Below are 144,179 nucleotides of genomic sequence, written 5' to 3'. Positions count from 1 at the left end.
TGTGATGTTGTGGGATTTACTCTGATGGGAAGAGACACTCATTGTGACACTTCAAAAAGGCCCGACAGTCACTATGGCAACAGGGATCCTGTTCACAAACAGGTAAAATAAATAAATAAATAACCAGCATCAAGAGACGTGAAACATGATTCAGTCTGGGATGTTATTTTTACCAGTGTTGTGTGTAACGCATTACAAGTAACTTGAGTTATGTAATCAGATTACTTTTTCAAGTAACTAGTAAAGTAACGCTTTACTTTTAAAATTTACAACAAAATATCTGAGTTACTTTTTCAAATAAGTAACGCAAGTTACATTGTTTTCCCCATTTATTGACTGACCGCTCTCTTGTCCCAATATTGGGACAAATCAAAGTGCAGAGGCACTGTGTGTGCGTGTGTGTGTGTGTGTGTGTGTGTGTGTGTGTGAGTGTGTAAACATGATGGTTATTGTAGTTCTAGACTAAATGTCAGTGTGCATTTACTCTTCTCACTTGCACAAAAAAAGATTCAATATTCCTCAATTTTTTGTGTACACACACACACACACACACACACACACACACACACACACACTCACACACAGATATTGTCAAATTTTCAAATCTTAGAATAGAATAGAAGCTCGTAATGCCACACATCTGAGTCGGTGGAAACTGTAAGCTAAACGTGGATGAATAATGACTCTTTAGATGGTAAACCTGACTGATCATGTCACATGACCTGCAGTGTTTGGCCCAGCTGGAGCAGAAGTGTGTGATTCGTCTCTGATGGGACGTTTCGGAAACATGCAGAAACATCATAATCCAGATGCTAATTCTCTCTCTCTCTCTCTCCCTCTCTCTCTCTCTCTCTCTCTCTCTCTCTCTCTGCTCAGACAGTGATGTTGATTAGATTAACTCAGATGACTGCCTGTATCACACGTGTTCTTGTTGCCATGGCAAAGTTGGCTGTGCGGGATGGTTACCATGGTGACGGGGGAGAGAGTGTGTCATAGAGGAGGATGGGTGAGAAAATCAGCTCACACACACCAGACTGATGAAAATATTTTATGCTCGGGAATTCTGCTTTACAGGCCCATCCATCCATCCATCCATCCATCCATCTCTATATCCACTCATCCATCCATCCATCTCTATATCCACTCATCCATCCATCCATCTCTATATCCACTCATCCATCCATCCAGCCAACTCTATATCCACTCATCCATCCATCCATCCATCCATCTCTATATCCACTCAACCATCCATCCAGCCAACTCTATATCCACTCATCCATCCATCCATCTCTATATCCACTCATCCATCCATCCATCCATCCATCTCTATATCCACTCATCCATCCATCCATCTCTATATCCACTCATCCATCCATCCATCTCTATATCCACTCATCCATCCATCCATCCATCCATCTCTATATCCACTCATCCATCCATCCATCTCTATATCCACTCATCCATCCATCCATCCATCCATCTCTATATCCACTCATCCATCCATCCATCTCTATATCCACTCATCCATCCATCCATCTCTATATCCACTCATCCATCCATCCATCTCTATATCCACTCATCCATCCATCCAGCCAACTCTATATCCACTCATCCATCCATCCATCCATCCATCTCTATATCCACTCATCCATCCATCCAGCCAACTCTATATCCACTCATCCATCCATCCATCCATCCATCTCTATATCCACTCATCCATCCATCCATCTCTATATCCACTCATCCATCCATCCATCCATCTCTATATCCACTCATCCATCCATCTCTATATCCACTCATCCATCCATCCATCTCTATATCCACTCATCCATCCATCCATCTCTATATCCACTCATCCATCCATCCAGCCATCTCTATATCCACTCATCCATCCATCCATCTCTATATCCACTCATCCATCCATCCATCCATCCATCTCTATATCCACTCATCCATCCATCCATCTCTATATCCACTCATCCATCCATCCATCTCTATATCCACTCATCCATCCATCCATCTCTATATCCACTCATCCATCCATCTCTATATCCACTCATCCATCCATCCATCCATCCATCCATCCATCTCTATATCCACTCATCCATCCATCCATCCATCTCTATATCCATCCATCTCTATATCCACTCATCCATCCATCCATCTCTATATGCACTCATCCATCCATCCATCTCTATATCCATCCATCTCTATATCCACTCATCCATCCATCCATCTCTATATCCATCCATCTCTATATCCATCCATCTCTATATCCACTCATCCATCCATCCATCTCTATATCCATCCATCTCTATATCCACTCATCCATCCATCCATCTCTATATCCACTCATCCATCCATCCATCTCTATATCCACTCATCCATCCATCCATCTCTATATCCACTCATCCATCCATCCATCTCTATATCCACTCATCCATCCATCTATATCCACTCATCCATCCATCTCTATATCCACTCATCCATCCATCTCTATATCCACTCATCCATCCATCCATCCATCCATCCATCTCTATATCCACTCATCTATCCATCTCTATATCCACTCATCCATCCATCTCTATATCCACTCATCCATCCATCCATCCATCCATCTCTATATCCACTCATCCATCCATCTCTATATCCACTCATCCATCCATCTCTATATCCACTCATCCATCCATCCATCCATCCATCTCTATACCCACTCATCCATCCATCCATCCATCTCTATACCCACTCATCCATCCATCCATCCATCCATCTCTATATCCACTCATCCATCCATCCATCTCTATATCCACTCATCCATCCATCCATCCATCCATCTCTATACCCACTCATCCATCCATCCATCCATCCATCTCTATACCCACTCATCCATCCATCATTTGATCATTCTGTGTAATGGTGCTGTATTCCCTCTGCTCTGCTGAAGCGTGTGCTGTAACTGTTCTTCAGTGTGTGTGTTTCTGCATGTCTGAACTCCCGCAGGGCCTCCATCACTCGACGACAGGAGAATCAGGGATCGTGATTAACACAGTCAATCAGGAGGAGTCCGGGAGAAGAGGTGGCAGTGAGTGACCCAGTTAAGCTGTGTGTGTGTGTGTGTGTGTGTGTGTGTGTGTGAAGTCAGAGCACCTGAGTCCACAACGACAGAAACCAAACAGAAATCCGGCCTCGTTCAGAACACGTTCACTGTTCGAGTCAGCAAGTAAATCACAGACTCTAGTTGCTCTTTGTCTCGTGACCTTCAGAAGAGAACAAACCCGCTGAGAGTTTCGTTCTCATGGGACACTGATACCGTTGTTTTAACCTTTAACATTTGGAAATACTTTCCATCAGACTGACAGAAAACAGACACACACACACACACACACACACACACTAATGCATCTCACTCCTTCAATGCTGATTTACTCAAGACTGTGATAAATCTCGAACAGAAATACTCCCAGTAGAAGAGCTGTTCTCTTTATCGCCGCTCTCCCGTTTTATGAGCGAGTGATTTAGGAAACGTTTGGCTGATGCGTTCAGGAGAACATATAGATATGGATATATAGATTTCAGGAGAATAAGGAAGTCCACTGCACACAAATGCATGTTTCAGCATCGTACTGGACTGTCTTATGCTATATTTTACTATTAAACAGATAATTATTGCATTTTGGATGAGCAATGTTTGAAGTTGTAAAACAGCCAATATACATGCCCTGTATTTAACTTACAGTCAAACTACATTACGATCTAGCAACACCTCAGAACACCTTGGCAACCATTCATTAAAAATACTAATAATTAATGTAATAATTTATTGAACATTAAACATCACCAACATGCTTCATGTCAAGCCAATAAAACACAGGCAACTGAGGTAAAATCAGCATAATATTCCTTGTCTTATATACATCTCTTAGTTTTTACTATAATATACACACACACACACACACACACACACACACACATATAGTAAATGTGTGTGTGTAAACACTGTATATATAAATATAAATTATATATTGTTACATATAATTTATAAATTATTTATTATATATTATATACAATCTCTCAATAATTATATATAAATATATAAATTACACAGCAAAAACTATCTGCTTAGCTTTAAAAATGAAAAAACTAAATGTAGAATTTATTTATACGATATCGTATCATATTAAACATTTTTATTGTCTGGTTTATGGACATCTTCAAGAAAATTGCAAATTATGTTCAGCAGACTTCAATTAGATTGCATTAATTGCATTATTAAATTTACAATTAGATCTCGTTCATAAACTTTAGTTAATACACTAGTTAACATTAACTAACTATGAGCGATATATTTCCACATTTGTAAACTTTTGTTAATGGTAGTTAAAAATAAAAATTGTTCATTTTTTGTTCATGTTAGTTCACAGTGCATTAAGCTTTTGAATTGAAAAATGTAGAAATTGACATGAACAATAATTCTACAGCGTTTATTCATCTTTGTTAAACGTACTTAAGTAATGTTGACAAGTATAAATCGTATTGTGAAGCATTGCCTTAAATGGCATTATAGAATCTCATTTATGTTCAAATTTTCAATTTCCCTATCTTTCCTACTTTGGAGAAAATGTAATTACATCAGCGTAAAGTTTAATCTAGAAAAGATCCCATCTGCGTTTTCCATTAGTTCATCCTTGACCGTTCTGCTTTGGCTGTAATTGGCTTCTCCTGCGTGAGTTTGGACAGGCTCAGTAGCTCGTGCTCTGAGTGGCTGAAGCTCCTGTCAATCAAGCGCGAGGGGCGGGGCTTTACTGGACAAATGAAACGCAGTCCTGCAGTTAACAACACGCGAGCAAAAACAGGAGCGGAAATGCATACCTGTGTCTGATTTGTTAAAAGCAGGACCCTCCAAACACACAGTCCTAATGGCCTGCTGAATGTCTGCGGACAAAAATAGACGTGGCAGATGGAGGGAATGAGAGAGAGAAAGAGAAAGAGAAAGAGAGAGACATTTGGAGGTGTAGGTTGGGAAAATAAACTCATCTCTTACATAAATGGGTGATTTATATTCTGCAGTACATTTTCATGTTCCCATCGGATGTGTCATATACTGGATAAGTAAAGTTTCATCCCATTAACAGTTCCTTCATGACATCATCCTCCAGGAAATGACATCATTTTGGAGGGAAAACAGCAGCAAGTATTATCAATAGATGTGCGACAGTATTTGGTTTGCGTCTCACTAAACAAATCAGTTTGACATTTCAAAAGATGGTTAAAATATGAAAACAAAGTCGGCTTAAGTATTAAAGTGTCTGCAAACATTATGATGCAGAGTTCAGAAGATCTTACAGAACAGCAACGACCCCAAAAGAACAAGGAATATATAAACATGTACTTTATTTACATATATTTGCATTCGAGGGTCACTGCTGTTCACTTTGCCTTGAAGGCGCTTCCTTTTTGCTGTGAAATCTCTCCCAGTGGGCGGAGTCTTCCTCGGTTAGGGGCGTGGCTCCGGACACCAGATCACTGAAACTCAAGTGTGTGAACAAAAGGGGCGGGGCTTCACACACACTTCCACCATCCTCCTATAAAACAAAGAAGTATGACGTCAGGAACTGCGCTGACTGACCTCTACAGTTGTGTAATATCTGTAAACTCACTTTAGACGTGTTGGTGTCTGGTTTTCCCAGCGCCACAGCGACGTGATGATCTTTGTCCAATAAGCTCTCCTGAAAAACAGGACGAGTTTTTACGCTTTTTTAACTTCCAACCATTAAATTGTATTACATATAGGCCTAGGCATATATATGTGTATATATATATATATATATATATATATATATATATATATGTGTGTGTGTGTATGTGTGTGTTTGTGTCTATATCTATATCTATACACAGTACTGTTCAAAATGTTGTCTTTTAATTAATACTTTTTATTCAGACATTTAAAATGTCACAAAAGATTCTATTTCAAACAAATGCTGTTCTTTTGAACTTTCTATTCATCAAAAAATCCTTCCACAGAAATATGAACCAGCACAACTGTTTTGAGCATCAAATCATCATATTATACTGATTTCTGAAGGATCATGTGACACTGAAGACTGGAGTAATGATGCTGAAAATTCAGCTTTAATCAAAGGAATAAATTACAGTTTAACAAATATTCATATAGAAATCTGTTTTTTAAATTGTAAAAATATTTCAGAAAATTAATGATTTTACTGTATTTTTTGTAATATATTTTGATATATATATATATAATGCAGCCCTGGCGAGCAGAAGAGAATTTTCTTTAAAAAATATACAAAATATTAATTATTCCAAACATTTGATCTGTAATACAGGATGAAAAGCCCAGAGCAATGAGGAACATGAGCTCAGTCTAGGAAGAGAGAAGACGTCTATGATCTGTGTCACGTTCACACACTCTGACAGACACAGAGAGACGAACCAGCACTGCAGGGCCATGAGAAACACACACACACACACACACACACACACACACACACAGACGCACACACACGCACTCACGCACACACAGACGCACTCACACACGCACTCATGCACACACACACACAAAACACGCACACACAGACGCACTCACACAAAACACGCACACACGCACACACATACATGCACACGCACTCTCTCTCTCTCACACACACACGCACTCTCTCTCACACACACACACACATACATACTCACACACATATACATACACGCACACGAACTCTCTCTCACACACATATACATACACGCACACGCACTCTCTCTCTCTCACACACACACGCACTCTCTCTCACACACACACACACATACATACTCACACACATATACATACACGCACACGAACTCTCTCTCACACACAAACATACATACTCACACACATATACATACACGCACACGCACTCTCTCTCACACACACACACACACACACACGCACTCTCTCTCACACACACATACATACTCACACATATACATACACGCACACGCACTCTCTCTCACACACACACATACATACTCACACACATATACATACACGCACACGCACTCTCTCTCACAAACACAAACATACATACTCACACACATATACATACACGCACACGCACTCTCTCTCACACACACACACACACACGCACTCTCTCTCACACACACATACATACTCACACACATATACACACACACACACGCACTCTCTCTCACACACACATACATACTCACACACATATACATACACGCACACGCACTCTCTCTCTCACACGCACACGCACTCTCTCTCACACACACACATACATCCTCACACACATATACATACACGCACACGCACTCTCTCACACACACACGTACTCTCTCTCACACACACACACACACACACACACACATACATACTCACACACATATACATACACGCACTCTCTCTCACACACACATACATGCACTCTCACACACACGCACACACACACAAGCAAAAGCTTCACCTGAAACGGAGCAGTTCCCACTTTGTCAGGACAATCTGTTGTTTATGGATCACAGCTTGTAAGTATATCTTATTATGTGTAGTTGTGTTTTTTATTAACAGTTCCAATTATAAGTTTTATGTAGTTGTTATGATGTAAATAAAGGGCAAAGCTTTGCCTTCGCTCGCCTGCTAACTAACATGACAGTATTGATGTAGTGTTTACTGAGGCTTTTGTAAGACTGTTCGCCGCCTCTCTGGAAAATCAACTAAATTAATCCGTTCTGGACGATCCTCTTGTTTGTTGACATTCTTAAGTCTGAATCAGGCTTAAACTGGTTTAAAATTGACACCATTGTTAATATTTGCGCTAAAGTTAGAGCTTGCGGTTATTAAGGGCGGGACATTTCCTGAACACGCGCTGAGTGCAGCCAATCACAGCACACTGGGCCAGCTGACCAATCACAGCACATTTCCTATTTCAGAAGGAGGGGCTTCGTTTGAAAATCATGCGTTCAACTAGACTGGGGAGAGAGGAGCTGTAATAATGTAAAATATGGGAAAATAATGTGTTTTTTAAACTATCAAGCATTTTCTCATACAGCCCAAAAACAAAATCAAGACTTCTTGAAAGGGCATAATAGGAATGAAAGTCTTGAACAAACACCTCAAATATCCAGTCCTCCTCTTCGTTATCCAGGAACATCCGTGTCTGCCGGTACACTTGCCCCTCTCGCATCTGATTGGGCGAGACGTGAAACTCCACCCTCTGCAGGTCGAAGCCCAGTCCTGTGCCAATCGCTTTGATGAAGCTCTCCTTCAGCGCCTCGACGCCAGAGAAACCGACCAATCACAGGGGATCAGGAAGGAAACGCAAGGAAAAACATTGTGTATATACAGTAAATATATATTTCCTGACCACATTCTCTCCAACAGCACATTAAATTGATACCAGTACGTGTGTGTGTGTGAGTGTGTCTGTGTGTGTGGGTGGGTGAGTTAGTGTGTGTGTGTGGGACTGTGTGAGTGTGTCTGTGTGTGTGTGGGTGAGTGAGTGAGTGTGTGTGTGAGTTTATGTGGGTGTGTGAGTGTGTGTGGGCGCGAGTACAGTATGTGTGTGTGTGTGGGTGAGTGAGTGTATGTGCGTGTATGTGTGTGTGAGTGCGTGTGCGCGTGTGTGTGTGAGAGTATATGTGTGTGTGTGTGTGTGTGTGTGGGCGTGAGTGTGTGTGTGTGTGTGTGTGTGTGTGTGTGTGTGTGTGAGAGAGTATGAGTATATGTGTGTGTGGGTGTGAGTATATGTATATGTGTGTGGGTGTGAGTATGAGTATATGCGTGTGTGTGTGTGTGTGAGAGTATATGTGTGCGTGTGGGTGAGTGTATGTGCGTGTGTGTGAGTGCGTGTGTGTGTGAGTGCATGTGTGTGAGTATGTGTGTGGGTGTGAGTATGAGTGTGTGTGTATGAGTATATGTGTGCGTGTGGGTGAGTGAGTGTATGTGCGTGTGTGTGAGTGCGTGTGCGTGTGCGTGAGTATGTGTGTGTGTGTGTGTGTGTGTGTGTGTGTGTGTGTGTGAGAGAGTATGAGTATATGTGTGTGTGGGTGTGAGTATGAGTGTATGTGTATGAGTATATGCGTGCGTGTGTGTGTGTGTGTGTGTGTGTGTGTGTGTGTGTGTGTGAGAGTATATGTGTGCGTGTGGGTGAGTGAGTGTATATGCGTGTGTGTGTATATGTGTGTGTGGGCGTGAGTGTGTGTGTGTGTGTGTGTGAGAGAGTATGAGTATATGTGTGTGTGGGTATGAGTATATGTATATGTGTGTGGGTGTGAGTATGAGTATATGTATATGTGTGTGGGTGTGAGTATGAGTATATGTATATGTGTGTGGGTGTGAGTATGAGTATATGCGTGTGTGTGTGTGTGTGTGTGTGTGTGTGTGTGTGTGTGTGTGTGTGAGAGTCCTCAAATGACCACAGACTGGCACAACTGAGTCATGCTGAAGTGATGAGATCACATCGCCATGGAAACAGTGATCAGAATTGGAACAGTTTCATCCAGTACAATTTCTCTCGCGCTGTGATATGCTCATAGATGTGTGTGTGTGGTGTGTGTATGTGTGGTGTGGGGTGTGTGCCTCATTGCCTGGAGGTGATGATGATGATGATGATGATGGTGCAGGAAGCAGCAGTTGCTATAGTTACCCAGTGCCTATAAAACATGTCCAGTTGGTCCCAGTCGGAGCCGGCCGTCCGGATGTTCTTCCACTCCAGATCCGTGAACTGGCGATTCATGATGCGGAAAAACTCCTGCGTGGAGCCACTGCCTGATAAACACACACGTAACACACCTTAAAGCTACAACTCTTCACCTCTGAGTTCTACGTCAGAGATTTTATGATGAATCATAAGCCTGACAGCAGCCGCTCTGGATTTACCAGCTTTATGAATAATCGAGCTCTGTTATGATTGACACTGCTGCTTAACACTGAACAGGTGTTGATATGCAAATGTGCGCGATCATATGCTAATGAGCTCATAGCCGTGATGTCATAATTGAGTTGTGTTTGCGATATAGTTCATAAAATGTGGAGGGAGTTTTGAGTTAAAGGGGTCATATAATGCCATTTTTGTACAAGCTAATATGATTCTTTAGGGTCTAAATTAAAAGTTTGTAATATACTTTAATTAAAAATTCTCATTAGTATTGTAAGAAAACACTCATTTTACCTGGTCAAAAACTGCTCTGTTTTCAGCACGCCGTTTCAGTGCATGGGTCTTTAAATGATAATGAGCTTTGCTCACCCCGCCCCTCTGTTCTGTGTGTACACCGTTTCTAACACAATAACACAATAACCATAACGCGTTGTTCATTATAAACGTGGGATTATGAATTATATTGAGAACGTCGTACATAGAAAACATGCTGTAATGTTCCCTGAGTGTAAAAATAGCTGCATTCATCGTGAAGCGTGCAAGCGATTTGCAAAGATTAATATAAAGATTAATATAAAGGTCAATAAAACGTTACACTTCAGTTCTTCTGGAGGTGCAGCAGGAACACGAATAGTTGGTACGATCCTTTTTTCAGGAGCAGCTTCTTAGCAAAACCAGCTTTATACTGACTGTTTGATGTACTGTTTGTAAAGCAGTCTGGTGTGTGAAATGATTCGCGCAAACATGAAAGCATTGACGTTGATCGTGGGGAATATTCCCTTCGAAAATAAACTCAGCCACTGCGTCTTCAGCGGTTCGGATTTAGGAACATCAGAATGATGCTGTGTTCGTTATTACACCCAAGAACAGAACACCACAATCGCTTAGACGCCATTCTGCTCAGTGCTCCAGCGTATCAACAATGAACGCGCGGACTTTGATTGACAGCTCGCTCAGGAGCGAGGGCGGGTCTGTGTTCAAACGCTGCTGTCAATCAACAATCGTGGGAGGGGCGTCCGACCGTGTGACGTCACTAGGTCAAATGGCTTGATTTTAGATGGGGAAAACATATAAGAAGATTTAAAAAAAAAACACTGGATTGATTTTTTTCATTTTATGATGGTTGTGTACAGGCACTGCCAACACACATTTCAGTACAATCAACTTGTAAAAGTGCATGTACCATTATATGACCCCTTTAAGGATGTTATAGTTTCTCACATTAAACATTTGTATTGCGTCAAAAAGATCGAGACAAATCAGTGATTTAATAATCATATCAAACTTATTCTTTCAAAAGAGCAACTTCAATAATCATGTTCTGCATAAAAACACGATTCCCAAAGAGCTAATGCAGATTCACATTCTACAGTAGAGCCAGGAATGAGGTAATAAAGCTTGCTCCTCTCCCAGCCTCACTCCAGCACAGGTAGAGAGCAACACCTGGTGGCCGCCGGTGGAACCGCAGTGTTGGATTGGTTAGTATATAGGATAATGTACCGTGACGGTAGTTGAACAAAGGATTAGTTTCAAGTTAACTGTTTTAATTTTCCTTGCTTTTATTTTGTGATTATTTGGGTATTTCTTTCTATGTAAAGCACTTTGAATTGCCATAGTGTATGAAATGTGCTATATAAATAAACTTGACAAAACCAAATCAATCCAACCAGGCTTTGTTGGTACCATGATCATCAACTGTCTCTGTCAACTCAGGCTCTGATCCTGAGTTTAGATGTGACATCAGTAGCGAACAGCCAATCACACGCTGAGAAAGAGTGAAACTGCGATTCATTTCTCGCGAGAGAAGCGGCGCGATTCACTTCTCTCTTCTGCAGGATATTATGAAAAATATGAATAATTTAAACTAATTTACACAGCAAGAAGAAAAAAGCTGTCTGTGAAACACAACAACTAAAAGAATAAGTCTTGCTATATCAGTGCAAGTTTGTGCAGTTGATAAAGGTATCGAGGGAATTGAACATTGACATGTAGTCATTTTATAGCTTTATCTATTGATTCTAAAGCGTATTTATATTACCTTTATACTGTATATTTAAACTGTGCGTGATAATAATCGATAAACTAAAATTGTACGTGTTATCGATTAATAATTACATAATATCTAAATCATACAAATGTATTATTCTAAATAAGCGTTACTAAAAGCCAGACGATTTTGTCTTTAAAAATCCTTTCCTTTAATTTGGAGTAGAAATGGGTGGAGTGACTTTATCGCATCACACATGTGACACTTTGCTCACAGCTGATTGGTCCAAGATCGGTTTGAGATCTCTTCCCTGGAACATCACCTGTCCCGGACCAGGTTAGCCGTCGAGTGAGAGTTACTATTGCGATGAACATTGCTAAAAGACAAGCCACTTTCATGGTGCCTAAAACCCAGGGTTGGCGCAAACTAACCTGAAACATATCTGGCTATCCAGCTAAACCGGCTTCATGGTACAGGCCAGATGTGGAGTCAGCTGGACATTACTGTGAAATGTTGCCTGTATATTCCCGATGAAACTCTGAATCAACACACACCAATGCTACACTTTTCTAAATGTCGTAATTATACGTTAACAAACAAGTATTCATTACTCTTTGTTTCTGCATTAAATTATTACATTGTTTAAATTAATAGCTTTTTCGCTAACTGTGATTTTGTATATGTACATTTGTGAAACACTTAGACCGTTTCCTCTGATAACAGACTCTACACTGTAATGTGGACTCGTGTGTTTTCTGTAAAGCTGCTGTGAAATGATGTGTATTGTGAAAAGCGCTGTAGAAACACACGTGAATTGAACTGAATTGGATGTGATCTGCTGAATAGAGCGTGAGAGTTGACCTGGTCTGCTGGTCTTCATCAGGTCGATGCCCACCGGGCGTCCCGGTTCTGCTCCCAGCACAGCGTAGTCTCCCTGATGGGACACGTTGAAGCTCCAGAGGGAGGACGAGGGCCGGGACAGGTACGGTTTCCCCCGCGCGGTTCTGTCCAGGAGAAACCCGTCCCAGGCCAAACCCATCTTCTCACAAACCAGCTTTCTGATCAACAGACGTCCGGCCTGGTGTAAGAAACACACACACACACACACACACACACACACACACGAATGAATGAACATCAATGCAAAAGTTCTAAAGATCTAAAATCACAGATGGGTAAACAATTTGTAAATGTATCTATCTATCTATCCATCTATCTATCTACCTATCCATGCATCTATCTATGTATCTGTCTGTTTATCTATCTATCTATCTTTCTAATCTATCTATCTTTCTTTCATTCTATCTCTCTATCACTATATCTATCATTCTATCATTCGATCTATCTCTATCTATCTATCTATCTATCTATCTATCTATCTATCTATCCATCTATCTTTCATTCTATCGCTCTCTCTCTCTCTATCTCTTTCATTCTATCGATCTATCTATATCTATCATTCTATCTATCATTATATCATTCGATCTATCTATCGTTCTATCCATCTATCGTTCTTTCATTCTATTGCTCTATCACTCTATCTATCATTCTTTCATTCTATCGCTCTATCATTATATCGCTCTATCTATCTATCTATCTATCTATCCATCCATCCATCCATCCATCCATCCATCCATCCATCCATCCATCCATCCATCATTTCAATTTTAGTAACCTTATTTGACAAAAACTGAACTTTTGTATCAAGGCGCTGTGTGCAATGGGAAACTGCAATGTAAATTACATAAAATAACAACAGTGCAAATGAAAAGTAATATCCACACATAAAATAAAAAGGACAAAATAAATCTATAACATTGATTATGTATTATTATAATTATTGTTTATCATTTCAACATTTATTGTAATAGTCTACTCATCCATCAGTCAGTTGTATACACACACACACACACACACACCATGGCAGATTTCGCATCTTTGGCGAACACGAACTGCCCGATCCGCTCCTTCTCCTCGGGTTGGATGCAACGGGCCGCCAGTGTCCACTCGGAACGGGTCGGTACCCACGAACCGCACCGGAACGCCCACCGGACCCCGTCCATCAACGACTGTCAATGTCTTATAGTCCTACACTAGTAGAAATACACATAATTATAAACGGAGCAATTCCAATAGGGTCCTCACACCATCGGTGAAAAATTGCGATTGCGATTAATATTAATTAATAATACCTATTATTATTATTTTATAGTATTTTCTGCAATATGCATCATTTGTCTGGCTGGCTCTGGTTCGCCTGAACATGTGTCCCAAAACACACACAGGATTCCGGAAGAGGATTCTATGGGCGGGGCTAAACAATGAGCGCCTCACTTGATTGGCTGACGGAAAGGGGCGGTGACGCTCGTCGGCCAATGGCGCAGGGGATTCGCGCGTTGTCGGAAGTGTTCGGCTCAGTTCGGCAACGTTGTGGAGGCGGAGCGAGACGCGTGTGTGTGGACGGAGTGGATGATGCTTTTCTTCACCGGTGAGTGTTTGAATAAATAATCAAATAACCCTCACTGTATTGTGTGGTGTGTATTATGGCGTTTATTTTATGCAAAGAGCCATACGTGCAAAACATCATAGTATATGTGCTATAATAGAAGCCCTTTCTGGCGACATGTTAGTAAGTGAACTGCAAAAACAACCGCCGTACTGATGTGTTTATGTTTTATTATAAATTATGTTTTATTAGCATGATGCTATACTGATAATCATACATTATATGGATACACACCAAAATCACCATAGTTACTAGTTATCTACTATGGTTGTACTGTGGTATCGGATGGTAATATAAAGGTACTGCATGGCTACCATATTTAATTATCATGTTATTTACATGATAATCCTAGTAGCTTATAATAATACAGTGATACATGTGGAAAAAAAAAACCTTATAGTACCATGGTGGTTTCGTTTTTGTTTTTGTAACACTTTTTATTTTTACAGTGTCATTGTTACACGTTACATGCTGCTACTATAGTAATAATTGTAAATTATAAACAATTACATGCAACTAACCCAAAACAAAACCCTAATCCTAACCTTACAGTAAGTTCATGTAGTTACTTAATATTACTCAGTACTTAAATGTAAAGTACAGAGTAACAAAGAAACCTTCAAATAAAGTGTAACCGATTTTGGTAACACTTTTGTTGCATATGTTACATGTATTTACCGTAGTAATAACACTAAATTACATGCAACTAACCCTCAACCAAATCCTAATCCTACCCTAACCCTTATAGTAAGTACATGTTGTTCATTAATATTACTCAGTATTTAAATGTAAATTACAGTGTAACAATGACTCCTTCAAATAAAGTGTAACCAATTTTTTTGTTAGTGTTGTTACATTGTAATATCATACTTTATCAAACTTTATTTGTAAAGGATATACTGTACACTACTGTTCAAAAGTTTGTGGTCAGATTTTAAATGAAATAATAATTTTATTCAGCAACAAATATCAATGTGATTAAATTGATCACAGTTTTTATTCATCAAAAAAAAAAAAACTTCCACAAAAATATGAAGCAACGCAACTGTTTTCAACACTGATAATAATAGGAAATGTTTTTTGAGCGTCAAATCATCATATTATACTGATTTCTGAAGGATCATGTGACACTGAAGACTGGAGTAATGATGTAATTTGATCACAGGAATAAATTACATTTCACTATATATTCACATAGGAAACTAGCTATTTTGCATTGTAATAATATTTCACAATTTTTAGTGTGTTTATTGTATTTCTTAATCAAATAAGTGCAGCCTTAGTGATACAAAAGATACCACACATAGAAAAAACTAAAAAATAAAATAAAAATCTCGCTGACCCCAAATTTTTATAGTACTGTATTAATATAGTATAGTATAAATCTGCACACTCGAAGCGTTCTGGTTTTATTTATCATTGTTTTTTGTGCATATAAAAGATTGTCCAGTTCTGTCTTGATTCTTTCAGACGTTACCAATATCGTATGTAACTAAAGGTGTGTGTCTGTGTGTTGTAGGAGACCTGTGTTAGACGCCTGCACTAGATGTGGGTCAACATGAACTTGACAGAAACCTTTCAATCTCCAATCATTTAGCCAATCACCCTCAGCATGGACTTCCTCCAGATGAAGCACCTGAAGAGGAAGAGGAAGAGCAACTACAGCGTGAAGGAAACTCAGACTCTCATCCGCGAGATCCACAAGCGGCGTGAGATCCTGTTCTCCCGGCAGCAGAACATGGCCATCAACGAGCTGAAGCGGCGTGCGTGGGAAGAGGTCGCGGACAGCGTGAACGCGCTCGGAGAGGGTGAGCTGAGGACGGCGGCCGAGGTCAAGCGGCGATACCTGGACTGGCGAGCCCTCATGAAGCGAAAACAGCTTCAGGCCGAGCTGGCGTCTGGATTGAAGCAGGAGTTTGAGTCTTCGTCTCCCGATAACGAAGCGTCTTTGGGCGGTGGTGACCAGTCGCTGGACCTCAGTGGGTTTTCCAAAGACTCGTCATGCGACTGGCAGGACCTGACGGACCTCGGGGAGCCCAGCACACACACGCCTGGGGTCAAAATGGAGGACGACGAGGCCAGCAGCTACAGAGTATGTACTGGGAACAGAGACATGCTTTTTCACATTCTGTTAGCAGATTTTCCGGTTACACTTTATTTTAAGGTGTCATTGTTACAGTGTAATTATATATTTAAGTACTGAGTAATATTAAGCAACTACATGTACTTACTATAGGGTTAGGGTTTGGTTGAGGGTTAGTTGCATGTAATTATGCATAATTTACTGTTATTACTATGGTAAGTACATGTGCAACAAGGACACTGTAAAATAAAGTGTTACCAATATTCCTCTTCTAATCCTCACACCATGGGGGTCAAAAGTCATCAAGTTGGTTCAGTTTGGTCATCAAATATTCGTTCAAATGTTTGGGGTCAGGACTTTTTATTTTATTTTTTAAAGGAATTAATATTTTTATTTAGCAAGGAGGCATTAATTTGATCAAAAATTGACAGTAAAGACATTTAAAATTTTACAAAAGATTCTATTTCAAATAAATTACGTTCTTTTAAGCTTTCTTTTCATCAAGGAATTCTGAAATAAAAATGCATCACAGTTTCCACAAAAACTGTTTTCAACACTGATAATAATCATAAATGTTTCTTGAGCATCAAATCCTCATATTAGAGTGATTTCTGAAGGATCATGTGACACTGAAGACTGGAGTAATGATGCTGGAAATTCAGCTTTGATCACAGGAATAAATTACACTTTACTATATATTCACATAGAAAACAGCTATTTTGCATTGTAATAATATTTTACTGTTTTTATTGTATTTTTTAATCAAAGTCCAGCTTTAGTGAGAAGAAGATACTTCTCAGATCTCAGTGAGAGAATGAGACTTCTTTTAAAAAGCAAATAAAGCTTGTCAGCTTTTGACCGCCATCGTCCGAGGATTAGGCCTGGGATTTTCTGGCATTATTGACAACCTTATTGTATTTTGACATGATATTTATCTTTGCTGAAAATACCACTTAAAGCTATACAACTTTTTCTGCTCAGAATTTAAATAATGAGTGAACACATCATAAAACAGTCTTCCAAACCGTCTATGCCTTCCCCTAAACCACTATGGTAAACCTATAATAATTAGAGCTGCACGATTCTGTATAAATTGAGAATCGTGATTTTTTCAGAATAGCGATTCTCCAACAATTCTGAACAGACAACTAAACCAAATAACATGTAATTTACTAGATGTTCAGACACAATGTTAATTGCTGCAGTCTATTTAAAAGTGAAAATGATTCAATGACTCACTCATAAATACTTCAATTGTTTCATTACTGGATGAATCAACATTTTTGAATGAAAGATTCAATGACTCACTCATAAATACTTCACTTGTTTCATTATTGGATGAATCAACATTTTTGAACGATTCTTTTGAATGAATGATTCAATGACTCACTCATAAATACTTGTTTCATTACTGGATGAATCAAAAATTTTGAACGATTCTTTTGAATGAATGATTCAATGACTCACTCATAAATACTTCACTTGTTTCATTACTGGATGAATCAACATTTTTGAACGATTCTTTTGAATGAATGATTCAATGACTCGCTCATAAATACTTCACTTGTGTCATTACTGGATGAATCAACATATTTGAACGATTCTTTTGAATGAATGATTCAATGACTCACTCATAAATACTTAACTTATTTCATTACTGGATGAATCAACATTTTTGAACGATTCTTTTGAATGAATGATTCAATGACAAATACATTTTTTAACAGTCACTTGTCGCCAGTACTTCTGAGATAATTTGTATATTATTGTAAGACCGAAATAATGACACAACAGCTTTCCCCCTGTCCCCCTGTGGTGAAAATCAAGGTTTTAATGTTGTTTATGTGTCCATGTGGTGTTTTTAATGTGCTTTAAGACAAACCATGTGTAAATTCATAAGTCGACAGCATTGCTGAGTATTTTCTCCTTAAAACTGCAGTGAACCAAAGACAGTCTCAAAAACACGCTTTGAAATCGCTGGTGTTTCTGACGTCACAAACTACCTTGTAACCAATCAACGTGTGATCGTCAACCAGTGGATCTCCGAGCTGAGTGAGTGGAGGCGGGGCTCATTTGCATATTCATAGAACCACACTAAATGAGGCAAGGGTGTCGAGTTACATTCAAGCTATTTTAAGGCATGAAGACTTTTTTCTTTTGTTAAATGAAAGGAAAAAACGTTTAAATATGTAATTTTGGTGATCAAAGGTGAGTTTTAAAGGAGACAATTATTGACGACAGGTGGAGTTTAAATTAAAATACCAACTGGCTAAAAGTTACCCTTTAAACTTTTTGTTTCTCTACTTAGTTTCTGTTTGTAATTTTCCATCTCCTTAGTTGGAGGCGGAGGTTGGAGAAGGTGGGGAGGGTGAGGACGACGACGAAGACTGTTTTCCCTCCATCCTCCCTGATATGGACCGTGAGGGGCGAGTTCCTGAGGTTTTCGCTCACATCGATGAATTCGGCGTGCTGAGCTCCACAAAGCCCGCGACTGCAGGCCGGGACCTGGGCCTCGGAGTTGGCGGCATAAGCGGGATGGGCGTAGCTGGATTGGGCCTGTCCGGAGGGGAGAACACAAGTATACTGGTGGCGCTGGAGAGGCAGAGACTGGACCTGGAGAAACACCGCTTGCAGGTGGAGTCCGAACGACTGCAGGTGGAGAAAGAGCGCCTCCTGGTGGAGAAGGAGAGGTTGCGGCAGGGCGAGGTGGAGAGGGAGAGGTTGCAACTGGAGAAGGAACGTCTACAGGTGGAGAGAGAACGATTACGATTAGTCTTGCAACAAAACACGCCTCTCCAGCAAAGCCCCGCCCCTTCCACCTCTGTAGCCACGCCCACAACGTCATCCTCCGCCCCCTCGTCATCCTCATTGGACGGAGAGAAGGACAGGAAGCTGGCTTGGCCAATGGTAGTGGATTTGGAGGCGGAGAGGCTGAAGTTAGAGAAAGAGCGCCTCCTGCTGGAGAAAGAGAGACTGCAGTTCTTCAAGTTTGAGTCGGGCAGACTGCAGATTGAGAAAGAGCGCCTCCAGGTGGAGAAAGAGAGGCTGCAGCTTCATAAAGATGGACAACAGATGACGCTGCACTCGTGAAACACCATAGATACAGTTGGGTAGGGGGGAAAAATCTTTTTTTTTCTATAGTTGCCCATTCATTTCTGTGGGAAAAACTAAAACATTTGTGTTTTTTGCACTTAATTTTATTTATTTTTTGCCTGAATAAATAAATAAGCTGAAAGAAGTCAAGCAATGAATACAAGCAGTTCATAAACAGGATCACTTCTCAACACATACAGCTGTAGACTTTGCATATGTTTATAAGTAAATATGAAATATGAACATTTAAATGCCTAATTTCACAATTAAAACAGAAACAGAAAGCTGTGATTCCATATAATCTAGTTGTTGAATTGCTTGTATTCACAGCACTTGTCTTCAGTGATGTTATTGTTAACTAAAATGAAAACTATAACAAATCGTTAACGTTAATTGACATAAAAATAAAATAGAATTATGTGAAATATAATTGGACTAAGTAGCAAAATTACTAAAACTGAAATAAAAATAAGCTATATGGAAATATTTAAAGCAAATATAATAAAAAGGACAAAAGCACATATCAGAATTACTGAAACTGAACATAATTCAAAATATTATAATAATGTATAATATTAAAATATTGTCTATAACTATTCTGAATTATTTTTATTTTTTTGCTTTATTTGAAGTGCAAAAATCAACTAGCTTTCCTTTCTAAAAAATAGCCAAATTGTACTGTTTTCTTCTCTTATCTTTTCCCTGCAGAAATGAATGGATATCTATGTTAAACAGGATTTCTAGACGCGTCGCCGGTGTATGACGTGTTTCTGACTGTATTTATAGATCAGGTCAGCCCACATGATTGCCTTCTGCTCATGCACAACAACTCGTGAGACGGTTTTATGCTTGAGTATTGTGTTTTGATATCTTGTAGAAGTTTGTGCAGAAGTATCTGAATGCACTTTTCACGCATTGAAAAAAAATGCCGATACTCCTGATGAATTTTTTACAAGATGTTAATATGTTCTTTGTGACCTTACTGTGTTTAATGTAAAACAGAGAGCTTAAAAGAGTTGGATTGTATAAGGGCTCTTATAAACGGCTGTGTTCACACTACCGGATGGATGGGGACCAAATCCGAGGCCTCATTTATCTGGATTCATTGTAAATGTGAATGTATGGTAATGTCCAAATTGTTCCTATAAATGATTTATACGTTCATATGCACAGACACTAGTGAGGCCACGCTTTTATTTTGAAACAATCAGGTTTTTCTCTGGTCTTGACATCAAAGTGGTTTCTATGGAAGCTTGTTTCCGCCACAGAATAAAACAAATTCGTTTTTTTTTTTTTTTTTTTACATTGCGAGAATGTCAGAATTGCGAGATATAAAGTCAGAATTGCGAGATATATAGTTGCATTGCAAGAAATAAACTCTGACTTTTTCTTGCAATTGCAAGTTTAAATCTCGCAAGTCTGACTTCATAACACGCAATTGCGACTTTATATCACACAATACTTAACCTCGCAATTGTGAGAAAAAAATTCAGAATTGCGAGATATAAAGTCAGAATTGCGAGATATAAAGTCAGAATAGCGTGATATAAAGTTGCATTGCAAGAAATAAACTGACTTTTTCTTGCAATTGCGAATTTAAATCTGGCAAGTCTGACTTTATAACACGCAATTGCGACTTTATATCGCGCAATTCTGAAACTCGCAATTGTGAGAAAAAGTCAGAATTGCGAGATATAAAGTCAGAATAGCATGATATAGAGTTGCATTGCGAGAAATAAACTGACTTTTTCTTGCAATTGCGAATTTAAATCTCGCAAGTCTGACTTAATAACATGCAATTGCGACTTTGTCACGCAATTCTAAAACTCGCAATTGCGAGAAAAAAAGTCAGAATTGCGAGATATAAAGTCAGAATAGCATGATATAGAGTTGCATTGCGAGAAATAAACTGACCTTTTCTTGCAATTGCGAATTTAAATCTCGCAAGTCTGACTTAATAACATGCAATTGCAACTTTGTCACGCAATTCTAAAACTCGCAATTGCGAGAAATAAACTCTGACTTTTTCTTGCAATCGCGAGTTTATATCTCGCAATTCTGACTTTATCACACGCAATTTCGACTTTATATCACGCAATTCTTAAACTTGCAATTGTGAGAAAAAAAAGTCAGAATTGTGAGATAAAAAGTCGCAATCAACTTTCTTTTTTTAATTCTATGGCGGAAACAAGCCTCTCACCTTCAGATTGTGCATAAGCTGATCAAACGCAGATAAATGTGTTCGCAAAACGACAGGTGCTCGGACTGAGTTTCACTAATGTGAACAGTCAAATAAAAATCTCATATTTCACCTCATAGTCAAGAGGACAAAATAAGGCCCATTCACTCCAAGGATGATAACGATGAAATTCCTTTAATCGTTCTAAATATAGAAGAATAGCAGAGCTCACACCACAACTATTACGATTACTGCACAGAGAAACAATATCATCAGATTCAGTTTCAAAACTATTTTTTTTCCAGCTGATGAATGATAAAAATACACAAAAGACAACCAATCAGAATCCATCCTGCTTTAAAGAGCTGGAGCATTTAAAGCGACAGGCGACAAAACTGCAGTGTACACTTATAATACACAGAAAGATATTGCTTATAGAGTAATCATTTTTTCATCTGATTTTGAGGTAAAACATGAGATTTTCTCCACAGGTTTGGTGAAATTCCCTCATAAGGGCCTGTAATGTGAATGTAAGTCAGTGTTTGTGTGTGTAGTTGTGTTCAGGCCTTGATGATCCCTGAAGTTCAGCTGTTGAGTGCTTGTCCGTTTCTGTGGTTGTGAAGTTCCTGTCGGACGTCACATTTAGGCCCACGTTTATGCGTTGTATCCAGTCAACTTGCGTTGCATTGAAGGTATATGTTTTTCTTATTATTTTATTTTTTTTATTGTTTCATGATCATTTTTTTTCATCCAAAAACGTGCGGTTCTTAGGCCTGTTTCTCACATCTCACATAAGCAGCTCACGTTTATTTTGGAGAAGGAGAAGTCGAGTTTCAAATCTGTGCCATTTTTTATTTTATTTTATACTGATCTTTAGCAGAAAATATAGCGGAGAGATTATCTGTGAACCCATTTTACTTTCTAAAAAAGTGATTGATTGTTTTTCATTGCATGTGGTTTTTTCCAACAAAAAAAAAAAATAAAAATACATTGATGTGCTGCTTCAAAACATGCAGATTATGAATAAAATGCATTAACATGTAAAGTTCCACATGCAATGAAATACAAAAAAACACGTTCAACACAGTAAATTACGACTGAATCCACATGATTTAAAGGGATAGTTCATGCATGAACCTCACACTTTTCCAAACCTTCGAATGCTGGATCACAAAAGAAGATGTATCGGTTGAGTAAATGACGAACTGTCTCTTTAAGCAGTGTGTATCTCCACATCAGGTTTGGGTTTCATTCTGTGTAAATTACCATCAGTATTAGCTCACCCCTGATTTAATAACTCATGGCCATTAGTAAAGGAAACACTCCATCCAGACATGACACCGGTGTGTGTGAAACAGGCCGCGCGGTTCAGTTCAGCTTCGCTCTGTTATAAAGAAGAGGAAAACCAAAGCTGTTTGGTGCCATCATGTTTTATTGTTGTCTTTGAAGCCGCTTTCCTCCGGTGAACATGTTCTCATGCTCAGATGAAGGTCATGTAATTTAAAGACTAGAGGTTTTATGGATGTGTAGTTTTTGTGAGCTGGTGCTGTTAGTGTTGATGGACTCTGAAAGGTGTTTTATTGTACTGTACGTGCAATATGTAAATGGTGTGTGTATGTATGTATGTATGTGTGTGTGTGTGTGTGTGTGTGTGTGTGTGTGTTTTAAATGTATGTTCCAGATGTGGCAAAGCACAAAAATAAATAGAATTTAAAGAATTGAATTGGTCTGATGAACCCAGTTTTCTTTTCATTTACATTTATTCATTTAGCAGACGCTTTTATCCAAAGCGACTCACAAATGAGAACAATGGTTAAACTAACAAGACAACAATATGCAAGTGCTATGACCCTTCCCAGTTTAATCTAACGCAGTACAAAAAAATATATATATAATTTTATTTTAATTTTATAAATATATATAGAATAGAAGAGAATTGTTTCAACATTTTCATGTTGAAACAGGAAGTTGTGAATGTTATAAACTAGTTGTTTAATTGTAATAAATACTCTGGGGGAGGAAGTTTTCAAGGTATTTTCATAGTTCTCTTATTTCAAAACATCAATTAAAATTGGCTTATATTTTTCTCTTTGAATAATGTGTTCAGCTCAACTCTGAGAAACGTTGTTGAAAGGGGAGCTATTATTCTGTTTTACAAAGTCTTGATGTTGTTTTTGTCTCTACTAGAACATGTTTTCCTGCTTGAATGTTGATTATTTTCCTCATATTCTCCATTGTTGCGGCTCCTCTCTTCCCAGTCTGTCAGTAACGCTCTGTTTACTTCCTGTCTCTGTGAAGCCCCTCCTCCTGTAAAGCACACTGTGCTCTGATTGGTCGGCTGGAGCAGTGTGTTGTGATTGGTCGAGCGCTTCCAGTGTGTTTGGGAAATGTCCCGCTCTTACCATAACCACCAGTTTAACACACTACTAACTAACTCAACCAGGCCCCGCCCCTTTATTCTGCGCATGAATTATTATAATGAGGAATATTGTGACGTGTTCGTTCCCGGAAGAAACTCAAGACTACAATGGAGGCGTTTCAGAAACACTGACACTGATATAGAGAAGAACTCAAACAGCAACATTACACACTAAAGAAAGAGGAACATGGAAAACAAGCAGAATAGGACGCCTTGGACACATCACGATCCATCTGTGTGCAGACGACAGAATGAAAGAATCGTTTGGAAATGGTGAAGTCAGGAAGTGTTTCTCACGGGAAGAAAGAATATTCTGGTCAGATCCGTAAATGTGTTTCCCTGCTCTGATATCAGTGCGATTCAGCTTTCATTCCTAGTATTTGAAGCTCACAGATGTCTGTATTTCTAACAAAAGAGTTTGTGTTAGTCCCCATAAAGCCCATGGGATCGGAACCGAGGAGTCTCGGAGACGGAGACACAGCGTCAGATGAATGGAAATCTCCAGAGCAAAACGGATCTCTCCCCCGATGAAAGGATGTGTGTGTGTCAGTGAGAACGAGCGAGATCTGGCCGTCAGATTTCTCCCCGTCTTTCTTTAATACCATCTGAGTTCTATTGTGTTTTATAAAGTCTGGATTATACCTCAGTCCACAGGGTCATGTCTTCTGTTTATGATCCAGGGTTCTTCAGTTGCTCTTTGATGCTTTGAAAATCACTTTTGATGTTGCAGCTGGTCTCCTTTCTGGGATTTTTTTTTCCGAACTGGTCTCGACTGGTCATTAGCTGGTCCAAGTTAGTCGAGCATCTCGGACCAGCAACAAGCCAGCTGGTCATACCAGTTTAAGATGTTAAGACAACTTAATAACTTTAATGACCAGCTAATGAGTCAGTGCTGATGTGTCGGGCTGGTTGAGATGCACGAACAAACACATCAGTGTTTTGAAAGCATCACAGAGTCACGAAACAACCTGCAAATGGTTTACGTATTGCAGACTCTGCATATTAATCTGGTTAAGGAGAAAGTATTTTACCATAGCAAACATTCACGCACACATTTGTTGCCAAAGTTATACTGGGATTACCATATAGTGTGAACCAACGTTAAAGAAAAGATTTCTTATCATTTACTCGTGTAAAATAATGCTTTTCACAGAGCAAAGAAAGTCATACAGGTTCGAAACAATATGAGGGTGAGCAAGTCAATGTTTTGATGGTTTCTAGCTGGTCTAGGCTGGTTTTAGCTGGTTATACCAGTTTAAGATGTTCGTGTGTGTGTGTGTGTGTGTGTGTGTGTGTGTGTGTTTTGGGAGAAAACAAGTTAATGACCAGCCAATGAGTCGATGCTGACATGTCTGGCTGGTTGAGAGGCATGAACAAACACATCAATGTTTTGAAAGCGCAGTTTTTTCTACATTTTGGGGAAGCCAGCCTGAAAGTAGTTTCCCTGCAACTCTATCAGCACATTAATCTGGTTTACAAGAAAGTATTTATTTTTAACTAGTGATGCACCAAAAGTTTCCGCTGAACGTTTTCATTCAGCCGAAAAAAGAAACCAAAACAGATTTTTTTTTTTTTTTGGTATTTCAGCCCAAATCTGACGTATTGCTACTCAAGCATTATTTTTGTTGTGTGCGTGAAATAGTATTTCGGTCAATGATTTCGGCTGAAACCGACAATTCTTTTTTTTTTTTCAGCCAAATATTTATGATTACCGAAATGTTGGTGCATTGCTAATTTTAACACATACATTTATTGATAATGTTACTGTGACTGTGAATTCAAAACAAAGAACAAAGTTTGTTGGTATTTGTTGCAGCTTTAATATACTGTATATCCACTGCCAGGCCAAAACATTTCACTGTTTGGATTTAAAGGTGCTCTAAGCGATGTCACGCGTTTCAAAACATATTTTTTTTCACATCCAGCAAACATCTCCTCACTATCCGCTAGGCAGAGGTGTCAAAAGTATTCACATTCATTACTCAGGTAGAAGTAAAGATACTAGGGTTTAAAAAGACTTCTGTAGAAGTTGAAGTATCAACTCAAGCTTTTTACTCAAGTAAAAGTATAAAAAATAATTATTTCAAAACTACTTAAAGTATAAAAGTAAAAGTAATGTAAGGAAAAAAAATCTCTCTCTCTCTCTCTCTGAATCAATATTTGACGCGATTTGCCCCGATTTCTCCCTCGCTTACCGCATCTAGGTTTCCTTCGGAGGACTTTTGGCGCTTCGCACAAACAAAATGTAACTACAGCCTCTCACAAGTTAGAAAGACACCACAACGCCAATCAGTTTAGCGATGTGTATTCAGGAGGCGGGAGTCAGGTCTAAACCGTTTGTGTAATTGGCCAATTTATTATTTTTTTTTTTACGACGACAAGCCGAAATTAAATAGGAGTAACGAGGCTATTTTTAAAATGTAAGGAGTAGAAAGTACAGATAATTGCGTCAAAATGTAAGGAGTAGAAGTAAAAAGTCGTCTGAAAAATAATTACTCCAGTAAAGTATAGATACCCCAAATTTCTACTTAAGTAAGGTAACGAAGTATTTGTACTTCGTTACTTGACACCTCTGCCACTAGCTGCCTGTCCCCTGAACACACTGTAAGAAAACGCGGTCTCTGTAGACACCCCAGGCTCCACAAACGGCAAGAAAAACAAACTGGCCCAGCCTGGACCACGAAACATAACAAACAGTGTTCCAGCCAATAACCGACAAGAAGGATTTGGGCGGGGTGGGGGGGAGTTAGTGCGTGTGCACATGAAGGGGGTGTGGAGGGTGGAGGAGAGAGAAGCATGAAGAGGGAAGTTAGCTAGTGGAGAGATGTCCTAACAACGACTAACGTTTAAAATGTATATTCTTGAGAATTTTGATATGGCCGACACAGAAAGGCTTCCAATCCGACATTCAGGTGGCTCTGTTTCTGCTGGACAGGGTAAATCCAGTTTGGTTTTTCTAAATGGTTCATGACTGTTTCAGGAAGCACGGAAGGGAGGGGGAGGGGACGGGATGAGGAGGACGGAGGGTCGAGCTAGCCTCCGTTTGTTTGCCAATACTTCGAACGTCAACAAGAATTGACTTCACCCAACATCGCTTAGAGCACCTTTAACTAGACAAATGCTTAAGAGTCTATAATTGGATCATGGTATATGTTTTGCAACAGTTCTTCTAACCCTAATTGATGGAGTGTGTAGCTTTTCATTTCTTAAACAACCATATATAGGAAGACACATAATGGCCATATTCCAGGATTACAATGTCAAGATTCATCAAAATGTGAAAGAATGGTTGGAAGGAGGCATGAAGAATCACTTTCACCTCTGAGTCCAGACCTTAAATTCATTGAAAGTTTTTGGGATGTGCTGGAGGACACTTGAAAATCAAGTTTTTAATGTTGTTTATTTGTCTATGTGGTGTTTTTAATATGCTTTTTAAATCAAACCATGTGTAAATTCACAAGTCGGCAGCATTGCTGAGTATTTCCTCCTTAAAACTGCAGTGAACCAAAGACAGTCTCAAAAACACGCTTTGAAATCGCTGGTGTTTCTGACGTCACAAACTACCTTGTAACCAATCAGATCAACGTGTGATCGTCAACCAGTGGATCTCCGAGCTGAGTGAGTGAGTGGAGGCGGGGCTCATTTGCATATTCATAGAACCGCGCATACTAAATGAGGCAAGGGTGTCGAGTTACATTCAAGATATTTTAAGGCATGACGATTTTTTTTCAAGGAAAAAACATTTACATATGTAATTTTGATGATCAAAGATGAGTTTTAAGGTATAAAATTATTGACTACAGGGGGGAGTTTAAATCCAAACAGCGACTGTTTTTGTCCGGCCAATGCATACATATATTTTTTGTGTTCCACAGAAGAAGGAAAGTCATGGAAGGACATGAGGGTGAGTAAATGATGCCATAATTATATATTTTTTGTAAACTATCCTATATACTGTAAGAACTACTGTAGTTGAATCAAACTGTAAATCAGGGTCATATTTCATTGACATTTGCTCATTTAATGAATGAAAAGGAAAAAGATGTGCATTTATTGTATAAATGTTCCAGTTTTATTTGAATTGGTGGGTACAAAGAGAAAAACAAAAACGAAAAACCAAACCAAACACCAAAGGTGAGAATCAGGAGTCGTGTGATCCTGGTGTGCGATGCGGTGCGGCGTTCACACACACTCATGTGTTTGTGCGACATGTGAAATGCGTGAACATTCATTAAAGGACAAAGACACGTACACACACTGCGTTACATCGATTATCAAAACAACTGTTAACAGAACAGATGCCATGGTCTCACACACAACTGAGCTGCTTTAGTTCAGGTGTCCCTCTATTATATAGATTCTTTTCTGTATATATAATACTGTGTGTTTATAAAAGATCTCTTAATTACAAGTCAGGTCTCCCTATAGTCATTATTGCAATGAATTATTACCTAAGATGCTTTATAAAAGAATCGTGTTCAGCTTTTACTACTGGTCTATTTACATTTCAGTCCCAAAAAAAAGCAAGCGGCTCCCAGTCCCAGTGTCTTCTTGAAGAAATCCCGTCGAGATGATAAAAGATGTTGAACGTTGTTGTCCCCCTTCGTGGCTCCTGAGAGAATATCTACATACGGTTTAGTAAATACAGCTAGTGATTGTGGACCATGTCGTAATTATGCCGTTTTGCGCTCAAGTGAGTTAATACATCTAATGCAGGTTTTGCTGATGATGGACGGCGACGAAACACGTAAAGCGCAGCTAATGTCTTTACATTTACAGTTTACTGGTCTTCTACGTGAGTCTTCGGCTCTTATGCGATGATGTTTGTCCTCGAAGTTAGGCTTCAGGATAAGGCATCATGGATCCTTGATGCGACAGTGTCAAAACGTCCGTATCTATAGCCATCCCGACTCGTTTACAATTGTTGACGTCTTTTCCACAGGGGTTAAAAGAGTGTGATTTGTTGCGTTTCTTTCCGGGTCTTTCACATCCGAGTCCTCGCAAGCCGGCGACGGCGTGGTTCTCCCGTGGTTGCGTGAATCTGAACTTCGGTAGAGGGGTAAGATGGTTTAAGGCACAAGGTGAGTTTTTGGTTTCTATGGGAGGTCGGACACCACGGCGAGGGCGGGGCCATGTCGAAAGGAGGGGCCAGAGCGCATGGCCTTAGGACAGTCTGGCGTCAGGACACGGCCATTTTCCCCCAGGCTGCCCGTGATTGACAAGCGGGCCTTGTTTCTCATGGCTTCCGAGAAGGTGAGCTAGAGAAGGGGGCGGGACGAGAGGCGGAGTCAGAATATGTTGAACTCTTTGGGGGAGGGGACACAATAGAGACAGAGCGACACGCGTCATAATCTGAAAACCACGCCCACACCGGGGTGGGGGGGCAATCCAACCGTCTCCATTGACTTTGCATTGCGTGAAGCTGCCTCCTTGTCATTTCTGACTTGTAACAAAAAACAAAACAATGTCAGAGCCCGTCTACGGAGAGCCTGGCCACTCCCTATTGTACCGAATTTTGGTTGTAGTACCACCAGAGTTCCACTGGGGGCGATCGCCCATGAGTGCAAAATGAATGGGAGTCTATGGCGCTAGACGGCTAAATTTGTCTCTTTCACCCGATTGCCGTTGAGAAATCTCAGATTTGATTGTAGGTTTTGCAAGTTCAACATGGGTTATAGGTCGAAAGTTGAATGAACGAGTACTTATGTCCTTTCGATTTCTTACAGGTTGAGGAGTTGTTGCCCATAACACACTAGCATTCTGCTAATGAACGCTGATTGGTCAGTGAAGGACTGATTACGACCAGAGATACCGCTTGAAGGCATCGTGTGTGTGTGTGTGTGTGTGTGTGTGTGTGTGTGTGTGTATTTTCGGCGTGGTCTTTTAAAACAACAAAACAGAAACTCTTCTAGCACGTGTGTTTGCCTGTGTCGGCTGTGTTGTCGATGCCTCGAGAGAAAAGAAAGTGCAGAGCGCGAAAGCACCAAAGTGACTGAAGGATTGCCGTAAAGCAGTATCTCTGGTCGTACGATGTGTATGACGTCATTAACATTTTAAAAGACTTTTAAGTGACTCTAAAAAATCTGACACCCAGCAATGTGTAATTTCTTTGCATCTCCTTTCGAATACAACATTAAGATTACTAGACAAAAAATTATATCCTGAGAAAGGTGGATTTTGAGGAGTATAGCGCCATAGACGTCCATTCATTCTGCACTCGTCCTGTAAACGCCCTCATGTGGAACCAGAGTGGAACTGCATCCAGTTCAGAAGCCGGAAGTGTACTGAGAGTGGAAGTTCTCCTCTTATTAGACATTCTCTGACAATGTCTAAAAGCTGCTATGTGACAAGGCGTGGTCACCGTGATTTTGCCAAGTAAGACATGTTCCTGGATCAACATATTTTTCCCAAAATGTAGTCCTTACCCTATCCCTACCCCTACCCATAAACCAGGGGCGGTTCTAAGGTCAGTGGATATTCGGGGCTTTAGCCCAAACTAAAATTGGGTATTTTTATTTAAAGGAATTAATAATTAATTATAAAAGCGATTTAAGGGAAGGCTTATTGTATTAGTTAAATAATTGTAACTATTTGCAAATAATATTTTATTTTTAATTATGCATGCATTCTCTCTAAATGAATCAAGGAAATTCTAGCATATTTTTAAGGCAAAATTTTATAAATAAATTAAAAAAAGTTGAGTAATTTGCTTCACCGGATACTGTCAGTAGTTGAACATTTATATTGTAAAACAGTCAAATATCAAATGTTTATCTACTTACATTTTACCAGGCATTCGTTCACTTCTTTACTCATTCTGACATTGAAGAGCTAGACCGCTGAACTTTTAGCCTTCCTAACAACAAACAGAGCGGTGCGTAATGAAGTGCAGCATCAAGAATATCAAATACATTGCATCTTAAGTTTATTGCCAATAATAATGACAGGTTTGCGAAAGTGCAGAGCTCGGTGAGCTCGCGCAAAACACATCTTCAGCACAGCAACTCATTTAAACGCCTCTGATTGGCCGATGCGTTCAACAGACATGCCTGTGATTGGCTACAATGCTCAACGCTGCAAACGCACGTCGTAAGTTCCTTTAATGCAAAGGGAAAAATATAAATAAAACTGTAATATGCACTTTTCATGATTAGGTAATCGCGGCTGCTGTAATCTTATTCACATTTGTTTTTCTGATTAATTGTTTTGCTCTATGAGAAAGACAAGGTAACAAAATATTCGGGGCTTTACTACACTTATACCTTTACTACGCCTATACTTTTATTTACACTGATGTTGAAGCACCTCACTCTGGTTAAAGCCTAAACTTGACATAAACTGTAAACGTGTCTCTCAAATCTGATTGGTCGATTGGAAAGTTGTTCCAGGATCAACAGAGATGTTGATCCAGGAACATGTGATACCTGGTGAAATCACGTTCACGGATTAAACACGTTCACACACAAGCGTAAAAACCCAGAAATAAGTTTTTACGTGAGTCTTCGGCTCTTATGCGATGATATTTGTCCTCGAAGTTTAGGCTTCAGGATAAGGCATCATGGATCCTTGATGTGTGACAGTGTCAAAACGTTCGTATCTATGCCGTCCCAACTCGTTTACAATGTTTGTCGTCTTTTCCGAGGGCTGAAAGAGTGTGAATTGTTGTCGTGTGTCACGTCTGAATCCTCGGTAGCGCAAGCCGACTTGTAACAAAAAACAAAACGACGTCTAAAAGCTGCTGTGTGACAAGGTGTACAAGCAAACAAGCTAAAAAAACAGAAATACATGTTTATAAGCTGTCCACCCCTAAAAACGAGCGTTTAAGGACACAAGAGTGGATACAGGCGGGAACAAATGGGTAAATTGTGGGATTCTGATACTCCGTATGCACTAAAAATACACTACGTGTGCAGTAAACATTTTGTCACTGGTAAGTCAAATATCCAAATGTCAGTTTTATATATTATATTTCTGTAAGCTAAGCTATTCTGTCGCCGATTACGTTCCCCTCCAGTGGGCGTAAGTTAGTTCTCAGAGTAATAGGACATGTTGCTCTCTCTCTCAATTGCCACTTTTGTGTCCTTAAACGCTCGTTATTTTGGGTCGACAGCTTATAAAAACTTATTTCTGTTTTATTTTAGCATGTTTGCTTGTACACCTTGTCACACAGCAGCTTTTAGACATTGTTTTGTTTTTTCTTATAAGTCAGAAATGAGGAGGCAATGCTAAGTCAATGGAGACGGTTGGATTGTTTTCCCCCTCTCCGGTGTGGGCGTGGCCTAAATGCGCTCTGTCTTTATATGCAAATTACACAGTGACATCACAACGGAACCACTCGACACATTCACAGCGACAGAACGTAGAAAAGCTCAAGCCCGCCACAAACAAATACAGAAAACATCTAAAAAATTTACAACATAGCTAGACATCTGCATTTCTAACGCAAGCATGCAGCCCTTCGCCCGCTAGCTCTAGGGTTTTAATTTGTACAGTGTCCCGTAACAGTCAACACTTTATACGTTCACACTGCTAATGTTTCATGAGCAGGGGTTTAGAGGTCAGTCCGAACGTTATTCGGTATCAGTACGGCATTATAGATTGGTTTGCTGATGTCACTAACAACAAAAGAAAGTGAAACGCAACCAAACATCATTAAACCAACAGCCGTTTGATCTATAATGCCCTACTCGTACCAAATAACCCATTGCTAGCAGCAGATCTCAACTGGTTTTGCTGCGAGACTTCACACAGTTCCAGAATAGGTTATTTTTAACCCTTATATTATGTTCAATTCGATTTTTTTAAGTTGTTTGAGTGTGTTTTTTTTTTTTCTATGATATTTTGTGACTTTTCTCTTTTAGGATTATGAACATGCATGCAAAGTTTCCAAAATCTGATATGTTATAAAAGGTGCGTATGAAATTTATATTACGATTTTGATGTTTAATTCATGTTTTTACAACCACAACAAAAAAAAGGGTTTGATGTATTTTTTCATGTCAGTTTTCTCTTATTTACATTTATGCATTTAGCAGAGGCTTTTATCCAAAGAAATATAACACTGCATTGATGGCGTATCATTTTTATCAGCTTTAGGAAAGCACACAGAACAATGATTCGTTGAATTTAATAAAAAAAAATTGTATCGTAGGTGGTTGCACACAACTGACTTTAGCTACATTTTGTCAAGATTTGTTCTCATGTTGTGTGTGCAAACACATGGCCTGTGTTTTGGGCTATGTGATTGCGTTGTCTTGTGTTGTTTACCACGCCCCCTTGTTCTCCTCGTTAGTCTTGATTGTTCATCGGTGTCACCTGTGCCCTGGTGATGATGTCTCTTATTTAAGGTCCTTGTGTTTGTTACTCGGTGCTTGTTTGTTTTGTATCTTGTCATCCTGTTCTGTGAGCTGTTTATTCCTGTGATCGGAGTTTGTATCCTGCTTGTTAGTTCTAGTCTATTGTTATTGTCAAGTTTATTAGTCTAGTCCTGTCAATGTTCGTTTGCCCCCTCGAGGGTCTTTGTTTTCTGTCTGTTTAATAAATCCATGTTTTATTTATTACTGTCTGCGTTTGGGTTCATATCCGTATCCCGTGACACATTTAAATAAATGCATTAAGTTGAACTTAATCAATTTTGGTTCAACTTAATGCATTTGTTTAAATGTAGCTAAAATCAGTTGTGTGCAACCACTTACGATAAAACTTTTTATTAAATTCAACGAATCATTTTTTTCAGTGAATAAGTGCTTTTCACATTTTACAAAAGTAAAAAAAAAAAATCGTTATAATATTGTTTATAAAATGTACAGTTTTGTGAAAAAGTTGTCTAATACAGTTTTAAAAAGTCATGTGTTTGCATGTTGAAGGTTTACTGTTTTTACCTGATTTTTTATTTTTTATATATATAGTGTGTGATTTTTGGTGAAATGTATTTAATCCAATTAGAGTCAAATTTCACCGCACCATAAAAATCGCACTACTACGGGCCAGATTTACTAAACAGGGCAAATTAGCGTGAAAAAGTGCCGATGGGAGAGGAAATTTCTGCGTGTGATTTAATAATACTTAAAATTTTAATAATTTCAAATTGAAGAACAGACACGGACGGATCATTTCCATAAAGTCCAACACAATCTACCAAGAGCAGAGCAAGTTAGCATCTGGTTTAAGACGTGCTTTTTTTAGTCGTTAAATAATGGCGTAAACACCAGTAAATTGACTAGCGCAAACCTTGCATGATTCATGTAAATACTCTCCTCCCATAGCGTCTGAAAGGGAAACTCCTACAAATGCATATGCAATGAGATCAGCCGCAAAAATAACCCTTTCAGCGCTAATGTTTCACTGCGTGTCTTTAGTAGTTTTCAAGAGGGTTTGCGTTGGCGCGAGCTGTTGGTAAATCTGAATTTTGTACATAATGCAAGGGTTAAACCACTTATTGGTTGGAAATTTGCGCCAAATTTGCACTTTTTAAAAGTTTAAAAGATTATGTGGTTAATTGCTTTTTATTACTTGCTTTTGTCCATTAAAACCCGCCAGTTGAGAACTGCTGGTCAATAGCAGAGAGCTTTATCTTATCTAAGCATCTCTGAATAAGAAGAATAAAAGCAGCATTCCCTTATAAAGTGTTTTAGGGTTGTATGCTAAGACGTTTGGTTTGGTAATCATTTGAGATGCTAATATGTCAGGTTTGTCCATGTGTTTATGTGTGTGTGTGTTTGTCATCTTGTGGCTTTTGTTTTAATGCAGGTGTCTGAAACAGAAAGCCAACAGTGCAAACACCAGCAACTGCAGCCAGGAAGACCAAACCAATGCAATCCCAACATGTCCTAGTCAAGGCAACTCCAGGAACAAAATGCCATACGAAAGAAAAAAACAAACAAAGGAACGACAAGCGACAGAAATGAAAGGATCTCTTTCAGGGGTAAAACAAACCAAAAGAAGGAACGTAAGTAAAGGAAAAGTTTGTAAACTGAAGGATGGGAAGCGGTCACAACATTAGCGGGACGTCTGCCGAACCCCTGCGACCGTCTGTCCTACCCCTATATCTTTACTGCGTCAGAGCCGTACACGTTGTATCCCTCTCTATAAGTGGCTAAGTTCTGCACACTGTGCGTCGGGCTGGGAGCGGGGCTAAAATTCAGTTCGGCCGATTCCACCTTCAGTTTCTTGGCCTCGGCGCGGGACTTATAGCAAAACTCGACCAGGGCCACCAGCATGGCCAGACCCAGGCCGCCCACCAAGATGTAGAAAACTCCCGCCACGTTGCTCAGGCTCAGCGCCTGCGAGCTCTTGTCCTGGAAACCGGGGGAACGAGGGAGAAAAGATGGAGTTAGGGATGCAAGAAGTGGCGAGACAGAGACTCAAAACACATTTACACATTCAAATGCACTTCATTTAAGAGTCATAAGTCTGTGGTCACATTATAGACAGAATTAAATCACATTTCAAATAAAGTTTTTGGTGGTTTAGCCTTGTTTACTTAGTCTTTTTGTTTATCAGATCAACTTTAAAATTTAAAATGCATTGTATATTCAATATGTGAACTATATATTGATTAAATATCTATATCAAATTATTTAAAGTCCCCCTGTGGTGAAAATCAAGCTTTTAATGTAGTTTCTAAAACAGTCCTTGATTCTGATTGGTCAATATATTCACGATAAAACACGACCGCTTCACCCAACGGTTCTATGTATCACTACACAATCCTTAGCCTGTAAGTCCTGTCAATATAAGAGTCTTCTCTACTGACTGACTCACTCATGAAGACAGCCTTTGTCGCCATCTAATGGTGAAATAATAACTTTATTATTATTATAATAATTGATGTTGCTGTTCATGGGCAGGGACTATTTTTTCCAGCGGAAGGAAGGCTTTTAGTTATTTTACTTAATGAAAGTTGCATTGATACATATTTTTTGGCTTTAAAATTTTTTATTGCTTACTTATATGTCCATGTGGTGTTTTTAATGTGCTTTAAGACAAACCATGTGTAAATTCATAAGTCGACAGCATTGCTGAGTATTTCCTCCTTAAAACTGCAGTGAACCAAAGACAGTCTCAAAAACACGCTTTGAAATCGCTGGTGTTTCTGACGTCACAAACTACCTTGTAACCAATCAGATCAACGTGTGATCGTCAACCAGTGGATCTCTGAGCTGAGTGAGTGAGTGGAGGCGGGGCTCATTTACATATTCATAGAACCTCGCATACTAAATGAGGGTGTCGGGTTAGATTCAAGATATTTCAAGGCATGAAGACGGAAAAAAAGTTTAAATATGTCATTTTGGTGATAAAAGATGAGTTTTAAGGGATGAAATTATTGACTACAGGGGGACTTTAAATAATATTTTATGAAGAATTAAAATACATTTTTTGCTTTATAATTATTTTGAATATTTTTCAACAACTTTTTTTTTTATAATCTGGCTCTGTCTAAGATGGCACGAAATAGCCGTATGAAATGTTCTACAGCCATAATGGGTTTCTACTGATTAACTGAGTGAATAAGTGAATATTATCAGAGTAAAATTGGCCACTGTAGTCCTTCTAATGGTGCAATATTCTCTCTAATTAGCTGTCCATTTTAATGAACTCTTCCATTTTACTGTAACAAAGCTGCATTCTAAAAAAAAAAAAATGGAACTCTATTATGATGTCATGAAAGTGTACGCAGGGTTCCTACGCAGTCGGGAAAAGTATGGAATTTGATTTGAGTAATTTCCGGTATTGGAAACAGAGTATGGAAAAATATTTCCGCTATATGGAAGCTTGTTTCCGCCACAGAACAAAAAAATATTAAATACATTTTTTTTCACAATTCTGACTTTTTTTTCTCGCAATTGTGAGTTACAAAGTGAGAATTGCGTGATATAACCTAAAAACTCAATTCGCAATTATGACTTTATAACATGCAATTTATTTTTGAAATTGAGATAAAAATGTGTTTAATTTTTTTTTATTTAGTGGCAGAAACAAGCTTTCATACTATTCAGTTTTCTAAAATATAAAATTAATAATTTCTATAAAAAAAAAAAAATTGATCATACAAGCAGAGTGATTTCATGGCGAAAGTTTAGTGATGGTTTAATGATTGTCAAACACGACTGATGCACAGAATTTCATTATGTAGAACGGTTTGTCTTCACCATAAGCGAGTCTCTTTTGAACGAATGTGCGACTCAAACCAGCAACAGATAAAGGAGTAAACGATCATTTCATTCAGACTGTACTTTGCTGTTTGGCGGTCGTGCAAACATTACAGTATCAAACCGATGTGTCAGAGGTGAATATATGCAGGTTTAAAAGTGTTTTATTGAAGAAAATCTTATTGCTTTTGTGGTTTGACTGACAGCAGCAGGTTTGCTGTATTAGACTGCTGTCACTTTAAGACCCAATGCACGGATCTGACTCACATCCGATTTCTTTCCCAACTGTTTATGTTCACTTAAGGCGAGACACGGCAGGCAAAAACATTTTTTTTTTTTTTTTTTTAACTGGTCAATTTTGAGATTTTGGTATTTTGGGTTATTTGTCTTCAATAACATGTCTTCTTTCAGACTTATGGTGAAAAAAAGTCCGAAATACACATTTAGGTCTTTATTTTACTACACTTTGTCTGTTTGCGTCTGTAGATTTCTCATAAATTCAACAAAAGTTGGCGTTGAATCATCATTTAACGTCATTACATACACCGTTAGAAAGCTTTCTCTCTCCTGTACAATGCTGTCGGATCCAAATATGGTCATTTCCTCTTTATCAGCAACCAATCGTGAAAGTAAAAGGGCTGAATGCGCAATCTCATTGGCTGATGATAAATCTTTAAAGCCTGTTTTCTCAAAATGACTTTTCTCTCATACTCCAAGTCTGAAATCTCCACTTCAGTAACACCGATATTCACCAAACTTTCCAGTCTTGTACCTAGCTATATTATGAAGACATTTACAGAGGGATTTGTAAATATATTATTCCTAGCCTGATTTCTATAACATTTTATTTTAAAAAAAATGGCGAAAATCAATTTTTTAAGGCTATTGACAGTAGGCTATATTCTGATTTACAGGATAACAAAAGTAGATATCCATCTGTAATTTTTTTCCCATCTAATTTGTGAACACAATGAACCTGGCTTTATCTAATACTCAGATTTCGTTTTTTTTTTTTTTTTTTACATATATGCAAATTAGCACATATTTAATTAGATAATGCATAATTTGCATATTTAAACATTAAATTACAGAAAACTTGCACTACATTTTTTTCTCATCTTAATGTAGGTAATAAACTGGGAAAGTTTCATGGTGATATCTGCTAGTTAAACATTTTACCCTATTCACCTGTAGTGTCTCGCCTTAAGACATATTATAAGAAATATAATGATATATAATTACGATATATCGCGCAGCCCTTAGGTTTCCTCTCTTTATGTAAGTGCATGTTATCACGTTGAGAAAACCAATGATTTTTTAACCTGGCTTTATCCAATACTCAGATTTTGTTTTTTAAAATATATGCAAATTAGTGCATATTAAATTAAATAATGCCTAATTTGCATATTTAAACATTAAATTACAGAAAACTTGTAATAATTTTTTTTCTCATCGTAATGAAGGTAATCAACTGGGAAAGTTTCGTGGTGATATCTGCTAGTTAAAAATTTTACCCTATTCACCTGTAGTGTCTCGCCTTAAGACGTAATAATATGTAAAAAATATAAGAGATATAATGATATATAATTCCGATATATCGCGCAGCCCTTAGGTTTCCTCTCTTTATGTAAGTGCATGTTATCACGTTGAGAAAACCAATGATGATTAAAACATGAGAAAATATTTACAGATGAACCATTCATGTTGAATATGGTCTGGAAGTTCAGAAATTTGAGTTTGGGAAAAGTATGGAATTTTGAATTTGAAAGTGTGTAGGAACCCTGTGTGGAACTACGACATCGTAGTGCAGCATCTGTGGCTGTTTGAATTGTGACGTCACAATGTTTCATTCTACAGATTCTCAGGCAGTTCCATCTTCAGAACATCTAAAAAAAAACAACAAAGCTGACAGTGACTGTCTTTCAGAGCTGCGGTTTTCAGGTTTTGTTGCAGTTTTCCGTCCAGGAACTGACCTTACTTCCCGAGTCCTTGGGTCCACACTCGCCCTTATCGTACCACCATTTATTTTTGAGTTTGTCTAGCACTCCTGCTTCACTCAGTTTCAACACCGCCAGGTTTACCGGCGTTCTTCTCAGAGAGAATAACATAAATAACATCATAGACCATGTTATTTTATGTTATTAGATTACAACACATCTTGGCACACAGTAGCACAGGAAGTGATGAAGCCGAGGTCCCATCGAGTACACGTGTGTGAGAGCTCGTACGGGGCCGTGTGGAGCCACAGACGTATGGATGGGATCTCGCTCCGTCGCTTCGGGCAACAGACACATACTGCCCTGATTTCATTATCGAAACACAAACAATTACTGTTAATACAGAACTATTGGCACACTACACACACCCCGGAGCAGTGTGTGTGTGTCTTACAGATGTGTGAGCAGAACAGTCCAGAGTCCACATCGAAAAAAACTGAAAATATAAAAGATTCTGTTTATGGCAATTAAAACAAAAAATAATAATTAAAGATGTCAAATGAAAAGAAATCACACTGATAATGTGATTTTTCAACAACATGTTGAAATTAGTTTTTATTTTATTACTAATAATTTTTTTATTTAGTTTTTAAAGGTAACTTTAGTCTCATTATTATTCTGATTCGTATCATTTTTAAATTTTATTTAATCCAATTCAAATTGTCAACTTCAAATTGATTTATATATATATATGTGTGTGTGTGTGTGTGTGTGTGTATTTTCTTTCTAAACTTATGTTGTTTATTTTCTACATATTTTTTCAATTTAGCTTTTTTAACTTTACTGAAATTGTTGTACTGTTATTATAATTTGAATGATTTATTATAATTAAAATACAATTAATGAAAATATAAATCACTCTAATCATGTAACACTTAACAATGTTTTTCTGAAATTAATATTTTTTTCAGCTTTTTCAAATTTAAGTTTTAAAATGTAACTTTTTCATCAAACTTTTGACTCTTTGTCTTTCTGATTTGTATATTTTTTTGTAATTTTTTCATCAACTTCAATACGTGTGTGTGTGTGTGTGTGTGTGTGTGTGTGTGTGTGTGTGTGTGTGTGTGTGCATATATACTGTATATATACATATACTGTATATATATATATAATTTTGTTTTATGTTCAGCTTATTTTCCATATATTTTTCAATTTATATTATTTTTCAATTTATTTTAATAATTTATGCATATAAAATTATAAATCAATGCATAAACAAAATGATTTCCACTAGCGGTCTCAGACTTCTGGACTCGACCTACAAAAAACAAACAGTTTCAGCCCTCGTTTGCTGGAATATACTAATCTTTTGGCAAATATTTCTGTTTTGCCAGTAGTTGCTTTCTTTTCCAGTCCGAGTCTCCTGTGGGACGTTTGTGATTTCGTTAAGTTGTGTTGCTGGTGTCAGGGCAGATGTCTCTGTTGCGTCACATGGTTTTCTCTTTACCACTCCTCTGCGTGTCATTGGTGGCTAACCTTCGAGTCCCCGCCCCCGCTGCCACATTCGCCCTTGTCGTACCACCATTTATTTTTCAATTTGTCCAACAGCCCCTGTTCATTCAGCTTTAACACGGCCAGGTTTACGGCATTTCTTCAACAAACCATAAACATCACGTGAGAGCGGGCCGCAGGCAGCCCGGGTTAGACGAACACAAAACAAACAGAAAACAAGAGAGGAAATAAGAGAGGCTCGTGGAAGGCAGCTGTTGTTAATGAGGACTTTTGTGGGATGTCTCTCTCTCTCTCTCTCTCTCTCTCTCTCTCTCTCGCTCTCATTTTATTCCACACAACTCTGGTTGTTATATTAATCATAAGCAAATGGAGGACGAGAGCAGGGCACATTTTTCATAATTTTTAAAAAGCCCATTATGTGTCCGTCTGCTGCCGGAGCAAATTACTCACTAATATATCATAACTAAACCAGCGAGCACTGAGAAAATCTGTCAGTCCATCCGTCCATCCATCCATCCATCCATCTAACAATCCATCTCTCCATCTAAAAATCCATCCATCCATCTTTTCATCTGTCCATTCATCCATCCATCCCTCCATCTAACAATCCATCCATCCATTTTTTCGTCTGTCCATTCATCCATCCATCCCTCCATCTAACAATCCATCCATCCATCTTTTCGTCTGTCCAGCTTTCATTTATCCATCCATCCCTCTGTCTTACCATCCATCCATTTCTCCATCCATACATCCATCCGTCCGTCTACTCGTTCATCCATGCATACTATCTATCCTTCCATCCATCCATCCATCCATCCACCATCCATCTATCTATCCCTCCGTCCATCTATCTGTCCATTTCTTCATCCATCCCTCCGTCCATCTATCTGTCCATTTCTCCATCCATCCATCCATCCATCCGTCCTTTTCTCCATCATCCATCTGTCTGTTTGACTATCCATCCGTCCATCTATCCCTCCATCCATCTATCTGTCCATTTCTCCATCCATCCATCCATCCATTTCTCCATCATCCATCTGTCTGTTTGTCCATCCATCCCTCCGTCCATCTATCAGTCCATTTCTCCATCCATCCATCCAAAAGTGTGAGTAAATGGAGGTCATATGTTCATTTTAATCTATTACAAGACGTTTAAGCAGCAGTGGGACTGTATTTACTCCATCACACACACACACACACACACACACACACACACACAACAGGACGTCCAATAGGTTTCCATAAAACCCGTCTTACAATTGTGACTTTGCAATGCATTTATTCTCCTGTTTTTCATTAAAGAAAACTGAACAACGGCCAACCATTTGCATACAGAATCAAAACTGACACATGATTCAAATATAAATATAGATTGAAGCAAATTAAGAGATCCAGTAGGATGATTCAGAGGGAATAAACGAGAGAGAGACAGATGCGAGAGAGACATCCTCAGTGTTTCCACAAGCACGTCACATTTGATGATGAATTGAGAAACACTGATGATGACATGAAACACTTTATGCCGCACAGTGAGAAAGTGCAATTGTTACTTTAAATTCAACCGATTTTATCACCACAATATGACGTAACTATGATTTAAGAAACAAGGAAAACTGTAGAGCGGGACTTGCTTTGAGCCATAGTGAACTGATAGACTCATGAAATAGATTGGATTGTGTATTAAGACAGTAATTAGTCTCAGTTAAGACTTCATGTTGACTTCTGAGAAGTTACTTTTACCTTTCACTGGTGCAACATAATAGTTCATCATTGTTCTTTTGCATGTTACCATATGAAGACAAAACGTGTTTGCATTGTACATACGGCATGCTTCACATGCTGTGATTAAAAGTGTGCAGTATATAAGATGCCGGATTCTCATGCATTGCTTTGCCTTTCCGCCCGTGTGGAGACTCGTCCCGCTCGACGTCTTTCATCTGAAACCTCTCCGTCTCGTCTGTGTGAACTGAGCATCTCTGGGTGTGACGGCGCAGCTTTACAGAAGCACGCTTTTACAAAGGTATATGTTAAAGTGCCCCAATTATGCTTTTTCAGATATGATCTTTCATGTAGTGTGTAATAAAGCTGTTTGTGAATGTAAAAGGTCAAGAGTTTTAAAGATTAAAGTGCAGATTAATGTTGTTTTTGTCTCCTAAAAGAACGAAGTGATTCTGAACTGAAACGAGTCGTCAGTAATTCAGTCTCACTTCCTGTTGCATACTGATGTAAGAATGTAGCTAATTTGCATAAAGCCAGCCTGTGGTCTTGATTGGCTGAACAGCGTCTCTTAGCTCCGCCCTCAAACACTGTAGTGTATCTGAGACTGGAAGAGTTTGGTTCGTGTTGTTCATGTGGAGAAGACGCTGTTTTCTGCTGACAAAGCAAATCCACTTTGATGAGATTGATACGGTAAAACCCACGCCATCGTCACTGTTCGTATCACTGTGTGTCAAGAGCTGAGTTTCAGATATGATAATGAGCGTTTGCTTTCTGACCAATCAGAGCAGAGCAGCTCTCAGAGAGGCGGGGCTTAGAGAGACTGAATCTTCAAACGAAGCGTTTCAGACACTGAGAGAAAAGAGATGATGCTACAGTGGATATTAAGAGAAACTTAAAGTGTTTTTGACCTTGGATTGTATGGCTATACATACAATCCAAGCGGCACTTTAAAGGATTCGCCTCGGCATATGTGATATTTCATAACTGAGATTCTGTCTATAGGTTTTAGAGCGACACAAGCACTTACAGCTCGGTGTAGATGGAAGGTGTCTGTAATCACTAGCAGCATGTTTATATCTGTCCTGGAGAGCTTAAACGGTTGGGGTCAGAGGTCACAGTGCTGACATTAGTTTTCTGAACTGGCTGATAACAACATGAGGAGGATATCAAGGACTCTTCTCCGGTCAGTGAAATCCTCTCAGGCAGAACTGAATCTCCACACAGGTCAAACACCGACCACAGATTAAAACACTCATTGATTATCATAAATACGTCATAACAGAACATTTCCAATCATTTTCTATTTAATGACAACATGAAACGCTACACATTTAACTTCCAAAGAGACTATTTAGTGGGAAATAATGCCATATCCATCCGAATTTGATTGGAGCGTTAATTAAAATATATTTCACTTACACACATTTAAATTTTCTGCTGTTTATAATAAACAGAAATGTTTCTTGATCATCAAATCATCATATTATACTGATTTCTGAAGGATCATTGAAGACATTGAAGAAAATGCAGCTTTGATCAAAGGACTAAAAATTGCTATTATTACAATTATTTTAAATTGTAATAATAATAATAATAATATCGACCACAAAACCTTTGAACGCTAATGATACAATAGTGTGCGCCAATGCATAATATTCAATGAGGTCATTTATTTTTGGAAGTTAATTCTGATTTCATGTTGTCGTTAATAAACTTCCCTATCCAGAAGATGGCGTGGTGTAAAACGTGCTGGTAGTGTATGCAGAAACGAAACGTGTAGTTGATGAAGGTGTTAGACGGGCTTGATGAGGAGAAATGAGCAAAAAACGAGACACGTCAGAGAGAAGAGGAGTGTGTGAGGGCAACGTTTACCTGAGCGCTGGTTCTGAGGAGTAAAAACAAAATTACACACACACACGCGCACACGCACACACAGACACACACTCACACACACAGCACTGTCTGTGAGAGCTCAAACTGTGACATCTTGTGGAATACAGGAGCTTTTGTCTCTGAAAAGTTTAACCAATAAAAAGAAACTTTAATACTTTCTAAACAAAATAATAAACCTTAATCAGATTTTGTCCTTGTGGTTAAAGAGGGGATATCATTGTTCATTATTTCAGTTTTCTCCTTGAGATCCATTTATAAATGTATTTTTTTTCTTTGAAGCAAAACCTTTTCTTTGAAGGTTGTTTTTAGATCAGGAATCTTGCTTAATGATGTAAAAAGCCTGATAATCTACTTTTTTAGTTTGTTGAACAGACAAAATAGAAGAAGAAATCTTAAAGAATTTGCATACATGCTTTTCTGGAGTATCATATTTGATACATCAGGCTTTTATGGCTCATATAATGAGAATATGGAGGAAAAAACCCAAACTGTTGCAGATGCAAAAAGTAAGATGAAATTCTGATGCTTGTAATGTAAATCAATGAGATCTTCATAACAGATTAAAATGCATATCAATATCATGTCTGCCAATAATATGATTTAGTAAGATGATATTTAAATGCTTAGTTTTCTGATCAAAGCTCTGTAGTTTTGAAACGTATAATGCAATCAATACAATGATGATTGAGAGATGAACAAATAAACCTTAAGCCTGATGATCATATTTGATATTATATTATATTTGATGCTTGAATAAAAAATAATGTCTGGATAATCAAGTTGATTAAGTCCAGTAAGTGTTCATCTTCAAACATCAAAGTTCTCACATTTACTTTATAAAAATCAGATTTCACAGCAAAAAGACTCGAGCTGAAAGTGGACGCTTTACAATTATACTTAAAGGCTTTTATTTGATACAAAAAGTCTAAACGATCAATCAGACGACAGAAGACGTAGCAGTTTGTGTGAGACAGGTTTTCAGCAACGTTTTGATCATATTGAGGCCTTAGAAATATGCATATCAACTATGATATAGCAGGCTTTATAGGGTTGAAATAAACTTTAGCTGCTCGTTTTAAGATTCTTCAGAAGCATGTAGACAACAGATTACTTGAAATATGTGTTTCATAGTATTCATTAAACTCATATCTCAGAAAATCAAAAATATTTGATTCATATTGATATGATTCCTTAAAAAAATACGTATATATATATTCATATTAGGGGTGCAACGTTACCTACATGTATATAAAAATAAAACAATTTAGCCTATATTCAGAAATTGAATAATCAACTGTAAAAAAAAAAAAAAGTCTTCACTGTATGAATTAAATATACATTGATTCTTATTAAAGTTACAAACGGTATTTGGTGAAGATCAGTGAATGATTCTCTCACTTTCTTTTGTAGTTTGATTGACATTGAATGACAGAGAGAGCAGCGAGAGGTTTATTAGGCTGCTGTCACTTTAAGACTTAATACACTGACAAGCATTCGGTTATTTCCCCAGCTGTTATGTTCACTGAAGACAAAACTGGATGTGTTTAAGTTAAAAAGTCCCCAAGACGGACATTTTGACATATTTATGCGTGTATTTGTCCGTTTAAGAGACACCCGAAGCCCAAAGTACGCGTAATACGTGACATTACATGATATGGATGTTACGCACGGGTTCCTTAAAGGAAAGGAACAGAAAGCGGCATCATGTTTCAATAATCGTCAGCTTCGATTGACATCTTACTCTTATCCGCATGACCATAAATGACAGAGTATTTTAAGTTTCCGCTGTTATAATGAGACAAAATCACACGTAAATGTACCGAAATCGTATCGAACCGTGACTTCTGTGTACTGTTACACCCTAATATATATATATATATATATATATATATATATATATACAGTCAAACCAAAATGTATTCAGACACCTTCAACATTTCTCACATTATCAGTTTATTCGCTATAGTTTAGATAGAAAATGGTAGTAAAATATGACAAATCAGTGGATATTTGACTGGTTTTGTCCGTCCTTCTGTTAGACTGTCTCACACATGAATTATGTTGAATATCTGTCAGCTGTTAAATTTAACTACACAATTAGATAATACCAGTTTAGCTCAACCAGTGACCAAGCAATGCTTCATTGTGTTCAGTCTGTGTGTAAAAAGAGCATTAGCAATTAAAGAAAACACACTTCAGCAAAACATGATCAGCTCAAAGTGTCGGAATCATTTTTGCTCCCAAATGTTACTGGTAGTCACTGAATGAAGAATATTTGGGTATAATATGTCACATTTTACTTTATTTTGCTCTCCTCACTTACATAAATGAACTACAGTGTCCTGCACACACTAATAAAAATATTAAAAAATGATATCTGGTCTCTGAATAATTTTTGGTTTGACTTTATATACTGTATATATATATATATATATAGTTTAGTATTTTTTTTAAGTCCCTGATGTTGATCCCCACAACTATTAGATTAAAGACAGCATCTGTATATGAGACCACAAAACATCACAGCGTCACAGAGAGTCCTGAGTGTGACAACTGAGAGAGAGAGAGAGAGAGAGAGAGAGAGAGAGAGAGAGAGGGAGAGAGAGAGAGAGAGAGAGAGAGAGAGAGAGAGAGAGAGAGAGAGAGAGAGAGAGAGAGAGAGAGAGAAACACAGCAGGGTAGGTGGAACACTATAACAGCTCTGTGATTGGTGGGTTGTTATAGGACTCCACCCACCTTAGCTGCGATCCTTTGGTGGTTGCGACCCCGTATCCCTTGGAGTCCAGATTGCCTCCGACCTTCATGGTGTCGCAGGGCTTCCTCTGCTCCGTGTACTCGTTCATCGTGGACTCCAGCAGGAAGGCGTATTTCCCCTTGGACTTGCGCACGCGCGCCACTCCCTCGGCCGTCGTCTTGGTGAACACCGTGGGCTCCGCAGACTTCATGTAGCTCCACATTTTTTCGTACACCGCAATCTTTGACCTCTAGAGGGCGAAAGACATCAAATCAGTCACTCAAAAAATATTTATTAGGCTAGAAAACTAGATAAAGTCAGTCACCTTCAATTATATAGCGCTTTTAACAACATATTGTTTCAAAGCAACCAAGAGGAAATTAAAGTAACAGAGATTGTTTTGGCTTTACAGCAGATCTAGAAAAAAGTTATTGTCCAGTTAAAGTTTTTGATTGATTCACTTCCGTTGTATCATCAAAGAGATAAAAAAGATAAAGATAATTGTCCTCCTTTGGCACTATAAGTCGAAGTAACTCAACATTTTTTCGTACACCGCAATCTTTGACCTCTAGAGGGCGAAAGACATCAAATCAGTCACACAATCTTTTCTTCAAAATCATGATCTTTGCAACTGAAGTGAATCAATCAAAACTAACTTTAGCTGGACAATAACTTTATTCTAGAGCTGCTGTAAAGCCAAAACAATTTCTGTTACTTTAATTTCCTATTATCACTGTAAAGCTGCTTTGAAACACTTCATTATTGTTAAAAGCACTATATAAATGAAGGTTTTGAAAAAAAAAAATAGGTAGAAATCTAGATAAAGATAATTGTCCTTTGGCACTACTAGTCAAATGCCAATTATCTTTAAGAATATTTAACCCGTTGGTAACACTTTATTTTACTTAGCGTAGTAATAACAGTAAATTATGCATAATTACATGCAACTAACCCTCAACCAAACGTAACCAACCCGTTAACTGTCAATCCCATTTTTGGTGCACTGTAAAAAAAAAAAAAAAGAAAAATATCGCTGCCTTAAATTTTTAAGTACAATCAACTTGGATGTTTAAGTCATTTCAACTTAATTTACATTACACTGACTTAAAAAGATGAGTTGAATCTTGTATAACTCATAAAACAGCTTAAAATTGTTTAACTTATTTTGATCAGTTAAAGCAATGTAAAAACATATGTTGTCATAACTTATTGATCATACAATTTTTTTACAGTGTAGACCCAAAAGTTACATTTCCACTTTAAATTGTTATAAATCTTGAATACTTTATAGCACAGACTTAAGTTTGCTCTCTTTTTAAAGGAGATTTTCTTTGTAGAAGTGAAAGTAAAATACATTAAAAAGTTGTAGAAGTTTAAGTTTATGAAAGTTTATTCTTTTTATTTCATATACAATATATTTTTACAAAACTTGTTTTACTCTAACACTGCAAGAAAATCAAAGCCATAAATCGGAACAAGTTCTGTTTCAAATTTGAGGTTGAAATCTCAAAAAATGAGCTTTCAGTGAGATTTTGTTTGGGCGCAGTACCAAACGCTTCCACTAGGTGACAAGAGACTACATTAGTGACCAATTAAGGGCGCCTCCATTTCCATTTATGGTTTAATTGATCTGAACCATATATTTCCATAGTTTTCATACTATTTATGAAGTAGACATCCTTTTCAGAAGTATTATGGGCAGTTTGGCAGTATTTGATTTGAATTCAACCTCTAACAAACCGCATTACAAATGGAGAATCTTATCATTTTTTCTTTATATTTTTAAACATGTTCTTCTTTTTTTCTCAAAGCATAGAATGGATGTTGTCTTTGAACTCTTGGCATGAAAACAAACTGACATTTCTACCAATATTTTATGATTTTTCATGTTCATCGTTATTTTTCAAAATAAAAGTCTGAACACGCTCTATAAGTCTAAAATTATACTTCTTGCAAATTAATAAATTACTGTTCCTGTGCCATTTTAAAAGACACCAAAACTACAGATTGTAAGCAACTGATATATATTTTGTCAATATTACTTTAGGTTTAGACTAAGATATTATTGTTTTAAATGTATAATGGCAAATACAGCTGGTCACTCCCACAAAATAAACCTCATATGAAGGAGACTTTTATCATCCTGATGGTTTTTTTTATTTCTTGCACATGATCGACTGACGGTATATATTCTTGCTCGATATGTGCATGTTAATAAATGTGCATTAGATTTTATCCTGAAATAATTTTATTATATAAAAAGTAGGAGAGCGTGGACTGGAGTCTAATAAATGGTCAAATATACACTAAAAGTCTGTAAAAGTCCCCACTCACCAAAGCTGCATTTATTTGATCAAAAATAGAGAAAAAACAGTAATATTGTGAAAAATTATTACAATGCAAAATATCTGTTTTCTATGTGATTATATAGTAAAGAGTAATTTATTCCTGTCATCAAAGCTGAATTTTCATCATCATTACTCCAGTCTTCAGTGTCACATGATCCTTCAGAAATCAGTATAATATGATGATTTGATGCTCAAGAAACATTTATGATTTCTGATGTTGAAACCTTTACGGTGGAAAACTGTGATACATTTTATTTCTCAGGTTTCATATTGATATATATGATTTATAAATGTGATACTGCAGTGAGCTCTAAAGTGTGCACACTGAGAGTGCTGGCTTTGCTGTAAATAAGACGGATGGGTCTAATACGTCTGAAAGTGTGTTAGTCCTGTGAGAAATGGTATTTGACGTGCTGGTGTCCCAGTGTGTCTCGTACTCGATCATTTTGCCTCTTTCATACACAGGCTCAGTCAGACGCTCCAGTGTGTGAGAGGAAAGCAGCGGACCGTGACGGACAGCCGGCCCATAATAATGTTTGTCACGTCCGGCCCGGAGCGAATCGCTGTTGTGCCGTAACACTCCCAAATAAAACATCACACGCCGACAAATAAACAACACCCTGGACAAACCTGCGCTCAGACACAAACGCCTGACAACAAATGACAAACAAACTCGGACACAACGGGATGCCTGACATTTACTTATTCCCACGGTTCCTGATCAAATGCTTCCCGCCAGTATATCAGGGATGCCACTGTTACTGTGATGAGACAGATTACATTTTATATTGTTATGTAAATATTAACTTTATTAATCACACATTTGGATGGATATATATTCTATCCCGCTTCATTAGCATACATACAATACAATCACATACAGCGATATATAGCCGACTATATAGCAAATCACAACTGCCTGATTCCTTGTATTGTTGCGAAATGTAACTATATTATCACACAGCACTGTATATAAAGTTGGATATATATTCTATACCAGTTTATACAGTACAATCATGTAGGGCAATATGTACCATATACAGTAGCAAATCTCAAATCTTTGATTGTTTATATCGTCACAGAATGTAAAGTATGTTACCGTCCAGCTGTAATTTGCTAGATGCGACTATAAGACACGAAGATATTGAGATATTATAAACATTAAAGGGATAGTTTGCCCAAAAATGAAAATTAGCCCATGATTTACCTCTGACCCGACGCATGACGAGTGACCTCTGACCCAATGCATGATGAGTGACCTGACCCAACGCATGACGAGTGACCTCTGACCCGACCTCTGACCTGACGCGTGACGAGTGACCTCTGACCTGACGCATGACGAGTGACCTCTGACCCGACCTCTGACCTGACGCGTGACGAGTGACCCCTGACCCGACGCATGACGAGTGACCTCTGACCCGACCCCTGACCCGACGTATGACGAGTAACCTCTGACCCAACGTATGACGAGTGACCTCTGACCCGACCTCTGACCCGACGCATGACGAGTGACCTCTGACCCGACGCATGACGAGTGACCTCTGACCCGATGCATGATGAGTGACCTCTGACCTGACGCATGACGAATGACCCCTGACCTGACACATGACGAGTGACCTCTGACCCGACCTCTGACCCGACGCGTGACGAGTGACCCCTGACCCGACGCATTACGAGTGACCCCTGACCCGACGCATGACGAGTGACCTCTGACCTGACGCATGACGAGTGACCTCTGACCCGACGCATGACGAGTGACCTCTGACCCGATGCATGATGAGTGACCTGACCCAACGCATGATGAGTGACCTGACCCAACGCATGATGAGTGACCTCTGACCCGACGCATGACGAGTGACCTCTGACCCGACCTCTGACCTGACGCGTGACGAGTGACCCCTGACCCGACGCATGACGAGTGACCTCTGACCCGACCTCTGACCCGACGTATGACGAGTAACCTCTGACCCAACGTATGACGAGTGACCTCTGACCCGACGTATGACGAATGACCTCTGACCCGACGCATGATGAGTGACCTCTGACCTGACGCATGACGAGTGACCTCTGACCCGACCTCTGACCGACGCATGACGAGTGACCCCTGACCCGACGCATGACGAGTGACCCCTGACCCGACGCATGACGAGTGACCTCTGACCTGAGGCATTACGAGTGACCCCTGACCTGACGCATGACGAGTGACCTCTGACCTGAGGCATTACGAGTGACCCCTGACCTGACGCATGACGAGTGACCTCTGACCCGACCTCTGACCGACGCATGACGAGTGACCTCTGACCCGACCTCTGACCCGACGCATGACGAGTGACCCCTGACCCGACGCATGACGAGTGACCTCTGACCTGAGGCATTATGAGTGACCCCTGACCTGACGCATGACGAGTGACCTCTGACCTGAGGCATTACGAGTGACCCCTGACCTGACGCATGACGAGTGACCTCTGACCCGACCTCTGACCGACGCATGACGAGTGACCTCTGACCCGACCTCTGACCCGACGCATGACGAGTGACCCCTGACCCGACGCATGACGAGTGACCTCTGACCTGACGCATAACGAGTGACCTCTGACCCGACGCATGACGAGTGACCTCTGACCTGACGCATGACGAGTGACCTCTGATCCGACGCATGACGAGTGACCCCTGACCCGACTTCTGACGAGTGACCTCTGACCCGACCTCTGACCTGACGCATAACGAGTGACCTCTGACCCGACCTCTGACCAAAAAAAGCACGTTCGGTATTCTGCCTTCAGCTGAGTGTTTCATAATATTCGCTTTCATCCAAGAATTTTCATTTCGCTGCATCCCTGTCATATACACCTAGGATGGCTTGAGGGTGAGTAAATTATGGGATCATTTTCATTTTTCGATGAGCTAACCCTTTATCATCCTGATTTTCAGTAAAGCTGCTTTGAAGCAATGAGTATTGTGAATAGCGCTTTACAAATGAATTTGACTAGATTAGTGGGAAGAATGAGAAGAGTGAGACGGGTTGGACAAGAGAATGAGGCGTCAGAGAGAGTGAGACGGGTTGGACAGGAGAATGAGGCGTCAGAGAGAGTGAGACGGGTTGGACAGGAGAATGAGGCGTCAGAGAGAGTGAGACGGGTTGGACAGGAGAATGAGGCGTCAGAGAGAGTGAGACGGGTTGGACAGGAGAATGAGGCGTCAGAGAGAGTGAGACGGGTTGGACAAGAGAATGAGGCGTCAGAGAGAGTGAGACGGGTTGGACAGGAGAATGAGGCGTCAGAGAGAGTGAGACGGGTTGGACAGGAGAATGAGGCGTCAGAGAGAGTGAGACGGGTTGGACAGGAGAATGAGGCGTCAGAGAGAGTGAGACGGGTTGGACAAGAGAATGAGGCGTCAGAGAGAGTGAGACGGGTTGGACAGGAGAATGAGGCGTCAGAGAGAGTGAGACGGGTTGGACAGGAGAATGAGGCGTCAGAGAGAGTGAGACGGGTTGGACAGGAGAATGAGGCGTCAGAGAGAGTGAGACGGGTTGGACAAGAGAATGAGGCGTCAGAGAGAGTGAGACGGGTTGGACAGGAGAATGAGGCGTCAGAGAGAGTGAGACGGGTTGGACAGGAGAATGAGGCGTCAGAGAGAGTGAGACGGGTTGGACAGGAGAATGAGGCGTCAGAGAGAGTGAGACGGGTTGGACAGGAGAATGAGGCGTCAGAGAGAGTGAGACGGGTTGGACAAGAGAATGAGGCGTCAGAGAGAGTGAGACGGGTTGGACAGGAGAATGAGGCGTCAGAGAGAGTGAGACGGGTTGGACAGGAGAATGAGGCGTCAGAGAGAGTGAGACGGGTTGGACAGGAGAATGAGGCGTCAGAGAGAGTGAGACGGGTTGGACAGGAGAATGAGGCGTCAGAGAGAGTGAGACGGGTTGGACAGGAGAATGAGGCGTCAGAGAGAGTGAGACGGGTTGGACAGGAGAATGAGGCGTCAGAGAGAGTGAGACGGGTTGGACAGGAGAATGAGGCGTCAGAGAGAGTGAGACGGGTTGGACAGGAGAATGAGGCGTCAGAGAGAGTGAGACGGGTTGGACAAGAGAATGAGGCGTCAGAGAGAGTGAGACGGGTTGGACAGGAGAATGAGGCGTCAGAGAGAGTGAGACGGGTTGGACAAGAAAATGAGGCGTCAGAGAGAGTGAGACGGGTTGGACAGGAGAATGAGGCGTCAGAGAGAGTGAGACGGGTTGGACAAGAGAATGAGGCGTCAGAGAGAGTGAGACAGTTTGGCAGAAAGAAGGTGAGACAGGTAAAGGTTGCCGCAGAGAGAAAGAGAAAGCCTGGTGGAGAGAGTGAGAGATTGGTGGAAAGCGAATGGCATGAGAAAGCGAATGTAGTTTCCCGTGTAGATTTGAAGCATCACACCATCTGTGTTTGACAACAGGGACACAGAGAGTGAGTGAGACGCATGCAGCGCTGCTCAGTTCATTAATGAACACAACATTCATTCAGCTCTCTCTCTCTCTCTCCATCTATCTGTCTTTCTCCCTCTATCGCTTTCTCTTGGCTCTCTGAGTAAATAGCTTGGCTCTCTTCGCTCCTCTCCAGACTGCAGACAGTTTCTCTGTGTAGATGTTGAGCGCAGGTCTAGCTCTTATACTCTTTAGAGTCTGATTCAATATCTGATCTATTACTGTGATGACTGAACTTTAATGTGCACTTCAGCCTGGATCCTCAAACTAACACAATATCCAGACTCATCTGGTGATTAGACGGTATGACCAATATATGTATATATATATATATATATATATATATATATATAGTCGTGGTCAGAATTATTGGCACTCTTGGTAAATATGAACAAAGAAGCCTGTGAAAATAAATCTGCATTGTTAATCCACATTATGACATTCATAATGTGATTTTTTATGTTGTGTTTTAAGTCTTTTATTCTCACCAAAGCTGCATTTATTTGAATAATTTAAAAAATACAGTAATATTGTGAAAAAGTATTTCGATTTAAATCAACTGTTTTCTATGTGAATATACAGTAAACTGTAATTTATTCCTGTGATCAAAGCTGAATTTTCAGCATCATTACTCCAGTCTTCAGTGTCACATGATCCTTCAGAAATCAGTATAATATGATGATTTGATGATCAGGAAACTTTTATGATTACTATCAATGTTGTAAACAGTTCATATTTCTGTGGAAACTGTGATACATTTTATTTTTCAGGATTCTTTGATGAATAGAAAGTTCAAACGAAAAGCATTTATTTGAAATTGAATCATTTGTAACATTATAAATGTCTTTACTGCCACTTTTGATCTATTTAATATATATATATATATCCTGAAAAAAAAATTGTACACAACTGTTTTCAACACTGATAATAATCATAAATGTTTCTTGAGCATCAAATCCTCATATTATACTGATTTCTGAAGGATCATGTGACACTGAAGACTGGAGTAATGATGCTGAAAATTCAGCTTTGATCACAGGAATAAATTACACTTTAACATATATTTACACAGAAAATAGCTTCTTTAAATTGTAATAATATTTTTTTAATCAAATAAATGCAGCCTTGGTGAGCATTAGAGGCTTCTTTTAAAAATGTAAAAAATCTTACCAATCCCAAATTTTGAATGGCATACCACCCTGCCCTAGAATGAATCATCAATCTAAATGTTGATGTAGATCTAAATAAGCATTAATACTGATCTCTCACCCTGAAGAACTCTTTGGTGGACCCAGAATCCAGAGTCCCGTAGGCGATCTCTGTCTGTTTGGCCAGATCTTCTGCGCTCTCGATCGGCGACACCATCCGCTCCACCGTGAGGAAGGCGGCCAGGTTCGCCGTGTAGGACGAGATGATGATAAGAGTGAAGAACCACCAAACTCCTCCAACTATACGCCCAGACAGAGACCTGAGACACACACACACACACACACACACACACACACACACACACACACACGGAGAATTAAACAACTAAAATCACAACACAGACAGTGCATTTAGATTGAGATTTCAAAGCCTGTAACGTGACCGGTATTGTAGATGTAGAGTAAATAAATGGATTTGATACTCTTCCATTTTATCATGTGAATCTTAAATGCCTCCATCTGATTTATTATTTGAATATCTCATCTACAATCTGCTGTTTCCATTTGTTGACACACAATTGTCAATTCAAAAGATACAGAGATTGATTGCACCAATGCACAATTATTCCAAGCGTTCTCTAAATGAACACAGCGGTTTCTGCAACTCTGCAGAAGACTGACATATTACAGGTCTTGTTTGGAGACAATTACGCTCTGTTTCCCTCTTTAGAGATGCATATCGTACACTGTAAAAGGGATTTATTGAAGTTTATTGGAGTATCTTTTACAAGAAAATACCATTTCAGTCTTTCCACCTCAAAATGTCATGTTACTTGCCGTTATTATTTGCTAAATTTACTTGCAATGTCTGAGTGGAAATTGTTTTGGTAGTAAAACAAAAATGCACAAATAAGTAAGACGTGAGACGTATGATTTCATTTTGCACATTTATTTCCTTTGTTATATTAGACTTGGAAACAATCTCTGGTCTTACTTCGCAAGATGGTAATATTACATTCCTTTAGAAATGACTTTACACGATTTGAAGAAGTGACAGAACACTCATTATAAGCTCATAAGACTGGCGCGCCTGAGAGACCTGCAGTAACGCCAGAAAAAAATGAAGTCTTCAAAAAGAATCCAAGATCTCATTAAAAACACGTCATTCTCTCACTTTAGACTAATCTACTGAAACACACCACTAGCTCTGACCTGGGTTCATCAATAAGAATGGCAGACTCGTTCAAAAGCCGTATTAAAATTAAATTACCCTAAATACCAGGGAAATGCATTTTACACGGCAGTGCGCTGCAGGGAACGGGACGGTGTCTTCACAGAAGCTGTGATGATAATAAACTGTTAAAATGACTAAGGAACTGCCCGAGCCAAACGTTTTCCATTGGTCCTCTCAGTAGAAATTAGAAAACAAAACCATCTGTTTATTTCAGTCTTGGTCTAGTTACCAAAGTCAGACTCGTACTGACAAAACTATTGTATATAACCTCACATTCATCATCTTACAAACGTCTTGAAAAGATTGAATTATAATAGAAAATTAAACATATCCAGCAAACATCAACTCTATCAACTATGTTATGTGTTGAATTTAACCATGAAGGAAGTCATTAAATATGAGAAATTGTTGATCTTTCTTTACACATTATGTAGCCTATAGGCTATATTTTAATAGTTAAGTCAAAGTCCGTTTTTTTATTTGTATAAAGCACTGCCTTTTCACAACGTATTTTTTATTCATTTTTATAGATGCCTACAGAAAAGAAGAGGCTGCAATGCAAGAACTGTGCAAATGACAAAGCATTATTATTTTAAAAAAGAGCGCGCTGGCATTCTAGCCAATCAAGTTTAAGATGCGGTTTGAGTTATGCGGAACTGAACCAATCATAATTGAATACTCATGCTGCTATTATCCAATTACTGCGGCCCACAGGATGTGAGGGGCGGGGCTAATCAGCAGCGTTCAGAAGTGAATATCAGGTGAGACTTCAGAAAGGTTTAAAATATAACGATTCAAATGTATTTATTTATTTTTATATTGGCAACATATATATCTAAAGATTATCTTTAACATCAGTCGAGAGTTTTATCTTTTGTGTTTTACCGGTTGTCAGTAAAGACACAAAAGTGTGGTAAACATAGGGATATGCTAAGTAAGGTACAACTTCTCTTTATAATCCTTCCCAGAGGATCAACCGTAGTTTCCCAATTCCCTCAGCGGGAACGGACCCAGTCGAGCCCTCAAACGTTTAGGATATTAGTTTAAAAGGCTCGTCGGACCGCTGCTTTATCTCCAGGAGCGTCACCGCGTCTGCGCATGCGTCGTACAGGTAAGCGTTTTTCCTTATTCGCGTTATTACGTCATACGTGAAGCTGATGTGGACAATAAACAGTAGGCTACTGGAAAAGCTTGCTTCAAAATTCTTGATGCTTTTTTCTTACCTTTTTTTTTCCTCAAAACTTGTCTGAAATTTATTTTGCAACTGCTACTTTGTAGGCAATTTTAGCTTTATGTCTGATTTTTTATGTCTGCAGTTTATATACTTTTATACATTTAAGATTAAGGCCACGTTTGACTTAAAAAAGGATAGTTCATCCAAAAATGAAAATTCTGTCATCATTTAAGGTAGGGGTAGGCAATTTTCCGAGATGCTAGCAATAGCTATAACTTTGAAAGCAATATAGTGATTGCTGTCAGGATGTGAAGAGACTTTCAACCAGCATAACAAAAAATCTTTCTGGAACGAATCGCCTACCCTGCCATTTACTCGCCCTCAATAGTTCTAAACCTGTGCGAAGTTCTTTCTTCAGTTGAACATACAATATAATATTTATCAATAATATTATGATAATAAATAGAGAATAATAGAGAACAGCAGAATTCACAACGAATGACACAGAGGAACTATATAGCATGGAAGCTTGATTCCACCCCAGAATAAAATATTTTAAAAGATAATTGCAACTTTTTTTCTCACAATTGCGACTTTCTATCACGCAATTCTGATTTTATAACTCTCAATTGCGTGTTGTCAGAATATAAATATAAATATAAACATGCAATTCTGAGAAAAAAAAGTCAGAATTACGAGTTTATTTTTCGCAATTGCGAGTTTTATATATCACGATTCTGACTTTTTTTCTCACAATTGCGACTTTATATCACACAATTCTGATGCGAACTGATGTGAAGATTCGCAATTGTGAGAGAGAAAAAAAGGTCATAATGTTATTTTTCATAATGTGGCGGAAACAAGCTTCCATAATATGGGTTTGAATCACGTTGTGAGGGATTTTCTTTCCAGATGATGATCGATACAAATGTGGGTACAGTACATAAAGCCACATTAAGCTTGGAATGTACTGATGTTAAAAGCCCAAATTCAGTTTACACCTTTATTGATGATGCTTACTGTTAACGGGCAAATAGATATAAATGTGACAATCATCGTTGGTGTGTGAATGGGCTTTTACACTGCCAGCGAAGATATCATAATACCCGATGTCATAATGTTTGATGTGAGCTGGCTTTCTCTCTTTTACTCAAAACTTTAAACGTGGAGCTTGTCTAGTCATGATGCCAACTTATAGTCCAGCTCAGTAGTGAATGCAAAGCGTATGTGTGGTGTGCGTGTAGTTCCTAACCTCCTACTGTCACTGCTTTGCTCAAAAATGAATTTTAACTGGTGACAGCTCCAGCACAGCAGAGACCGAGAGAGATTGGGAGCGAGAGCAAGACACCGACCCTATCTAAAGTGTCTTGTCCTCAGAGAATACCTGTACTGATGAGAGAGCAAAATCATGCCTTTAAAGGACAAATCTCTAAATCCCCCCCCCTCTCTCTCTCTGGATGGGTCGAGAGGCTGGTGGATGAGGTGATAATGCAGTCTTTGTGTGACTGTGTTTATTTATGAGCATCTCCAGCGTCTGAGCGTGTGCCATCAGAGGTCATAAAGCAGCGCTGTAATCCTGCGCACCGCATCGCATTTCTGTGAGGATCCAATGATGGCGGCGTTTATTGTCACAGTTTGCATTGTCTTAGCATCCGATTCAATGAAGGAATATATGCAAATCAGGTGATGGTGCAGGATAGGTGTTATTAATCCGCAGTGCGTTTCTTATCGGGCCGCTTCTGAGCACTCGGTTGTTGAACAGACTATTGCAATCTGGCACTCTGGGAAATGAATGTTCAGTGTCGTTCCTGAATTCTTAAAAGTTTGCCATAACACTCTAAAAAATATTTAGGCCTGAATTTATCATTTATATATTTGAATTGCATGTAAAATTTCCATGCATTTGGATTAACATAAACATAATTTAATTAGGCCTAGTTTTAACATAAACAAACTAATACATTTAATTAGGGATGCACGATATATCGGCCACCATTTCCGTACCGGCCGATATTTTTAATGTTATCTGTATCGGCCTGATAAGAAAATTTGTCTGATATATTAAAACCTATAAATAATGTATTATTTCCTTCAGCTGATACGCTTCAGATGCGCACTGTAATCACTTCAAAAAAGGAAAATACAGTCAAGTGCAACATTAGCAGCGCAAGTCTGTCATATATCGGCTACATAAAATTATCCTGAGAATATTTTTATTTTGTGTTTGGGACGTGGATTTAATGGTGAGACTTTTTTGTTTTTGTAATCAGGCTCTCAAAAATTCTATAAAAATTGGGATTTATCAGCCAATATATCGGTTATCGGCTTTCAAATATAAAGAATTATCGGTTATTGGTCAAAATTTTCATATCGTTGCATCCCTACATTTAATACAATGAATTTGTCTTGTTTTGAATGAACAATAACCAGGTTTATGTATTCAATTAATACAATTTCTTTCAATCTAATTCATTTGACCTAATTGAATATTGCTTGTTCTCCACAGCTAGACACATTTTAACCATCTTTAACCATAGTTTTTTAACTGAATACATTACAGCGAACAGATTCATGCTGATTTTAAGCAATTTAAAAGAATGCATTTTGAAAATATCAAAATAGATCAAATCGATGCAAATAGGCATGATTTTTGAGTGCAGAATTCTTACTTGTTTCATTTATGTATGATTGACAAAAACGCATCACATTATTACATTATTACTAATACATTACAGTGTATTAGTTGGACATGTTATATGAAATTCAAATCTATAAATCTTATATTTAGGCCTAAATGTGCCCCGTTATAATACTCATCTCCATCATTTGATAAATTACTGCTGCCATGATCACTAAATAAAATGTATCTTTTAAATAAAATGTCCATTAAATGTATTACATTTGGTCTGTACTGCATCATTAGTTGTTATGATATTGTGTATTTGAATGAATATGGATAGAACGCTGCATTGGCCAATCAACATCTGGAACTATTAGTTTCATTATTAGTAGACATTACAATACTTAAATATGCATGTTTACAATGATAAAGAGTATCATGCAATAAATTAGGTGATGATCGAGTGCTTTAATGCATTATATTATTTAAATGTATGGCCAGGAATAGGCAAATATTATATTATTTTTATTACAAAGTAAACAACTGATAGAAAAAAGTAGGGATGCACCGATATGAAACCGATAATTCCTTATATTTGAAAGCCGACAACCAAAATATTGTCCGATAAATCTAACTCCAATTTTTGTAATGTTTTTGAGAGCCTGATAACAAAAACAAAACTCTCACCATTAAAAGCCATGTCGCACACAATAATAATGTTCTCATGATAATTTTATGTAGACGATATATGACAGACTTACATGTTGCACTTTACTGTATTTTCCTTTTCTCAAGTGATTCCAATCATATTTTAAGCAGTTCAAAACCATCATGTTGATCAGTGCGCATGTGAAGCGTCTCAGCTGAAGGAAATAATACATTATTAATTGGCTTTAATATATTGGCCAAATTTTCGTATCGGGCCGATAACGTTAAAAATGAACATATATCGGCTGATACCGATATGGCGGCCGATATTTCGTGCATGCCTTAGAAAAAAGCATTAATTTCCTCTCATATTACATACAAGATCTACTGTCAATCTTGTCAGCAGAAAATCATAATTTTCAGTGTTTTAATGCTTTTATCTGCAGTGAATTGCAGCATGTTGCATTGAAGACACTTACTCAGTTCATAAATTGCCTGGGAATCAAACACATGACCTCGGTGTTGCAAGCGTCATGCTCTACTATTAGACCAGTTCAGATCTGGTAACCTCTGAGTCTTTGTGGCCGATGCATTAACCGAAGCAGCTCACTTGTTTGTGAATCTGTCAACCAGCCAACTTTTTCTCAGTTCAGACCGCGAGCTCACTTTCACAACTCGAGTAAAATATGATTTCTTTTGTCGTGGCGCTGTGGATTCAACATCAGCGCAGGAATCACTACTTTAAAACCCAATCCTGCCGAGGCAGACAGAGAAAGAGAGACTGAAGTGTTGTGGGAGAGATATGAAGGACAAGCTGAGTTTGATAACGGTGGAGGAGACGGAGTACAAAAGAATATGAAACGAACAAAAGAGAGAGAGAGAGAGACGTGCCTAGCAGAATGGATGTGTGAGATGCATCCTGACAGGTGTGTAACCTTCGTGCTAGTGTGTGTTCGTCCTTCTCTGCTGATGGTGACGTGACTGGAAGTGCAGATGATTTAAAGCTCTGAACACATGCCATTTTTCAGAATACACTCGTTTTAGTTTGTATGTTTATATATAATAAGAAAAAAGTCTATGTACTAGAAGAACTATTAAAAATTGTACTTAACCCGCACACATCAGGCATATTGTTAAAGAGTTTAATGCATTAAAAGCACATTATATTGGGTGTTGATTGTGGTTTAATGCATTATATTATTTAATTAAATGTATAATCACGAATAGGTGATAAACCTATTTTTTTTACCTTTTCTGTTTTCAATGTTTTGAGTGAAAAATGTAATCAAGCAAACACACATTTTATACATTTTGTATCTCGTGTGAAAATATTAAATTGCATCAGCCACACTGCATTTGAGACTTTCCAACCGTTTTAAAATTAATCAGATTGGCTGAACACTATATATAATGCATACAGAATTTCTCTATAATGCATTAGAGGCTTCAAGTAAAGTGCGATCCGTTACTGAAAGAATTTTTTATTTTTTAAACCAAGGTAAAAAAATTCATTTGTTCAAGAAGAGCTGTGCAATTCTCTCTCTGTCTGCCTGACTGACAGCCTAATTCAAACTGCAGCGGGAGATATTGATGGAATATCCTGATGTCAGAGAAGGGAAGATGAGCGAGAGACAGAAACACACACACATACACACACAGAGAGAGAGAGAGAGAGAGAACGAGGGGCAGAAACCGAGAGCAAATGAAATTGAAGAACAGATAGTCCTGCCTCTTTGCATGTTCACTCACTGTGAGAATTGATAATGGAGAATCAATTTGCTGCAGCTGCTATTTACACAAAGACACATTCTTTTGATTGTTTTATGGACACTTGCGTAAAATTACACTTACGAAATGCGTGTGTGTACTTCAGTGCAACTTGGACAACTTGAAACACAATGCATTTGATTTCTATAATGTGACATTTCACAGTGGAAACTAAAGTTGACTTTATCCACTGGAATCTGATAACCATGTTCAGCCGAACGGGAAAGATGTTTCAGAGGTGGAGAAAGTTAATGCATTTTTTTGAATTTCAGAATAATATTGATTAATTGTGTACAATAAGCCCAGAAATATTTATTAAGAAAGTAAACGGGGTAATCTACGGAAGCGTATTGCATTCACTTGAGGAAAAAAATCTACTCTGTTTTTCTGAATTAATGAGTTAATTATCTCAGAATTACGAGATAATTTTTCATGAATAAAAAGTTTTTGCTCTGTTTTTCTGAATTAACGACTTAATTATCTCAGAATTCTGAGATAATTAAGTCATTAATTCAGAAAAACAGAGCAATTTTTTTTTAAATGAAAAATTATCTCATAATTCTGAGATAATTAAGTCGTTAATTCAGAAAATATAGCAAAAAAATTTTTTTCATGAATAATTATCTTGTAATTCTGAGATAATTAACTCGTTAATTCAGAAAAACAGAGTAGATTTTTTTTCCTCAAGTGAATGCAATACGCTTCCGTAGTAATCACACCCAAACTATTTTAACTATTTATTGAATTAATGCCAGTAATAAAGTAAGGTACATAGTCCTAAAATCATTAATGATATTAAAGCATGCATTTCAAAATAAAATAAAAAATCAAGAGTTTAATAGCTATAGAGTTTTTTTTTTTACGTAAATCATTTCTTTTTTGCTTTTTATTGCAATAATTAAATGATTTAATAATTATACTTAACTTAAGTAATTACTTAAGTAATAAATAAAATTACTTAACAAGTAATAACTTACTTGTAATCTAACTTATAACTTAATTACTTGCTTGTAAGCCTACATGCTTAACAGTTGTGTTATTGATTTGACTTCATTTAACTATTTAGTTGTCTTAGTTATTTTTTGGAAGGAAACAAAATATACTGAATAGCAAAGAATGTTCAAGAAATTTATATATATTTATTACATGGCTTTGTTGAATTCTAATGTAGAATGCGGTGTGTTACACACCGTTGCCATGAAAAACAGAGCGTTGCTATGGGACGCAGGATTCTAACTGTAGAGACGGAACAGACTATTTTCTTTAGCGGAAGCAATACAATCATTTTTAAATCAATAAACTCCTTTTTAAATCAACATTTTGTCAAATTATTGATTTATTTGGTAGGTAGCCATGTAATAAGCGGGATAATGTAGAGTGAGGCGGTTGTTATAGCGAATACAACCCCTTCAGGCTCAAGTCCTGATCAGCCTGTCGGGATTGTATTCGCTATAACAACCGCCTTGCTCTACATTATCCCTTACATATAAATATAGATTTTAGATACCTGTGAAAATTCACTTTCCAGATACAAAATTTTTATAATTTAATAAATTAATAAATTAAGTAATCGAATGTAAAATAACACTGCATAGTCTTCACTGTACAAGTTAAACAGAGATTAATCCTTATTAAAGTTATTCAGTCAAGAGTGACTTTGTCTTTGTCCTGTGTTGTTTGATTAACATTATAAACGCAGACAGGTTTATTAGGCTGCTGTCACTTTAAGAGCCAATATAATGATACACGTGCGTTATCTTTCTCAACTGTTTACGTTTGGCAAGGCTTAAACTTTAGAGACAATGCAGCACTGGCACGAGCATCGTTCATGTTTGTTCACGTTCATGTTCTCACAGCATTGCAATGTTAGAAGTCATTTAAATGTTACAGGCCAACTGGTGATTGGCATCATTGCATATGCTCACTCAAACTGTTTTTTACTCTCATTTGGCGCTTGGTGAGTGTTCCATCATTTAGATGATGAAATGTGAATTGACAGTACATTCATTTAAAAATAGCTCCGTCCCTCTGTATGTTTCATGGGAAATATATGAGAAAGAAGAAAGAGTCCAGTAGGAAGTGTGTGTGTGTGTGTGTGAGTGTACTAAAAGAGTTTCTGTGTAGAAGTGCGGATCAGTAATGTCCTTTAATGCACAGAGCTGCTGACCAGGCTAATGCTAATGCCACGTTTCAGAGAATCTGAAGGCTTCTGACACCATTAACCTCTAAGAAACCCCCCCCCCCCCCCCCCGACGGCAGGCTGGTTATCTGTGTGTGCTCTGCAGGTGAAAACAGCCTTTGAAACCTGCAGCGTTTGGCAGGAACTGTGTTTTTTTTTATAGCTATGGGTTCCCTGACACAGGTTTAAGTCCTGCGTTACAACACACACAGAGCCATGATAGTGCAACGTAAATGTTTCATAAGAAAAGGTGTGAAAATGTTATTGTAGAACAACAGTAAGATCATATTCACAACTTCACCCACTCGCTACTCTTGCACTGTTTCTGTTTTTCTGGGGCAGACTCTGGTAATTTGTGCAGTTCTGCGGCCTTGCCTTTCCCCGAACCCCGGACATCAATTTTTCATCGTGCCGCATTCTCCAGCTATCAATAATAAAATGCTATATTCTTATGAATATTCTAAAAATAAAGTGTGATTTTTCTGCCATGCAGCTGCAGGGATGAAAGTTTAATGTTTGTCTTGAAGGAAGCTGAGACGGTGAGCTGTGGTTTCTTCCCGGACGCAGACGGCAAAGTCCAGCTTTCATTTTTGTGCTTCTGGGGAGCCCTTTGGTCGAGCAGACAAAAGCAAAGGAATTATCCGCTTCCCACTTCAGACGAGGAAAGATCTTCCGTGTGCATTACTGGAGATCGTGCCTATTGGAGCTTTTCATGTGTGGTGGAAAACCTGAATGAAAGATGTGTAGCATGAGCACGCTGACTGACCTTTAACTCTTTCCTGCCAATGACCAACGCTTTTCCGTCATTTACGAAACAATGCTTTTCCGTCATTTATGAAACAACGCTTTTCCGTCATTTATGAAACAATGCTTTTCCGTCATTTATGAAACAACGCTTTTCCGTCATTTATGAAACAATGCTTTTCCGTCATTTATGAACCAACGCTTTCCCGTCATTGACTGAATTTTCCATCATTTATGAACCAATGCTTTTCCGTCATTTATGGACCAATGCTTTTCCGTCATTTATGAACCAACGCTTTCCCGTCATTGACTGAATTTTCCGTCATTTATGAACCAATGCTTTTCCGTCATTTATGAACCAACGCTTTCCCGTCATTGACTGAATTTTCCGTCATTTATGAACCAATGCTTTTCCGTCATTTATGAACCAATGCTTTTCCGTCATTTATGAACCAACGCTTTTCCGTCATTGACTGAATTTTCCGTTATTTATGAACCAACGCTTTTCCTTCATTTATGAACCAACGCTTTCCCGTCATTGACTGAATTTTCCGTCATTTATGACACAATGCTTTTCCGTCATTTATGAAACAATGCTTTTCCGTCATTGACAGAATTTTCCGTCATTTATGAACCAAGGCTTTTCCGTCATTTATGAACCAACGCTTTTCCGTCATTTATGAACCAACGCTTTCCCGTCATTGACTGAATTTTCCGTCATTTATGAACCAATGCTTTTCCGTCATTTATGAACCAATGCTTTTCCGTCATTTATGAACCAACGCTTTTCCGTCATTGACTGAATTTTCCGTTATTTATGAACCAACGCTTTTCCTTCATTTATGAACCAACGCTTTCCCGTCATTGACTGAATTTTCCGTCATTTATGACACAATGCTTTTCCGTCATTTATGAAACAATGCTTTTCCGTCATTGACAGAATTTTCCGTCATTTATGAACCAAGGCTTTTCCGTCATTTATGAAACAACGCTTTCCTGCCATTGATGGAATTTTTCATAATTTACAAACAATGCTTTTCCATCAATTATGAAACAACACTTTCCCACCATTGACGGAATTTTCCGTCTTTTCACTGTTCTCACTTTCAACTTTCCGTGTTTTCACTGTTATACGGTATTGGGTGCTACTATGCACAAAATTTATCACATTTTGCCATTAAAATAAGGGAAATTTAACCACTTAAAGAAATAATGCCATTAAATGCACAATATTGTGTGCATATATAAGAATATAAAAAAAGTACACAAAGATATTTATATATGTATGTGTGAATGAATCATTCTTTTGCGTCAGTTCTTTGTTTTCAGAAAAGAAATTGGCCATACTCGGTCTGAATCGAATTACTTTGCATTAATTTTTGAGAGTTACTTTGAGAAAATTCAGCTATTGCTGTGTGATGTGAATAAGAGTTTAAGTGTCCTTCCGCTCTGTTTTTCTATGTGGACAAGTGCTAGATGGATGTCTTTGACCATTTCATTGTTTTTCAGGTTTAAAAAGATTGAAAACGTCTGTGAGAGAGCTTTGTTCTGCTCAGGTGTACCGTCGCCTCATTAATCGTCCGAAGGGTCTCAAGTCTTATAGAAGTGCGTAATATTTGCATTAATGCTAGACATACTCAAGAAAATTAGAAATTCTCAGAGAATATTTAACATGAGCATATATTGAAAGTGTTTTTGCCAAAAAATCTAATGCAGTCAGATGAAATTGTGCTGGAAATTGTCGCCTCACTGTACTGTTAGTTGCTAGTAGCGCTTGATTTTGCCTGTATCAGACATCAGCATCACTGTCTGAACACATCTACAGTACTCATTGTTTACAGAGAGTCGATGAGGTCTTTAGCACGGCTGAGATGGCGGGGCTGTTGCGTTCACTCGCTGACAGATGTGATCACACACTCCATCCCTTGACAGTTTTATGAGCACTTAGGCAAACGCCTGAAAATACTGTGAGAAACTGCAGTTAATGGGCCACTACTTTAAAAAGCTCTACATGAAGCATATGTGCTTGTTTTCAAAGCTGTTGCTCACTACACTTCATGTTTTCCAGACTCTGAAGATGTCTTTCAGTTAAAATCACATTTTATTATTGAAAAAAAAAAATTTTAAACAAAAATTAAATCACAATTTTTTATTCGTATTAGTATTATTACTAAATAAAAATGTTAAACAAAACAATAAATATTACTAGTAAATATTATAAGTAGTTGGGAAAGGGGGAAAAAGCTCCAGGTTTGCTGACCTTGTCTGTTCGGCTGCACAGTTTGTCCGAAAATGCTTTGATTTGGACTATCGAAATAAAGTGGAACCATTTGGGTATATTACGATTAATCATGTAGCTGTAGTGCCAGTGCAATTTCAAACATACTTTTAATATCTCTTAAAACTAGATCTGATCAAGTGGTATTCACCAGATGTCGTTTAGGTCATACAAGTTTGACTCGTGTTTTTGCTTAAAGGTGAAGACCCAACTCTATGCATGTTTTGAAAGATTCCACTCTCTGTTGAACATGTTTTATTGGACTGTCCTGGGTTTAATACAAGTAGAATGCTCTTTTATGAAGTTATTTCACTTAAGGATTTATTTAGTAAGACTATGGGCCCTATTTTAACGATCTGAAAGATAAGTATCAAACGCGAAACGCAAGTAACTTTGTGGGCAGGTTTTGGGCGCTGTTGCTATTATAGCGGCGGGATAAATGACTCCTGCGCCCGACGCAAATCTAAAATGTGTTGGTCTGAAGTCGCTTCATTACTCATAGGTGTGGTTTGGGCGTAACATGAAATAAACCAATCAGAGCGTCATCTCACATTCCCTTTAAGAGCAGGCGCGCTTGTTCCATGGCGGATTGATATTATAACGGCGGATTTGCCAGGAGCGGTTCACAGCCGAGGAGACCGACGTTCTCGTCAGGGCCGTAAAACACAGAGAAGTGACGTTGGGGATGGAGAAACACACCCAGATTAGCTTCGGTTAAACAGGCGTATGATAATTTGGGTAAATGTGTAAGCTAGATTTATGCCTATTTTTCACATCTTCATGGACACCACAATGATTTCCCTTGTGTCGTAATATTTTTCCTTGTAATTATGTATGGTTTGCAAAAATTGGAACTGCTGAGTCTGTGTAGATGAGAGAATCAAAGATTACGAGAACATTATGGCCAAGCATGCGCCCTTAAAATAGCATCTGAACGCGCCTCTGACTTTAGACGAGGTTTCTCCTGGTCTGTGGCGGAATTGTTTTCTGAAACTGCAAAATAGCACCAGGGAACGTTTGCGCCAGAACACTCCTCCTCTTTGTGCTGAACCGCCCCGGGGAGCGCAAGTTCATTCCCTAATTTACCGACGTGCGTCTGTGGAGGGAAAAGTCCGCTGACCGCGGGTGCAAAATAGGAATGATACATGCGTCGGTGTACAAAGTCAATTGCGCTGGGTGCAAGATAGAGCCCTATGCCTGAAAAGGTTTTGGATTTTTTTTATGTGTTAATTAAAAAAAAAAAAATTATAATATGACTTGTGTTTGTTTGCTTGGTTTTATTATATGTATATGATATTTGTATTTTTGTAATTTTTTTGCCATGAAAATAGCCTTAGATGCTGATATGGCATTAAATCCATCCATCCATCCATCCATCCATCCATCCATCCATCCATCCATCCATCCATCCATCCATCCATCCATCCATCCATCCATCCATCCATCCATCCATCCATCCATCCATCCATCCATCCATCCATCCATCCATCCATCCATCCATCCATCCATCCATCCATCCATCCATCCATCCATCCATCCATCCATCCATCCATCCATCCATCCATCCATCCATCCATCCATCCATCCATCCATCCATCCATCCATCCATCCATCCATCCATCCATCCATCCATCCATCCATCCATCCATCCATCCATCCATCCATCCATCCATCCATCCGCTTTACCGGGGTGTGAAGTCGCAGCCCTGCTGCATGAAGGCGCCCAGAGAGAACCAGAGACTGTTGAAGATGCCGAACTCGTTGGGGGGCTGGTCGCTGGGCGGACCGTCGGAGCCGTCCTCGGGCTCCTCGGTGTGCCACTCGTACGGGCTGAAGCGGCTGACCAGGAAGAGCACCACGCTCACGCCGATGTAGGCGAACACGATGCACATCCAGATCTCGTAGGCCAGCGGGTCCAGGAAGGAGAAGACGCCGGGTTTGGACTTCTGCGGCTTCTTGATCATGATGGAGATGCCCAGACTCATGAAGGGCTTGGAGAAATCGATCACCTCCTCCCGGACCAGAGTGATTGTTAAAGGGGCCACAGCGATTTCCGCTTTCTGTGGGAGAAAGGAAAACGTTCTGATGTTTCCTTTCAGATTATTTGTGACCCTGGACCACAAAACCAAGTCATAAGGGTCAATGTTTTGAAATTGAGATTTATATATCATCTGAAAGCTGAGTAAATAAGCTTTCCATATGGTTTGTTAGGGTGCGACAATATTTGGCCGAGATGCAATTAATACAAATCTGAAATGGCAAAAAAATCAAAATATTGAGAAAATCTCCTTTAAAGTTGTCCAAATGAAGTCCTCGATGTTGCCGCATCCACTCACAAAAATAAATTTGATATATTTACTGTAGGAAATTTTACAAAATATCTTCATGGAACATGATCTTTACTTAATATCCTAATGATTTTTGGCATTAAAGAAAAATCGTTAATTTTGACCCATACAATGTATTGTTGGCACAGATATACCCTTATGACTGGTTTTGTGATCCAGGGTCACATTTATTGAAAAATTACTGTTTATTCAGTGAGGTCATGTCTGACTACTTTTTGTTATCGTTACTTTTTGCTATCGTTAGATTTCAAAGTCTCATGTGAACATCGTTTTCAAGCATTGCTGTTTTTTTAAAATATATATTTAGATGATTTTTCAGTGTTTGTTGTGTATTTAAAAGGATAGTTCAGGCAAAAATGAAATTCTGTCATTGTTAACTTTGCCCGTATGTCATTCTAAGCCCAACAGAAGATATTTTGAAGTATACAACTTTGGACCCCATTGACTTTAATTGTACGGACAAAAAAACATAAAGTCATAAAGGTTTACAAGGCGAGTAAATGACAACATTAATTTTTGGATGAACTATCCATTTAAACACACACACACACACACACACACACACACACACACACACACGTATATATCTATTATATATATATATATATATATTATACACACTAATATACACTACCTTCTTAGAGTTGTATTTATTTAATCAAAAATACAGTACAAAACAGTAATATTGTGAAATAATACAATCCAAAAGAACTGTTTTCTATTATATTTAAAAATGTAATTTATTCCTGTTTATTCCTTAAGAAATCAATGTTATCAAAATGATCAACGTTGACCAGTTTTGCTGCTTAATATCATAAATTCTTCATGATTCTATGATGAAGAGAAAGTTCAAAAGAAATGTAAATGTACAATAGCAAAAACATTTAAAACTGTAGAATATTACTTTTTTTTATGTTTTAATATCGTAGAGAAATGAAGGCAGCAATTTTCCCACTGACCCGATACACCAACTGATCTAAAATAAAACGTATATCCGTCTGACCCGTTAACGTTTAAGGTCACCAGAACCTCCGGAATCGTGAAGACCGGGTTATATCAGATAAAGGCAGAGAGAGAGATGGGGTGTTAAACGTGAAGTGCTTTGAGTGAGCCAATTTCACACGAAAACACACGTTCAACAGTAGCGGTACCGTGGCATCAGCGTGTCCAAACACAGTCTTTATCACAGCGGTGCTTTCCACCATCCTGCCTTTCCTAACGGGTCAAGATGTTAAAATGTCAAGATGCTCTTCCCATTTACTGCAGTGAAGCATTTTGCAAGGTTAAAAGGCCCGGATTCAAGTGGTTGTAAATGGAGACGGTTTTATCAATGAATGGAGGCTCTTGGGCATCAGTACAGTAATATTTAATACCAGCGAAAGGTCACGGAGGAAGCAGGGAATGTTTCGGCCTTCCTGGTCCTGTAGGAATACAAGAAGTGGTTTCGCTGCTAGATTTAATTATAGGCCGCTAGCAATAGAGGGAACGAGAGGTCAGATCCGAAATCTGTGAAGCACGTCTGCGCCTCGAGACACGGGATAGAGAGTCTGTGACACTGAGCAGGGTTTTATTCCAACAAAAACAATCCCTTAAGGATCCCAAAGCTCTTAATTAACATTTATTTTCTGCAGTTTCACAAGCTGGAACTGAGGACCAGATTTGGCTCGTGTAATTTCATGTGAGTAATGTCTGAATTCGCATGTCCTGTAAAGCATAAGTCGGTTGTGTGTGTGTGTGTGTGAGACATGCTCACGCCCACTGAATGAGTAGAGAGAGAGAAAGTGTGTGTGTGTGTATGCTTTTTCAGCGGCCTTGGTTCTGAAAATGCATTTCCCATTTATTTTCTCCAGCTGCGTTGCAAACAATTCCTTAATGAGGAGTTTTAAGCCTTGAACCAAACTCAGCGTTTAGATTAATCAAAACATGTCGTGCAAAGCAAAAAAATAAACAAAAGGATTAGAAAATTGTCAATATTGCACGTCTGTGTGTACCAGATTTCCCTTGAATATTTACTACATATTTGCTTTAAAAAAAAGCTCTTTTGACATATTTGTCAGCTTACTTTTTAGATGTCGCTGAATGAATGTTAATGCAATTATATCAAGGAAAAAACAACAATTATACTTTTTTTTCTTTTTTTGCAGAAAACAAAAATCAGTTCTAATTATATACTGAACAAAACTGTTTTCTGTAACATTTTAATGTTAATAACACTACTAATAATATTACAATTTTTTCAAAACATATTTGTTTTTTATATATAATATGGTATATTAAAATATAAATAATATAATGTGAAAAATGTTATTTCCTTTTATATTTTTATATTAACATTAAAATATAAAATAATGTTAATATAAATAGAATATAAAAAGTAATAATATTTTACAAATATATATTTTTTATATTTTATATTGACGTTATTTAAATATATTGTATTAACATTATATAACGTTATAAAACATGTTAATAGAAAAATAAAGTAAAAGAAAAAACGTATTAGTTAGTTAAATTTAATGTTAATAACACTACTAATAATATTACTATTTTTTAAACATATTTGTTTATTATATATAATAATACAGTATATTAAAATATAAATAAAATAATATAATGTGAAAAATCTTATTTCCTTTTATATTTTTATATTAACATTAAAATACAAAATAATGTTAATATAAAAAGAATATAAAAAGTAAGTTTTTATAGAATATAAAAAGTAATAATATTTTTCAAATATATATTTTTTAAATATTTTATATTGACGTTATTTAAATATATTGCATTAACATTACATAACGTTATAAAATATGTTAATAGAAAAATAATACGTATTAGTTAGTTAAATTAATGTAAATTCATTAACTGTACTGACTGTTTCCATTCAAAGAACTGCAAAATCAGTTCACCTTATGCGCAAAATTGGAATATCGCATAAAATAATAACATTACGAATAAAGCAATGTTTCTATCCCATGTGTTTAAGAGAACAAATCGTCACTTCCCGGGAAATTGCCGTAAAATTACTGTAATAAAAATGGAAGTTGCTGCTTTTTTCCTCCATCATAAACCATTCAGATGACCAACGTTTGAGATGCTGCGATGCGATTGGTCTGCTGGTTAGTCTAGTTATCCAATCATGTCCTCTGTTTAGGAAAAGTCGCATGAGTTTTGTTGTTGTGCATCAATTGACTTATATGGTAAATGTGTTTTCAACATAGTTTATGCGCATGTCTTGTATCCGCCTCAGTTGAGCTCAGAAGTTATTTATGCAAATGTTTAGAGTTTATGCGCATCTTAAAACTCCGTCCGTCCAGCATTTTATTTATGAGATATCCAATAGTTGTATGGAAACATAGCTAGTCAGAGAACCAGTTATTTGTGTGTGAATCGTTCTACACCGTTGGCTCTGTAAGTTTGTTTTTGTGTGCAGCCGGAGAAGAAAACACAATTATTTCAATTATGTATTCTTTCTCAGTACCAGACTCTGTATGTGATCATATTCATTGCTGACTGCAAGGACAATATCATTTCTATTGTTATGGCGCTGTAGATTATGCAGTTCACTTAATGTCTTTTATGAGGAAATTAATGAACTATTCCTCTCAATATTTGATGATGATGTAATCATAACAGTCTGGGTTTGTGGGTCATTTCTTATGTAAGTGTTAGGAATAGTGTATGGTAATGAATCTGGCTGGCTGTGGAGTTTGCTGCGCATGCATACACCCTGATATCATTGTGATGGTTTTTGTAGGACTTCTCCAGGAATTGTGCATTTGAAGTGATCATGACAAGGATTTTTCTATATGTTCCTTGAGGTTCACTTATGTTAATGAAGGTTTTATGTATATATGAAGATGATATGTATGCGGAAAAAAAGATGTTTAAACTGGACGTGTCAAAACGAACGCTCTTTCACTCTTCTATTTGTCCTGTTGTCGACAGACTCAAGCATGTGTATACGCATCTGAATACTGTATCAATGTAGACAGCGTCAGTCATTATAATGACTTCTGTTTGCTTTTACATCCAGTGTAGACAAATGCCAGCCGTTGAAGTCCCCCTGTGGTGAAAATCCAGCTTTTAATGTTGTTTATGTGTCTATGTGGTGTGTTTAATCTGCTTTAAGACAAAGCATGTGTAAGTTCATAAGTCGACAGCATTGCTGAGTATTTTCTCCTTAAAACTGCAGTGAACCAAAGACAGTCTCAAAAACACGCTTTGAAATCGCTGGTGTTTCTGACATCACAAACTACCTTGTAACCAATCAGATCAACGTGTGATCGTCTACCAGTGGATTCTCTGAGCTGAGTGAGTGAGTGGAGGCGGGGCTCATTTGCATATTCATAGAACCGAGCATACTAAATGAGGCAAGGGTGTCGAGTTACACTCAAGATATTTTAAAGCATGAAGAAGGAAAAAAACGTTTAAATATGTCATTTTGGTGATCAAAGATGAGTTTTGAGGGATAAAATTATTGATTACAGGGGGACTTTAATATCAAGATGAGCTGTTTTTGCAACTTGATTAAAGGGTTAGTTCATCCAAAAATGAACATTTTGTCGTTAATTACTCACTCTCATGTCGTTCCAAACCCATAAGACTTTCGTTCATCTTTAGAACACAAATGAAGATCTTTTTAATGAAATCTGAGAGCTTTCTGTCCCTCCATTGACAGTCTACGCAACCTCCACTTTCAAGCCCAAGAAAGTTAGTAAAGGCATCATTAAAATAATACATGTTACTCAATTTTAAGAAACGACACAAGAAATTTTTACCTTTCTCCGTCTTGAAAGTGGAGGTTGCGTAGACTGTCAATCTACGCGTAACTCTCGCCAAAATGTAACCTAGGCTCTTTTTGTGAATCTACTTGAGGCAAACTTTCGTTTAAAAGCATAATTAGAACGGAAACGCCAACCCTAACCCTAACCCAACACTTTTAAGTTTGACTGTATTTTCGTTTTAGGTTAAATTGCCTTGTGAATGGGAGTGAATGGGGCACGACTATGATAGCATCAAAAATCGCTATTTTTAAAACACTAAGAAGGCTCGACACAACATGAAACTGTGCTGGAAGTATCACCAGGGGCTCGACACATGAACTCCAGCATTGAGAATAGTGTTTGTGTTTACAGAGTTTACTAAAAAGAAAGATTTTGAACAACTCACTGTAAATGTGTCCACCTGCATTTTGACAGTCAAAAATAGTCGATCTCCGAATGTGAATGAACTGACTCTGAATTTTAGTATTGCTTCTTATATGAGGATCCTTTTTCAAATACAAGGTCAATATTGATTTTCACTAACGACAAAACAACAAATTATCCGTGAATTTATATGGAACTGAGCTTTAGGAGCTTTCCATCTTTACTCTCCTCCCTGTTACGTTGCATTCGGAGATCGACTATTTTTGACTGACAAAATGCCGGCGGACACATTTACAGTGAGTTGTTCAAAATCTTTCTTTTTAGTAAATTCTGTACACAAACACTGTTCTCAATGCTGGAGTTCATGTGTAGAGCCTCTGGTGATACCGAGAGCAAAGTTTCATGTTGTGTCGAGCCTTCTTAGTGTTTTAAAAATAGCGATTTTTGATGCTATCATAAAAGTGCTATCACACACTGATGATGGCTTAGGCTTAAATGCGTCTGTGTGGACATGGTATAAATAAATATATGAGATATAACTAGAGAGTGCGGTTTTTCATCTTTATTTGATAACTTCTTTATAACTCGCACCCATAAACGGTTTGGGAGTTGAGCGCGCCTGTTCTCAGTGCTATCATAGTCGTGCCCCATTCACTCCCATTCAAAAGGCATTTTGACCTAAAACGAAAATACAGTCAAACTTAAAAGTGGCGTTTCCATCCTAATAGGGTATATGTCGAACGCCGCATTACGAAACCGGAAAACAGAACGCATCGCTTCCGGTTCAGGTCTTTTGTATGTGCTTCATGCATTTTTTTACTGTTTTACTCAAGATAACTTAAAAGGAGCGAGCAAAGATGATCATAACCAATGTCCCTCGCATGTGAAGATCGATATTTAAAAGTAAAAAAAAAAAAAAAATCTTCACACTAACGTTTAGATATTTAAATAGAATAAAAAGCTAATAACAAAGTGAGATAGGTAGGTTAGCTGATTACCTTAAAATTCCATAGATATCGGCATCAGTTCATACGGCTGTTAATCTTTCTATGACAAGCGGATGCGATGAGACCAGGTTTCCGGTTTCGTCATGCGACGTTCGACATATACCCTATTATGCTTTTAAACGAGTTTGCCTCGAGTAGATTCACAAAAAGACCCTAGGTTGCATTTTGGCGAGAGTTACCATTTAATGGTACAAAGACCTCTTATAGTATATATCAAGGCAAATTTGATTTCTTACATCATGACCTTTTAAAATGTTACGGATAATGTACATTTAACCAATCATTGTTGCAAAATAAACCTAGAAGGTGATGAGGATAATCCTCAAGGGTTTTGTTTTGCCATATCGACTACACTGTGAAAAATGATTCAAATTTAAAGGACTTTTTTTTGGTAATTTTGTAAATTACAACAGTTTTAAGCTGTTTGATCAGTCAAATTGTTTTCATTTTATTGTATTATTCCGGCAACCTCAGCTGCCAATTTTTCTGTAAAAACAACAGCAAGGCTGTCCATTATCCTCTCATTACTTGCTAAATAAATAAACAATGGAGATGAGCTGGAATTATTTGAATATGTGTAAAATAAGGACACAATGAAAGACATGAAACCAGCACTGGTGGTCAGTAGCAATGCTGAAATGTTCTGTGCTCATCACACACAAATGTTTAATAATTTAGTTTAACACTCTCTGTTCTCTCGTGAAAGGTTTATCTGTTATCGTTAAATCTATAAATCTTCCTGTGGAGATTTTGAATGCCACTGTGACGTTTGCGACCCTCTCGTGGAGCTCTTCGGAGAGTGTATCGGCGGATGAGAGTGTGTGTTGGGATGAGGGTGTTTAATGGGGCAGAAAGATGTGCATCTGTACTCTCCCTGAGCTCATTAACACTCCACGGCAGGAGCGTTTGCCTTTCGCTGTTGGAGTCGCAGCGAGATGTCAGAGACGGGACGTACCAGTGACTGATTTTATGTACTTACGCACTGAATAATGGTGTTAATACTCCTGGCCTGCGTTTAAAAGAGAAAACGCCTCGAGTATAAACCAAACGCAGTGTAAACCGTATAAACCAAACGTCCCTGACAACAGTCTTAGACACCTTCAGTTCTGGCGGAGGATTTACATGCTGAAATTAGAGAATGTGCTGTTTGTTCATGGAAACCAGTTTCTTTCTCCGCCTAGTTTTCTTGTTTGTTCCGTTTTGTCTTATTGGTGGGAAATTAAAGATGCAAATTGACTTACAATTAAATTCAATTCAATAGTTGTCTGCAAACAATGTGAGCAAACATATGCTAATCTAACTAATCCGCTTTTGTAAACATGTAATGCTTTACAATAAGGTCTCATCGGTGTTATTATGGTATTATTTATAGTATTTATTGACGTTTTGTATTAGCTTCCATTTTCAGTTTTTGCATTTTATTTTATTTTATATCAGTTTTAGTCATTTTAGTACTTATTAAACGTATTTATTTCAGTTAGTTGCCAATTTTCCTTAAATTTAGGTTTGAGTTTTTCCATCTAATATTTATATTTAATTATATTCCAGCTTTAATTCAATTACACAAAACGAAACTGTTAATAGCTTTTGTTTTAGTGAACAATAACAACAACAAATATATTAGAGAGATCATGTGACACTGGAGTAATGATGCTGAAAATTCAGCTTTGATCGCAGGAATAAATTACAGTTTAACAATATATTCACCTAGAAAACAAGTTATTTTCAATTGCAATAATATTTTTACAATATTTGCCTTTTTACCGTATTTTTAATCCAATAAATTCAGCCTTGCTGAGCAGAAGCGACTTCAAAGACTTTTCAGCATTAGTTTAAATATGCATGTATCTTACGCACACGCACACGCACGCACACACACACACACACACACACACACACACACACACACACACTTCTCACCCCGTACACCAGCTCCCCAACCATGCCGTTCCAGATCTTCGTCTCTGGATCCCTGGCTCCGTACTTCCCATCCGGAACAATGGAGATCTTGTACTTGATTCCAATGTGCTTGGCGATCTCGGACGCCAGATCCACGCAGTATCCTTCAAACTGGTCGTTCCCTTCATACATCTCCCAGTTCTTCTTATACATCACGTACGGTCCTTCCTAAACACACACGGCACACACACACACACACACGCACGCGCACAGAGAGAGGTGGGTAGGGATGGTCAAGCTGACCTCAGAATTAAACTGTATTATTGATTACACTTTTAAAAATGAAGGTTCTTTGGAACCTTGGAACTTTGGAACACCAACTTCATATTACACTTTTAAAATTGAAGGTTCTTTGGAACCTTGGAACTTTGGAACACCAACTTCTTATTACACTTTTAAAAATGAAGGTTCTTTGGAACCTTGGAACTTTGGAACACCAACTTCTTATTGAGAACCATTTTTTGGTTTTATAGGGTTCTTGAGAGATTAAAAAGTCTTTGTTTCATTACAGTTTCTTCACATCAGTGTTCTGGTTTTTAGATTCTTTACTAGTATAGATGGTTATCTAAAATGTTATATAATAAAAATCCATTTATTATTCAATTTAGTAACTTCATTAATACTCACTCATAAACATCACATGAGTTTGTTGGGATATACATTATACATACATGAATGAGTGTTCCCTATATGCAGTGAACTTACTAGTACTCTTGTGTAGGACACTCATTATGGGCCATGAATGACCAACAAGATTACCACTAGAAATCAAAACATTTATTTGAACGATTTCAACACATTTATACAACTGTCTGTGAGAATTATGAGGACATAATGAAAAAAACACTGATTTCATTAAAACCATTAGAGTGCAGTCACTATAATCAACTGGTCAATGATGATCAAATGATATAATTAGAGCAAATTACATTAAACAAGTTCTTATTGAAAATAAAATAAAGAGAACATCTCTATCATCCAAAACACAAACAACACTGTAAATGTCAAAGTACATTCATTTGACAGTCAAATATTTTACAGTGATTATACATAGCTTTACATGTTCTTTCAGTTGCCACATTTTCTTTCTCTTTGATATGGAAACTCATGTCTCTGGATATGAAGGCACATGAGAGCAGAATGTAAACATGATGTTTTAAGAATAAGTTAAGAAAGTAAGTTTAAGAAAAGTGTTTTTAGTTTATGGATCACATGTGTGGTGTACTGTCGGAAATAATTTCTTCTTTGTCCCTTACTGTGTATAAATCGAATGAGTATACTTGAACTAGCATACTTTAAACAAATTATTAATTTCTATATTTACTTAATATACTGAACAAAATTGTGTTTGGAGTAAATATACTGTGATTTCTTTTTAAATAAATTATATATATATATATATATATACTAGTACATATAGAAATAAATGTTTTTACTGAACAAGAAGTCTTAAGTTTAAACATTAAATATACTTGTAATTTATTTTTAAATGAATTATTAATGTAAATATTTAATAGTAAATTAATAATTTATTTAAAACAAAAAATAAAGTATATTTACTGAACAAAAAGTGTATTTGGAGTAAATAAACATGTGATTTATTTTTAAATAAATGTATATATTTACTAGAAAATCTATAAATGAATAATTTTATTTAAAAATAAAATACAAGAATATTTACTGAACTAAAAGTGTTTGGAGTAAACATACTTTTGATTTTTAGTTTTAAATAAATATTAATTTTTATATATATATATTTATTGTATATAAATAATGTATTACCGCACAAAAAGTTTAAAATAAATATACTTGTGATTTTTTTTTTTTTTTTTTTTTTTTACATATTTACTAGTCAATATATAAATATATGATGGAAGAATAGAAGAAAAGTGGAAAGCACTGCAAATTAAAACGATAACACATTAAACTATACATGAGACTGGTGCTAATTGCTTTTATCTGTGGTTATTGATGTCACCGATGCTGTTCATAGATATAGATATAGATATACAAAAATGACTTTTGTAGGGGAGAGCGGGGCACAAAGTAATGCTTTTTGACTTTCTCAGTTTGTGTAAATCTCCTTAGGGTTTAATAAATAATGCCATTTTTTAATAATTAAATATAAACTCATTTTTGAGTTTTGACTACGAACACAGGAAAACACAGCTATACAACATAGTTCAAAACATATGAAGAATATCATATAGAATATCATAGCATATTTCTAATAGGGGCACATTGTAACACAGTGTGACAACATGCCCCACCTGCACAATTTTAAACCCTGCTGGGATTTAAACACTTCTAGTGTCTTCTGCTAGTTAGCGAAGCATTAAAGAACTATCTCAACCGTTAAATAACATCTTGGGGATTAAAATAATATCAGATTTGTCTAATTTTAAATAAACACAAAAAATAGCGATGAAAAAGTAGCTTAAGTAAGAAATTTATAAATGTCTTTATGGATATCTTCCAAAAAGGTTTGAATTTTGGCGCAATTTTTTCTATAGTGTTGATATGGCGACTAGTAAATACACCAAGTTTTGTCATGCTAGCATGAGTGGAAGTATTTAAAACAAGTGTGTTACAACTAGCCCCGTGTTACGTTGTGCCCCGCGCTCCCCTAGTGCTTTACAGCCACTTTTGTACAGTATTATGCATATAGATGCTAAACATTTCGGGCTCTATCTTGCACCCAGCGCAATTGACTTTGTACACTGACGCATGTATCATTCCTATTTTGCACCGGCGCACAGCGGACTTTTCCCTCCACAGACGCACGTCAGTAAATTAGGGAATGAACTTGCGCTCCCCGGGGCGGTTCAGCACAAAGAGGAGGCGTGTTCCGGCACAAACGTTCCCTGGTGCTATTTTGCAGTTTCAGAAAACAATTCCGCCACAGACCAGGAGAAACCTCGTCTAAAGTCAGTGGCGCATTGCGCATGTTATTCAGATGCTATTTTAAGGGCGCATGCTTGGCCATAATCAATGTAGCGCATACACTTTGATTCTCTCATCTACACAGAAGCAGCAGTTTTCATTTCTGCAAATCATACATTATTACAAGGAAAAATATTACCACACGAGGGAAATCATTGTGGTGTCCATGAAGATGTGAAAAAATAGGCATAAATCTAGCTTACACATTTACCCAAATTATCATACGCCTGTTTAACCGAAGCTAATTTGTGTGTGTGTGTGTGTGTGTGTGTGTGTGTGTGTGTGTGTGTGTGTGTGTGTGTGTGTGTGTGTGTGTGTGTGTGTGTGTGTGTGTGTGTGTGTGTGTGTGTGTGTGTGTGTGTGTGTGTGTGTGTGTGTGTGTGTGTGTGTGTGTGTGTGTGTGTGTGTGTGTGTGTGTGTGTGTGTGTGTGTGTGTGTGTGTGTGTGTGTGTGAGAGACCGGAATGGCTTATTCTCTTGATCTCACAGGCTTCAGTGTAGATAAATATGTTTCTGTCTGCAGGCGTGGAGTTAATGAACGTTACATTGAAGAAACACGCCTCACATCTCCTCGGCCTGGAGTTACACTAATTACAGCTATCAGTTACTCAGCAATCTCTCTCTCTCTCTCTCTCTAAGCCCACATCCCACCCTTCACACACACACACACACACACACACACACACACACTGCCTATCTATCACAAACACATCTGGATGTGTTGCTTATGCATGGAGATATGCTTCTCTGCATCTGTCACACTCACGCTCGATCGACTCGAGGACTCTCATCGGATTAATTAACGTGTCTATTTGTGGTAAAAATCGCCTCGTTTGTTTGTGCTCGCATTGTGTAATTACACAGTCCTCGTTTGAAATGCCATTCGCAACCAATTCTGCTAATATAACGCAACGGATATGTTTAATGAGGAACAAAATGTTTTATTTATTCAGAGTTAACGTGGAGCTGTGTAAAGTGTGCGTTTCATATCAGATTGGCTCAGTGTGAGTTTGCAGTGCATTGTGGGAGATCTGAAACGCCAGTGGCGAACACTGTTAAGAAAGGAGAAATGTGGAGGCTGAAGGTCAAGCTCATCTCCGTGTATCCCAATGGTGATTTATTATTTTTCAAATGTATCATTATTTGCTGTTATTGCCATAACCTTTTTTTTTATTAAGGTTAACCGGCATTAAATTGGCAAGATGTTAGAAAGTCTGCATTAATAACACACAGATTCCCTTATTACCCCTTCGACCTTAAATATTTACGCATAATAACTATTTATATTATATATATATATATAAGTCCCCATGAGATTTGAAGTTCATATTTTTAATATTGTGCATGTAATTACCATAATTTTGGTAATTTGCTTTTTACAAGCCGAAACCTCGTAATTACGCTAATTACTATATGCGTGCGCACTACAGTACGGTCACATGACATGAAGGTAAACCAATAAAATATTTCATATTTCTAAGTGTTTTTGTTTATTATTTTTTTAATTATTCTAATTTTACATTTTTACAATTTAATTTAGGAAGTAATTATTTTTAGTTTCATTGTTGTGAATAAAAAGTGTTAGAATGTGTTAGAATAAATATACTTTTCATTCAGTAAATGTACGTTTTTCTCAAATAAATCATATTTACTGAATGAAAAAAAAAAATTAAATACAAGAAAAAAGTGCTTATTTATATTTTATTAGTAAATATGATCAATAAACTACAAGTATATTTACAGAACGCAAAGTTTTTGGAGTAAATATACAAGAAAAATTTAATATTTACTAGTAAATATAAAAACATAGTAGAAGTGAAAGAATAGTGGCAAGTGTGCAGCACTGCAAATGATAAAAATATTAAAGCAAACTATTATTTTGAAACTATAACACCTTTTTATAGTTGAACTACCATTTTAGTTCAGAACTGATTTTTTCATCAACTCATGAACCCAGTTTGCGAAACCCTGGCCTATAAAACTGAGTAATATTAACCAATAAATCTAAACAACATCAGCTGAAAAGTATATGTTTCAGAGGTTGTAAAAGTTTTGATTTACATTTTGATGAAGGGATATTACAGTGAATTTTGATTCCATGTTTACATTTTCAGCAGTTTAATATCTGTTAAAAATTAGTAAAAAATCAAGCCGTTTTATCTCAGCTGTTTAGTTTTCTGCAATTAAGTCTGATAATCCATACACACGCACACACACTCTCTCTCTCTCGCTCTCTCTCTCTCTTTCTCTCTCTCTCTCACACACACAAACACACTCACATAAATGCATGCATGCACACACACTCCCACACACTTAAGCCACTATATGTGTAACCTAGGATGGCATCCACACCAGAAGTTTGAGAGAGAGAGAGAGATCAGGCCTTTATATTCTTTGTAAAATAGCTGTGACTTGGCGTAAAAAACTATTTCGGGATTCTGTCACTGTGACTCTGTACACTCGCTGCTTCCCGAAGGCTGTATTTGGAAATGAGATTCAATAAGGTGTCACAAACGTTAAACTAATGTGCTTGAGAAGTTTTGGAGGGAACTCTGAATCCAACAGGATTCAGGCATTAAATTGGACATTACGACGTCTACATTATACGGTTCGAGTGATCCCATACAGTTTATTGTCTCCCGAGTGGCACAGATCGGATGTGACCCACGAACGTGTTAGCAGGAAAAAAAGCTCATGGATTCGGATATTCTCAGATTGTTTTCAGGCTTCATATGTGGAAACCTGAAATGAATCGGATACGTGCATGTGTGTCTGCCATGCCAGCGGAGAGATCGGATATCACCTCAACCGCGATCACATGACTCTTTTCAGTGGCGCAATGGAGGGCGAAGGCTCAACCCTATGCTTTTCTGGCCTTTAAAGATGGCGCTGAATTTCATTTCGTCTTCGTCCATTGCAAATCGCACTGTTTTTACTTCCTTTCCAGCCTAAGCTTTTCCGGGTCAGTACATTTACCTTTAGTTACGCCAAGTGTATTGGATATAGTCACTTGGGCATCGAGATCTGCAGTGTAAATGCGGCCTAAGATTCAGTGTCAATTCAATTTTGAATGATGTATGATCCAGATTAATATACAAACATGCTTGCAAATCAAAGTTTCAGGGCAATTTTGTTAGGGGATCATATCATTTTCCCATGAATTTCAGCTAAGAGACTGTTTGCTCCAGGGTTATTATCATTAACTATAACTAAAACCATTTAAAAAAAAACAATTGTTGAAAAAATTATTTAGAAGTAAAATAAAATGTCAAACTTAAACTTATTTTATTTCGCTAGTTTCCTAGGTATCATTTCTCATTTTCTTTTACTTTAACCTAAAATAACCAAAAATAAAATAAAAATAACAATTATAAGCACTTCTCAAGAAAACTTCTTTGAAAAACACAACAAAAATATTAAAATTAACTAAAATGAAAACGGTAAATGAATTAAAATCTTAAACTATAACATGATCTATAGAATATCAGTGATACTAAAATAACCACAGTGTGATGAAGATCATCCTGGAGTCTCCATAAACACGGAAAACACTCCTCAGGGAACCGGACCTCCACGAAACACAATCCTCTGATGTTCCTCAGGACATTTAAAGGCAACATAAAATCCATAAAGTGCCACAATGCTCCATCATTTTAGAGTGAATAATAATATTTTATGTTTTAGGGTTTGATTGAATCGTTTGCTATGATATTATTGGTTAATATAAAAAAATTTCCACCCATGCGACTATGGTTATGTCAGCAGAAAAGTCAATCAAGTTATTACATTTTGATGAAAGATTAATAAACATTTATTCTTAAGAATAACGTGCACTAAAAATTGTGATAGCATTTATATAAAAAAAATTGTTTTTAAAATGTTCCTGGTTTTATATATATTTAACTGCTGTAATATTAAATATTTCTAAGTAAAGCTGAATATCATTTAGGGAAATAATGAATGGTAGGGCTTGATTGGATTTTATTGGATCATTGCTATTAGTGATGCATGATATATCGCCCATCCTATCGGTATCGGCAGATATTTCATACAAAATATATTTTTTAATAATTGTCCCATTAAGTAAATTAGTGCGATATATTGCAGCCAATAAATATTAAATAATGTATTATTTCCTTCATCTGAGACAACTGATACTTTTGTTTTTGTAATCAGGCTCTCTATAATTATATAACAATTTACATTTTGATTTATAGTCCAATATATCGGTTATCGGCTTTCAAATATAAAGAATTATCGGTTATCGGTCTCAGACAAAATGTTATTATCGGTGCATCCCTAATTGCTATTATTGGTTTGTATCAATGACCTTTTTTAGCAAGAAAGTGGTTGCATAGGTGGAGAAAATTATTACGTTTAAAGATGTTTTTATAGTGTAGAATATAGTATCATGCACAATGAGAGCAGGGACATTTGTTAAGAAAGAAACTTGGGTCAGTTTCGATTTCATGATGCATTTAAATGTCAACTGTGTAATTCATAAAGCAAGGGCAAGCAGTCACAAAAAGACAAAACGAAATACCCACAAAGCTGCTTTTTACACCCTTAGCCTTGCACCTCGGGTACGTGGGGTGAATGTTAGTGAATGCTTAACGCTGCAGTCCCAGCTGAAGGAGTGTGTGAAAACAGCTGAATCATGCACTATCTCTGATGTCTCACGGCTGTCTCGTCCTCTTCTCTCTGCTCAGTGTCTGAACAGCGGATTCTTTAGCAGTGACGGAAACGATGATGATCCTGCAGAGGTAAAATTCTCCATCGCCTTAAAAAGCGCACGGCAGAAAAGAAAAGAGAGAAAAGGAGAAAGAGAGAGAGAGAGAGAGAGGAGGAGCCTGCTAAGGTATAATTTTCTAGCGCTCTTATTCCCTATTTAAACCCTTACAGAATTCACCACAGTGACCATAGTGTCCGCCAAAATACCAACCAAAATTATTTTACAGCACTTAAAATTCAGCTCAAAATACTGAATATACAAACTTTTAGAAAAAAAGACATAAAAATCAATAATGACATTAAAATATTAAAGCTTAACACTTAAAAAAAGAGGGGGGGGAAATGACATAAAATGTTTTTGGATTGGATTTGCTCTGTTTATTAATATTTGTATTTCTTGTGTTCTACCTTCTTTTAATTCTAATGTTGATATTTTCAAAATTAACTAAAAACATTGACGTAAAAGATTGACAATTAAAGCTTAGCATTATAAAGAAACAAGAAAAAGTATGCAATTTCTTATCTTAATATGTTCTGATGTTGAGATTTTCACTAAAAACAGTGACTGAAAAAGTAAGGTTGCGAATCAAAAACCGCTTCCAGTTATGGAATTGGATACTTAAGGTCAGGAATTGGATATTTGTTATAAAATAAAAATTTCGATTCCACTTATTGATTTCTGTCTGTGCGCATTTTAATGTGGTTTTAAACCATTCAAGCCAAAGAAGACACGAAAGAAAACTACATGAATACTGAATTGACTCTTCTTGTGCTTGTGCACACAAAACGATGTCAGAATATCCTCGTAAACACAGTCAGTTATGTCTGAAGTTAACGTAAACAGTTGAGAAAGAAATCGCATGTGTAACAGTATATTGGATCCGTGCAGCTCATAAAGTGACAGCAGCCTAATACACCTGCTGTCGTCTGTGTCATTACTGATAATCAAAAAACAAAAGAAACAGAAAATCCCTCACCGTCTTGACTAATGTAACTTTTTTTTTAATAAGCATTAATCTATATTGTATTTATTTGTGCTATTATTAATTTGCTTATTTGTTCTTATTGTATTGCTGACTATTTACTTGTCTTAATTAATGTTTGAAATGAATATTAGTTAGTCTAGTTTATTAGTTAGTGTTCTTTAGCCTGCTGATTTTTGTTCATAGTACTCAGCTGCAACAGAATGTTTTGCAAAAAGCCAGAATAAATATGTTTGGTATCTAAATGTTTGACTTCTTTCTTTTTCTTTTTTTTTTTTTTTTTTTTGCATTATCGAAAAATCGATAAGCAGAAGTAGAATTGGGAATTGCTAAATTTAAAACAATATCCAATCCTACTGAAAAAATTTATTCAGATCCCTCTTTTCTAAAATATGAACTGCTAAAAGGCTCTGCATTTTTAGGGTTTTAATACTGGTGTCTTTCTAATTGATTTTTAGCTTTGGGCTTCAAACTGTAGAAGATTCTCTATTGGAGAATCAGAGGTCAGATGGCTTTTTTGTTAATGCCTCCTGACTTTGAAGCAACTTTTAGCTAGTTTGAAATAATCTGAGCCTGTACGTGGGCAGCTCTCATGGTCTTGGCAGTGGCCAGTGAGCTTCTTCTGTGCGGGATATGGCATTCCTGTAGCTTAAAACAGTAGAGTCAAGGTCATGGGCTCCATTGCCAGAGAATGCATGAATGCAATGCAAGTTCCTTTGGGTTAAAAGCGTCTACCAAATGCATTAATGTAAATGTAAATGTGCTCAGGCTTAAGAATTGACATCGAATGCAAAGTCACATAGCGCATTTGAATATTCGTCTATACATTCATTCTATTATAATTGCTTGCATGGTGCTCCTGTTCGTATTTCAGCAATCCGTGACAGAATAGGATGGAAATGTCACAAGCAGTCTTTCAGTCTGTCATCTCATCCATTATTTATCGCTGAATGTGACAGACTTTCGACGTTTCAGCAAAAACAGTCGGTAGGTGTGACACCGCTGACCAAAATCAAAATGTTTTTAGTCAGCTAGTGGGATGTTTCCTTAATAACTATGCTGATTTGTTGGAATCTATGGTTACTGTGGCGCATTTTTAAGGGAAATTAAAACATCAACCTAATACTCATTTGTAAACTTCTTTCTTCAGTGTAACCCCCTTGTGCCCTTATCTATGGCATAACTGATGAGTTTAACATGATATATGAACTATTGCACCATCAGCTCTCTCTCTTTTTCTCTTTCACTGGCTCGCTTTCTTTCCTTGTTTCTCTCACCAATACAGTCAGCAAGCAAGTTTTATTCAAGTATGTCTAACTGATGGAATATGTCCTGCTCCCTCTAGATGGCGCTATGTGTGTAAGACTGCAGATGTTGGTGGTTGTGAGTACATTACCATTATAGTCGTGACGATAACCGTCCTGTTCTCCATAGCGGAGTCGTTGCCCATCGATAGCTCATTCTGGACCAAGACCAATTTATCCAGGTCGTTCCAGTAACCGATCTGCAGATGATAGACGACAGGGTAATCAATCCAGTGTGTGTGTGTGGGCTTCTGGGTGAATTTACGGTGTGTATCTGTATAAATGTTGCTTGTGTGTGTCTAAATGCATGAAAGTGTGTTGTGTGTCTGACCTTGCGGGGGCCGTTACTCTTTAGCTCAAAGACATCCATGGTGTAGTTGACTCTGCGTCCATAATGATCAAACTGGATATTCCCAGTGAGACCATGGATTCTCACCTTTACATACACAAACACACACACACACACACACACACACACACACAAAGAAGTATTAGTAAGACAGTGACACACATCACTTTTGGTAAGCATGGAACAAAAAGTATGAATTATAGCTATATATTTTGCTGAGTGGATAAAACCATTAAAGATGAGTTAAAAGTAGTGTCAGAGTGATTAAACCACTTTGATAGCTAATTTATGCAACATCCTTTGCATCTTGCAGTTTTAAAGCCCCCATGAAGTTCCGCCAAGTCCTCTGTCATACAGAGTCCCGCCCACTCTCACCTTTCAAGGAAAGCCCCGCCCACTCCCACCTGCGTATAGTCCCACCCACTCTCACCTTTCAAAGAAAGCCCCGCCCACTCCCACCTGCGTATAGTCCCGCCCACTCTTACCTTACTTTCACCTGTCATAGACAGCACCCGTCCAGTCTTACCTGTCAGACAGCATCTTGCCCAGTCTCACCCTTTATGTTGAGTCCTTCCCACTCCCACCTGTTGTACAGACTCCTGTCCACACTGACATTTCAGACAGCATTCTGAATTCTCACCTGTCTTAGAGCCGACCCACTCCCACCTGTCCCACCCACACTCACCTTTCAGACAGTGTCCTGCCCAGTCTCACCTGTAGAGTCATGCCCACTGTTACCTGTTACAATAGTTTGTTGTATATAGTGTGAGTGTGTGTAGTATGAGTGTAATCTGGATGTACCACATTCATTTGCCACATTTCAGAATCTCACTGGATGAAGGTCATCAGGTACTTATGCCTACTCTCTTATGAGTACTGTAAATTCGGACATACTACTTTTGTCACATACTGTTTTTTATCTACTATATAGTAAGGAAGTATGCGATTTCGGATGCAGCCAATAGGCTTGTTCGACTTGAACCAGCGCTGCACAGACCGATCGGTGAATGACATCAAAGTACCGCGAGAGCGAATAGAAAGTAGACGGCTCCTTATGCTTTTGAATTGCTCTTACGGTACTTTGATGTCATAAACCGTTCGGTCTGTGCAGCGCCAGTTCAAGTCGAACAAGCCTATTGTCACCATTGATACAGAGTCCCGCACACTCCCACCTGTCATACAGATTCCCTCCCACTCCCACCAGTCGTACAGATTCCCTCCCACTCCCACCTGTCATACAGAGTCCCGCCCACTTCCACCTGTCGAACAGATTCTCTCCCACTCCCACCTGTCGTACAGATTCCCTCCCACTCTCACCGGTCGTACAGATTCCCTCCCACTCTCACCTGTCGTACAGATTCTCTCCCACTCCCACCTGTCATACAGATTCCCTCCCAATCTCACCGGTCGTACAGATTCCCTCCCACTCCCACCTGTCATACAGAGTCCCGCCCACTTCCACCTGTCTAACAGATTCCCTCCCACTCTCACCTGTCGTACAGATTCTCTCCCACTCCCACCTGTCATACAGATTCCCTCCCAATCTCACCGGTCGTACAGATTCCCTCCCACTCCCACCTGTCATACAGAGTCCCGACCACTTCCACCTGTCGAACAGATTCCCTCCCACTCTCACCTGTCAAACAGATTCCCTCCCACTCTTAACTGTCATACAGATTCCCTCCCACTCTCACTGGTCGTACAGAGTCCCTCCCACTCCCACCTGTCATACAGATTCCCTCCCACTCTCACCTGTCGTACAGATTCCCTCCCACTCTCAACTGTCTTACAGATTCCCTCCCGCTCCCACCTGTCGTACAGATTCCCTCCCGCTCCCACCTGACGAACAGATTCCCTCCCACTCTCACCGGTCGTACAGATTCCCTCCCACTCCCACCTGTCATACAGAGTCCCGCCCACTTCCACCTGTCTAACAGATTCCCTCCCACTTTCACCTGTCGTACAGATTCTCTCCCACTCCCACCTGTCATACAGATTCCCTCCCAATCTCACCGGTCGTACAGATTCCCTCCCACTCCCACCTGTCATACAGAGTCCCGCCCACTTCCACCTGTCGAACAGATTCCCTCCCACTCTCACCTGTCAAACAGATTCCCTCCCACTCTTAACTGTCATACAGATTCCCTCCCACTCTCACTGGTCGTACAGAGTCCCTCCCACTCCCACCTGTCATACAGATTCCCTCCCACTCTCACCTGTCGTACAGATTCCCTCCCACTCTCAACTGTCTTACAGATTCCCTCCCGCTCCCACCTGTCGTACAGATTCCTTCCCGCTCCCACCTGACGAACAGATTCCCTCCCACTCTCAACTGTCATACAGATTCCCTCCCACTCCCACCTGTCGAACAGATTCCCGCACACTCCCACCTGTCATACAGATTCCCTCCCACTCCCACCTGTCGAATAGATTTCCTCCCAATCTCACCTGTCGAACAGATTCCCTCCCACTCTCACTGGTCGTACAGATTCCCTCCCACTCTCACCTGTCATACAGATTCCCTCCCACTCTCAACTGTCTTACAGATTCCTTCCCACTCCCACCTGACGAACAGATTCCCTCCCACTCTCACCTGTCGTACAGATTCCCTCCCACTCTCACCTGTCAAACAGATTCCCTCCCACTCTCAACTGTCATACAGATTCCCTCCCACTCTCACTGGTCATACAGAGTCCCTCCCACTCCCACCTGTCATACATATTCCCTCCCACTCTCACCTGTCGTACAGATTCCCTCCCACTCTCAACTGTCTTACAGATTCCCTCCCGCTCCCACCTGTCGTACAGATTCCCTCCCACTCTCAACTGTCTTACAGATTCCCTCCCACTCCCACCTGTCGAACAGATTCCCTCCCACTCTCAACTGTCATACAGATTCCCTCCCACTCCCACCTGTCGAACAGATTCCCGCACACTCCCACCTGTCATACAGATTCCCTCCCACTCCCACCTGTCGAACAGATTCCCTCCCACTCTCACCGGTCGTACAGATTCCCTCCCACTCTCACCTGTCGTACAGATTCCCTCCCACTCTCAACTGTCTTACAGATTCCCTCCCACTCCCACCTGACGAACAGATTCCCTCCCACTCTCACCTGTCGTACAGATTCCCTCCCACTCTCACCTGTCAAACAGATTCCCTCCCACTCTCAACTGTCATACAGATTCCCTCCCACTCTCACTGGTCGTACAGAGTCCCTCCCACTCCCACCTGACGAACAGATTCCCTCCCACTCTCACCTGTCGTACAGATTCCCTCCCACTCTCACCTGTCGTACAGATTCCCTCCCACTCTCACCTGTCGTACAGATTCCCTCCCACTCTCACCTGTCAAACAGATTCCCTCCCACTCTCAACTGTCATACAGATTCCCTCCCACTCTCACTGGTCGTACAGAGTCCCTCCCACTCCCACCTGTCGTACAGATTCCCTCCCACTCTCACCTGTCGTACAGATTCCCTCCCACTCTCAACTGTCATACAGATTCCCTCCCACTCTCACTGGTCGTACAGAGTCCCTCCCACTCCCACCTGTCATACAGATTCCCTCCCACTCTCACCTGTCGTACAGATTCCCTCCCACTCTCACCTGTCGTACAGATTCCCTCCCGCTCCCACCTGTTCTACAGATTCCCTCCCACTCCCACCTGACGAACAGATTCCCTCCCACTCTCAACTGTCATACAGATTCCCTCCCACTCCCACCTGTCGAACAGATTCCCGCACACTCCCACCTGTCGTACAGATTCCCTCCCACTCCCACCTGACGAACAGATTCCCTCCCACTCTCAACTGTCATACAGATTCCCTCCCACTCCCACCTGTCGAACAGATTCCCGCACACTCCCACCTGTCATACAGATTCCCCCCCACTCCCACCTGACGAACAGATTCCCTCCCACTCTCAACTGTCATACAGATTCCCTCCCACTCCCACCTGTCGAACAGATTCCCGCACACTCCCACCTGTCGTACAGATTCCCTCCCACTCCCACCTGACGAACAGATTCCCTCCCACTCTCAACTGTCATACAGATTCCCTCCCACTCCCACCTGTCGAACAGATTCCCGCACACTCCCACCTGTCATACAGATTCCCCCCCACTCCCACCTGTCGAACAGATTCCCTCCCAATCTCACCTGTCGAACAGATTCCCTCCCACTCTCACCTGTCGTACAGAGTCCCTCCCACTCTCACCTGTCGTACAGAGTCCCTCCCACTCTCACCTGTCGAACAGATTCCCTCCCACTCTCATCTGTCGAACAGATTCCCTCCCACTCTCACCTGTCGAACAGATTCCCTCCCACTCCTACCTGTCGAACAGATTCCCTCCCACTCCCACCTGTCGAACAGATTCCCTCCCACTCTCACCTGTCGAACAGATTCCCTCCCACTCCCACCTGTCGAACAGATTCACTCCCACTCGTCGAACAGATTCCCACCCACTCTCACCTGGCTCACAGCATCCCATCAGCTCTCATCTGTCTTCCACAATCCCACCCGCTCTCACCTGTTTCAGAGTTCGTTCCATGTCGATGCCCTGATTCCAAGGAGCAGCTGGGTTGGCCAGGCAGTCTCCAGCATTGCCTCTGCGAGAGATGTCGATCTTCTGTCTGCGCAGATTTCGAAACGCCTCCGCCATCACTAGCACACCATCATACGTCAATGATGATGTGTACTAAAAGGGTAAAAGGAATATTTTATGTAAATTCACACTACATTACCCATGCTTCCTGTTTACAGTCACATATCAAATGTAATGCTGAGCTGTTGTAGTGCCTAAAGTAGATGTAAATGCAACAGAGAGGGCATTCTAGGTGAGCACATTGATTATTACCTCCGCCTGCTTGCTTGTAAGGCTGTGTGCGTAATGCAATGTGACAAAACTGCAATGTAGCGATGCCGCTACTTGTTACTGGAAAAGCTATTTAGCTGTAAAGCAGTACAGATGTTGCAACAGAGCAGTAAAGATTCAGAGAGATTGCTGGGGAAAGCAGTGCAGGGATCTTATCGTTTTTCTCTTCCTCTCCAACCTCACCAATAATAAAAATGGATTTTCATCCCTTATTTCCATAAACAAATACAAAAGCATGGCTATTTGCATGAGTAAATCCGGCCCAATAAGACAGAAAGAGCCTCAGCGGCTGTGTCTGCACTGACACAAGATATTATGAATGAACTTGATCTGCGGAAATGAAGATTTATGGTTGTAGCAGAGGCATAATAACATCCAATTAACATTGAGGGAAAGACAGAAACAAACAATAATCATTAAAGGGGGAGTCAGAGAGTGAGATGCAGAAAATCAAGAGCGCTCAAGAGATGGAGGTAGTCAAGGATCTTGCCTGTATAGTGTGCTCTAATAAACCTGTAAAGATTGGTTTGATGTTCTCTGATAATTTATAGCAGGGACTGCAGGATGGAAGTGCTAATCAATGGGAGTAGAGAAGGATCTCCATGTTCTCAACAGAGGGGAAAAGCTACTTTTTTTTTTAGCTGATGCAGCACAAAATCATCTTAATGAGTAGATTTGTACTGTTTTCCAGTTAGGGAGAACCTTAATAATTTTGTGTGGTACCGCAAGAGCTTGATGGTGCTAGCATTTCACTCACATTTGGTCCTCACATTTTAGTATATAGTGTGTGTAGATATATTTCAATGTGGCCCATTTTTGTCAAATTTTTTTTTGTGTGTTAAAATGATACATTTTTCAATTAAGGAAAAAAGCAAATGTCACTTCCTCCCAAGGCTGTGAATTTGTCTCTTGGATAATTAAAATGTTATCCCAGTCACCCTAGTGAAAAAAACAAAAAACCTATACCAAAATGTATTTAAAATACGTTAATTTCATACTAAAAGTATACAAATCCATTAACATATTTACTGACATATCGCTTGAGACTTGGGCTACTGATATAAATATTGTAATTAAACTTTATTTTGGAGTACTTCTTTACTGCACAATGCAAATTTCTTAATACTAAGCCTAAATGTGTTTTAATACCACTATTAGTAAGGATAGTATGATCTCTGTATAATATCAGTCTTAAAATGCAAGAAATTTAAAGTATATTTGCAATAGTTAAAATTTAGCACAATCAAATATATTTAGTTGGACCTCAGCACTATTTCCGGAAACTAATCTGCATTAAGTACAAAATTAATTGTTCCAATTTAGCAGACTTAAAGTATACCAAAGGTACAATTGCAAGGTTTTTATATATTAAGCACATAAATATGTTAATGTATTTGTAGTATACCTAGCATAAAATAAATGCATTTAAAAATACATTTTGGTATATTTATTTTTCACTAGGGCATCAAAACAATGTAAACATTGACTTCATTTCACACATTTCCCACCAGACGGGTTAAAACGTGGCTCCGGCTGCAGTCCGTCATGGCGTAATTGACTCAAATATCACTGGGCAGCTTCTCATTGGCTAAAGCTTGACGGAGAACGTGTCCTGTCACAGTCTGATTGGCTAAACATCTGTGACTGGAATTCTGCCACATGTGTCTGACAGTATTACAGCATCAGATTTGCAACCTGCTGTTTGCTGCGCAAAGAATGACGAAAAGGAATTATTCATTAGTGTTTATAGCTCAAATCTTTGAGCTGTTACCTAAGGTCTTTAAAAGCATGTGCACGTAATGGCGCTCTCAATTGGTATTGTTTGTTATTCTGGTTTATTGGTGTTTGCACTTGGGTTTAATTATGTTGTGAATGTATTTGCGTTTACCCTGGGTGGGCTCTCAGATCCTGGATACTCCCTCTGGTCTAGTTTATTCCACCGTTGCATTAGTTTGATCACCATTGGTTTACTGAAATCCACCAACTGGAAACCGGTTACGTTTGCCCCGCCGTGCATAAACCTCTCAAGAGAAATATCCTTAAAACCCTGTCAGGGGAGAGAGGAAATTACAGTGAGGGCGAATGAAGCCGATTCACTGAAAAAGGTGGAGATGGAAAACGGGAGATGAATTGAACGAATGTGAGGCAGAGTGAGTTATAACATTTCTTAATATCCCACATGCTGACACACTAACAAATGTCAACACAGAGTTAAGGCACAGCACAAATAAGCAACGATAAATCACTCGTAACAAAGTGCAGGTTCAGCGGTCCATCATAGTCAAGAGTCTCCGAAAATGAAAAAGACGGCAAATTCCCTGAGACTAACCACCATTTCAGATGAATCTATCACCCAAAAAGAAAAAAAATGTGAGACACCATGTTTCTAGGGTGTTGAGGATGTGGTTTCTTAATAAACTAAGTAAAAAAGGAGGTCTCTGTGATATTCTGTGTAAATTTTGCAGGTGAAAATGGTGCATCTGCTCACTTAAAAGTAACAGCACGCATGATTTGAGGAATGTCTGGAGCACAAATGATGCCAAACATGCCAACATGTAATTCTAGTCTGGGCTTTTATTCGGGGAAAATAAAGTGGCTCAGCTCCATCACAGAGAATTACGGCCAGAGGACACGCTGTCCTCTACATTTGTTCATTTCCTCGAGCGCTCCATCACTGCCGCTCTCTCTCACTCAGCTGGATAAACCAGTGCCAGGACTCACCAGGTTAGCGACGATGTAGTGGTATCCTTTTACATGTTTCCCCACACTCACGATCTGAGAGAGAGAGAAATATAAGGAGTGAGTTCAGCCATACAAGTTACCTATATTTGTGAAAGTGTGTGTGATATAAGCATTGCATCTACAGTTTAAGTCCCATCAGACATTCAGAAATGCTTTTTAAAGTCACCATGAAATCAAAATGGACAATTGTTGTTTTTATGGAATATTGCAGTTTATTATAAATTATTTATCCTTGCAAATCATTATTTTATTTTTTTAAATCCCTTGTAATCTTGAATCAAAATAACTTCCCCTGGTTCTTGCATCTCTTCTCTGAGGATGGGGGCGGGGCCAAACCTGTCACTCACATGAGATCCACCAATAGCAAACCACAACCATCCAATCAATTCCCGACGGACAAAATCAAGCCCCGTCCTAATAAAAATAACTATTGTAAATCAAGCCCCGTCCTAATAAAAATAACTATTATTCATCACAATAGGGAAAAGACTAATTGCAGTTCAGATTTGAAGAAATTCATAGTTTTAACCTGACAAAGCCTTCTTTGAAAGTTTAAAATATTGTTCATATGAAGTTTTTATAGGCCTATTTGAATGGATGGATAAATGTTTATAAATGCATAAGTGAAATACAAATGTATATATCTATTTCATCATACCTAATAAATTAACTGTTGTGGATCAGGATGGTAAAAACCTTTTGCTGAATAGAGTGCAGAAGTTGGATCTCGGAAGTGTGTGTGTGTGTGTGTGTGTGTGTGTGTGTGTGTGTGTGTGTGTGTGTGTGTAGGATGTCCATTTACAGTCATGTGAAAAAGAATTTTGAGTTCTATGGTTTTATGTATCAGGACATTTAAAAAAATCATCTGGTCCTTGGCAGGTGTGTGTAAACATATACCTGTACATCATATTTAAATCGATCTTTATATCAATAGTTGTATATTTATCTATAGTTTTTTTTCTTTCTATTGTTACTTTTTTGCTTCAAATCAAAGTCCTCATAGCCAATTGGTTTGGTTCATGGCTTATAACGCTTTAATAAAGAAATCCCTATGGGAGAAATGAATGGAGAAAATACTTCCGGAACCAGCGCTGCTGAAAGAGTGCACTCTATTTCTTTGAATTACGATTCAGAAAATTACTCTTCCTGTCAATCCAGTTAAAATTCCAGTTCAACTTCTTTTTGTGTTGTGGCCAATTTGATTTCAAAATTACACTCGTGATTTTATAAGGAGCCATTTTCTTGTGCTTTCAGAAGTCCAGTAATGGTGTATTCATGCTTGAGTTTTAGAAAAGCCTAGAGGAAAAAAATGTAAAAGTAAAAAAAAAAAAATACTTTTAAAGTTTTACTTTTTTGTAGGTAATTTTGAAATCAAATTGGCCACAACACAAAAAAGTTGAAGTGTGTGTGTGTGTGTGTGTGTGTGTGTGTATATATATACAGTCCCCTCCAAAAGTATTGGAACAGTGAGGCCAATTCCTTTATTTTTTCTGTAGACTGAAAATATTTGGGTTTGACATTAAAAGATGAATATGAGACAAGAGATCAACATTTCAGCTCTTATTTCCAGGTATTTACATCTGGATCTGATACTCAACTTAGAAGATATAACTTTTTGTTTGAACCCACCCATTTCTCATGTGACCAAAAGTATTGGAACAGATGAACTTAAAATAGATTAAAGTGAATAAGACTAAATATTTAGTTGCAAATCCTTTGCTTGCAATAACTGCATCAAGCCTGTGACCCATTGACATAACCAAACTTTTGCATTCTTCTTTTGTAATGCTTTTGTCACGGGACGCACACAAACAGGTAGGTAAGATCCAATAGCAATTTATTAGGGTAATCCGTAATCGTAATCCAAGTCAGGCAAAAGGTCAAAATCCAACAAAGGCAGTCCAGAAAAACACAAAACAATACAGGTATGGAAACATGGAAGTGCGCTGACATCAAACAAGGACTCCGTGACAAACACTGAAACAACCAGGGTATATATACACACACAGAACTAACAATGAAACAGGGAACAGCTGGGAACAATGATGACATGGAACAGCTGAACACAATGAACACTCAGTGACAGACAGGAATTGTGGGGAATGCAGTTCATGAATGTGGATGACACCGTGGGGAAGAGGACCTCTAGTGGACACCAGGAATACACAAACCAGACACTGTGACAGCTTTTCCAGGCTTTCACCGCAGCCTCTTTCAGTTGTTGTTTGTTTTGGGGGGCTGCTCCCTTCAGTCTCTTTTTAAGCAGGTAAAATGCATGCTCTATAGGGTTTAAGTCTGGAGATTGACTTGGCCAGTCTAAAACCTTCCACTTCTTGCCCCTGATGAACTCCTTTGTTGTTTTGGCACTGTGTTTTGGGTCGTTGTCTTGCTGCATGATGAAGGATCTCCCAATCAGTTTGGTTGCATCTTTCTGTAAATTGGCAGACAAAATGTTTCTGTACACTTCTGAGTTCATTTTGCTGCTGCCATCACGTGTTACATCATCAATGAAGATTAATGAGCCCGTCCCAGAAGAAGCCATGCAAGCCCAAGCCATGACATTTCCTCCTCCGTGTTTCACAGATGAGCTTGTGTGTTTAGGATCATGAGCAGATACTTTTTTTCTCCAAACTTTAGCCTTTCCATCACTTTGGTAAAGGTTAATCTTTGTCTCATCAGTCCATAAAACTTTGCCCCAGAATGTTTGAGGCTTGTCTCTGTACTTTTTGCCAAATTCCAGCCTGGCCTTCTTATTCTTCTCGCTAATGAGAGGTTTGCATCTTCTGGTGTAGCCTCTGCACTTTTGTTCATGAAGTCTTCTGCGAACAGTAGATTGTGATACCTTCACTCCTGCCCTCTGGAGGTTGTGGCTGATGTCACTAACAGTGTTTTTAGGGTCTTTCTTTACAGCTCTCTCAAGATTTCTGTCGTCAACTGCTGATGCTTTCCTTGGTCTACCCATTCGAGGTCTGTTACTTAGTACACCAGTGGTTTCTTTCTTCCTCAGGACATTCCAAATGGTTGTACTGGCTATGGCCAATGTTTGTGCGATGGCTCTGATTGATTTTCCATCTTCTCTCAGCTTCACAATTGCTTGTTTTTCACCCATAGACAGCTCTCTGGTTGGTTACACATCTAATTATAAATGCAGTCTGCACAGGCAAAACCAAAATCTGAAACTGAGCGCAGACGTTCAGTGCTATTTATTGTTTGAATAATCAATGTAATAGGACACACCAGGGCAACAAAACAGACCTGCCAGTAACCTGTTCCAATACTTTTGGTCACATGAGAAATGGGTGGGTTCAAACAAAAGGTTATATCTTCTAAGTTGAGTATCAGATCCAGATGTAAATACCTGGAAATAAGAGCTGAAATGTTGATCTCTTGTCTCATATTCATATTTTGATGTCAAACCCAAATATTTTCAATCAACAAAAAAAATAAAGGAATTGGCCTCACTGTTCCAATATTTTTGGAGGGGACTATATATATATATATATTATTATTTTTTATTTTTATTTTTTTACTTTTCTAAAACTCAAGCATGAATACACCAAAGCATAAGAAAGCATAAGAAAATGGCTTCTAATAAAATCACGAGTGTAATTTTGAAATCAAATTATATATTAAATGTGTATAATCAAAGTTAGATTAAAAAATAAATAAATGAATAATAAATAAAAATAATAGTTATTAATCTGTTAAATAGATTAAAATAACTAAACATTTTGATAAAATGTAACAAAAAGAAATATTTGATTGAAATTAAATACATTTTACTGTACATAATGACTAAACAATTTTATATATTAAATGTATATAATCAATAAGTTAGTTTAGAATAAAAATTATTAAAATAACCATAATAGATATAAATCTGTTAAATAGATTAAATCAGATAAAAAAATAATTAAACATATTGATAAAATAGAAAAAAAAAGAAACATTTGAATAAAATTAAATAAAATTTTAATTTTAGTGTGCATTACTTTAATGACTAGAAAGAAATATTATAAAGTAACTTAATTTTAGATTTATAATATTACTTCATTGTTTGGTTAAATTTCCGGATGATTTTATTATGGAGTCCGTGGCATTTAAAAGATGGAAAAGCCCAGGTCTGGTGTGTAACCGGTGTCTGTGTGAGATGCCAGATCCAGGAACACGCTGGCAGGACTGGCAGCTCGTGTAGAGACAACATTCTGTTGATGTTGTACCTGACGATGTCCAACTGCGAGACGGTGTGTGTGTGTGTGTGGTTGTATTTGCCAAATCTACTGTCAGGCTGATAGATGAGCACCTTTCGAGGTCTAGCCCGAGGAACAGACGGAGCGTGCAACAATCAAACACACCCTGCAATCTCAGAGTTCATAGATCAGACACACTGAGAGCTGAGCTGTGACTCCAACATCATTACCGCTGATACACATTACGCCACAGCGCTAATGTACACCAGCCATCATGAGGTTTTCAAAGAAGTCTCTTATGACCAGCAAGGCTGCCTTTTTTCGATCAAAAATACAGTAATATTGTTAAATGATTTCAGTTTGAAATAGCTGTGAATATATGGTGAACTGTAATTTATATGGATGCACGATATATCGGTATCGACCATTTTATGGTTAATTTTAATGTTATCGTTATCAGCCTGAAAATGTTGCCCATATATTAAAGCCGATAAATAATGTATTTTTTCCTCCAGCTGAGACACTTCAGATCCGCACTGTTAAACATGATGGTTTAAAATTGCTTGAAATATGATTGGAATCACTTCAAAAAAGGAAAATATGTGTAACATGTGCTATCAAATAGACCTTAAGTCTATTTACACCGTGTTCTAACTACACGTGACGCGCGATAAAAGGATATTGTCCATGAGTGTTTGTCCTAACCAGGCGCGACACGCAACGAAGCGCTTTCTATTTTTCTGCGACGTCGCGCTGGAGCAAACACAAAGTGTGGCGATGATAATCTCAGGCACTGTTTATGTGCTTTATTTAATGTTAAAAGCGTGTAATGTGACTTTGAATATCATTTAGTGCTCCAGCTTTGTAGCTGTAAAAGCAAAAGTGGATAATTCACCTCAGATCTTGAAATTAAACAAATGGAAACAAGAACGTTCAAACTGTGAACAAACAAGTGTATTATTTGACAAAGATTGTGAGCAATAAACATTGCTTATCATTTACATATACTACCGACCCGGGCTTGACATTAACTCCTGCCAAATGTGTGTGTATTTCATCAGTGATGTGTAACGCAGTCACTCCTCTGCCCACTCTGGCGGGTTTAATTTTATATATAATAATCCTTTTTTGAAATAAGCTAAGTGCAAACTAGTGTTGTCAAAAATATAGATTTTTCTATACATAGATACTGAAATATCTGAAACTCTTCGCTAGAAAACACGATACCAGTCTTTCTCTCTCTCTCATCTCTCCGACAGCGAGTGACACACAAACCCGCCTCTCTTCACTCACTCGATTTATTTGCTCCGGATGAATATTGTTGGTGTTACAGGGCTTGAATTTCGGTGTGGGATTACGCGTATTGAGCATAATTTTACTAATTCCTGCAGATTTTGTGCTCACACCCAAAGTGCAGCACATAAAGACAGTATAGTAACAGTATAACGGATCCGTGCGTCAGCTCTTAAAGTGACAGCAGCCTAATATACCGGCCGCCAAATTATGAGATAATAGGGGTGTAAGAAAAAATCGATACACTTGAGTATCGCAATATTTTATTTTGCAATACTGTATCGATTTTCAAAAACGCAATATCGATTTTTTTATTTATTTTTTTTTTTTACGTCCAAAAATATTCATGGTAAGACCGTAAGACAGTGGTTCACGTTTATGTTGTTTAAATCCCTACCATAGATAGCTATGCTGAGACGCACACGCACGTGCGTGTCCACTGGACATTTTAGGATTGACAGCGGACGGAGAAAGCGTTGAGAGCGACCGAGAGCGTCAAAAAGTTGGGCAGTTCCTTTATACAAATATCAAGCGAAAAACGCAGTCGGCAGCCAATTGCTGTGAGGTTCGGGATGTGACGTCTGTCTTGAGAGTTTAAACATATGCAAATTGTGCCGGAGTTTATGCTGGATTTAGTGCGTAAATCATTTTGTTTACAAATTAGACGTTGTGCAGTTGTTATATAGCCTATATGTTAAATATTTCATTTTGGATGTGTTTATTGTGATTATATTGGCTGGTTTTATAAAAGTTTATACAACTGAAAGGATATCTTTGCTTGGTGCATTTGGAAACAAAGCTTGTCTATTTCTAAATGTAATCGCGTGCATCGTTCACAACAAACGCGAAGAGAGCATCTGGCGCGAGTGATTGCAATGTTAAGTCAATGCAAAGACGCGTTTACGCGCGTCTGGAGGTCCTGCGGCACGAGGCGTTTAGCGGTTCGCCTCATTCGCGCGTCTTTAAAATCTTTTATCACATAAAACTTGATTTCAATATGACACATTTATTTTGTTCACTTTCATCCACTTTCATTCATTTTCGTCCAGTTCACGTTGGTTTTGTATTGTGACAGGGGCTATGTACGGTACCTATTTTCTTTTATTATGGCCTACTTGAGCATATAAACATTTGCTCACTAAGAACCTGTAAACCACAAGCCCAAACTGGCAGTTTGATTTTCTGTGTACTGAATTGTTTACCTAAAGTAAACTTCTTTGACTTTTATGCACATCATGTCTTTTTTTTAAATATTTTTAGTATATTTTACTTTAAAAAAATCCCAATATATCGCCTTATGCACAGTATCGAAATATATTGCAATATATTGAATCGTGACCCATGTATCGTGATACGTATCGTATCGCCAGATTCTTGCCAATACACAGCCCTATGAGATAATATTAAAAATATCTATTTTGCAGTTTTTCCCCATGGTATCGATGTCAAAATGGTGGAAATGCTGAGTGGCTGGTAACTTTGGAAAACCACTAGTCACAGTGGCTGATGAGCAAACACGTGAATGTCAAGCCCTGCTACTGACATTTTAACAATACAAAGCAGGTTTAAAATGGGCGAAGTTGCTGTAACTTCAGCTCGGGTCGCTGTGATGTGTCAGTTTCAGGTTGTTTGGCAGCAGTCTTGTGCTCTCATCTCTCTGTCTCTCCGTACATCGTGTTACTGTGAGTTTCACTGCACATGACAGGCAGAGTGTGTGAGGAACAGAGAGAACAGAGGAAATAACAAATCGCAGGCGAGAAGGAAAGCACTGATCGTTCGTCTCGCTCTGTGATCCCTCCAGCTCTCTGTGATTTTGTGTTTTTATGCCTTTCCTTTTAAAGGTGCTGTAAGCGATTTAGTATTCTGGAGTGCAACCCATAAACTGCTCCTGCTACCTGACAGATATTACTGGAATAGGTTTTGTGTGTGTGTGTGTGTGTGTGTGTGTGTGTGTGTGTGTGTGTGTGTGTGTGTGTGTGTGTGTGTGTGTGTGTGTGTGTGTGTGTGTGTGTGTGGCTGTGACAGTCATAGGCTCTGCAAACAGCAACAGAAGAGTGTGGGAGGCGGCCTCTGCTTTTATAGCCAATCAGAAAGGCTGTCTGATCTGATCTGCCTGTCAGTCATTGTGCACCTTTAGGTTTGTTGACATGACATTAGTTGAGAAGTCTGGTGTGAGTAAGCAAAACAACTCATATGTATGTTTTTTTAATATTTTTAATTGTCTAAATATTAAAAAAATGTAAAATATTTTTTTTAAAACATTTAAGAAATTGTAAAACAATTTCAATGTCATTTAGCAAAATGTAAATTTTAAATATTTAACAATATTAGAAATATTTACATATTAATATTTACATTTTTACACGTCTAAATGTTTAAAAATCTATAGAATATTACATTTTACAAATTTTAAAATTATTTCAGTATCAAAAATATTAGAAATATTTAAATAAATATTAATGTTTGCATTTTTACACTTTATAATATTTTTAAATATATTTTAAATGTCTAAATATTTAAAAATAATAAAATATATATTTTTAAATTAAAGTTAATTTTTTTAGAATAATTTCAATGCTATTTAGCAAAATGGCTCAAAGCAGAATTATAAAACTGTTTTTAAATATTAAAAAATATTATAAATATTTATTTTTATATTAGAAGTCAATATTTACACTTTTCACTTTATTTTTTTTATATATTTATAAATGTGCATAATATTTAAAAATCTTACATTTTAAAAATATATTTATTTGAAAAATATTGCAGATTAATTTTAAAGTCAGTTAGCAAAATGGCTCAAAATGCTTACACTACATCTATATAGTCATTTTAATAAACAATAATTTTAATTTAATCTATATAATAATGATTATTTTAAATCCAAATATTTAAATACAAATATTTATGAAAATCATTTTTTAATGCATTTGAAATATTGTAGAATAATTTCAAAATCAATATGAAATGGCATTCGCAAATGATTTTATTTTCTGTATTGTGACAATACGTTCTTCAATTTTTGAAGAAAAAAATCTACATGCACAAAATTAAAAATATATAGGCTATATTAATAATGTAGGGGAACATTTTATTTGATCCATTGTGGGTAGTGAATTGTTTGATAGTGAATAATGTGTCATGGAGGTTGGAGGAATCGAAAAATAAGTGATTACATTTTGGTGAAAGATTATAAAGACATTTTTTTTTTAGGAATAACGTGCACAGATGAATCATTGACATTATGACTATGAAGAAAGTAAATGGGGTGAACATTAATATTGTGATGTTTGTGCTGTGGTCCTCGCCTGCTCTAGAAGGTTCTGGAGTCGCTCTGCCTCGAGGTCGATGACAAACTTCTTCTCCTGTCGCCGGTCCAGGTCTTCCAGAAGCCTCCGGTAACTCGCGTCGTTGAAGTTCTCCACACAGATGGCGCTGACCTGCCAACCGTTCTGACCCGCCTTCTCCATGATGGCCTGCAGGATCGCGTATCCTAGCAAGAACACCACAAAAACACTCATGTGTGTGTGTTCTAATGTATGTTCACAGTATATCTTTACCTTAAAGGGGGGGTATAATGCCCTTTTCACAAGATGTAAAATAAGTCTCAGAGTGTGTGTGAAGTTTTAGCTCAAAATACCCCACAGATATTTTTATATAGCATGTTAAAATTGTCACTTTTTGAGGGTGAGCAAAAACACAGTTTTTGTGTGTGTCCCTTTAAATGCAAATGAGCTGCTGCTCCCGGCACAGGGGGCGGAGCTACAAGAGCTTGTGTCCTTTTTACCTCACACACACACATGCACTGAACATTTCAAAAACTTTTAGCCTTTTATGTTCAAACCGAAGTCAGACAATGATGGAGAGACTCGAGAAGAAGAGACAACATGTAGAATCAACAGGACATTTCTGAACGGTTAGTTGATGAATTTATGCAGCTCATGTGTAGTTATCTTCTAGTCATTGATTAGCATATTCTGTCATGATAATCTATAAATCGTGTTCAGGGGGCGGGGTTTATGTAAATTCTGGGGTTGGTGATGTCACTAACCCGGGAGGAATGTGGTGTAGTCTCTACCAGCCGTTTGTTGTAGTCCTTAAAAAGCCATTTCTGTAAAAGCAAATATCTCCCTTTGCTTTGAACTTTGAGCGTTGTAACTTTGCAGATGTTGTTTATGCTCAAACAGCAACATTACACACTAACTACAGTTAGAAAAGTCAAATCATAATCAACCACCCCTTTAACATGCGTATAATGCATATATTTGTACATCTCAGTTGTAGACATTGAATGGAGCGCGGATAGACACGCTTGCTTGCGTCTCCTAGAAATGTAGACTTTTAGAAGAGATTAACTCAGTCATTTCTCATCCATTCTCTACAGATTCTTCCAAGAGCAAATGATCGGATCAGTAAATAAATCAGTAAATAAATGTTGAAATATTTTTACAATATAAAATAAGTGTTTTCTATGTGAATATATAGTAAAGTGTAATTTATTCCTGTGATCAAAGCTGAATTTTCAGCATCATTACTCCAGTCTTCAGTGTCACATGATCCTTCAGAAATCACTCTAATATGATGATTTGATGCTCAAGAAACATTTCAGATTATTATCAATGTTGAAAACAGTTCATATTTCTGTGGAAACTGTGATAAGTTTTATTTTTCAGGATTCTTTGATGAATAGAAAGTTCAAAAGAACAGCATTTATTTTAAATAGACTCTTTTGTAACATTATAAATGTCTTTACTGTCACTTTTGAATTCACCTTTCCAGACTGTGTGTGTGTGTGTGTTTCTACAGGTGTGTGTTTGTGTGTGTGCGCTCTGGCTTCATCTCCTGTCCAAATGTCCTGTGTGTGTTCTGCCTTGGTGTGCCAGTTATGTCGGCCAAGAGCAACAGATGTCCTTTAAATTGGCCCTTAGTCGCACCGCAGGACTTTGGACATCAGGACAAATGCAGCATCTGAATGTGAGGGCAACAGATATAACACAAACCACAACACACAGACAGACCACAGATGACCATGAGCTCTCTCTCTCTCTCTCTCTCTCTCTCTCTCTCTCTCTCTCTCTCTCTCTCTCACACACACACACACACACACACACACACACACACACACACAAACACAATAATAAGGAAATAGCACCAGCTGTCCTGTCAGTAAACACAGACTGCCAACAGAGACCTGGAGAATCCTCTGTACACAATCCTCAGTCTGTGTGTGTGTGTGTGGACAGACTCTTCCTCTCACTCCTCATGTCATATGTGTGTCTGTACACAGTATGTGAATTTAGGATACACTTTATATTAAGGTGTCATTGTTACAGTGTAATTATATATTTAAGTACTGCGTAATATTAATTAACCACATGTACTTACTATAGGGGTAGGGTTTGGTTGAGGGTTAGTTGCATGTAATTATGCATAATTTACTGTTATTACTATGGTAAGTACATGTAACATATGTAACAAGGACACTGTAAAATAAAGTGTTACCTGAATTTATACAGGCATGCATAAGCAAATATCATTAATCATCTCCTAACAAGTCCACATATTAAGGTCTGGGTAGATTAGATGGTGAGCAAACAATCAGTTCTCATGATCAACATGTTGGATTCAGGAGAAATGGGCGGGAATAAAGATCTGAGATACTTTAGCCCTGTTTACAGCTGGTGTTAAGATGCGTTTGGTCGATCGGATCACAAGTAGACGAGAGAGAGACACCTGGTGTTTTAATCCGTCTCTTTTGTCCACTTTCACCCACTTTTGTCCTGATTTCTTCCAGGGGAGGGTCTATGGGCGGGTAAAAATGGGGTTTTTTTTAGATCTTTCAATCTAATGGACAAAATAATCTTATTTACATGTGAACACAACCGAAGACGACAGAGAAACATACTTAGTTTCTGCTCTGACAGACGTGAGATCAGCCGAACGCTGTGAGTGTGTGTTAGACATCAGGAATGACGAGATCAGCCGAACGCTGTGAGTGTGTGTTAGACATCAGGAATGATGAGATCAGCCGAACGCTGTGAGTGTGTGTTAGACATCAGGAATGACGAGATCAGCCGAACGCTGTGAGTGTGTGTTAGACATCAGGAATGACGAGATCAGCCGAACGCTGAGAGTGTGTGTTAGACATCAGGAATGACGAGATCAGCCGAACGCTGTGAGTGTGTGTTAGACATCAGGAATGACGAGATCAGCCGAACGCTGTGAGTGTGTGTTAGACATCAGGAATGACGAGATCAGCCGAACGCTGTGTTGTGTGTTAGACATCAGGAATGACGAGATCAGCCGAACGCTGAGTGTGTGTTAGACATCAGGAATGACGAGATCAGCCGAACGCTGAGAGTGTGTGTTAGACATCAGGAATGACGAGATCAGCCGAACGCTGTGAGTGTGTGTTAGACATCAGGAATGACGAGATCAGCCGAACGCTGTCAGTGTGTGTTAGACATCAGGAATGACGAGATCAGCCGAACGCTGTGAGTGTGTGTTAGACATCAGGAATGACGAGATCAGCCGAACGCTGTGAGTGTGTGTTAGACATCAGGAATGACGAGATCAGCCGAATGCTGTGAGTGTGTGTTAGACATCAGGAATGACGAGATCAGCCGAACGCTGTGAGTGTGTGTTAGACATCAGGAATGACGAGATCAGCCGAACGCTGTGAGTGTGTGTTAGACATCAGGAATGACGAGATCAGCCGAACGCTGAGAGTGTGTGTTAGACATCAGGAATGACGAGATCAGCCGAATGCTGTGAGTGTGTGTTAGACATCAGGAATGACGAGATCAGCCGAACGCTGTGAGTGTGTGTTAGACATCAGGAATGACGAGATCAGCCGAACGCTGTGAGTGTGTGTTAGACATCAGGAATGACGAGATCAGCCGAACGCTGTGAGTGTGTGTTAGACATCAGGAATGACGAGATCAGCCGAACGCTGTGAGTGTGTGTTAGACATCAGGAATGACGAGATCAGCCGAACGCTGTGAGTGTGTGTTAGACATCAGGAATGACGAGATCAGCCGAACGCTGTGAGTGTGTGTTAGACATCAGGAATGACGAGATCAGCCGAACGCTGTGAGTGTGTGTTAGACATCAGGAATGACGAGATCAGCCGAACGCTGTGAGTGTGTGTTAGACATCAGGAATGACGAGATCAGCCGAACGCTGTGAGTGTGTGTTAGACATCAGGAATGACGAGATCAGCCGAACGCTGTGAGTGTGTGTTAGACATCAGGAATGACGAGATCAGCCGAATGCTGTGAGTGTGTGTTAGACATCAGGAATGACGAGATCAGCCGAACGCTGAGTGTGTGTTAGACATCAGGAATGACGAGATCAGCCGAATGCTGTGAGTGTGTGTTAGACATCAGGAATGACGAGATCAGCCGAACGCTGTGAGTGTGTGTTAGACATCAGGAATGACGAGATCAGCCGAACGCTGTGAGTGTGTGTTAGACATCAGGAATGACGAGATCAGCCGAACGCTGTGAGTGTGTGTTAGACATCAGGAATGACGAGATCAGCCGAACGCTGTGAGTGTGTGTTAGACATCAGGAATGACGAGATCAGCCGAACGCTGAGAGTGTGTGTTAGACATCAGGAATGACGAGATCAGCCGAACGCTGTGAGTGTGTGTTAGACATCAGGAATGACGAGATCAGCCGAACGCTGTGAGTGTGTGTTAGACATCAGGAATGACGAGATCAGCCGAACGCTGTGAGTGTGTGTTAGACATCAGGAATGACGAGATCAGCCGAACGCTGTGAGTGTGTGTTAGACATCAGGAATGACGAGATCAGCCGAACGCTGTGAGTGTGTGTTAGACATCAGGAATGACGAGATCAGCCGAACGCTGTGAGTGTGTGTTAGACATCAGGAATGACGAGATCAGCCGAACGCTGTGAGTGTGTGTTAGACATCAGGAATGACGAGATCAGCCGAATGCTGTGAGTGTGTGTTAGACATCAGGAATGACGAGATCAGCCGAACGCTGAGTGTGTGTTAGACATCAGGAATGACGAGATCAGCCGAACGCTGAGAGTGTGTGTTAGACATCAGGAATGACGAGATCAGCCGAACGCTGTGAGTGTGTGTTAGACATCAGGAATGACGAGATCAGCCGAACGCTGTGAGTGTGTGTTAGACATCAGGAATGACGAGATCAGCCGAACGCTGAGAGTGTGTGTTAGACATCAGGAATGACGAGATCAGCCGAACGCTGAGAGTGTGTGTTAGACATCAGGAATGACGAGATCAGCCGAACGCTGTGAGTGTGTGTTAGACATCAGGAATGACGAGATCAGCCGAACGCTGTGAGTGTGTGTTAGACATCAGGAATGACGAGATCAGCCGAACGCTGAGTGTGTGTTAGACATCAGGAGTGACGAGATCAGCCGAACGCTGAGAGTGTGTGTTAGACATCAGGAATGACGAGATCAGCCGAACGCTGAGTGTGTGTTAGACATCAGGAATGACGAGATCAGCCGAACGCTGTGAGTGTGTGTTAGACATCAGGAATGACGAGATCAGCCGAACGCTGTGAGTGTGTGTTAGACATCAGGAATGACGAGATCAGCCGAACGCTGAGAGTGTGTGTTAGACATCAGGAATGATGAGAGAACATTGTGATTGGTACGTTTTTCCTCTTCAAACCAAACTTGTGTCTCCAGCCGACAGTTTAAACCCCGTCTGACTCGAGCTCTTCCCATAATGCTCACGCGTTAGGCCAGTAGACGGAGAGAAGACGCTGTTCAGTGGCTGTTTGAACACATTCGGTCACATGAGCGTTTACACTACCAAACATCCGGTCAAATGTGTTTTCGACTTCCTCTGGAACAGTGGACAAGCTCAAAACCTTTTAGACCCATTTACACCTGTATTTAGCCTCGTCCACTTGTGATCCAATCAATCAAAATGCTTCTTAACCCTTGATGACCTGCCATTGAACAATTCTGCCAGAGTATATCTTGAGCCCTATTCAGACGGGACTAGTTTAACATGGAGAGGAGTGGTAAAGTAATAATCACCAGCGCTTCTCTGTGATTTTAGTCCCGTCCGAATGCGTATCTCAGTGATCATAACGGACAATGTCAGGAAAGTGTCACGGTTCATGAATTCACTGTTTTCTTCATGTCTCGTGTATTTGTTGTTCTGTGTTAGTGGGCGTTACCGCTCGTTACCGTTGATCAGCGCGCCAGCTGATCTCATTCCCCGCACCAGCTGCTACTTGTTTACTCTCCTATAAATTCTCATCACAATCTCCTTTCTTTGTCAGATCGTTGTTTGATGTCTCCAGTGTGTGTGTGTATCCAGTCCAGTCGGAGTTTCAGTTCGTGTCCTCGTTTCCTGTTCCGTGTTCTACTGGTTTTCATTCATCTGGATTCTTCACTGTTTCGTCATCTCATCACTCAGCTCCCGTATCTGACCATCTAGTCCCTGCGTTGCCTACCCGTCTGCCTGTCTGCCTGCCTGCCTGTCTATTATCTACCTGGCTATTGTTTCTACCTTCAATAAAGAGATTACTTGCATCTTTGCTTCCTGTTTATTGTTCGTGACAGAACGATCTGACCCTCGTCATGGAAGCAGCGAGTAACCCATCTCACTTGGATGAATTCGTCAGTTCCAGCATTCGGCGCATGGACAATCAGGAGAAGGGTTTGACGGAGACCGCACGGGCAGTCCAGGCATTGGTGACGCAGGTGTCCGAGCTCACCCAGCAAATCCAACATCTGCGAGCTCCCACTGCGCCACCCACACCGGCCGTTCCCCCCACACCACCAGAGGGAGCTTCCCAGTCAGAGCCCCGCCTACCGATTCCAGAATCATACTCGGGTGAGCCTAATTTCTGTAGAGCATTTTTAACCCGTTGCTCAATGCATTTCTCTTTACAACCTAAGACCTTCAGCAATGAGAGTGCCAAGGTGGCCTTCGTGCTCACCTTATTGACTGGGAAGGCAGCACTCTGGGGAACGGCGGTGTGGGAGAATCAAGACCCGTGCTGCGCCTCGTTCCAGACACTCGCCGCCGAGATGAAAAGAGTCTTCGATAGAGCGGTCGCCGGGAGAGAGGCGGCTCGGATGCTCGCGGAACTCAAACAAGGAGAAAGGTCGGTGTCGGAGTACTCCATCGACTTCAGGACCCTGGCGGCGGAGTGTCAGTGGAACGAGGAGGCGCAGTGGGACATGTTCCTGCATGGGCTGGCTGACCGCGTTCAAAGAGAGATCTACGCCCTGGACCTTCCCACTTCATTCAATGGACTGGTTGATCTTGCTCTTCGAGTAGATGCACGATTGTCAAGAGTCGAGCGACGGAGCTTGCCCAGCCGTGGATTAAGAGGTACGGAAAATCAGCGGTTCAGCGGTGGGGACGCGGTCAGCCCTGTCGACGATCACGAGCCCATGCAGGTCGGTCGAGCTCGGCTTTCCCGGGAGGAGAAGGAGAGGCGGAGATCCCAGGGACTATGCTTGTATTGCGGCGCGGCAGGACATTACGCCTATAACTGTCCGTTAAAAGGCCAAGCCCGGCAGTAAGTTTGAGGCTACTGTCGGGTGGGATCTCCGCTGAGAAGACCTCATCAACATCTACGCTCCTCCCGGTAAGACTTAGATGGTCAGTCCACAATCACGACTGTCACGCACTGGTGGATTCAGGGGCCGAAGGTAATTTTATGGACCATTCATTTGCTATCAAGTTTCAAGTTCCTATCCAACCACTCACCCGTAGGATTGCTGTTCATGCACTCAACGGCCAGGACTTACCCACCATCGCACTCATCACCGGACCTATCACCCTCACCACATCAGGCAATCACACCGAGACACTTTCGTTTTACATACTGGACTCACCTCTCGCACCTGTTGTTCTCGGACATCCTTGGCTCATTGATCACAACCCCAAAATAGACTGGCAAAAGAAATCAGTGTTGGAGTGGAGCAGTAAATGTCATGAGTCCTGTCTTGTGTCTGCCTGTTCGTCCGTTTCTGTCCCTTTGTTTCAGGAGGAGGCAGTGGATTTGTCTAACGTGCCCGCGGAGTACCTGGACCTGAAGGAGGTGTTCAGTAAGTCTCGTGCTGCTTCTCTTCCTCCGCATCGTCCCTATGACTGTGCCATAGATTTATTGCCAGGTAAGTCTCCGCCTAAAGGCAAGTTATATTCGCTTTCTGTTCCAGAAAGGGAGGCTATGGAGAAATATATTTCTGATTCTCTAGCAACGGGGTTCATCCGCCCTTCCTCTTCTCCAGCGGGGGCGGGGTTCTTTTTTGTGGGGAAGAAGGATGGATCTCTGCGACCTTGTATTGATTACCGGGGGCTGAACAGCATCACGGTAAAGAATACTTATCCTTTGCCGTTGATGTCTTCAGCTTTCGAGAGGTTGCAGGGAGCGTCTATCTTCACTAAATTGGACTTACGTAACGCTTATCATTTGGTCCGCATTAGGAAGGGGGATGAGTGGAAGACTGCTTTTAACACCCCCAGGGGGCACTTTGAATACTTGGTCATGCCTTTTGGGTTGTCCAACTCCCCAGCAGTCTTCCAGGCACTCGTCAACGACGTGCTGCGAGATATGGTCGATCAGTTCATTTATGTCTACCTGGATGACATATTGATAGTTTCATCGTCTCTCCAGGAACATGTGCAGCACGTCCGACGAGTGCTTCAGAGGTTGCTAGAGAATGGGCTTTTTGTCAAGGCGGAGAAATGCGTTTTTCATGCACAGTCTGTTCCTTTCCTAGGGTACATCGTGTCGTCTGAGGGAATACGTATGGATCCTGAGAAGGTTAAGGCTGTGGTGGAATGGCCAAATCCAGATTCCTGTAAGGCCCTACAGAGGTTTCTGGGTTTCGCCAATTTCTACCGGCGGTTTATTCGCAACTTCAGCCAACTAGCCTCGCCTCTGACTGCCTTGACCTCCCCCAGAACTACGTTCAGGTGGTCAGACGCAGCTGAGGCTGCGTTTGCCAAACTTAAGGGCCGCTTTGTTTCAGCCCCCATCCTTATTGCCCCTGATCTATCACGTCAGTTCGTGGTGGAGGTCGATGCGTCAGAGGTGGGGGTAGGTGCAGTGATATCCCAGCGTTCTTCCACAGACGATAGGATGCATCCATGCGCGTTTTTGTCTCATCGTTTGTCCCCTGCCGAACGCAATTATGACATTGGTAACAGAGAGTTGTTGGCAGTCAAGTTAGCGTTGGAAGAATGGCGTCACTGGTTAGAAGGGTCGGGGGTACCTTTTATCGTCTGGACCGACCATAAGAATCTGGAATACATTAAGACTGCCAAAAGATTGAACTCCAGGCAGGCTCGGTGGGCACTTTTTTTCGGACGTTTTGATTTTACCCTCTCGTACCGCCCGGGTTCCAAGAACATCAAACCCGATTCTTTATCGCGCATTTTTGACCGTTCCGAACGCCCGTCTACTCCCGAGTGCATTTTGCCCGAGACCCTATTTGTCTCCACACTCGTATGGGAGGTCGAATCGAAGGTCAAGACGGCCTTGAAAGGGGTAACGCCTCCGCCCGGGTGTCCACCGAACCGTTTATTTGTACCGGAGGGATTACGGTCTGACGTTATTCAGTGGGGGCATTGTTCCAACATAGCTTGTCATCCAGGAGTTAGTCGTACCAAGTTTTTGGTCAAGCAACGATTCTGGTGGCCGCTTATGGCTCGTGATGTCCACAGTTTTGTTTTGGCCTGCTCAGTTTGTGCCATTGGTAAGACTTCCAATCGACCCCCAGATGGGTTACTTCAACCGCTGTCTGTCCCTTCGAGACCCTGGTCCCATATTGCGCTAGATTTTATTACCGCCCTCCCGCCCTCCCGAGGCAACACGGTAGTTTTGACCGTGGTGGACCGGTTCTCGAAGGCGGCCCATTTCATTCCCTTGCCCAAATTACCCTCAGCCAAGGAGACAGCGTTGACTGTCGTTGATCACGTCTTTCGCTTACATGGCCTCCCGACAGACGTGGTTTCCGACAGGGGACCCCAATTTGTGTCCAAATTTTGGCAAGAATTTTGTAAATTATTGGGAGCGACTGTCAGTCTGTCCTCAGGGTTCCATCCCCAGAGCAATGGTCAAACTGAGAGAGCCAACCAAGATCTGGAAAGGTCGTTGCGATGTTTAGTCTCCAAGAATCCTTCCTCATGGAGCCAACAACTGTCAATGGTGGAGTACGCCCACAATACGTTACCAGTGTCATCTACGGGCCTGTCTCCGTTTGAGTGTAGTGTAGGTTACCAGCCACCAATTTTTCCTAGTCTGGAATCCGAAGTCGCGGTTCCCTCCGCTCACGCCTTCGTCCAGAGGTGTCACCGCACTTGGACTAGAGCCCGTGAGACTCTACTCCAAATGGGGGAGCGCACCAAGGCCAAAGCCGATCGCCACCGGTCTAGGCCTCCCGTATACGTCGTTGGTCAAAAAGTGTGGCTTTCTACTAAGAACATTCCTCTCCGCTCCGTCTCTAATAAACTGGCTCCCAAATTTATCGGCCCGTTCACTGTTACCAAGATCATTAGTCCGGTGACAGTCCGCCTCAAACTCCCTCCGGTGTACAGGAGGATTCATCCCGCCTTCCATGTTTCCAAAATTAAACCCGTGTTTCATTCTTGTCTTAATCCGCCTGTCCCGGTTCCCCCCCCGCCGCGACTCGTAGAAGGGGAACCTACATATTCGGTTAATCGTATTCTGGACTCAAGGCGGAGGGGACGCGGATTCCAGTACTTGGTGGACTGGGAAGGTTACGGTCCGGAGGAGAGAAGTTGGGTTCCTGCTAGAGACATATTGGATCACTCCCTTATTGATGATTACAATCAACAGGTAAGGGAGTCTGGGGACGCCAGGAGGCGTTCCTAGGAGGAGGGGTACTGTCACGGTTCATGAATTCACTGTTTTCTTCATGTCTCGTGTATTTGTTGTTCTGTGTTAGTGGGCGTTACCGCTCGTTACCGTTGATCAGCGCGCCAGCTGATCTCATTCCCCGCACCAGCTGCTACTTGTTTACTCTCCTATAAATTCTCATCACAATCTCCTTTCTTTGTCAGATCGTTGTTTGATGTCTCCAGTGTGTGTGTGTATCCAGTCCAGTCGGAGTTTCAGTTCGTGTCCTCGTTTCCTGTTCCGTGTTCTACTGGTTTTCATTCATCTGGATTCTTCACTGTTTCGTCATCTCATCACTCAGCTCCCGTATCTGACCATCTAGTCCCTGCGTTGCCTACCCGTCTGCCTGTCTGCCTGCCTGCCTGTCTATTATCTACCTGGCTATTGTTTCTACCTTCAATAAAGAGATTACTTGCATCTTTGCTTCCTGTTTATTGTTCGTGACAGAAAGATTACGGCGACTTTTACCTTCAGTAAAAAGGTCTGGAAAAATGACCTCAGGTGATCCTAATCCCGTGCGGATAGACCCGCTGTAAATATGTGAGTAAATATTTCCTGTTTAAAAGTAGTTTTCCACGTTTTGTCAAGTATGGAGACGCTTGAAAAGCATCAGTTGCTTGTGTGTTTGTGTGTTTGTTTGTGTGTTTGCGCACGTGATATCAGGAAGCAGTGTAATACACACATGAGTGTGACGGCGGTGTGTAAAGCGAGTTACTCTCCCACTTCTGCTGGTTTTACTGAGATCTCTGATCCCGTGTGAACTGGCCATTAATATTACAGACGTCCTGTGATAAAGTTACATTACTCCATCTACCCTTGTAAAGTTAATCCCATCCGAATAGGGCTTTAGTATTTTTACATGCTGTGCTGTCATTCTTTTGAGCATTTTCATATGCCATACATCAACAATCTTTAACACCCCCAATTTGAAGGCTATGCATGTAATTTTCAATAGTAACTAGATAAATAGCTCAAAAGTGCAATAAACAAAAAACACAAATTTAAATAGTTTTTTTTTTCTACATATTTTATTAAAATTGCGTCTATGAGCCATCGGAAGACGTAACTATCAATCGCAGATCTATGTGTGCAAAGATGTGCATTTTAGTGTTTTTGTTGTAAATGCATATTACGCAATCTGTGCAGACTCATTAGAGGGAGAAAACAACGCTTGGCTTGATCTGAACGTGTAACGTCTCTGGTTTTGAATGCAAAAATTATTATTGAGCTAGCCATTTGGGTTCAGTTCCTATCGGCTCTTAAACAGAGACGCGCAAAACGGGAGCGTCGGTCAGCCGTGCTGAGAGTTTACCAACAGTGTAAAGTCAGTGTTCATGAAGAAAAGGCAGTTGTGAGAAACTGGCCAAAGTGTCAAACCATTAGGCTCGCGCAGAACCAAGCGCTGGTCAAACATGTCCATTCCAGATGGCCAGTTTCTCTGCTAAAGTGAGCGTGCCAGAACCGATGGCTTTGTCACTGGAGACTTTAGTTTAGCTGTGCTGTTAACATTTGCAAGCCGAGCAGATTCCAGCGCTGTTATAATGTAAATAAAGAGGATTATTATGTATTAAAGGACGTCCACTAACATACACAGGGCTGTAGTGATCCATAGTGAAGATATTGTTCACTTTTTTTTTTCTTTAAATCATTTAAAGACAGAGCAATTGTGTGTCTCAGAGCAACACATAGCAATGTTTGGCTTTCTAAATGAATCAGCATTTTTGAGCGACCCATTCATAAATCCATTCCTGAATGAATCAACCGTTTGAATGAATCAGTTGGATGAATGACTTTAAAGGTTTTAGTTTTATATTTAAAGCATTTTATTTAAAAAAAAAGTTTCTATATATGTGTGTTTGTGTTCAAAATATTATGTTTAAAACATTAGCAGTATTTATGCAATTGTAATGGCAGAGTAACAGGGTTCCCACACCTTGGTTAACTGGACTTTCAGGTCCAATACCCTCAAATTCAAGGACTTGATGTAGGGACACATTTCAAGTGAGAGCAAGGTTACATTGTGTTAACTTGTAAGACACATTGTTACAGTTTTCATGTGTTAAACACAGCTTCTTCTTTTAGCATGAATTTTTGGCCATATGTGACCCTGGATCACAAAACCAGTCACATGGAACAATTTTATGAAATTGAGATTTTACATCACATGAAAGCTGAATAAATAAGCTTTCCATTGATGTGTGGTTTGTTATGATAGGACCAGTGTGCGAAATACTCGACCCCCCCGATTAACCCATGAGACCCCCTGAAAGCCTCAAAAGCAAAATTTGAAGGGGGTCTCAAATTTTACTTAAAAAAATTTAACTGAAAAAAACACCTACTGAAATGTGTTTTTTTTTTTTAAATAATAACTTGACCAAAACCACTTTTTTGTCAAATAAAGGAGGAGACAACATATTACAGACTGTTTTTACGAGCGTTCATGCTTAAGGTTGCCAGATTTCAATAATTTAAACACCTGTCAGTGGTTTTCTGTTAAAAGAACACGTTTTCTACTCGGTCTTTTCAATAGTATCTGGCAACCATGCGCGCGCTTTCTACGCTGCTGAGGAAGTGCGGATGATCTGAAAACACCTAGTGTGCTGAGTTCAATTCCATCAGAGTTCCACGATCTTCATTTCAGATTTTCTACTTAAATTAAAGTGTCATTCAGTCGGTTTCCGTTCTGTCACGAGCCGCTTGGGTTGTTTGTGTGACTAAATCGGCGAACAAAATGCAGGCTGATATTGTCACATCACGATCGGTCATTCATACTGCAGGCTCTCATTTACAAGTGCACTGATTGCGTGCCATGCTCGATAGACTATATTACCTTAATTATTATTATTTTTTTCTCGATAGGCTATACCTGGCATGCATTAAGTTGATTGCTCTTGTAAGTGCGCCAGATGTGCAAATTATTGTCATGTCTGCATTGTAATGCACAACTTTACCTCACCTTGTTATAAAACAATGTGCATTCAAACAACTTTAGCCAATGTAACCTCCTATGTCAGTGTTGCTTATATAGCATATGATATTGCATTTGCGTTTGTTTGAAATGTAACATCTATGCAAAATAATCCTTGAATAATTTCTTAAGGCCATTCCCGTTTCGAATATGTGATTTGTGTATTGTCAACAATAAGCATAAACATTATGCATTTCCATTTTGTAGTGTGGATCATTCATTGCAACAAAAATCAGTTTTCTTATAAAAAAAACTTCATGCTACTGCCCACTGACATGCTTTTAAAGCTACTGTTGTCCCTTTTTTTGGCCTTCAAAACACCTTAAAATGCACATGTCGAGATCGGGAAAATCTAAATTTTTCGGGGGGGCATGCCCCCGAACCCCCCTAGCAAGATCATTTTTGGGACATCTGTATTTATACAACTCTAGCTGCATCGGCCCTGCACCCAGTAAAGACAGTGATGCAGTGATCCCTTGAAATATTGTAATGTTATAGGCCTACTGTATATTGAGAAAATTTAGATCGGTATTGCGAAACAATCGGGAGACGGGGACCCCCCCGAATATTGACGGGTATTTCGCACACTGGATAGGACAATATTTGGTCGAGACACAACTATTGTAAATCTGGAATCTGAGGGAGCAAAAAAATCTAAACATTGAGAAAATCTCCTTTAAAGTTGTTCATTTATGTTGGCGATTGTGCAGCATTCACTCACACAAATACATGTTTTATATATTTACGGTAGGAAATTTACTAAATATCTTCATGGAACATGATCTTTACTGAATATCCTAATGATTTTTAGCATAAAAGAAAAATCGATAATTTTGACCCATACAATGTATTGTTGGCGATTGCCACAGATATACCTGTGCGACATGTGACTGGTTCTGTGATCCAGGGACACATATGACAGAGATCTGATATTCTATATGTCGTATTTCTGTTTTGCATAAAACTGAAGAATATTCGGTACATCCTATACTGTATTCTGAAATGATCTGGTATTAATTTTTGCATGAAACTATGAAACGTTGAGGTTCCATCGTAGTAGTTTCGTGCGCGCGTGAACGTCATGGCAACGTACAACACAAAGTATCTCACGCGGGAAACACTTAACGTAACTAACGTAAATCAAGCAAGCTAGTATGCATAGGCCACGAAGTGTTGGCAAAATAAAACATTAGCAGACCGGAGGGACTAATATGGATAATATTTTTTTCCAGAAAACTTGCACAAAATAAATTCAAGTACTTTCAAGGACCCGTATCTAAGTGTTAATTTTCCAAAACTTTCCGAGCTTTCAGATCCACAAACTTCAAGGATTTCAAGAACCCGTGGGAACCCTGGAATAAATTCTGCATCTTCTGTGCCACTTCTGCAGTGTAAAAATGTATTTTGTTGATGATTTGATTTGTTAATAATATGTAAAAAAACAAATCTGACAAAAAAAGATGATGCATTCTTCTAATAAGGTTAGGAAAAAATTATCTTTTAATGGTTAAAAATGCCCCTGGAATCAATTTATGGTGGCAAAAGTTATTTCTGTCACTGTGAACTAACATGAGGAATATGAAAACGTTTCCACGACAGGCCTAAACAACCCGAGATATCAGCAAAAAAACTAATAATCGTCATCAACAATATCCCATAAAATATTGAGATATCATTTTTTGTGAATATCGCACACCCCAAAGACATTTCTGCTAAAGTCATTGCTGTTTCTGTATAAATGTAAAAGTGTCTTTTTAATAAGCTTTCCTGTGTTAATCAAGCTACGAGACAAACTGTTGTTTGTTGTTTTACATCTAAAGTCTCAGTAGAGTCCTGGCCAGAAAGGCAGCTTTAAGCAAAATAAAAGAGTTTAATGAAAAAATGTAAGTGTTCATTTTTGTTTAGTTAAATCAGCTGAGAATCAAATGAACAGATTTCTTTTTTCCACAAGCATCCTGACTCCATTTCAGCGCTGCCGCTGATGCTAACGTCTCTAGACAAGCCGGACGTTCCCCTGCGATTAACCGTTTCACATGTGTGCCAGCGAGCGATCCGAGGAGACGTTTTAGCGGACGGGGATATTTACGCAATGCAGATCTGTGGACGGAGCTGTGAGGTCAACGCAAGTGTCTCCGAGCCAGATAAACCGCAGGGAATCAACAAAAAAAACAAGCAAAATTGACTGGAAAAACATTATGCTGCTTCGCTCCTCAGATAAAGCAACTCGTATTGAACGACTAGGGGTCAAATTCAAGCCTCAGCGCTTATTTATCGAGAGAGGAGATGAAGAAAATGAAGATGAGGGAAGAAAGCGGATGCGAGTAGATCCATTTCTCGCCTTTAGGCGGGAGATCACGGATGACTGAATGACTCTGGTGTGGCTCTGGGCGCGAGGATGAGCAGTTAACGCTCCACTGACCTCCGCGCTGTGGAAGAACAGCAGGAGCGAGATCTCGGGCCTTCACTGGCCCAGCGCTGGGCTTAAACTGGGCCGGAGAAGAGCCAACTGCAGCCTGGCAAACCATATCAGGAAATATGGAAATATCACACAGACTGGACTAGCCTCGCTCCAGGACTCCCATGATGCCAGACAAGAGAATTAGACCGCAGATGTGCTACAAATGTGTGCGCACTTTTAAAAATAAAGCTTCCAAAACATAGAAGAAGCATTTTCTGGCTCTTTAACCCTTTAGAACCGGCTGTGTCGTCGCAGACACATGCAAGCTGTATTCATTTTACCGTAACTCGTCAACCGTTTGCACTATCAAAACCATTCAAATTGCCATTGACAGTAGACAACATGCGCTTTTCGGCAATATAAGGCTTATATTATATTGCTTTCCGTCTGCAAATGACAGCAGAGCGGGAAGGAAGGATTTGAACAGAGAGATATGACGAGCGGCAGGTTAGAGTGTTTTGGATTGCATAAAATAATAAAAGAAACGAACAAATACATGGCCAAAGAAGTGTTAGACAGCAGAAGAGGGGATTGGGATGATTTTTAATGAAACTTGGGAGGTGAATGGCTGTTACTCTTTCACGTATCTAAGCATGTAGTGTGTGCATGTGTATGTGTGTGTGCCGCCTATGAATGCGTGCATTTGTATGTGTGTGTGTGTGTGTGTGTGTGTGTGTGTGTGTGTGTGTGTGTGTGTGTGTGTGTGAAAAAAAGTGTCCTAAATGAAATCTGTGCAACCCAATGTCACAAAAAAGACTTGTATATATGTATTGTAGTTCATTTTTCAACTTTAAAGTGTTAGTTTCTTTCGTTTTATTTTTTTTTTTCTAAATAAAAATCTGTAAAAAAAAATATTTTTGTCTATTTAAATTCTATTTACAAACTCACCACACACAGTAGGCTAATGGTCAATAACTGTAATTAGTTTAAAGCTAATCTTTTCCTGAAAAAGATGACACCTTGCACATAGTTTTAGAATTGTACAGTCAAAAAATCTAAATATGTGAAAAACACCTATTTTAGCTTCAGGTTCTAAAGGGTTTTCAGTGAACATTCTAAAAAGAACCTTCTGTGGAATGGAAGGTTCCGTGGATGTCTTCATGGAACCATCGACGCCAATAAAGAACCTTCATTTTTAAGAGTGTATTTGTGAAGGTATAATTGTGTAGATTTAAGCTTTAGTATATTTATATTAATTTATGTTTATCAGTCTTGTCTTTTATAGATGTATGTTTTTGATATGTACAGTAGCAATCTGGTGTTGATCCCAAAAGTATCTAAAAGAAACATTTGATTAATTTATAGTCAATAAGTCATTGGTGATGAATCAGAATGACGCTCATGAATCCTGATGTAACATCAAACATTCCCTCCAGTTTTCCGCGATTCCACGATCCCTGAGTACAGCGTAAATTCAACGAAATTATGCATTTTTCGCTATCCGGCATAATTCGCCATTTTAGCTTTAAAATTACTTTATTTTACAGTGTCCTTGTTACACATGTTACATGTAATCACTGTAGTAGTAACAGTAGTTACAGGCAACTAACCCTAAACCAAAACCTAACCCTATAGTAAGTACATGTAGTTAATTATTATTACTCATGTATAATTACACTGTAATATGGACACCTTAAAATAAAGTGTAACCACACTTTAATTTACAGTCCTTTTTCCCATGTACATACTGTGAATTTATTATAGTAGTTACAATAACTGTGTAATAACTAGGTACTAACCCTGAACCTAACTTTAACCCATGTAGTTACCTTATATTACAGGTACTTTCTTAGGTAAGTACACTGTAAGTGCACATACTTTAAAATAAAGGTAACAATAACAGTAAATTATGCATAATTACATGCAACTAACCCTCAACCAAATCCTAATCCTATGTAGTTGCTTAATTTTACTACACTGTAACAATGACACCTTAAAATAAAGTGTAACCAAAATAAATGTCAGATTCGAAATGTGTTCAAAATCTTAATGTTTTTCTCTCAATATTCAACATAAGAGAGAATTGAATCGCAGTTTCACCGCATTTGATTGGCTGGTCACTACTGATGTCATAGAGTGATGTCACTGATGGCATAAACTGAGGATCAGAGAAAGTTGATTGGTTTGGTTTTGTCAGCTCGAACCCTGTAACCCTGAGTCTGTTCAACTACGGGCCCCTGATGAGTTCAGCGCTGACACAAAGCTTTGACATGTTTGATGAGTGTGTGTTTCTGACGCTCCTTACCTCTGTCGGTGTCGTACAGGAACACGAAGCGGCTCCAGTCGTAGTGGTCGAGAAGACTCATTAGCGCCCCCCGGATGGAGGGCCGAAGCTGTAGCACGAACTGAGTCTCGCCCTCGGCGGGGAAACTGGGCGTCACCAGAGAGATGTGCAACGCACTGCAGAACGACGTCAACGTGTGGACCGAGCGCTTGTCGTACAGGCCGAAGATCGCGAACACTCCTCGGGAATACTGCGAACAGACTGCGAAGAAAGAGAGGCAGACTGTAAGTGCACAGAGAACATCTCACACAGTGAACAACAAGAAGGAAAGACAAACAAATACAGGGTTTGATACTTTGAAAATCGAATTTTTAAGTTACCAGCCATTCAGAACCTCTACTAGCCAAAACAAAATGCTCAGAAATAAACCAGATTAATAGTCACTTCTTAGATATAAATATTTTTTTAATTAAATCTGATTCTGAATCATTGAATGGCTTTCAGTTTTACTACAGCAACATCCTTGTGTTGAAATATGACAAAAAAAATTCTTTGTGATTTCGCTTATAAAACAATTTATTTCATTGTAGTTTTCAAATATAGCTTACTCTATAAAGTGATCAAATAAATACATTCCTGTGTTTTTAATGTTAAAGGAGAACTCGGCAACTCTAGCGAACTCTAGTCACTTCTTCGCTGATTTTCCCTTTTGTTGTCGCATGTTTTCCCCACGAGCTCCCCCTACAGCTGTGGGGGGGCGTATATTTCACAACACAGTCGTAAAAAACTCACTTGCGGCGGCCTCCTCCCCCTCTCTACCGCTGCTCATGTGCGTTTGTTATGATCGGAGCAAGCCAACTGTATCGTGTGGAGTTATGTCTACCGAGGTGGGTAATCTGGTAATACATCATACATGCGTGTGTGTTTATGTCGAATTGCCGTAAAGCGATTTGTGTTTCGCGCTCGTTCTCGTTCTCGCTTTCGCTTCTCACGAGACTTCCAATTTCTATCTTGCCGGGACGGTAGTGAACAAGTTGCAAGGTTGGTTTTCCGCCTGGGAACGCTGGGGGGAGCGGGGAAAGTCACCAATATCACCAGAACAGGTTGTTTAACCATCCAAATGATTTCTAGACAGTTTTATTAAGTTAAAAAAGCTACCAAGTTCTCCTTTAATCAAACAAAAAAGGACACAGAAAATATCACTCGCTGCTCTTGGCTGAATAACTTTTGTAACCTTAATAAGGATTAATCTGTTTAATTTATTCAGTGAAGACTATGCAGTGTTATTTTACACCTTATTACTTTATTCAGTGACTATCAAAGACAAGTAACAGTAGTTTTCAGGTAATGTTGAAAATTTATATTAGTCAGGCTACTAGTTTAGCTGTGGTATTAAAACTGGAATAGAGAATTGTTCATTTTCACTGGTATCTAAAACTTTGGTGTCAAAACCGCCTGAAAAAACAGTTTCATGGCCTGTAAAAATGGCCAGTTTCATGGGCAGAAAGTTAGTTTTAGGCTCTGTGTATATATATATATACAGTATATATATACAGGGTGGGCCATTTATATGGATACACCGTAATAACATGGGAATGGTTGGTGATATTAAAGTCCTGTTTGTGGCACATTAGTATATGTCATGGTCACCACCCATCTTGAGGAGTTTGCCCCCTCACATATACTAATGTGCCACAAACAGGACTTTAATATCACCAACCATTCCCATGTTATTACGGTGTATCCATATAAATGGCCCACCCTGTATATATATATATATATTATTACACATACTATACATTAATTTAAAAATTGTCAAAATGGCAGAAATCGTACAGTAAGCTATAATAGGAATAATTGTCTTCATGCAAAATATATATTCTTCTTTTGATTTTGAGGTGAAACAGGTTTCTTGACAGGTTTCGTAAGATTTAAGATCAATAATAAACACATTTTTCCACGTTTTTCTGAGAGAGAGTGAAAGAAAGAGACTTCAGTAGTCAGTTTTTCATTTTCAAAGGAGTCAAGCAAACACACACACATTCACACAGTTTGTCTGTCGGTTCTTTGATGTAAGTTTAAAACGTTGCGTTTTCTATGAATGACATACTCTGGTTTTTCACTGCAGGATCAAACAGACTGTTCTTGCTCTCCTCTTTTATTTGTCACTCAGGTGTTTCTATCATAACAGTCTTTCTCGGAAACTCAATTTCGTCTCTCTAAAGAATTTGTCTGTGTGTTTGTAAAATATTGATAAAAAGATTAACATCAATTTGAAAAACATCCATCCCTCTGTTGGCATGATGGAATTATTGATGATGAAAAATAATATGAATTTCTCTATCATAATGTACTGTCTGATTCATCAACAGACCAATTAATGGAAGGACGAACCGTCTGTCCAGTTATTTATAGACTGAACGACACTCTCGACTCACAGGGGGAAAATATCAGTCACCATGGAGACACAGGCGACAGTTTGTAAAAGTGCTGTGATGATCAGGATGGGCTGATTATGGAGGAAGAATAATGTTTTATTAATACAATGTTAACTGTAAAAACCAAAGTCTTACAATGCCTTATCAGAGACTTGAGGGGAAAAGATTGTTGCTGAAGTGGAGAAAGTTATTTTGAGGAAACATTATGAATTTTAGTTGTTTTTATGAAAACTAAAACATGAAAGATCATTACTTTGAATAAAATAATATATATAATTTGTCACAACTGATGTGGTAGTTCTCAGAATGAAGACGAGGAAGACTAAATGCTAACTTTCTTTAATAAACACGAAGATAATACATGGAGGAAGGCAGTGAGAACAATCACACAAACTACTCATAGACGAGAACCGACAATGAACTGAAAGAAACGGGGTATAAATACACAGGGAACTTAACGACAGACAGCTGAACGTAATTAGTAACCAAGGAGACTAACTAGCTGGTGATCAAGACTGAACTGAAGCATATGAAACCAACACACAGAAATTAACACGACACAACATAATACTGTCAGTACTTCACCCTCCCGCGCGGCGCGACCTCGCGCCGAATGTAAAAGTCCAACTGAGGAGGGAAGGAGGGAGGGGGTTTTGGAGGAGGACGAGGAGAGTCTTAAGATGGACAGGAGACAGGAAGGGAGAGCAGAGAGGAACACCAAGGCGGAACTGGCTGAGGGAGGAGCCAACGCAGAGTCCTAAACGTCCTACAGGGCGGAGCCTGGGCATCGACCAATGGCAGTGGGACGAGCTGGAGACCATGGAGAAGCCGTAAGGGTGACGTCGCAGGCTTGGAGGGCCGAGGTGAAGTTATCGGTTCGAGAGACCGAGGTGGAGATGGGGACCTGGCAGAACAGGGCGACACCGAAGGCAGCGAGGACTACGGTGGAACCAGAGGGAAGGGGATCCCGGTGAAGCTGAAGGGGCGGAGGGTTGAGGCACAGCCGAAGGTCCGGAAGTCCACAGCGAAACCAGGGTGATGAGAGACCAAGGTGGAACTGGAGGGATGAGAGAGCCCGGTGGAATCTTGGTGATGGCGGACCACGGCGGAGCTGAGGGAGCGTAGAGCCAAGGCGGATCCAAAGGGCTGACAAGTCTAGGTGGAGAACTGGGCCTGGAGAACTGAAGTGTCGCCTGGGGATCTGTATCACAGAGCCGAGCTGGTGTCGAAAGAGCCCGAGGTGGAGCCAACGAGCTGGCGGGAATCAGTAGCGAGGGCAGAGTTGAGGAGCTATGAGACACCAGTGGGGTAGATAAGTCCAGGGAATATGATGGAATCAGTGGAGATGGTGACAATGGGGTGGGCAAGATATTGGGTGGGATCGCGTCATCCATGCTAGAGAATGTGGTAGGCTGGAGTGGGATGAGCTCTGTGGTACAGTTGATGAGCCAGCATTTGGACTGTGTGGCTGGAACAGGAACAGGTCGAGGAACAGGAGCAGGAACAGGTCGAGGAGCAGAAACAGGTCGAGGAGCAGGAACAGGAGCAGGTCGAGGAACAGAAACAGGTCGATAAGCAGGAACAGGTCAAGGAGCAGGAACAGGAGCAGGTCGAGGAACAGGAACAGGTTGAGCTGCAGGAACAGGTCTTGGAGCAGGAGCAGGAACAGGTCTTGGAGCAGGAGCAGGAACAGGTCTTGGAGCAGGAACAAGAACAGGTCGAGGAGCAGGAACAGGAGCAGGTTGAGGAACAGGAACAGGTCGAGGAACAGAAACAGGTCGAGGAGCAGGAACAGGAGCAGGTCGAGGAACAGGAACAGGTTTTGGAGCAGAAACAGGAACAGGAACATGTCGCTGATCAGGAACAGGTCGAGAAGCAGGAAAAGGAACAGGTCGAGGAGCAGGATCAGGAACAGGTCGAGGATCAGGAACAGGTCGAGGATCAGGAACAGGTCGAGGATCAGGGACAGGTCGAGGATCAGGGACAGGTCGAGGAGCAGGAACAGGAGCAGGAGCAGGAACAGGTCGAGAAGCAGGATCAGGTCGAGAAGCAGGATCAGGTCGAGAAGCAGGAACAGGTCAAGGACCAGGAACAGGTCAAGGACCAGGAACAGGAGCAGGTTGAGGAACAGGAACAGGTCGAGGATCAGGAACAGGTCGAGAAGCAGGAACAGGTCGAGGAACAGGAGCAGGTCGAGGAACAGGAACAGGTCGAGGATCAGGAACAGGTCGAGAAGCAGGATCAGGAACAGGTCGAGAAGCAGGATCAGGAACAGGTCGAGAAGCAGGAACAGGTCGAGGAGCAGGAACAGGAACAGGTCGAGGAGCAGGAACAAGAGCAGGTCGAGGAACAGGAACAGGTCGAGGAGCAGGAACAGGTCGAGGAGTAGGAACAGGTCGAGAAGCAGGAACAGGTCGAGGAACAGGAGCAGGTCAAGGAACAGGTCGAGAAGCAGGATCAGGTCGAGGAACAGGAACAGGTCTTGGAGCAGGAACAGGTCGAGGAGCAGGAACAGGTCGAGGAGCAGGAACAGGAGCAGGAACAGGTCTTGGAGCAGGAACAGGTCGAGTAGCAGGAACAGAAGCAGGAACAGGTCGAGGAGCAGGAACAGGTCTTGGAGCAGGAACAGGTCGAGGAGCAGGAGCAGGAACAGGTTTTGGAGCAGGAACAGGTCGAGGAGCAGGAACAGGTCTTGGGACAGGTTCTGACGTGGCGGCGGCCATCCTGGCTGAGGGCTCAGGCGGCATGACGTCGGTGGCCATCTTTACCGAGGACTCGAAAGGTATCACATGACGAAGTTCATGCTGGGCAGGCATGACATGAAGACATTCAGGCTTGATAGGTATGACGTGAAGCTCAGACTGTGCAGGCCTGACATGACGAAACTCAGGTTGGGCAGGCATGACGTGAAGATATGCAGGCGGTGTGGCGAGGAAGATGGCTGGTGATGGTGGTTGATCGTGGCAAAGAACATGTTCTTTAGGACGTCATCTGTCCAGTTGACCTGGTGTGAAATTTCTAGGAACTCTTTCACATATTCTTCGATCGAGTGGGCATTCCGGAAACAGATTATTAGACGATTGGTTGGGTTTTGATGGATGCGGGAAACGCCCATACTTTATGTTTAAGGTCGGTTCTTCTGTCACAACTGATGTGGTAGTTATCAGAATGAAGACGAGGAAGACTAATCGCTAACTTTCTTTAAAAAACACGAAGATAATACATGAAGGAAGGCAGCGAGAACAATCACACAAACTACTCGCATATAGACGAGAACTGACAATGAACTGAAAGAAACGGGGTATAAATACATAGGGAACTTAACGACAGACAGCTGAACATAATTAATATCCTGTTTTCAGTTGATGAATGAATGTAACATTGTTGCGTGGATCCCATCCAATAAATCGCACTAATCTTTGTGCTTTGATATTATTGATATGAAACAAAGTCTCAGATTCAAATTACGTCCATTTTATTACGCAATTCAAAAACATAAATACCGTTTTGGCGCTGTGACGTGAGATCGCTCTGGCGCAGCTCAGCTCAAGAGAAGCAGCGCGGAGCGCACGTGATCTTCTCTTCCGCCTTAATAACACCAGTTACAGCGCGGAATAAACATGAATGAGCTTCTGAAAGTGTGTTAAAAGATAGTGTACAACTTATCGAAATCCGTATCATGTGCCATGGAATCGCTCAAATCAGTGTTTGAACCGTGGAAAGACGTCAGTAAATCAGCTTGCAAACAATGTCATGTAACGTCACATTTACCTCAGAAAAAACATATCCAGTGACCATAAACTCGTTAGTCAGCTAGAAAAATTAACTCTAGAGAGGAGCATTTTGCTAAATATATGCACCATATTACATATTCATTATAATTTTTAATGTTCTTCTATTTTTAATGCATGTCTGAATAAATCTGGCAGGTTTTTATGACAGCTACCATTTAAATGTTTATATTTCATATAACTTTATTATTATAAAAATAAATAAAAGTGTAATTTAAGTGTTTGTATACAAATCAGTTAATTTTTACCTTATTTTTAAGCTATATTATAGTAGGCTAATGAAGCCTACAGGCTAACTGACTCCCATAGTTAACAGCATTAGTCAAGAGATTTGTTTTCCTTGAGAAAATTTGCCATGTATTGAACCTGATATCCAAAATAATCGATATTGAATCGAATCGAATTGTAATCGAAATCGAATCGAATTGCAAGCTTGCGAATCGAAATCGAATCGAATTGTGAAATTTGTGTCAATACCCAGCCCTAATAATTATTTACCAAGGAGACTAACTAGCAGGTGATGTGTATATATATATATATATATATATAAACTCAAGCTTAATTTATTTCAGCTAGTTACCAGGGCAACATTTCTCATTTTCATTTACACTGTAAAAAAAAAAAAAAGAATTCTCATATGTTACAGATAAAAATCTAACATCCAGTAAACCCGATGGATAGAATCAAGTTTTTGTCCTACATTCTTCTTCTTACTGAATATCCCCTTTCGTTCAGTATTACGTCAGGTTTGTGAAAAGAGTTTCATGTCGACTTCAGTGGCATCAGAGATGTCTCTCTCTCTCTCTCTCTCCCTCTCTCTCTCTCTCTCTCTCTCTCTCTCTCTCTCTCTGTCTGTCTGACTCTGTTAAAAGAGGTCTTGTGTTATGTGACTGTTATAGTCGCTTGTCTTGTGGGGAAAGAGAAGAGCAGATCTTTTTTAACACAGCCTTGAGGTGTCTGAGCCTCATGTTTTTAAGAGTGTGTGTGTGTGTGTGTGTGTGTGTGTGTGTGTGTGTGTGTGTGTGTGTGTGTGTGTGTGTGTGTGTGTGTGTGTGTGTGTGTGTGTGTGTGTGTGTGTGTGTGATAGAGAGAGAGAGAGAGAGAGAGTTAGTGCTTTTCTAACAACCTTCAGGGGTGTGATGAATACGCAGTCTAACACTGATGTCACTCTGCTAAACCTTCTAAATTTAATACACCAGTCGACCTGACCTTTTGTCAGCCCACACTCGCACACTCACTTTATCAATCTTTTACATTCTGATGAATGTATGAAATCACCTTCAGCCACAGAAATAATTGAGCTCATCTGTGTGGACTCTCTTTTTATTATATTCATTCAGAGATGTCAAACTATTCCACCTTTCCCTGTTCTTACTCTGACACCACGTCCTAACCTGGTGTGTGTTTCCCGTACAACGCCGTAACTCGCTGCTTCACTACTATAGTGCGATACATCATTGAAGAAATCAACTAGCCAGTCATTTCTGTTTCCCGAAACCATATTGTCGCAAAGTGGTCGTTCAACCATGTTGGTTAATGATGTCACGCAGGTGTTGGAGTACTTTAAAGGGATACTCTAGCCTGACTACGTCAGACTTCGCACTTCCGCTCAATTTCAGTTCGCTTCTGTACTCAGTCTGAGATAGCGACCTTTCTCACCGTTTTCCTCTGGCCTCAAAACAGCCGGCCAATCAACGAACAGAGGGCGGGCTGAGAGCCGTGACGTAGGCGCTGATTGTACCGTGGATGCGTAGATTTACTTTACATAATCTGCAAAAGTCGTTCACAGCCATGTTCACTCCGGTATTTTGCTCGATGGTTTTGTTTTCGCATCATACATGTGTTTACAGTGGAAGTTAGATGCGGCTGAGCCTGCGCATAACACACGTCATAACCAAACATTATGTGATTGGCTTACGGGTAACCAATGATTTTGAACTTCAGACAAGCGACCCCCCCCCCCCCCACTACATTTGAGCCCCTTAGTCTCGGAGGAATACCTTCGCCCTATACCTTATACCTTAGCCTTGCTACCTTCAGGGCCCGTATCCTCAAGTGCCTTAGGGCCCGTATCCTCAAGTGCCTTAGGGCCCGTATCCTCAAGTGCCTTAGGGCCCGTATCCTCAAGTGCCTTAGGGCCCGTATCCTCAAGTGCCTTAGGGCCCGTATCCTCAAGTGCCTTAGGGCCCGTATCCTCAAGTGCCTTAGGGCCCGTATCCTCAAGTGTCTTAGGGCCCGTATCCTCAAGTGCCTTAGGGCCCGTATCCTCAAGTGCCTTAGGGCAGGGCCTTAGAACGATCGTCATTCTGTGTTTATAGCACGGCGCTATTAGAATTGTGTTCACAAAGAGGAGAAGATTATTCCACAACAATCTTTGTAAGAAGTTTTCCATGTCAGCAGAAAAGGGGAGTGGTGCTCATTGGCCCCCCTCTTGTTGATAGGCTTTACAAAACACCCCCCCCCCCCCCCCCCCCGCGAGAAAGAAAACGCTTTTCAATTATGCCCTTCCAGACTCTGTCTATGAAGCAAAGCGAAGTAGCAGAGTTTGGTATTACCAGGCTAGAGATACTCCACTTTAAAATGAAAATTCTGTCATCATATACTCACCCTCATGTTGTTTCAAACCTGTATGAATTTCTTTCTTCTGCTGAACAGAAAGGAAGATATTTAGAAGAATATCAGTAACCAGACAGTTTCTGGTCTCATTGACTTCCATAGTAGGAAAAAAATATACTATGGAAGTCTGGTTACTGATATTCTTCTAAATATCTTCCTTTCTGTTCAGCAGAAGAAAGAAATTCATAAAGGATTGAAACAACATGAGGGTGAGTATATGATGACAGAATTTTCATTTTAAAGTGGAGTATCCCTTTAATGAATCTGTTTGAGATCGAATTAATGCTAGATGTTTTGCTATAAATTACAGACATGGCATCTGAGGACTATTTCTCATTTTTCTCAGTTATTTTGCTTTATTCACAGATTCAATCATATCATATGCTCGTTCTTTCATAGCAGAGCACGTTCGCACATGTGCACTCTTCATAAACGCCACTTTGACAAACTAAAAGACGTAAATTACATTTGTAGGTATTCTAAATAAAAGATATAGATTGTACTGAATGTCAGCTTGCTTGTTTGTCATGTCATGCAAACTAGAAACTCTGCTTCTAACCACAGGTCGAGATCTGTCTTACCAACCACACAACTGTGTGATGCTGTTTGCGAATGTTCGTTAGAACGATGTTTTCGGGAAACACCGACTCATTGAACTATGCTGATAACGATGGAATCATATAGCCGGTGATAACTTGCGATCATAGTTGGCTAATGATGCTTTCGGGAAACGCACCCCAGGTACGCACATTTTTAATGTTATTTTCTGTTCTCACTTTGCAAAGTGACTACATTCACAGCCAATGAGAATGTACTGTTATGAATGTACTGAATGTCCATTGTGGGCGGGGCTACCTGGTGCGATTTCATTAGAGCCCGCCCCCTTTTTCAGCAATGCTGGTTCCGGAAGTATTTTTTCCATTAATTTTTCCCATGGAGTATTTTTAAATAGTCTTTATTAAAGCGATATAAGCCATGAATCAAGCCAATCAGCTACGAGGAGTGTCACAACACTACAAACCTTGATCTGAAGCAAAAAAGTATTTGAAAATCAGACAAAAACACAAAGGTACGAGACTGTGAACTTAACAGCTTTAGTGAGGGAAAGAACTACAATCCCATGATGCACTGCGAACAGCATAATCAAATTAAAAATGGAGAAATCTAAAACTACTTATTTACAAATGTGTGTAAAAACAATATATTTTAGGTTTATTGCAATATATATATATATATATATACACAAACATTTCAGTATTTTGAGAGCGTAGGGAAGTCGACTTGATTACATCATTCGCAGTGCTTCAAGCGAGTGGGCGGAGCTAAAGAGAGGTGGAAACTGATTGGTGGAATTTTCTGCACAGCATCATGGGTAATGTAGTTTTTCACCAGGAATTCTAGTTAAACATGAGTGTGTGTGTGTGTGTGTGTGTGTGTGTGTGTGTGTGTGTGTGTGTGTGTGTGTGTCGTTTCCTGAAATAACCTGTGTGTGTGTGTGTGTGTGTGTGTGTGTGTGTGTGTATGTGTGTGTGTCTGTCTGTGTCTCTGTCTTGCACTCTAAACACAGTTAACTTTAATAAAATCACTGTGGGACTATAATGGAAACAGAGCTATTAATCACCAACAGACACACACAGAGAGAGAGAGAGAGAGAGAGAGAGAGAGAGAGATGGAGTGGCCATCAGGTCTCCAGGTCACAAACACACCGATTTACCATTTACCCAAATCCTCATCGTCGCACAGAGCGACTGTAAGAAAGAGACACACAGTTGACCTTCTGGTTTTGTGTGGGGTGATTCAAAACTAGTTTTGCTTCAGGACAGATTTTCACTGGACATCATGTGGTGACCGGTGCGATACCAGAAGTATGTACAAAAGTAAAAAACGTTTTTTAGGAATATTACAGTTTTAATCCGTCTAATTTGACTTACCAATACCAGGAAACATAAATTTGTGCCAATTTCATGCCATCAACAAGTAAAAATAACGGAAAGTGTTTCTCCTCCCTTTTAAAAGTCCATTAGCCTATATTTACTTTGCTGTCTTTATGAGACACAATTATTTGGTTAATTGGATTTTATTACTTATTAAGGGAACAACCATGCTAAATAAATAAATAACAGACTTGCGATAATGCATGGTTCGCGTCCCACTGTTTGAGAACAACTGAAACTGTATAACGGTTGTATTTTTATTACCCATAATTAAATTAACCAAAGTAACCATATAATGTTGCTTTATAAACACAGCAAAACACACACGCTTATCAACTTATAAAAGCGAGGAGAAGCACTCTCCATATCTTTAGTTGCTGATGGCATGAAATTGTCTCGTTTATGTTATGTTAGACAGATGAAAACTGAAATATTGTAAAAAATTAATAAGTAATTTTTCAAAGTTTATAAAACAGATTATTGTAGTATGTTTTATAATAAAATATTTTAGTTTTTCTACCTTAAAAATTCAAGATTAATTCGATGTTACTTTGCTGTTTCTTTGTAAATATTTGTGAAGTTTACTAGCAGTGAAAATTGTACAGTGTAAATCCTACACCATTTTTTTAGTGTAACTAACATTAAAAAAATTAATAAATACTGTTGCAAATGTATTACTCTGTTAGTTAATGCATTATTGTAAAAATGCTTCCAAAATCTTAATATCATTTCTGGTTCATCTATCACTCTGGATGAACTGTAATGTAAGGTCTAGTTGAGTGCATTGCACTCTGGGATATGGAGTCGGTGTGTCTGTAAATGTAATTTGCGTACAGAAATATTTGTGTACGGCGCACTGCAAAAATAAACAGTGTGACTTTCCACGTCAACAAGCTGAATGTGTTTCGCCAAGAGTATCAAGATTTGTCTAGTCTTAGATCTGAACATACTCACACTGTAAAATGTATCGACACATACACTCTCTCTCTCTCAAACACACACACGCTCACACTCAAACTCTCTCGCTCTCTCACACACACACACACACACACTTACTCACACACTCACACACACACACTCACTCACTCACACAGACACACTCACACTCACACTCACAAACTCGCGCAGTCACACTCAAACTCTCTCTCTCACACACACACTCACTCACACTTACTCACACACACACACACACACACACACTCACAGACACACACACACATTCTCTCACACACACACACACACACACACACACACACTCTCTCTCTCTCTTTCTCTCACACACACTCACACTCACAAACTTGCGCACATACTCACACTCAAACTCTCTCTCACACACACACACAGTCACACTTTCTCTCTCACACACACACTCAACACAGTTACACACACACACTCTCTCACACACACACACACACACACACACACACACACACACACACACACACACGATTCCTGCACTAAGAAGTAATGATAAGCCCACTTTTATCAGTGTTGTGACTTGATGTTTTCATCACCATGACAATGCAGGAGTGGACCATAGCAACAGGGTTTAACATGAGTGCCAATAAAGTTTAATCCATTAATGGAATGAGAGAGAGAGAGAGAGAGAGAGAGAGAGAGAGAGAGAGAGAGAGAGAGAGAGAGAGAGAGAGAGAGAGAGAGAGAGAGAGAGAGAGAGAGAGAGAGAGAGAGAGAGAGAGAGAGAGAGAGAGAGAGAGAGAGAGAGAGAGAGAGAGAGAGAGAGAGAGAGAGAGAGAGAGAGAGAGAGAGAGAGAGAGAGAATTTTATAACTTCCAAATTCCAATTAAAATCTGGCTTAAAATATTTGACAGTGTCATCCAGCCCATTGCGCTGTACGGTAGTGAAATATGGGGTCCACTCAGTCATCAGAGCTATACCCGTTGGGACAAACACCCAACAGAATCTCTTCATGCAGAATTTTGCAGATACATTTTACACGTACACAGAAACACACCAACAAATGCATGCAGAGCAGAATTAGGCAGATACCCACTGATAATTAACATCCAAAAGAGAACACTCAACTTTTTTAACCACCTGAAATCCAGCCCCCAAGACACACTTCACTCCAAAGCCCTCCGAACCCAAGAGCTGAGCCCAGAGAAGAGTCCCCTATGTCAGTTGGTACTGAGGCAAACTGACCCACGTCAGAGACAGTCTGAGCAGCCTCAGAACAACACTGCCTCCCAAACACCAATCAGAGTCAAGCAAATCATAGCACAATGCAAAGAAACCTATCTGGAACATTGGAAAGAAGAAACTAAAAGCCAAAGTAGACTAGATTGTTATTTGACCCTAAAAAGAGATTATAAATTAGCAGAATATCTCTCTACTGTCAGAGATAGAAAGCAGAGACAGATCCTAACCAGGTACAGGCTCAGTGATCACAAATTGGCAATTGAAACAGGAAGACACAAAAAATCATGGCAACCAAAAGAAAACAGAACGTGTGATCACTGTTTGACAGGTGAGGTTGAGACAGAGATGCACTTTCTCCTACAATGTGAAGCGTTCAAAGACACAAGGAACCTTTACTTTAACAAATTTAACCATATAATCCCAAACTTCAAAGACCTGAATGAAATTTCTAAATTAAACTTTCTCCTGGGAGAAGGAGACAGAACTTATCTTGCTGCCCAATATGTACAAACATGCCACAACCTGAGGGGCAGTGAGTGACCGACACACAAATATATCCAAACATTGTGTTAAGTTTCATAACTTATATATAGTAAAGTTATTACTATATAAGAACATTGCTATATGTTTTTTTTTTTTTCATATAACTGTTTTATTATGTTTGTATATATTACGTATATATTTTATTTGTATATTTTGTATATGCTTTGGCAACATTGTTTCAAAAACTTTCATGCCAATAAAGCCCCTTTGAATTGAATTGAATTGAAATTGAGAGAGAGAGAGAGAGAGAGCACAAACTCTTCAATATTATTACTTAATTGCATTCTGACGGAGTTATTTTTGAAGCTTTGAAAACTTTGAAACTGACTTTCTGACCATGTACGTAAGCAAACGCGTGTGTGTGTGTGTGTGTGTGTGTGTGTGTTTGGTCCTCAACAGAATGAATCATCAAACTATTTCTGCTGCAGCAAATCAGCCATCATGAGTTGCCAAGGTAACCAAGTATATACACACGCACTCTCACTTTTTGTCTCGTAGACACACACCGTTACACACACAGATGGTTGAGACACACAGAACACAAGTTCAAGATTTGTACCTGGATTGCTGCAGGCTGGTGCATCTGTGCTTGTGTTTTGATTTGTCAGTCAAACCAATGACAGTTACATTTTTATTTGTAAATCAATTATATTATATCCTGCATACAGAAATTGAAGCCTGTTAAGATTTTTCACATTATTTTCATGATATTTAAGCAGATTTCCCCTCAAAATTTGCATCTCGCACCCAGAATTTGATTAATTTGCTTAATTATCATGAACATTTCATAAAATACTGCAAATAAAATTTCTTAGGGGTCCTAAAAATAGTCTTTATTTGCAAAATATGAAACATCATAATTATTTTTTTCTCTTTTGGTTTCACGATGAAATCTGACCTGTTTTCACAAGATTCACTTGCTAATTCCTCGCGGTTTTCTTCAGGTGCTCTGAATAATTAATGATGGTAATGATTAATGAATAATTGATGTTGGTAAACTGAATGAAATCAGTAAATTTACTATCCCAGCTGGAATATGTTCATTTTAGACTTTGAAACATTAATGCAGAAAACGTCTCAGGTTACGACTGTAACCTATGTTCCCTGAGAACAGGGAACTCTACACTACGTCAGAATGACGCTATGGGGAACGCCTCAGGCGTGACAGGTGTCTGAAATAAATATCAACTCACGTCAATTATGTTGACCGGCGACAGCCCGTGAATCATCAGCTTGATTGATTAACGCGCAACCTGGATGTATAAAGGGAAGCCTTGCATACATGACAACATCCTATCGTCTGAAGGGACTGTTGCAGGCAGGCCCCGAGGCATGGCAGGAAGACGTAGTGTCTCGTTCCCTGTTCTCAGGGAACATAGGTTACAGTCGTAACCTGAGACGTTCCCTTTCGAAAGGGAACTCTACACTACGTCAGAATGACGCTATGGGGAACGATATACCAACACCACCATGCTGAGGGGAGTGCATGCCCAAAGGCAGTGACAACTGTCCGAACCAGTAATTCAGAAAACACTGGAACCACTCACCCTTAGGTCACATCGGGCTGTCAGTGACAGCACTCCCTACCGGTCATCACCCAAGCTAATGAACCAAGAAACCGCCAGAACATAGTTAATGGGGGGTATATCTGGGCCAGCTCAAAGGCTTAGGACCACAGCTTCCAAAAGAAGGGGTCCCTTCTAGGGAGTGTGGCTAGGGGGCCCAAGGGACTCCCAGCCAGTCACTATTCAGGGGAGCGTGCCACCTGAAATACCACCAGGCAGGCCTGACCTGGTGTCACTACATAAGACACTAGAGTCTGGCCACTTCCTGTCTGTCTGAAGACAGAGCCTCTGGACACTTGCCTTAAGAAGGCATCCAACCCGAGGGACTGCAAAACAGGCAGTGAACCACTCAGCCCGGATCTCAGAGACGGGAAACCCTGGAGAGTATGACTCAGCATAGTGCTTTACAACCCTTGCCAGCGAGGGGAGTCTCTCTACTCGATCCATGGATCTACCCAGTGTTTGTGTTTCAAAACACTGAGGAGGCCTGTGAGGGCCTAAAGCAGGGGTCGGGAACCTTTTTTGACCAAAGAGCCATTTTTTCATTTTTGGATAATGCATTTTTCCAAAAGAGCCACAGTAGGGAAAAAAATTGCCTATATATATATATATTATTAAAGTTAATATTAAAGACGTGCTTTTTTCAATAAAAAATTCAACCGTAGTAATTATTATTAATATTATTTAATTATTAATATTATTAACAAATATTCAGCAAACAATAAATAAGTTGGAATATGGAATTAATTCTGCAGGGCTTTCACTGTGAGGTTGAGTACCAAGTGATGAGCATATACCATTTTGTGTGCGTGTGAGAGAGAATGAATGCACACAGTACTATCTGCTGTGTTTACGTGAATACTCGACTTAGCATTTTGATATATTTCTGTGTTTATTTGGCCGTTTAGGCGCGCAACCGAAGACAAAGGCTGCTTGTCCGTGTTGCGCTCGGAGCGTGCGCACAGTATCCTGTCAGTTCTCTTTCGCGAATTATCGCGCTTTTAATATTTCTTTTCAATATAAAGCACATCCTGTTCTTTTCTTTCTCATTCATTCATGTTTTGTTTTTAATAACTTTAAACAGAATCGTCAACTGAAATCTCTACGCGGATTATCAAAAATACGACACATTTATAGGACATAAAGGGTCTCTGCGGCAAAAGTGAAAGTAGCCTAAGTTACCAGCGGGTGAAATGTCTCTATGCGCAGCAAAGCACCCGTTTCAATAAAATGTTATATTAAAGTTTATAAAGTCTACTTTTACATTTTTGCTGCTGTTCTAGAATGGTTTTCGCCAGCTTGAATCCCAGTACAGGAGCTGTAGGTTACCACAGAAACGTAAGCGGTTAGTTGATTGCTGTGGTGACTCGTGACACTCGCGAACAGCACTGAACACGCACTTTTGCCGGTACAACTTTAATATTATTATTATCATAAACTTTTCATTAACTTCAGTAGGCTGTACTACAACAAGGGAATTGTAATTGGTTGCTTTTTCTGCAGAGAGCCGATCTCTGTTGATGTGTTTTAATTGTTTTTCATCGATGGTTTGTTGGTAAAGGGTTAGAGACCTCGCGAGCCACATGATTTTTGCCAAAGAGCCAGATGTGGCTCGCGAGCCATAGGTTCCCGACCTCTGGCCTAAAGGGAGCTACCTCCAGGAAGGCCTGGTAGGACCTCTAACCTGGCGACCACAACATGGGGGAGCTTGTATTCAACCACAATATGTGGGAGCTTACCTTCAGGAAGGCCGGTGAGGCCTCTGACCTGGCAACCACAACATGTGGGAGCTCATATTAGGAAGGCCGGTGAGGCCTCTAACCTGGTGACCACAGCATGTGGGAGCTCCTATCAGGAAGGCCGGTGAGGCCTCTAACCTGGCGACCACAACATGTGGGAGCTCATATCAGGAAGGCCGGTGAGGCCTCTAACCTGGTGACCACAGCATGTGGGAGCTCCTATCAGGAAGGCCGGTGAGGCCTCTAACCTGGCGACCACGTCATGTGGGAGCTCATATCAGGAAGGCCGGTGAGGCCTCTAACCTGGCGACCACAGGATGTGGGAGCTCACTTTCAGAAAGGGAATAAAGCGTACAGCGCACAACCCTTACCATAAAAAATGGAAATAGAAAGTACATGAAAGAAAGTGCATGTACTTAGCCATTCTGAACCCAAGAAGGCCTGATGAGGCCTCTAACCTGGCGACCACAGCATGTGGGAGCTCATACTCGGGAAGGCCGGTGAGGCCTGTAACACGGTGACCACAGTGTGTGGGAGCTCATCAGAATGTGGAAGTTAGCTAGAGAAAAACATCTGTCGTAATAAAGTGACGACAGGAAGTATCTAGAATGGGACCCGAAGAGAAAGACCAGGGTCTGAGCCACATAGGAAGGGACAGAAGCGATACGCGCATGACCCTTACCATAGAAAATGGATTTTAGAAAATACACAAGACATAAGTCGTGTGACTTACCATAAGCATGGTTTAAAAAAGGTACGGAACGTATGTACCAAAAAGGAATGAAGTAAAGGTTTGCTCGTACTTCATCACTCTAAAAACACAGTATGTGTGAGCCCACATTCGGGAAGGCCGGATGAGGCCTGTAACCTGACATGTAAAAGCTCAAACCCAGGAAGGCCTGGTGAGGCCTGTAACCAGGGAACCACCTTACGTGGGAACCTATAATCAGGAAAGCCAGAAGAAGCCTGCAACCTGATAGACACAATACGTGGGAGTTCTCATTCAGTAAGGCCTGGTGAGGCCTGCCACCTGACATGAAAGAACTCATAACCAGGAAGGCCGCAGAGGCCTAAAGCCTGGTGACCACTAATTGTGGAAGGTTAAAACTCAGGAAGGCCGGTGAGGCCTGTGACCTAACGACCACCACACGTGGGAGCTCAAATTCAAGAAGGCCTGGTGAGGCCTATAACTTGATAATCACAGTAAGTGGAAGCTCACAGCATGTAGGAGCTCACATTCAGGAAGGCCGGCGAGGCCTGTAACCTGACATGTGAAGACTCCTAACCAAGAAGGCCTGGTGAGGCCTATAACCTGGCGACTACAGTATGTGGGAGCTCATATACAACCACAGTATGTGGGAGCTCATACTCAGAAAGGCCTGGTGAGGCCTCTGACCTGATAACCACAGAATGTGGGAGCTCATAACCAGGAAGGCCAGATGAGGCCTGTAACCTGATGACCACAGTATGTAGGAGCTCACATTCAGGAAGGCCGGTGAGGCCTGTAACCTGACATGTGGAGGCTCTTAACCAAGAAGGCCTGGTAAGGCCTATAACCTGGCGACTAAAGTATGTGGGAGCTCATATACAACCACAGCATGGGGGGAACTCATACTCAGGAAGGCCGGTGAGGCCTCTAACCTGGCGACCACAGCATGTGGGAGCTCAAATCAGGAAGGCCTAGTGAGGCCTCTGACCTGATAACCATATAACATGGGAGCTCATATTCACCACAGTATGTGGGAGCTCACATTCAGGAAGGCCAGTGAGGCCTGTAACCTAACATGTGGAGGCTCGTAACCAGGAAGGCCTGGTGAGGCCTATAACCTGGCAACTACAGTATGTGGGAGCTCATATTCAACCACAGTATGTGGGAGCTCATACTCAGGAAGGCCTAGTGAGGCCTGTGACCTGACAACCACAGCATGTGGGAGCTCATATTCAACCAAAATATGTGGAAGCTCTCATTCAGGAAGGCCTGGTGAGGCCTCTGACCTGATAACCATAGAATGTGGAGGCTCATATTCAAGAAGGCCCGGTGAGGCCTAAAACTTGATAACCACAGAATGTGGGAGCTCATATTCAACCACAGTATGTGAGAGCTATACTCAGGAAGGCCTAGTGAGGCCTATGACCTGATAACCACAATATGTGGGAGCTCATATTCAAGAAGGCCTGGTGAGGCCTATAACTTGATACCCACAGTAAGTGGGAGCTCATATTCAACCAAAATATGTGGAAGCTCTCATTCAGGAAGGCCTGGTGAGGCCTCTGACCTGATAACCACAGAATGTGGGGGCTCATATTCAAGAAGGCCTGGTGAGGCCTAAAACTTGATAACCACAGAATGTGGGAGCTCATATTCAACCACAGTATGTGAGAGCTATACTCAGGAAGGCCTAGTGAGGCCTATGACCTGATAACCACAGTATGTGGGAGCTCATATTCAAGAAGGCCTGGTGAGGCCTAAAACTTGATAACCACAGAATGTGGGAGCTCATATTCAACCACAGTATGTGGGAGCTCATAATCTAGAAGGCCTGGTAAGGCCTATAACTTGATAACCACAGTAAGTGGAAGCTCACAGTATGTAGGAGCTCACATTCAGGAAGGCCGGTGAGGCCCGAAACCTGACATGTGAACACTCCTAACCAAGAAGGCCTGGTGAGGCCTATAACCTGGCGACTACAGTATGTGGGAGCTCATGTACAACCACAGTATGAGGGAGCTCACATTCAGGAAGGCCGGCGAGGCCCGAAACCTGACATGTGAAAAACTCCTAACCAAGAAGGCCTGGTGAGGCCTATAACCTGGCGACTACAGTATGTGGGAGCTCATAACCAGGAAGGCCGGATGAGGCCTGTAACCTGATGACCACAGTATGTGGGAGCTCACATTCAGGAAGGCCGGGTGAGGCCTGCAACCTGACATGTAGAAGCCCATCACCAGGAAGGCCGGTGAGGCCTGTAACCTGGCGCCACAGTATGTGGGAGCTCATAACCAGGAAGGCCTGGCGAGGCCTGTAACGTGGCGACCACCGTGTATGGGAGCTCATATTCAGGAAGGCCTAGAAAGGCCTGTAACCTGATATCCCAGTATGTGGGAGCTCATAACCAGGAAGGCCGGATGAGGCCTGTAACCTGGCGACCACAGTATGTGGGAGCTCATAACCAGGAAGGCCTGATGAGGCCTGTAACCTGATTACCACAGTATGTGGGAGCTCACATTCAGGAAGGCCGGTGAGGCCTGTAACCTGACATGTGGAAGCTCATAACCAGGAAGGCCTGGTGAGGCCTATAACCTGGCAACTACAGTATGTGGGAGCTCATTTTCAAGAAGGCCTGGTGAGGCCTCTGACCTGATAACCACAGTATGTGGGAGCTCATATTCAACCACAGTATGTGGGAGCTCATACTCAGGAAGGCCTGGTGAGGCCTATGACCTGATAACCACAGTATGTGGGAGCTCATATTCAAGAAGGCTTGGTGAAGCCTATAACTTGATAACCACAGAATGTGGGAGCTCATATCACAGTATGTGGGAGCTCATATTCAAGAAGGCCTAGTGAGGCCTATAACTTGATAACCACAGAATGTGGGAGCTCATATTCAACCACAGTATGTGGGAGCTCATTTTCAGGAAGGCCTAGTGAGGCCTATGACCTGATAACCACATTATATGGGAGCTATATTCAAGAAGGCCTGGAGCGGCCTATAACTTGATAACCACAGTATGTGGGAGCTCATATTCAGGAAGGCCTAGTGAGGCCTATGACCTGATAACCATAATATGTGGGAGCTCATTTAACCATAGTATGTGGAAGCTCATATTCAGGAAGGCCTAGTGAGGCCTATAACCTGATAACCACATTACTCCTTGACAGTCAATTCCTGGGAGCTCACCTCAGGGAGGCCCAAGCACTGTCCGGTTGCAAAATGGGGACTGTCTGGTCAAGGAGGCCTGTTAAGACCTACTACCTGAGCATCGAAAAAATCTTTAGATTTACTCCCATAACATTTTGCCCCAGACTCTAAAACAGGAGATGTGGTCTGAAAAGAAACAGAAATATGTTAATTTCACATTTTACAAAAAGACCAGAATTACACCTGCTCTTTTTGTTCACTGCTCATTTTTCAATTAAAATGCAGCCAAAAACACTGGGTAACGCGATCTGGATGATAGGCTGAATTACTAAATATCTAACTTCTTAAAAGTCAGATAATATTCCATCATTTTAATTCATAGAATTAAATGCAGCCATACTCACCAGACAATACTGT

General features: G+C 39.7%; 3 protein-coding genes across 5 annotated transcripts; 1 reads left to right on the top strand and 2 right to left on the bottom strand.

The window, feature by feature from the left end:
* Positions 1-4,159: 4,159 nt before the first annotated feature.
* aasdhppt (aminoadipate-semialdehyde dehydrogenase-phosphopantetheinyl transferase) lies at positions 4,160-14,167 on the bottom strand. Of its 2 annotated transcripts, none has more exons than XM_081371597.1 (7): positions 14,070-14,167; positions 13,797-13,970; positions 12,739-12,955; positions 9,660-9,781; positions 8,127-8,285; positions 5,658-5,726; positions 4,160-5,582 (listed from the first exon to the last, which is right to left on the bottom strand). In XM_081371597.1, the coding sequence occupies exons 2-7, from the start codon at positions 13,938-13,940 to the stop codon at positions 5,418-5,420; spliced, it is 876 nt and encodes a 291-aa protein (XP_081227723.1). In that variant the 5' UTR covers positions 13,941-13,970; positions 14,070-14,167; the 3' UTR covers positions 4,160-5,417. The 2 variants fall into 2 exon arrangements, with proteins under 2 accessions (XP_081227723.1, XP_081227724.1); XM_081371598.1 differs by having other exon boundaries at positions 4,166-5,582; positions 13,797-13,965; positions 14,070-14,158.
* A 143-nt stretch (positions 14,168-14,310) lies between these two features.
* On the top strand, positions 14,311-20,019 carry msantd4 (Myb/SANT-like DNA-binding domain containing 4 with coiled-coils). 2 transcript variants are annotated; one of them, XM_081369926.1, is made up of 3 exons: positions 14,311-14,365; positions 15,903-16,475; positions 18,804-20,019. In XM_081369926.1, exons 2-3 carry the CDS (start codon positions 15,996-15,998, stop codon positions 19,554-19,556), a joined length of 1,233 nt encoding a protein of 410 aa, XP_081226052.1. In that variant the 5' UTR covers positions 14,311-14,365; positions 15,903-15,995; the 3' UTR covers positions 19,557-20,019. The 2 variants fall into 2 exon arrangements, with proteins under 2 accessions (XP_081226052.1, XP_081226053.1); XM_081369927.1 differs by having other exon boundaries at positions 14,316-14,365; positions 15,981-16,475; positions 18,804-20,003.
* Positions 20,020-35,199: 15,180 nt separating this feature from the next.
* Positions 35,200-126,945, bottom strand: gria4a (glutamate receptor, ionotropic, AMPA 4a; the record flags this gene model as incomplete). The annotated part of the gene is made up of 14 exons (XM_081370037.1): positions 35,200-35,454; positions 39,282-39,396; positions 47,106-47,353; positions 55,177-55,375; positions 69,386-69,759; positions 78,125-78,331; positions 88,216-88,323; positions 88,455-88,559; positions 93,003-93,170; positions 95,236-95,394; positions 96,069-96,122; positions 104,881-105,065; positions 123,135-123,395; positions 126,495-126,945. 14 exons carry the CDS (start codon positions 126,943-126,945, stop codon positions 35,200-35,202), a joined length of 2,889 nt encoding a protein of 962 aa, XP_081226163.1.
* Between the last annotated feature and the right edge of the window lie 17,234 nt (positions 126,946-144,179).

Source organism: Scardinius erythrophthalmus, assembly GCF_964197995.2.
Source record: "Scardinius erythrophthalmus genome assembly, chromosome: 7".
In the NCBI taxonomy this organism is placed as follows: domain Eukaryota; kingdom Metazoa; phylum Chordata; class Actinopteri; order Cypriniformes; family Leuciscidae; genus Scardinius; species Scardinius erythrophthalmus.
Note: the sequence above shows the minus strand (reverse complement) of the source record. Positions and strands in the feature narration are given on the sequence as shown.

Coding starts and splice junctions, on each gene's coding strand:
- aasdhppt (XM_081371597.1), bottom strand. CDS start 13,940: ATGGACGGGGTCCGGTGGGCGTTCCGGTGCGGTTCGTGGGTACCGACC. Junction 5,727..8,126: donor AGGAGGACTGGATATTTGAG/GTGTTTGTTCAA, acceptor CCTGTTTTTCAG/GAGAGCTTATTGGACAAAGA. Junction 5,583..5,657: donor CAGACACCAACACGTCTAAA/GTGAGTTTACAG, acceptor TTTGTTTTATAG/GAGGATGGTGGAAGTGTGTG.
- msantd4 (XM_081369926.1), top strand. CDS start 15,996: ATGGACTTCCTCCAGATGAAGCACCTGAAGAGGAAGAGGAAGAGCAAC. Junction 16,476..18,803: donor ACGAGGCCAGCAGCTACAGA/GTATGTACTGGG, acceptor CCATCTCCTTAG/TTGGAGGCGGAGGTTGGAGA.